The sequence below is a fragment of the Macrosteles quadrilineatus genome, unplaced genomic scaffold (genome assembly GCF_028750875.1).
Source record: "Macrosteles quadrilineatus isolate MER2022 unplaced genomic scaffold, UCM_ALF_1.0 Scaffold_4__1_contigs__length_99947679, whole genome shotgun sequence".
NCBI lineage: Eukaryota > Metazoa > Arthropoda > Insecta > Hemiptera > Cicadellidae > Macrosteles > Macrosteles quadrilineatus.
In genome coordinates, this window is record NW_026542597.1 from 65572449 (window position 1) to 65716627 (window position 144179).

Sequence of the window (144179 nt, forward strand, 5' to 3'; positions counted from 1 at the left end):
TTTATTTTTTGAGAACTAACGTTAATTTTGGAGAACTATCGAGAACTAACGAAGAACTAACGATTGGTATATAGATATAGGCATTTATAGTAAAAAAACTGTTCCCGCTGGAAATTTTACAATTGTGAAGTTAGCGTACCCACTTTGTATGCCTCATAACTTTATTATTTTTTGAGAACTAACGAAAAAATTTGGGAACTATCGAGGACTAACGAAGAACTAACGATTGGTATATAGATGTAAACATTTCTCCTCAGAAAACGGCGCGTGCTAGAACCCGGAAGTGTGAAGTTAGCGTACCCACTTATAATCGGCTATAACTTTTTTATTTTTTGAGAACTAACGAAAAAATTTGGGAACTATCGAGAACTAACGATGAACTAACGATTGGTATGATCAAAAGTGGATACGCTAATATGGGTACGCCAACTTCACGGACCTGCATGTTCCTCCACTATTTACAATTTTCCACAGCAATACACCCCTAATTTTATTTTCAACTTTTTTCAGAAAGCTTAAAACCCCCAATAAACCGTCAAAGTTTTAAACGTAGGTCAGGTGCTTGCGTGAGCATCCGGTATTTAAATATTCCGAGAAAGAAACAAAATGCCAGCCTGCCACATAAATCAGACGGTAATTAATGTCGGCATGCATACAAGGGAGAAGAAGGGAAATTTATATCGGCGGGGAGAAGGGTTGGCACGCCTGACGAGGAGGGTGGCACGGGTCAGTCGGCTTTGTGACGTAGTGGGATGAGGTTGTGTGACGCGTTACGTGGACCATGATATAGGTACCACCCTGCTGTTATCATGGCGCTACGGTGACCGGGGATTGATAAGGTCAGTGATACAAACAGAGAATTACACATATATTGAGGAAATTGTGGTACGAATTGACATAAGATACATAATTATCATAAACATAAGATTTTGAACAGGGTTTGACGTCAACGCTTTCAAGCTGATAAAATACCAGATTGTGAACTCCCGAGAGTGGATAATTTGGTTAAAAATAATATTTATGTATGCTTTGAACTCAAAATATACCTTTTGATTTTTTTATGAATTGAGTTTGTACACGAAACGACATGACGTGTGTGAACCTCTTCGGGTACTTCTTTATTTAAATTTACGATTTGAAACACATGAAAATATAATAAAAACAAGTTCCTAATACATTTATTTTATATAATAGGTGTATTAATTAATTTTTCCCCTTTTATAAATATATTTTAATGCAACAGTCATGTTCATATTATATAACATTTTATTTATTCAATATAAATCCAATTTAACTTCTTAGTTCTTAGTTGAATGTGGAAATATGTTGTATACAAAATTATAAAAAATAGTGCTTAAGGTTAACACGTCTATTGATTAACACTATGAGACTAATAATAAGGTAACCTTTAAACCCTGTTAAACTATACTACCTCCACCATGACACTAATCAATGTATATGTCATTAGTGGTTATATAAACATAATAATTCATACTACATTAATATTTTAAAGTAAAAAAAAAAAACAAAATAATAAAGACAAAATAATAAAGACAAAATAATATTACACTTAAATTTCTCGAAATAATCCATTATCTTAAATACCACATGAGGGTGACAGGGTCTTGGACAACAAAAATTAGTTTTAATTTTGTAACAAATTAACCAATATGAAAATATAATTTACAAAGAAGTAAAAAAAATATGTTGAACATCAAAACACACGACTTCTTCCACCTTAAACACCAAAGCATAATCAATTTCACTTGGATTCTGGAGAATGGACTTTGTAATGTAAAATACAAGTGATGAAGGTTATTTCATTTTGGCATGTAACCCACAAATTCAGCTTTACTTTTTACAATAAAGAATAAAAGTCTCTGATCTTTTACATATTACAATATTGATTTAAAAATATCATTTTTAAGTAGTGAATAAAGCACAACTGAGCACCCTGAAAAAAATATTATATTTTGTTCAAGTGGCATTTTTCAATAATAAATAATAATTAATAAATAATAAGCAATAATAATTTGGCTAATCAAGATATGATTTCGATTTTTTAGATGTTCTTCATATATGAATATTTAAATAAAGTTTATAGACAAATAAAAAATAAATATTGAACTAGAAAGCTTATATACATTAGTTATATTTAGTAATGAAATTAACACACTATTTTTCAACTTTTAGTTTTTCGACAGAATATATTTTTAAGTTACCCAATTTGAAAATTCGTACACGTTTTTGTGAACTTGTTTTCTGATTCTACGTCCGGTTTAGAGGGGTTTGAAAATGCAAGGGTGAATAGGTGAATTTGCTAGCCTAATTGAACCTTTAGCCTGCTGAATTGTTTAGTCGTGATGATGACGTCACCAACCCAATTTCCGCGCAGCTTCCAACGAGGTAATGGAATTGAAATTTGTACTCTCTGTAACGTTCGGGATGCGCTTCTCCTGAATCATTGACAAAACCGTCTAAAATAGCGGCTTTTCATTCGCAAAACTCCCATTTTATGTAACCGATTTTATAAAAACACTCTTGTGAACGTTATTTATTTATTTATTTTTTTTTTATTTTGTTACGTTTAGAAAAATGATGATACTGAATACGCAGAGATTTGTATATACGATAAAAAGATTGAGTGTATGTTAGAAATAAAATATAAATGTATTAGGCCTATTAATACAACCTTATTAATACATAATTTTTCGGGGGACGTTATTTGTTTTACCTAAGACATTTTCTAAACTAGCCTTTTTCAATTCAGTTTTGGAATTGAGTAACAATCACTAAAAGTATTGTTTACTTACTTAACAGTATTGTTTTGTTTATTTTGCAGTAAAAGTTTGTACCAATGAGGGTCAAGTGTTAAGAGAATATAAATAAAATTGCAGTACTTTTAAAGTCACCCTATAATCTGTTAAGGCCAATTAGGTGATTAAAAATGAGTGAGTTGTGGGAAAATAAGTCGTTGCATCACAATCAGTGGCAATGAGAGGTTATTAACGAAATCATAACCTCTTTTATGTTATGAAGGAAGTTATGGTTAGTGATTTTTATAAATTAAGTAATGGTCGTAAGTAAAGTACGCAACTCTTGTAATTAGCCTTTACGACACTCGTAGAAGTTTTAAGATACTCGCCAAGCCTCTACCTTAAATTATCTACTCGCGTCATTAAGACTATCCTTATGCGGGCGTTGCGTAAACTAATTTTACTAACTTACTACTCGTTAGTAAAATTATTATGACACACGCTATGATGTAAATATATGAGAAAGAGCATGAACACCACACGGGTGATTTAAAATGTCCTTTATAAGTAAAATCACAAAACCTAAAACGTTTGATGATTTACAGTATGTACAAATATTTTAATAATTTAATTTACGTCACCTGATTGAGTGATGTCATACAACAACCACTGCATATTCACGCATATAAAACTTACACTAAACACTACTTTTAATTGTTCCTACAACCTTTGTCATGTATGTGGAGTGGATTTGTATGTCCAAACATCTTGTCAAACGAGTTTTTAATCGCAAAACAGTAAAATGGCATTTAAATTCTAAAAAAAATCCTTTTGTGCATACAAACAAATAAATATACACTCATGGAAATATTCCCTGCGAGAAATGATTCAATAGGCCTGTGGCGTTAGAAATGAACGATATTGTTTGCGGATATTACAGCCTGTTAACACGACCTGCCCAAGGGACTACGTTGTGAGTGTTTATCCCCCTCAATATTAAATGATGAGAGTATTTGTTTTTAGTTTATAATTTTTTTAATTGTAAGCTAAGGTATCATAGTTTACATTAATTAGTTGGAAGTTAGAAAATATTGGTATACATTTAGACTAAGAAAATTTTGTAACGTAATTGTAGTAGATTTAATTTTTCCCAAACAGCTTTTAAAAAGTTGCTCAAACTAAGATTATGGGACTTGAGCTACAAATAAAGTGTGCTAAAGTATTTTAGACGTTTTGGTGACATTTTTTACCAAAAATATATTCTTTGTTTTTTTCATTATAAACACCAACGTATGGTATAGTAACAAATAGACCCCTAGATAACAAACATATTGACAATACTTTTGTATGAATCCTAAATCTTCTGTTTTTTAGTTACATGTTTTTTACTAGAAACATTTCAAAGCCGTAGAAATTATATTGAATTAACAATAAAAATACGGCTAACTTGTAGGTAACGAACGCAAGTTATTAAACAATCTAATCATCCTAGATATAACACGAAAGTTATTAAAGACAAATCTAAGAAGCAATTTTCTCAGAAATTCATGACACAGAATTTCCTTTGTTCAAGTTTCCCTTTGTTTCAATAAGCCCAGGCTATTCAAACTAGTGAGTTTTTCCCAAGTAAATTTGGAATTTGGTAGGAAAAATCCTCTATTGGGACAAAATTGATCACACAATTGAGATTCACTGTAATCGCATAATTAAAATTCATATTTTAATTCGTATTTTATAAATCCACTATTTTCCTACTAGCAATGTAGCTTTGATCCTTAAACGTATTTTTTACAAAAATGAAATAGAAAAAAATATAGTTTTCTAAACTGTAACTATGAAGACAAACTCTCTTAGGTGTTTTGAATAATCTTAGTAAGTTATTTTTGTCATTGATAAGTGTTTGTTGTAGTTGTAACTGTAAGAAAACAATACGAGGTTTAAAGGATTGTGTAACTCAAAATCTTTAACTTCAAAAATAGTTTTCTTGTTATTTAATTTTAGTTTTTATGAGCCTTAATGATTCACAAGCATCACTTAACACAAGTCCATTTCAGAATGATAAACAAACTGGTACGTCTCAAGTAGACATTGACGTATGAAACCATCTTCACTAATACATACTATCAATATTAAATTCTTCAAGCAAATAATCAGGCTAAGAGCGAAAATAGATCGATAAAACTACCATATTAAATGTTTGTTTTTCACGAGCAGGCGTCGCTGCAGTTTTAACTTACTCGATAAGCTACTTTCCAATTATCTCGAAAGTTTTACCGTCTAATGTCAAGCTTTATGTTGATCGCTGTGGTGTAATTTTTCTTTTATTATCTGTTAATCACCAGGTGAGTTACACAAACGTCTAAACCTACTTTTATCTCCGCATTAAGTAATTACTTGGGCACACCCTACATTTAACTGAATTGGATCAGTTTGACAATCATTAGGTGTTAATCTTTTTCACGTGTTGCTTAAAAAATAAACGAGTTCTATACGTGTTCAATGGTGACCTAAGATATCGAGTGTGTTTTACACGTAGTTTCAATTATGTTTGAAAAGTCCTCTTTTTGACCTGCATTGGATTGGCATCGTCAAATGGAAACGGAATGGAGTAATAATATGCTTAAAGGAGTTAAAACCGTGTAGGAAAAAAGGTAGCTGAAAGAGTTTGGACCAATGAGGTTCAAGAATTAAGAGATAAGATAAGTAAAATTGTAATACGTTAAAAGTCACCCTATCATCTGTTAAGACCAATTTAATTGATTAAAAATGAGTGAGTGGTTGGGACAATAAGTAGTTGCATCACAATCAGAAGCAATGAGAGGCTGTTTACAGTTTTGTAATGTGGTAAAATAACCACAGTATCAAAAACCCCACAACCTGCTAATGCTACTGCTACTCAACAAAATGCACTCAGTAAGTAACAAGTAGTATACAAGTGGTTTTTTCACATATAACTTAGAAGGAAATTCCCTTGTTATTCTCATTGGTTTAAACTCTGTGGAAGTTTGGCATTTTGAAAAACATATTGCATCATGGGTTGGTCTTTGAATTTATTGTATCAAGTGTTTACATAGCTTGGTTGCTATCAAAAAGATTCGTTGGAATTAAATCGACATTGTTCTATGTTTATTATCTATACATGCAGAAACTATTAATCTGACGTCAGCCTGAAATTGGCAGTATGTTTTTTGCTAAAGCTACATTCTATGGAAACGATGTATTAAACTTAAGAAGAAAGTTTCATAGATTCCATTACTACCGGTATATAAAATTTCAAAATCGAAATACTCAACATAAATGATACAATAGAGTTTACTTAATACATCAAATCTCTTGCTATCCAAACACCCTAAAATCTTGTATTTTATTCAACCAATTCCATGTATGGATTGCATTTTAAACGTTGGTATTATTGAAAAGCGTTATGTAGAAGCAGGCAAATGACAGATGGATATTTTTGGACGCCTCACATGTGCGACAAACCTACACAAACAGAATATAATTAGCTTTGTTCATAACAATATTGTTACGTGAGGTTACGTAATTGTATTTTTGAACAAAACGTGATTGAATGAATTTGAATGTATTTAATAATATGGTTCCTGCCCTATACAACTAAAACTTTCACTCTGTACACCATAAAATGTAATGCACGTTTGAGTTTTAAATATTAATAATGTTTATTAAATATATACTGTACTCGCGTTTTACAACAACATATAATTTTAGTATGTTATACATCAGGTCGTACTTATATTTTAGTGTTTTAAATCACCAGAAAATTGCCGTTTCCCCAGAATACACAAGTAGTTGGTACATTATGTGAACACATACGTAGTTAATAAAATGAGTGCTACAAGCCCCCTATGCAAGGAGACAAAAGAAATAACATTATTATGATAGACTTTTTTGCTCACTTTTTTATTAGTTGTATAGTTTGAAAGGGATTATAACTACACTAAGGGATGTGCTTAACATTTATTTCTTGTACCTCCGAAATTAATGAAACCATAAAATGAATTATTGTGACTGCTCATTTTTGAGTTTGAAAAATAGGTGGATTGTTATGTTTAGGCTCAACAGTATGAACTATCTTGCTTCGTCAAAGGTTGCTTGAGCAGTATCCTACTATAGATATAGACTACTAGATTTATAGACTTCGTCCAAGACTTTTAATGGTGCAATAATAACCCAATCAATTGATCAATTAACGGAGCAAGGTTATACATGCGTTTTTGGTATTTAAATAATTTTTAACATATGTATAGTTTAATTTTGGTGTTTTTTTAAAGTGATGCCTTTCTGTGATTGTGTAAAGTTTCGATAATACTCCCTTCAAACACGAGAATAAATTCATGCGCTTAAACAGCGAGAACTGGTCAAACAAAGCGTGCGATTTGTACGTTTGGGGAAGACTGACAAACAAAAACTTTGTTATGTAATGTCTTTTGTAATGATGCATTGTTACCAAAATGTGTCAGAAACACAATATTTAGTTGAGTAATTTATTTCAAAAGTAATTAAATAATCGTTTTGTATTTTTAATATGATATCGTGTTTAGTTTCCTAGCTTCTTCATGCTACTGTATATACTCCAGGCCCGTTTTTTTGGTTTGGAGTTTTTTGAAAATATCTTTGGAGAAAATCTGTTACTGATTAATTTTTTACTCAGTATATTAATAAAATAATAAGAAGGTAGTAAAATACCATCCACTGTTGTCTAATGCCACTGAAGTGTTTTTGATACAGAAATATAGGGGGGGGGGGGTGGTTTTGGTTCGGGGGTGGAAATGTTATACATCTTTAAATCATCCCTTGGTTTTAAAACGAATACTAGTAACTGTGAAAGCTCTTATTACGATGAAAGAGTGGTTCAAGAACTGTTTGGAGGTGTTCAATTATTTTTTTAGGGGGAGTAAATATTTAAAAGTGCTAAATTCCCCTAATATATTGGGTTTTAGTACCTCAGTCTAGCCATCCTGTCAGATGACAAGTATCTAGCACGTTTGTGAATGAGTGACAGTTGACCTTTAAACATGTAGTGCCCAGAAAAAAAATTAGATTTTCTTCAAAATTCGCCATTTTAATTTTTTTTATGAGTATAAAAAAGTCTTCTTTGGGGATTTTTCGAAGTTGGGAGCATTACTCCCAACGTACCTGGGGACCGAGCCATGGCTCGGTGTAGTTTGTTTCGATTGTATAAGCAATATAAAGGAAACTCACGTTTTATTTACAACTCATTTTGGCTTTTAGACTATTATTTAAGTATCAGTGGAGTTTCAATTTATTATGATGGAAATTTTAACCTGGCATATCCTCACTTCATGCTACAGTATAATTTGAATTTAAAACGACTAAATTTGTTGTTGTTTTGTTCTTTGTTTTCTTGTTCGATTTTTGTCTGAGCTCCATCAACTCAACTTCTCAAAGTGGAGATTTATATAAAATTAACCAAGATAATATTTATATTGGCTGCAACATGAAAATCAAGCTAAGCGTTGGGTCCAAGTGAAAAACAAAATGAAACTATTAAAACATACAACGACTGTAAACTTGAATTACACATCCAGCAAAACTATAATGTATTTTTTTGTAGTAAGTAGAAAATTATATCGAAATTAGTTTTTAACTTTAAAGTGGAAAAATTGAGCTATGACGTAATTGGAATTATTTATCAGGAAACTAATTCGTTGCACGCAGTATTTGTCCGATTGGATAACGCCAGTAATTAAAGCGATAGTCCTTTAATGCAAAACTGCAATGTTTTTGCTTGTAATCCCACCGGTATTGTATCGACGAGGATTAAATACTAACGAATGGTGCAATATATTGTAAACTGCGCGAGAGATACCATGTGTAATACATTTTATTTCAATTTACATTGTTCTAAAGGTAAAACGAGTTTACTACTTACATTCTTATAACAATGGTATATACAGGACAAAATTAAATTAAATACACTTTAATTTTCCACAATATGATACTGTACATTATAATATATAGAATTTTTATCCTTTCTCCTTAGTAAAACAAATATGTGCTTCTCTTACTTACTCCAAATACGATGAATGTAATTTAACACCAAAAGGATAAGAAAATAATAGTCCCAATATTACAAAACTCAAAGGAAAAGTCCACATGGCCAGAGCCTGAAAATATTTAGTGGACTGAGTACCTGAAATATTTAAGATTGTGTGAAATATTGGATGAAAACAGCTTTTTTAGAGTCATTGTTGTATATTTTAAAGTGCTCAATACTTAACTAAATATTACTTTTAGTTAACTATAAGTTACTATTAGACTATTATGAATAACTAAATTTAGTAATAAGAAAACAATCTTTCGTAAAAAAAATAATAATAACCACATACAAAAAATTAAAATAACGAATCTAGTTGTAATTTGAAGGTAAGTATTGTGAGAAAAGTACCCAGTGTGTGTGCAGTGAGAGATAATAATACCCCCGCCGCAGCAAACCTGCCGTCTAAGCGAATTTCCATTTGGCTGAATTGACTTTCAATCGATCTATTTAAATGACATTAGGTTTAACGAGTACCTAGGTTTGCTGCTACAAGGAAACTAATAAAGTGTGTGTTTTAAGTAAAATAATTATTGCTTAGTAGAAAATGAATATATTTGCCAAGTTTGATCAAAAGATATCCATAAACAAGCAAACTACAACATTTTACAATATTCTCCATAAGAATAACATGGGAATTTTAAATTTACAATTTTTTAGTCTTCTCCGTAACCAATAACCGTACAAAAACACTTTAATATACTGAATTGTTTGTTTTTTTAAGCTCTTTAAGAAGGTTTAGAGAAAAAATGGGAAATTTTGTGTTTTGAGGGTCAAAAGTGAGAAAAACCAATTTTTACCCCATAAAACCCCCCATAAAAACCTGTTCCCATGGTCCGATCATGCTGGATCGCGAACTCATTCAAGTTTATCCCGCCTTACACCTTCAAACCAAATTTCATCAAAATCGGATAAAAATTACTCAAGTTATCGTGTTCACGGACACATATATATATATATATAAATCTATATATATATATATATACATATATAAAAAGTTTAACGAATGGTGTTTTTGGCCTCTGGGGACATCATAATGAAAAAGTAAATCGGTCCCGGGCCTAAGTCTTACCATGAGACCTACGGTAATAGCTACTTCCCTATAGGGAAATTCGCTAAAATTAAGATAAAATTGATACAATAAAATAGAGCTTGACTAAACCAAGAGTCCGTTTGTTTGAAATAGTTCTGAAACAATAAAATCCAGAGGTTATCTATATAATTGGTCATAATTCGTAGACTTTGAAGAGCTTTCGGTTATTATACTTCATCCTTAAACCTTAAGTAGTACTTTAGATCGTTATGTAGTAACAAGAGCAGGGTTTGGACCCTTCCCTTTTAAAACGTTAAAAATGCCTTTTTCGTAGAATACACACAAAACAGTAGGCTACAGTAGTTTGAATATTTCATGTAAAGATTTTTACGCCACACTGTTTTAACGAACTTCATACGCAAGGATTAAGTCCAGAAAACAGCTGTTTGTACTACTGTACTGTAATGAGTTTTTACTGGCCACCAACCAGCTGGTAATACAGGGTGTTTATAAAAAAACTTTACAACTTTAACATTCTCCCATTCATGATCCATGGGACATAAACGTTTCCTATTGACACCACATGAAAGGGCTGCTCAAAAAGTTTTAATCAGCTGGCAGTTCAATCAGCTGATGACCTTACATTGTTGTTTGGTAAACAAAAACAAATAATTGAAAAGTCTCATTAGCATCGCAATGGAAGCACGAATCAAAGCGCAGTGTGTGGAGTGGTTCATTGAAACGAAATCTGATGTTGTTGTTCAACGGAGATTTCGGACAAGATATAATAGGAATCCTCCTTCAAGACCCACAAGATCAGGAGAGCGTTTGATGAAATAGATCATTCAATTTTGCGTCGTGTTTGGTCAGAACTGGAATGTCGACTTGATTTTTTGCGAGCGAACAACGGGAAACACATTGAAGTTAGGTAAACTTTTTATCATGTAAATAAAACTTGAGAAAATTTCCTAAATTTTAATTTTTGTTTCATAGCTGTAAGTGAAAAAATAAAGGTTTTATGATTGTTTAAAGTTGTAAAGTTTTTTTATAAACACCCTTATTTGTCAATGAGTGGTTAAATAATCAATAACATAACCTCTCTTAGAGGTTAGTAGTGATTTTGAGTCATAGTCAGTAGTAATATAAGGATATGTACGGATTTTTTATTGTTAATTTAGCATTATGGCGTAAAATATCGAACGCGAATCGTCCAAGACTCGTACGGTGATCTCTCACTCGACTTCGTCTAGCACGGGAACGTCCACATTCGTCCGGTAAACACCTATTTTCAGGACTAGTAACGTAATGTATTATAACATACAATGTACTAACTTAATCATACTGTTTATAGTTTTCATACTGGTACACTGTTTTGGTGATTCAGTTAACACAGTGTAAGGTGGAGAGAAAGGGATAAAATCGGGTTTAACCATTAAATAAACCTGCAGTCGTACATTATAACTGATTCACTCCTTTCTAAAAATCAAACTTGAAATTACAAAAACTAAGTTTCTGATTTGAATATAAATAAATATCCAAGATTTCATTTGATGCATTTACAAAATACATACAAAATACATAGTAATTACATTATCACATATAAGTATTTATGTTGTTTTCCGAGTCTTGTTTGATCTAAACCTTAACAAAGCAATTTGTGTTTCGAATATGTTTAGAGTATTCCTCTCTCTGTAGTTTCCTAGAGTTATGAGTCTTCTAATTTTAACTTCCCTCAAGTTTATAATCAAAGCAAGTAATGCAATATGCATTCTAAACTTGTGCAGTTATATGCCACGAGAATTCGTCGAAATTCAGTAGCTGACATAACTTAGTTAACCAATAAAGAAGTTCTGATAACCCTGACAGATATAATATACAGTAATTCGGTTTAGATTTTTGAGATGCCTAAGGGACTTGCAATTCCCTCTTGACTAGAATTGTCTGTTTTAACACAAAATGGCTACCTTTTTGCTTCTACAAAAAGTTATCATTTTGTTTAGACGATTTTAAAAGTTAGATACTCAAAATAGTTAACACAAGTATTCTTCCTAATTATTTTGTATGACCATAGACACAAGACAGTTGTACCGTTCATTTGTATTGTAGCGACTGGAGTGCAGAAGTTACAAATACAAGTATTAAATGCTAAGCTCACACTATTATTTATATCTGCAATATTTGTACTGTCTTATACACTGATTTTTGTAGTTATATCGTGAGTTTAAATTTTCGCAAACCCCTTTTCAATTACATTCGTAAAAAAATAGATCACATAGGATGTACATATTTGAAAATTATATTTTTCTAACTACAGTACTAATTTTATAGGACAAACAATAGATGAATTATTTAAAACATTTGATAATCTTGATGTAAAACTTGTAACTAATAAAACAATAATTATTAAGGGTATCATTTCAAACAATGAAAAAATATTTACCTGATCTTGGCAAATTCATGTTCGAATATTGGGTAGATTGTTCCCTAGCTTTAACATAGATTTGAAAGGAACCTTTGTAGAAATATGGTAGCATGGTGTTGTTCGGGAGTTCGTTGTTTGTATTCTTAGCTATACGCACACACGCACACAAACGCACACGCACACTTAAACAACGACGTATAATTAGACATCATGTTTACCAAACAGTTACGGTTCTCTTTACTACCAAACAAAGTTAAATATTTACCAATCGTGAACAATGACCATTGCCTAAACGACCATTTCATCTTGAAGACTAAAACTAAAGTAAAACTTTTGTTCCTCCAATTTAAGTGAACGTTTGTTGTTAGTAGCAAGAACTACAGTGTGACACACACAAGATATCAAATGGTTTGAATGGGATAATTCTTTTCTAAGGGGTACGAGATCAAATATCGCAGATCACCAACGGCTTTATCGATATGATATTTCGTGACTGGTGGCTCAAATCCACTGAAAATGTAAGTCCACCATGAAACGATATGGATCTCAACTAGTATTTTCACAGAATCTGAGAACTCTTTTTTTAATTAGTTAACAATTAATAATGACTAAAACACACTTTAAATTACTGTAAATAATAAACATCAACATTTCACCTCGAGAAAAACTTACATCCTGACACTAATAGGTCGTTTTAGTATTTCATTCACGAAATAATTTTTCGTTGGAACTAACATAAATTTATTATAATTACAGTATTGACATTCAATACTGTTCAAACAGTTCATACAATATTTCATATCGTAAATGTGACGTTGGAGAGTCAAATTTAATTAGGATCTCGCCTTCACAGCACCGCTTGGGAGTTATCCGTTCTGACGTCATTGAAGCGGCTTAATTAGTTAATTCACTCATGGCTCAGTAAAAATACTCTCAATTCCCCGTGGTAAAAGCCTACGTGATAAAGTAATCCAGAATTTTAAAGGATCGTATTTGCCTTTACGATGCAAAATTAAATGGAAATGCCTAAATTCTGTCAAATTTTGTCAAAACGATTCTATAGTTTACATGCTGTTTATTTATAGTGATATATTTGTAGTTTGTCAAACAATATGTACACTACCATAGGGTTAACAACTATATACTTAAAATATGTTAAAGATTTTGAAGACATAAATTAAATGTAGCCTATCATATAAATTGAAGTGGATTTTCGTTAACATGCTCACATGTTATCAGGGTTCATCGAAGCAATCAACAAATGCACATCAGAAATTGGGTGACTATGCGTGAAAACTCATTTTACAATTTCATTTCAAACTTTTAACAAGATCATACGTTATTAAATTATATGCATGTTTTTATTTTACATTTAAATTCAAGTTGAGCAATACTTTAAGTGTGTAAAGTTTACGGCATTTGGCATTGTATGTCAAAATGATTTTGTATCTGCACTTAATGATATAAATACATGTCATTGATATTTAGTACCGTATTATGCACAAGCTTTTTTTCACATAAATCCGTAAAAGGTTCATAATTATTAATTTACTTTAATCAATATAACAATGTGTTTAAGACATTTTTCATTTTCATTGGTTGACATGTTAAGATGTTGATTAAAACAAACTCGGTAAAGCCCAAATCTGCGTAATAGAATTGTGGCCTTATTAAATCCAATCACTCAAGAAGGCACACATAAAAAAATACTCAGATTACCAATATTAAAGTGATTCAAACTTTTATTTTAGTTACATTCTACTTAAACCTCCAACAGAAATAAAGAAACGTTTTATGAATAAATATTTATGATAATATATTAAATTGGTTTGCAACGAAACTACTTTGTGTGGATCATTAAAATGTATAACGCCACTAAAATATATGATACCCAGTATGAATTTAAAACAAGAATTGCAACAACAGAGCTGCATAACTAGATGCTGCAATCTTTATTTTCATCTTTTTTTTTTTAGGTAATGGTCTCATAACAATTTTGACCTCACAACACTAAAATTCATCGTCGGGAAAATGAAATGATGTCTTTGTTTTTGAAATACGAGTTCTGAAATGTGATATTCCCTTGAATCGTATAACTGTATCTCATTTAACAAGTTAAATCTTATAAAACTTACAAACCCTTAAAATACTCTTGGCGGATTTGAATGTGTATTTTGTTTAATCAGAACGACTGCCAAATTTATGCTTGAATAAAAAAGTTGCTTATATTGACAGGAGTATTTGTCGAAATCAAACGTTGAGCTCTGAGAAACTCTCTTGAACTAAAAATATAATTAACTTAATTTGTTGTAATCCTAACATTCCTCATATTGAGTATAATTATTGATATTCACACTTGACAGAAGCGTCAATTTTATTACATGTTTGGCAATACTTTAACGAGACCTATCGCCCAATGGAGAAAGAAACCGATTACAATAGTAGGTGGTGAAGTAAGGATCACGACGTTGGTCTTCGATTTTCACCAGCTAGCTTCATCATGGGCACTACCAATACCTTACCTTAACAATACTTGTCATTTAACAAAACTAACAATATTTATATAAAATATTGCTCATTGTGTTGTTTTTGACTAGTAAAGCATAGTAAAGCATACCTAAGACATACCCTAATATTGGAGGTAAACATGAAATCACCATAATTACGCTCTGTGTTTACAGGAAAAACTAATATTAAAATAAACGGTATCAGCATTCTGACACATACTTTCTCCCATTAGTTTGTCAACAACCTTTATCATGTGTAAGCGGTGAGATACGGAAATGGGATTAGTACAATTTTGATCAGAATTTAAAGGACTATAACATACTAAATTTTTATCAAAATCGTTCAGGCCGTTTTAATGAAAATCCGATTTTCCGTTATTTTATGGGGTTTTTATGGGAAAATAACATAATTTACAATAACTTTTGAAACGTAATTTTTACAGAAATGGGATTTGTACAATTTTTTTCGGAATATAAAGGACTATAACATACTAAATTTTTATCAATATCGTTCGGGCCGTCTTTTTGGAAAAGCCTATTTTCCCGTTATTTTATGGGGTTTTATGGGAAAATCCCCATTAAAAGTCAAAATTTCTAAAAAATTTTAAAAACCAACAAAATTGTAAGGACTATAGCATACTATGTTGAATAAAAACCAAATTTATTACTCAAATCCAATTTTTTGTTATTTTATGGGGTTTTTATGGGGAAATGACATAATTTACCATAACTTTTGAACCGTAATTTTTGGAGAAATGGGATTGGTACCATTTTGTTCAAAATGTAAAGGGCTACAACATACTAAATTTTTATCAAAATCGTTCGGGCTATTTTTGAGAAAATTCGATTTTTCCAGTTTTTTATGGGTTTTTATGGGAAAATCCCCATTAAAAATCAAAATTTCAAAAAAATGAAAAAAACGCCTTGAGATACCATGGATTAGAACCTACATACCAAATTTCATCAAGATCGGACCACAGGTGTAGTCTCTAGCTCTGTACACATCCAGACACAGACACACACACAGACATCACTTCGAAAACCACTTTTTTTGGGTCCATGGGGACCCAAAACGAATATATCCACTCAAAACTCAAACTCGAAAATTTTGACGAAAACAATACTTTCTCCATATAGGCTACTATGGTATAGGGGGAGAAAGTAAAAGGTTCTGATTTAGATTTTAAAGTAAGATAAGTAGTCCAATACCCAAAGTTAATGCAAACTTACCAAACTTGTGAGATTAAATTAAACAAAATTGTCTGTTTAGTAAAAACTTGATCCTGTGAGACTATCACACCCAACCAAGAGATTAAGCCATAAGATATAGACCAAAGTGTATTTTACTGTCGAATAAAATTGAAAAGCTACAACAACCTTAAAAGCTTTTCTATAAGCCAGTTTAAATTGCAGATTCAATCCAAGAACCCAAATTTTGCATCATAAAATAAAACATAATGTTAGAGCGTACTGAAGGGTGCAGTTATATCGAAGTGTTGGAAGCCATCCAAGCCTACTCTCGTATTCATAGAGTTTTTCTTCACCGATTTTACATTTGGCTGTCAAACCAGTAGTGACGATATAAAGTAATATCCTTTCGAGATGTAAAAGACCCTGTTTATGTGAATGTATATTTTTATTCAACGCCATTGAATTATCATTGACTATTAGATACTGAAGTTAATAGGCAAAGGTATTATTTTAGATAACTGTACAAAACTATAAGTTTTTTTGTGTCAAATTATGGTAAAATGTATGGATTTATTTCGAAAAATAGGATACTAATTGGACAGAAATAGGTGCAATTAAGTTGCAGATAAAAAATTGTGTTGTATAATTTAAACCTACTTAAGTAATCAGATAACTTTACCAATCCTTCAGAATTTTCCGTTCTGTTAGGTTGCCAATGAATTTCATTCAAAAAGTTCATGTACGTAGGGTGATAAAATTAAAATGAAAAATGTAATACTAACATATTGTAAAGAAAAAAAATACTCTTAGTCTACACTTTTTTTGATAAATCCAATCATTGTAAAAGATAAAAATATAAGATACCTTTCGTACATAATTTAAAAAAACATGGTTCGAATATATTTTCATGTAACCCACTATCGCCTTTGAAATTTATTAAGTAAACACTGTTACAAAACATCTCAAGGACAAAATCGGTAATATTTTATTCAAAGAGAATCCAATCTTCGAAGATCCTTCTCGGAAGATAAATCGTCAGCAAGAAAGAGAACAATTCATCTCTGTCAATGGCAGGTAGCCTGTACCCTTGGCCATACGTCAATACATATTTCGTTTAACCGATTTTTTCTGTTATTTGAAAGCCAAGTAAATAGTGTAGGAAGGATAGTACCATTTCGGTTAATAAACAGATAACTAAGATAAGTATAAGTTCTATGATCAATTACATGTAAAGTGAATTTGTGCTAGAGATTTTTGAAATAATGTCGCGCACAAGCATCATTAAATCATTATTGTTTAGGCCTTTACTGTAACAATTGTTCAAGATTTAGGTTAGAAAATAGGTTTAGTTTAAATGAGATCATAGGCATTATTGTAACTTTATTTAAATGACATGCATGTAGTTAGAGGTTTTATTTTCATACCATTAGTCAATAAAAAAAATAGTTAGTTATTTAATTAAAAAGGTATAATTTGTTTCTTATAATTACACCTTGAATAATACGATCATTAATATGATAGTATTATTATAATACACAATGATCATAAAAAAGGAGAAGCATCAACAACAATTTTGCAACTTTCATCGTTCCTTTTATCCTTCTTAAAAGTGTGCATTTATTCTACTGGAGTTCTAACATGTTTCATAGATTATGTAAGTCTTTTAGGCTAATTTTTCAAAATTTTCTTAGTGAAGTCAACAACAAATAACTGTAATTTTGTACTTTACTTATGACAGAGTTAAAGCCCTTATACAGCCCAAAATTATATTATCCATCCAAATATGGAGATATGCCTAATTATATCAGTAAGATACCTTTTAGCTACTTCTTGACTACAAAGTACTTCTTTTTTGAAAAAAATTATATACAGGTATTCAATTTTATGGTTACTAATCAAATTTAAATTGAAAGCTAGGTAATTTTTATGGGAATAGAAACAATCCATAAACACAAGTGATTAAGCTTTATGGACCGGCAACGAATTGAGAGAAGACTTAGAATAACAAATTGAAGTGATTTGTTTGAAAGCAGCTGAATTCATTTGTCAGTCGAGATACTGACTGTTTCTTGGATTTGATTTACAAACGATACTAAGTACATTAAAGCAATTGGTTGCTCTTATATGTTTACCCAATATCTTGTTATTCATGAACACAATAATCCTTCATTCCTTGAACTCAAAAATAAAGTACTTATTTAATCAAAAGTTGAATGATGCACTTTTTGTTTAAATAGTACTCTTAATTTTTGGAAAACTAGATTATATACAAATTTTAATTTAATAGTTCTTAAATAAAATAAATTTCTGCAATTTAAAGAAAGAATTAAAACACCAATCGCCTATAAAATAATAGGTCGATTTTCTATTGTTGTTTGTTTAAACCACGTCCATCAAGTCTAGTCAAAGACTTAGCATAAATGTATATTTTTTATTTCATATAAATTTGAAATTCCAATATTTATTTAGGGATGAGTGAATTGGTCCTGAGTTCTCGAGTTCAAATCCCGCCAATTTCCAATGGATTTTAGATGAGTAATAATGCCACGACCTCGTTTAGGTATAGTGTGACCTAGTGTAATGTAATAAACACTTCAGGGAAAAATATCAATCCTGAAAAATCGTACTTAGAATACAGTTTCTGCGGTAAAAAATACTATGCCAAAGCTGTTGACATAAAACGAGTAACGGATTATTTTGTATAATATTCCAAGGTACTTACTTAAGATGATATAATTTATAATACATCTTATTAGATTAAATTTTATTTTCAACAAAACTGATGGAACTGATCGTCTTTCACGTGTTATTAATAAACGCAATCTTTGTTTCGTTGAATAAAATATTTGACGAACAACAGTGTCTTTAACTCAAAAGAATTGATAAATTTAATAAAGATAAACAGTTTTTTAAGAATGTGAATGATCAAAGAGTTATAAAACTTTTTTAAGTACATTGCCCAATTCACATCTTTGTTTAAAATGATTGTTATCATTGGTAGTTGAAACCACCAAGAAAACAAGATAACTCACTTCAATCTTAGGGGTTTTTTTTTTAAACATCAAACAACACAATGTCAATATTTTAAACAAGTTTTTTGTGAAAAATGACCTTTACATTATTCTAAGAAGTTCGTTTGACCTAGAACTTACTGAAAAACTGCAGTGGGCAATTTATTTCATTTTCTAGACTTCACTAAAAGCTGAACTTAAAACCTATTTGGCACACAAGTAATACCTTTGGCAACAACTGCAATGGGCCACTTCCTTTCCACATATATATCGTGTGTCAACTATAAGTGAAATATACTGCATTGTAGATTTATCAACATTGTGGACCAGAAGTATATAATTATTATATATCTAATATTATATAACCTTTCAGTCTGGAATATCTAGAGTGCACTTAAATGTTTACAATATAACTAATGTCATTTCATATGGCTGTTTCGCTACCTTTTTTTTATCAGAATTGATTTAATAACTTCTTGATCAGCATTGTACGTGTTATTAAATTTATGGAAAGTAAATAGCAGATAGTATAGTAACAATTAAAACATCTGTTAACTCACAAGACGGTAACGAAACTCACAACTCACACCACATGTGAGATTTACAATTTAATTAATTTTCAAGAGTTATACCTAAATATTTCACACTGTCTGCCTCCGTCAAAGCTACATTATTAATGGATACTGGAGGATTGTATTGTTTTCTCTACCTCTCAAGGGCTCAATAATTAAACTATGCTCTTCTTCTAGTGTTATGATAGAAAAGACACTCACTGTAAATTCCACGACATAACCAGACAAATCTTTTGCTAAGATCAGCGTTTTAAGCTGTAGCGGATATAAAAAAGGTGAGAACGCTACTTGAAGTATCCAAAACAATAAGAAATGTAAAATGTACTATATGTGTTTAACTAAACGATTTGCCCATATTGCTGGACAACTGCTAATCAATTAGTTTGAACACTTTAAAATGTGACTCGGAAGGTTGTAGTAACAATATCAAATAAATAGTGAGTAGGAATAAAAATGAATTAAATATGCTCCATCATGGTTTTCAAGACCCACTGCTAAACACCGAATGGTTTTTACGTATAGTTTATTAGAATTAACGGTAAATAATTAAAATTCGCTGAGAGTAAGTGCCAAGACATACTTTGCAACAAACTCATTGAAAATAACTTCAGACATTACTGTACAACCACAGTACAACAACAATTAAATTTAGAATGCAACCTAATTAGTTTATCACTTCAAATATAAAATCTCTTAAGCCGTTATAGATGGAGATACACATACTTTAATACTTTTCAACTAAATGGCGACCATACAAAGTAGGTATTTTAAGCCAAGTATGAATGGAGATGAGTGTAGGATGAGTAGCACGATCTTTGGGTTTCTTTAGGATACGGCCTGAATAGGTTGGAATAAATAACAAGATACCTAGGCATTTTTCTACAAAAGAAAGGGATTATTGATTGAAAACAGTGTCATGTTGAGAGACAATATTTATTTTGTGTGTTTGATTTTTCTTCGTCTCTATGCTAGCATTTTTTGGTGTTTTATTGGATCGGCCAAACCCCCAGTCTTGTCACTATATGATGTCGAAATTTTGTTGGATAACATAATTAATTTATAACCCGTTTTCGATGGAAACTGGGCCCAGAAACGATATCGCATGGAATCGAACCAGCGACCTTAAAACGAAGAATACTACTCAGTTCCCCTGAAATTTTTTTAGAGAATACATTTTATAATAAAATTCATGCATTTTTCAAATTGGACGTTTCTTAATAAAAACAACTCCAAACACTTCAATTAGTAAAACCAATATCACCGAAGGCGAACGAGGTGCTTTATTAGTGTGGCCCGCTTCAGTACAACACAATCAATTATTGTAGCTGGTTTTTTCCATCTCTCAACAACCCATACAACGTGATTTCGTTGAATAACAATGTCAATTTCTGTGATATAAATTGAAATGGAACAATATCTTTGGTTTAAATTCAGTCAGATGCTGCTAATGTTTGAGCGAATTTTCCATGTAGGGAATACGCTATAGCCGTAGGTCTCGTGGTCAGACCTGGGCCTGGCACCGATTTACTTTTTTGTTTAGAGATCCTCTGATGCCATAAATATAATTAATTGCTGTACAATCTTTCTGGCTCAAAAATATAATTGCATTGCATTTCAATGTCAGAATATGTGATATAAATAGCAATGGAAAAATCCCTTTAGCGCGAGTATATATTTTAAACCAGAAATTGTTGGTTATTATAATTCGTATGCATTGCCAACTGTCTTGGTCCCTTCGATACACCGTTGTCGCTATGGGTTACATTCACTTAGCAATGTCTAGGGTCTAGTTAGTGGTTAAGTTAAGTTGCAAATTCACTTAACCACTTGCGACTCCGGGTGGTTAGGGTACATCAGCATGGGTTGTGATCTAATTGTGAAAACTTTCCATCTGTAGTATTTTGTGTTTTCCCCTATCTTTTTATGATGCCATCCAATTCCCATTATAAATACAAAGCGCTTTAACTGATTACGAGTGATATTTCGTGTTAAAATAAATATAATTTAATACGTTTTACTTCAAATTGTGTATTTGGTTTACAGTAACCACCTTATAAAGAGTCTAAAAGGATTGAAAACCAACCAAAGACAGTTCATAAGAATTGAAAATGGTAATTAAATTTTAAAAGAGTAGCATATTTGTGAACAATTCAATTTACTTACATTATAACGATTTTAATTCCACCTGCATCAAAAATAGATTTGAATCTATTGTTGGTACATGTAATATTGTTAGCAATGTATTGAAAGTCAATAAGGGTTAGAGAGAATTCCATGATTAGTACAACGGTGTTTTAAAATTTAATGATTTACATTATTTCAATGAAAAATTGCAATATTTCAAAAGGTAGTCAGCTTAAATTGCACGCAGATATGAGATATGTTTTTTTCACATAGTTAAATTTAAACATAAGAAGATGGTTCAATTAATGATTCGACAGGATATATACACCTCGTTTTAATAAACAATTATTAGTTGATACTGTTGTTTTCATACAGCAAACATATGTATATATTTCCAATGCCATAATTTTGAAATTTTCAATAAGATCAAACACAATGTGTCGATGTCATCAATCATTATAAACTCAAAACTCCTACGCTTTAGGCATTTACATCCCAAATATAAAACAAAAGTAGCATATAGTTCTTATGTTTAATTTTCTAATACATATATATTTAGTTGATTCGTAGTTATTTAACTATTCAGGTTTATTTATCAACATCACTTATCACTCATTCCTCAATCTAAAACTGGTAAAAATATTCTAAATAATTCAGCTCGCAATACTAATCATTGAACTTCAAAACATTCCGACGGTTCGAAGTGTATGATGTAGTATTATCATATAAATGTGTATAACATATCACATATTAGGAAAGTTTCATGAATGCTACTTGCAGATGCAATTTATGCGCTCTAGTTGCTTTGTTATGAAGCTATTCTCATGTTGAACTTAGATGTGATGTTGGTTCTGATATTGCTCCTCAAGATTGGCTTATCGCAATCACCAAAACTTTATTGACTTCCAAGACAAATTTTCCGTGTAACGGTTAGTTGGCGTTTTAAGACTTGTTAATTAGATCGCACGATTCCCTGAGCTTAAGCCGTTGATTATTTGATTCTTAAATCTTTTCACAGATTAATTTGGAGCATGAAGGTGTTAAACAAAATAACACCTTCTGACATTGCACACCTTAACATAACACCTTATTAATGTATGCATAACGTTTTAAATGTTTACCAAACTATTGGTTTTTCACTTAAACGATTCCTTAAATATCTCAGAATCATTCCCTATTTAAGTAACATTAGGTTTAACGAGTGCTTAGTTCGTTGCTACTGTACGGGGAAAGTAATAAGGTTATTTTAGTAAAATGTCAAGTAGTTGTAAAGTTGGATTAGGATGAAATGAATACCTTTTGCCAAATTTCACATTAATGAATTTTGTTATACTTGCATTAATTGTTATTGAACAAATATTAATGATGCTATCTAAAAGGCCAATGTAAATTAGTATAGAGACCAGGATTTGTAAAGTTTTCTAAAAAACCTAAAACCCAAGATTAGCATGAAAACCCAAGGCTGTTGTAATTCGGAAATGAATACATAGGGATATTGGGCATACCTTTCGTCGAAATCTACACAACAAAACTCCGGAAATAGATAATTTACAAGAATTCACCACTTTGTTAGACTCTAGATACAAACTCACCCTATATTCAGAACAGGTTGCATATAACTCAACTGTTGCTGTTCGGTGAATTCATAGAACTGTCCGCGCCATACATTGTATACTGTGTTGACATGCATATAACAGCCATGCCTTTCTTTGTTAACTAACCAATGGGTGTATTTGCATAACAATGCTATACAGTAATAGTAATTGGATATTTGGTTATCAGTAATTATGTTAGGGGCCTATAATGATTGGAAACATTAAGTAATTTTTGCGCATCACTGTTATTGTCTTCAATGTAAAACTTGAGATCATTATTTTTCGTTTTAGGCTACCCAGGAAAAAAACTGTAAGTAAATTTGTATAATAGGTATACAGCACTTTTTCAAATAATATCCACTAAATAAATATTGTAATTAGACTGATTAAGTAAAACAGGCCACCTCGACCATAATAAAGAAATTTCGTACAGAAAAATTGAATTTATAAGCATTACCTTAAACTTTAAAATATTTCAAGGATATCTGGATATGTTTTCATTAAAATCCGCTTAAATAAATTGACAATCAAGCAATTTCGAATACCTTGATTAAGTTATTCGCATAAACATTGATATCCTTATCAACATTGTCTTTTTAAGTTCAAATTTCAATAGAATATTTCAAATAACCTGACCTGATAAAACCTTTCGTATTTTTGTAGTTGGATCTTCTATACCTTATAGTTTGGTTGGTATAGTAATCACTCAGCATAGTTTTACAACGAGTCATCCATTCCGATGGCTGTGAGATGATTGTGCGAGATTGTTAAAAGGACAACTACTATGAACTTCACAACAAAGTTCATAACAAAGTTCAGCAACAATGAACAACAGTTTTGTGTCTACAAGACATAATGTCGCAAACAACACACAACTCACATAAATAGTTTTAAAATCCTATTCCCTGAAAACGATTGTAAGAAATTCTTATTACTGAAGTGTAATAATGTAAATCTAATATAAACGCTTTAGTGATAATCAAGGCCAAGGTAATCATAAAGTTAAGCTCATGTAATACAGAAGGCACTGAACGCTGACTGCAGTTGATGCCAAACGAATAGTTTCAGACCAAAAGCGATTCATTCCACAGCTGACACCAACACTTGTTTGCAACCTCAACATCATCGTTTTGATTTTGCTTGTTCCCAGTTGATAGATCGAAACGAACTATCGTGCAACATTTTAGTGAAATAAATTGTAAATTTCACGAGGAAAATATATTTACTAGCCCCTTTGTATATTATCTGCTCCTGGCTATAGGTAGAGTAGTTTTAGGCACATTTTGGTCGAAACTCTGCACTAGGAAATGTTTATAAGCTCAAACAGTTTGGCCAACGTGAAAGAAAAAATATCACTCACCTTTTGATGTGACCTGCGAAAAATATTATAAACTGTAAGATAAAAAAGATACTAGTGGACCGGTTATTAAAAATCGTAAAATAAAAAAAAAACGTGAATTACACCAGATACAAAAATATTACTGTATACGTTATTAAGAGAGGCTGTAATACTCAGTATGAAAACGTAAAACTATTTTTAGCTAGTAGCTATAGCTAAAACCAGACAGCTACCTTAATTCGCTTAAAAAGGTAAAATCCAAACATCGCAAACGTCAGAATAGTAAAGTACATACACTTTCCTAAGGTTTATCAGGCGAGTAAAACGCAGATATTTCAGCCCACAAGTATACAGTGCCTTATATGTGGTTTTAAAAACACACAACGAAAGGTACATAAAAAATCGTGCTTTATATGTTTTTATTTTTTTATTTGTGACGGGACGGGTTTTCCCTCAAATTACGAGTAATTGATGTACTAAACCATTAGATTTAATTCTGAGTATTTAGTTTGCGTCTTTTAAACTGTATATAAAGCCTTTAGTGTTCAGGCCCATAGGTGAAGTTTACAAATATATTCAAACTAAATACGTAGTAAAATTTTATCGTTGATAAATAATTTCAAATATTGATCACACAATTTCTTAAGTAAACTGCAGCTCAAACTAAATCTTATGTTAAATAGTCTTCTTGTTAAATTATGAATATTTAAATGAAAAAGAATATTGTGAAAGCTATTCTTTTTTGTATAGAAATTTTTTTTCCGATTATTGTTAACAATTCATAGATTAACATTTTTTGAAACTTTTTTACTCGCAGAGTAAACAAGAGTAAGACAAGTTCAGTGACGTAAGACTGAAAGATAAGCTGGTTTAGTATGATCCCGATGTTTCACTCCCTCAGGAAGCACAAAAATATATATTCTCACCAAACTAGAAACATTAAATTTGCAAATAAATAATGTCATACAATAATCATAACACATCAGAATGCAATATATTATAAAAACAGTGTTTTGATAGCCAGAGATGGGAAATGTTCCGAATAATTTCCTAAACAACATGGACATTATCTACGATAAATTTTCAGCAACAATGTTTAACTATCTTTTTCGCTGCACTTTGGCTAAACATGAACTTCATCAATATTCATCTATATATATATATATATATATATATATATATATATATATATATATATATATATATATATATATATATATATACTTTTGTGCCCACCCGGTTTGGCAGTCAGTGCGCTGGTAATTTACTCGGTGTGGCAGTCACCCGCCCGAAAGCCAGTCAGCTCTCCCATAAGCCAGTCAGGTATGGCTTCCCGTGCACTTTATACGTATGAAAACAGCAAACCGGTGCTGCTGCCTGTGTCGATAAGCGTAACTGCAATACCAATGCGGAGACTGTCTCATCGTGTGTTCTATCGTGGAGTAGTGTAGCCAGTACGGCACCCTACCCTACTTTGTAGCGGTAAAACCCAGCGGTCTGTAACCTTCGTTTACTCCTTGTTACTATTTGTGTTGGGATAGTGATTAACTACGTGTTAATGTTTAAACATTTTCATACTCCAAATAAATATGATGCACCTCTAATAAGGATCGTCGAATATTAATTAATTATAATTGGTTGAATCTTGATCCTACCCGTTCATCATCTCATATTTTAAGTTATTTTGATTTTTTTTACCTTCAGTTGAAATTTTAGTCAACTTCTCCTTTATACAATATTTTTTATCCTAGTATTTACAGTGTTTCCACGGACCGGGAACTATACGGATTTTCTTTATCTCAAGAAATATACGTGAATCTTGTCCGAGATACTGGAACTGTTTTTTACGCAATTGCGTAACGCGAAGGAGTAATTATTACATATGACAACGATATTATTCTATCTGATAAGAATAACCATGAAACTACACTCGAAAGATAAACTATTTTTATAATAATTTCAATTTTACAAACAAACTATTACAGGAATTATATTTTGGGACGGATGAATGATAAGGAAGCAACAAAAAGTGGTCACGAGTGCAAATACGGGGGGGGGGGAGGGGGGTACAATATAACGAACGCCAGAAACGATTATTTGTTTACTTTTCAGATTCCTTATCAAATCTCTCTCTCTCTCTCGCTCTCTAACAATGTACAGATTGTGGACTTTACGATTTAAGTTTTCCTGCAATTATTTCAGTTCAATCCCATACCTATCCTTATGGTTTCCTATCTATTATTTTTCAAAATAAATAGTAAAGCAGGTTAAACTATTTTTTATTTTATTTTCTTGAAACCAAACACTCTTTACCATCCCGTATTCTGCAGAGCCAAATGTTTAACACTGTGTTTATAAAAATTGAATGGCCACACCATTTTGTGTTTTATTTTTTTTTACTAATAGTAACTGGGATATTTATATATGCCAATAAGTGCTGCAAGCTGTAATAAATGCTGCAGATTAATATCAAAATAAGTTATAATTTATTTTGTATAATACATCGGTCATTGAATACAAACCATAATGGGTTTTCTATTTGTAACTTTAACTTGCAAATACAGTAGAACCTCGCTTAACTGGAGTCGCATCATCATGATGCCTATATATTATATAACCTCACAAATCCCAAGAAAATGTTTTATTAACTGTGTTTTTCAGTCTAATATTTCGATACGAACGATATATTAAACTATTTACGGTAATTTTTATGTGCAGTAGGTTCCCAATTATTGAAATATTACAGATCATTTAACAAAAATAAGATGGAAGCAAAACGGAGAAATACCGATCAGTATCGTCAAGGTCAACCTATACGCTCGCACCTACACACTGACAATCTTGCACTGACACTGACATACTGACAATCGTCTGCTTCTGTCTGCTGTCACAACACTACAATATTTTGTGGTTGGGTCGTTGGGTAATTAGTAACCATGACAACTTGTGGATGTAGAGAAACCAAAGAAAGAATAGAACAAAGAGAAATAATAAGAGGTGTCATTTTTATCTTTATCTTATTTTTATCATTGTTATTATTACCAGAAAGACTTAAGTACAGTACTATGATTTTATGGTGTTTTATGAGTTATTTAATATTTTTATCCCCATACTTCTGTTCTGAAACATCATGTAGTAGTAGCCTAGGATGACTACGGTATCAGTAGTCTTCTAGTCTACATTTTCATTTTGTTTTGTTCTTTACGTGATTTATTGCTGTACAGTAAGCAAGTTTTGTTTTGTTTGAGTAAGCATTTGAGTAAAAACGGTGTAGTTTTTATTAGTAAACCAAGGTTAATGACTTCACATATCACGGTTGCGCAATACCTATTGTATTTTGACTATGTAAAATGCAAATTTATAATCACGTTAACGTCCATTTATATAGTGTCCCGGAACGGCATTGTTCCTGAGTAAGAAACATATAAATATCATATTTAAATTATCCAGTCCTTAGTTACTCACACGGGGAAAAAAGTTTTAGGCCTAAATCATTTGAAACCTGTACATTACATATTTTTGGTCGAGTTTTCGACCACTGGACGACCACTAGTTAAAGTTAATTGTATTACAACAATCTTTATAGTAAGCAATATAAGCTTGAATCGGACTTATCTGCCTTCAGCTAATCCATCATATGATAGTACGTTAGAGAGTATGCTTATGCTGAAGTTTTACTTATACTTGAAGAATGACTTAATTTAGTACCAAGAAATAAATCACACCCCTTACATACACTGTGCTGTTTTAATGCTGTGTAGTTGATTGCTACTGTATTAACCTGTGATCGCATATTAATTCATTCATTAAGAACGTATTTAAAAAAATACTACTTTTATTTTTTTTTAATTTCTATGATTTATTTACAATAACAGAAATGTGTAAGATTAAAATAAAGTAATGTGTTGTATTGTCCATTTAAAGTTACATCATAGTAAATTGAAATTCCACTGAAACTTAAACAATAAAAGCCGAAATTAGTTATAAAGAAAACACGAGTTTCCTTTATATTGCTTTTACAATCGAAATATACATACTGAGCCACGGCTCGGTCCCCCGGTACTTTTCATTTTAAATATTCAAATAAAGTCGATTATTTTTAATGTTTTATGAAACGTGACATAGCAAATTTCCACGGAACTTTTTTTGTCGGCTACTACTTTATTTTATTTTTTGGTCAGGTTAGTTTAAAAACAGTGGATTCTGTATACAAAAAGTGAAATGTTCTAAATCATATTTTTTTTATTTTTGGCTTATGTACGTAATTTAAATTGTACGAGAGGGGCTTCCCACCGTGCCGGATTGCGCCGTGCGGGCATATTTTGATCCAGTGGCGGGTGTTTGGTGTTTTGAATAAGAATACTGAATTGCTCGTTTTAAGATCGTATCATTACAAATCCTATCATTTTAAGATTTGCTTACACTTACGAGAAATGCATTTTCCATTTTTACATTTCTCAGGTACAAATTTTATGAAATAACGTACATTATTGCGTTGTTTGACAAGTAGCTGGGGACCGAGCTTTGTTCGGGAAACTTTACACTTTGAGAGTATTCCTTGGTCAATGTAATGCTATCCCAAAAATAATAATTTGCGGTATTTTTTTTCTTGACATTTAACTTCTATTCAAATAATAATATCATAGTTTACTGAAATGATGAGATAGAAGAGTTTTTTAAAATTTGTTTGGTTCCCCTAAATGGCCGAAACTATAGAAATTACCCAGTATTTTTCACGCTGAATTCAAAGAAGGCTATTAGTAGTATGAAAATCTTCCCACCTTCCTTCCTTTGAAGTATTAGTCACTGCAAGAACTTGGACTCGCTCCAAAACCAGAACCGAAACGTTTAATTTACCCTCAATTTTTAAAATGTAATAAGTTACAATTTTCTGGAAACTCAGGACACTTTCTGACTGAAAATAATTACGGTTGATCCTTGTTGGTGAGTACCAAAAAGGAACCTTAGGTATAAACATGGTTGTATATCCAAGTTTGGTTGTCCTTGATATTGCACTATTTCATTGACACTGACAAATTAGGGCTAGGCTGCACTATAAGTTAATTGGGAGTTTATTTGATATCTAGTCCTAAGCTTATAGCCATCTTAAGGCAAACATAACCAAAACCTAACCACAGACATATAAATATAAGTGATATAAATATAAACACTCATCCTCTGTAGGCCTAAAGCTACCTAGGCCTATCTATATTTTTTTGGGTTAGGATTAGTACTTTTTTGAGAGAGTGTCATTATGTACTGAGCACACTTAGATGATATAGGGTATCAGTGATTTATGAAATTATTTATTTATAAAAAGCAACCTAACGGAGTTACCTTAATGATGCACCCAGTATTTAATACAAAAATTAAAGCTTATGCCTATGTATATTAGTTTTAAAACAGAGTAGAATAAGGCACCTATAATCTAGATTAGGCATTGATTAGTGTTTATAAACTAAACATGGATGAACCACTAAGTCAAGCTACTAATCCAGTTGTTCAGGCTAGGCTAAACTGAACTCTGAAAGCATCCATCTCAAAACGGCCACAACTTAAGAACAGATCCTAGAATTTGATTTATTTTAAACTTTATTTTTCTGAAATAGATAGCTAAACTGTCCAGTGCAATCATCCCACACTGCAAATAGCAACACTCAAACTTAGTTAGGTAAGCTAGTGGTAGGTTACAACTAATTATTATCCCTGTGACCGATTCAGTGTAACATCTGACATCAGTCAGAATCAGACGACATTATTGACAACGACACTCGTCGTGTCGTTTCTTTAATTTACGGTATAATATAGTATAAAACATCTACCATATCCATAACAATGTTCTACCACTGCACCTAAACAGCAGAAAAAAGCAAATCACCAAATTCAAATCACCAAGATTCGCACAATATGACAAATTATTTATAAATTAAAAACAGTATATCTTCTGTGCCAGTAGTTAATGCGTGATTGAACTTCAAACAAACAAACAAACACACAAACTTTCATATTTATAATATTAGTAAGATAAGATGTATTAATTAAATATTAATTACTAGCTGTGTGCCCGTTCTACGCACGGGGATCCTCTAGTGGTCAGTTGAAACCTTCCTAAATAAAGAAAAACTATTGGTTTGCATATTTTCAGATATGCTAGCCAAACTATTATATACAAACAAATACAGTATCTGACAGTTTCAAGTAAAAAAAAAATGCGTAATAGATCTATGAGGGGTACACTTCCATATCTGTTGGCACAAACAACTAAATTAGTAATATTGATTATTCGATTGTTTAATTCCATATATCGTTTGGTTAGTTAGGTTAGGTTAACCTTACCTAACTAACCAAACGATATATAGTTAAAATACTATACCTCAACCTCGCCATTAAACATTCAGGTTGGAAATTTCACTATCAAAGGTGCTCTTGGCCTGTCCGTACGGAACACTGAGTTATATGCGCTACCAACTTATGAATAATTGTTTAAGCCTACGAACCCAAGAGATGGATAATTGGTCTGTTGGACGTATGGTCCAGCGTGCAGCACATAGCGTTGAGAAGACACATTAGAAATACGATTTGAGCATAATCCGTAAACCTCTGTTACAATCACCCACTGCAGTTGTCTCTAAACACTTTACACAACCACCATTGAAGTGCCGTCAACGAGTTGAAACCTTATATGTAAGCTATTGGTAACGCTTATGTAAAAAATGTAAGTTTCCCAGGCATATAGAACACTGAGTCAAAGTCTTTTACCCTGTTATAAACCCAAAACTCGATAGAAATTCTATACACAAAGAAGCTCTATTTTCATTTACGGTTACCCTACACATTATTGCACTTGCGATTAATTAAATCCGTTATGTAAGGAAAAACGGTTTTAATCCAACTTGGTTTGGATTTGCTTTTGAAACTTGATCTGAAATGATTGCGGTATTTGTAAACAATATTCAATTTAAACATATCAGTGACAGCTAGAGAAAAATAATCTTGATCCGAACAGCTGTTCGCTATTTCATATGATGATTATGTGATAAACATTGTGAGAAAACTTGACAAAAATCGCACAAAATTGGGTTTTAAACGTCCGTAAGTTTTTTTTACAAAGTAGCGAGGCCATATTTTAATAGCTAAAGACACTTTCGCCAATCCAGTGAATACATTAAAATGATTCGAGGATCTTGATAGGTACTCTCGTTTTCAGGAGAAGGCCGCGTAAAATGGCCTTTGGACCGTGACAGACGGAAGATAGACAACAACGGAATTGAGATAATAATTGATGATTCAGATAATAACGGAATTGAGATGAAACTTTTTTCGGATTCTTGAATGTTTAAAACGTAAAAATAATCTAAAAGTTGATGATTCTGAGCAATGTACAGACAAAACTCTAATTTTATTTATATAGATTAGTACCTGTGGTGATTTTTATTAGAAATTTATTGAAGTAAATAAACAGCAAAGTTAAAAACCATCTGACCAGTGTTTTTATTTCAAAAGTACGTAGGCCTATTTGATTGGCTTTGTTTTCTGAACTAAAATATCTATTTCCTGATCTATTTTTAGTTCCTGTTTTCGAAACATAATTTGGCAAAACAATTATTTATTCATTAAACAACTTGATCGAAAAATAATTTCTAAACATTGGAGGACAATTAAAAAACTTTTGAATTCTAATAAACCTAGCTGCCGTACCTGTGTTTTACATCGGAGAGGATTTTGAAGAGAAAAAGTTTGATACACGTCACATATTTCAAATCCCACTCCAAACACGTCATGTTAATACGTTTACTTCCTTAAATTAAGAATGTCACAATCTCCAATTAACAGGCCCGTAGCAAAAGTTAAAAGTTTCACAAATCGAATCGTTTCTACCTTTTGGACCGCAAAATCAAAGAACTTTATTGACAGCATTTAAAGCTGACTTCGTTAAACATTCTGTTATCTACATTCTTCAAAAATGTAAACATTGTGAAACTTTGGAATCCCATGGGGCGTAACTCAAAGAAAACACGTTAAATGTAATCGGTATATTTGTTAACCAGGTACAGGGCTACCTCTTGAATTGATATAGATAATAAATCGAAAAATAAAGAAATATAAGTTGATTGATTATTGGCTCTTACAAAAGGGTAAACAATCAAGGAACATGATTTAATTAAGTAACCACACATCACTGAGTCTATATCTTCATTCTTTCTTGTAAAAATCGCTTTTATTGTGGCTATATAAAATAGGGAAGTAATATTTCACTGTACAACGAGCTCAAAAAGCTCGAGAACCAGCAATAAGATGGAAATAACCGGCAGAACCTTTAACCATCCACTGGCTCGCTAGTCGCTACCCCAGGTCGGTCGGTAGCCGGGTAGCCCATCAATGGAACCCGTTAGGCTCGCCCCTACCTCTCGCCACAAAAGAGACAAGAATTTTGCCTTGTTCCACACGCCTTTGATTGCGTTTGAGGCGGGAAAACTATTTGTGTGCTACGGCCCGCGCAACACAGGATATTGTTTTCGTATTAGTTGGCCTTTTTCCAAGATGACCGTGACCGTTAACTTATTTTATGGACTCCCTTGGAGAATAATTCAAAACTACAAAGAACATTTCTAATCCCACAGTATACTAGCTATTTAAATTATAAACACTTTGGTGTTTGAAAAATATTTTTGGACGATAAATTTTGCAGCTTTTTGAAATCATCCAAGATGGCCGCTTGCCTCCAAGGACTCAACAATAGGCCTAATTGTGCGACTATAAAGCAATAACTTCCCACCTTACGCTTGCGAATTAGTACGGTACATATTTGTATCCACAGTTGCCAGGACGACTATTAAGACGACCAAAGATTACATTGACATTTAGGTATTTAATCTGTAGAATAGTAATTGTTAAGTAATCTGGAAGACAACTAATTAAAATGAAGTGCGAAAGATGGGTTATGAGAGTGCTCAATGCCTGAAGCATAATCCATTTGTTTGAGGTGCGGATTTTCAAGCTTGTAGAACAAATGAATATCACAAAGTAGAAGGGCAGGGGTGAAAGTGACTGAAGTGACGGGATACCCGGGTGGATTTTCAGTGACTGGATTCCAGTGGTATGCGGTAAAATATATAGTGACTGGCTTAGCAGCACAAATTTTACGTGACTGGCTTTCCCATGCAAATGCGGTGGTGACTGCATTAGCATAGCATTTTTTACATAATTATATTTTAGTATTTTTAAGAAAAAAAGAGATATATACGTTCAGATATGTCTAGGCTTAAGATATTTACCAACATATATTATATATATATCATAGTCTTGAAATATATTGGGGGGTGCAACTGACTGACTTCCAGTGTATATTTTATGTGACTGGCTTCCCGGGCGCGGCCGTGTATATATATATATATATATATCCACAACTCTCTTTGGTGGATCTTACATTTTTGTGTTTAACTCTTTAAATTTGCCATAGGTCGCAGCACAACACCGAAGCGCTTTAATGAACTATTCCACTCCGTCAGGACAACTGTTACACCAAATTAAAGTTAAAATTAATATGTATAGATAATTCTTTTCAAATTGAATTGCAATGATTATAATTTAATGCCAATACAAGAACGCAAACAATACTCATATCCAAAGATCATGAGATACTTAACTTGAGTATATACTGGCTTATTGCCAACAACAAGATAATGTTAACAAACTTGTGTTAACTCCACTGTAATTGGCTCAGAGTATATTTGGCCAGTGGTTGTGAACAAGTAATTTCTGAAACTTGATAAGATGCTTATTACAAATGCATATTATAATTTTGTAAGTATATGAATGTTTCATGACAATAGATTATTTATGCATGATCACTGATCATATCATAGACATTTTTCAACGTTGAATACCCAAATATGATAAAAGAAGACCTAGTAATTCCTAAAATCTTTGAATACTATATCAGAGACCATATTTATGTTTAAGAATAACAACTAATTGCTATAACACAAATCACACATATGTTTTTGGGTATCTTATGAAAACTCTCAACGAATAATTGTCAATTTCCTTGAACTCTAATAGGATAATAAATAAACTTCAATAAGTAGAAAAGGACAAAGGAATAGATAGCTCTAAAATATGAATAAAGTAAGAATCTTATATTACAAATATTTAAAACATATTGACACCCTTTAATACATTATAGAGTTATGTAGTTACAGTGGATGTTTTATTGGATATAATAACATGATATGAGAAAAAAATACTTGGTTTAGTGCGGTAAAGAAAAGTTTGGACACTGTTTACGACAGAGGCAAGGCTGTGCAATTCAGAAAGTTAAATTGAGTTCCAAAACAATTGTGTTAATTGATCTTGCTTTAGCTGGAAAAATTTTTAACGTCCCTTCACACTGTATTTTCAAGTTTGCAATAATTGTCTACCATTCAACTGTGGCAATAGGTTCATTTATGTACGGCATGCAACGATAAACGAGTTTCATTAGTATGCTTTTATATGGTACAACAACGTAAAACCACCAGAATACGTATTTTATGAGTGTATTTTATGGTAGTAACAACGTATCTCAATAATCTATTTATTTATTTCCCCCATCCACAAATATTTTCCTAGCGGTTCCCGGGAGCTATTTGTAATGAACGAGTTGAACTAAAGAGCTACACATTATAATCCACGAATTTTATCAGAATTTTAAGTCAGTGACCACAGAATTTAAAATGCTCGTCCACAAAATACAATTTAAAACAACGTATTCATTTAGTTCCATTAAATTTAACCTGTTATTTATATACTGTTACTGTATATTGTATTCAGGGCAACACGAAAAAAACAACTACGAACTGTCTTGTAATAGCTGTAGTTATTGAATTTGTTTGTTAAAATTTTTTCGTAAAGGCAAAAAGGTAAATATTTTTATAACGTTTATATAATTTCAAAGTAAGCTTTTTGATACCTAAGACTTGGATCAGGTTTGTAGCACCTAGCCCAAAATTGTTAAAATCAATTATTTCCCTCATAATATAAAAATACAAAACTGAGACATAAATCCAAACACAAAAATTTCATTTTAAAACCTCTTTAAGGCTAAGACAAATTCAAAGCTGTAAAGACCAAACAAGTGGGGCGGAACCCAATATCCTATGTATATGTTATACCTTCCTGTGATCGGAAGCTGTTTGTTTGACTTTCCAACTTATCCTGGTGTTTGTGACTTCTTAAAGGATGTAATCTGAACCTGAGAACAAACTGTCAGTCGACTATACATAACCCTGTAAAGAGAAACATAGTCAAGTATTATTTTTTTTCAAGTGTAAAATGAAAAAAGAATATTGTTATCAAGGATTTTGAATATTTCGTAATATTGCTTTTCTTGTAATACTGATCAAAAAAAAAACCGTATGCATGATTGTAAGTAACACTGTCTGTGAAAAGCCTACTTAAACAATTCTGAAGAAAATTCATGATTGAACATAATTGAGCTAAAATAAAATCTATTTTTCCCCTCTCAAATTCAGATATTTAAGAATATCTATGCCCAAATTAATTAGTAGTTAATTATTATCCACAACATTATCGTAGGATTGTTAATTTACATTTTGTCGGAAGGAACTCACTCAGGCGAGGATATTGATTTGCAGCGGAATCTCAAATTAGTTTACCGTCCTTGTCACTACAGGTTCCTCATTTGGCGCCTGGGGTAAATATATTTTTACATACTTTAAACGAATAATTAGAGGTTACCTATTGAATGTCAGTCCCTTACTAGTGTTTTACCAATACTTTGTAACGGAGTTTGACCACAATGAGTTTAAACTACTTTAAACAAAAAGATCTGGCGTCACCAGTCACCACTGAGGATAAAAAAACGTAGTTGCTATTATAAATGGTATTTCCCGTAAATGTATTAGAGTAATTACTTTTACAAACTGCATGATTTAGCTATTTTACTTGAACTGTTTGGTATTGAAATTGGAATCATTCATAAAAGGTAATCAAATCATGTGAAAACTGGAAATTTCAATTTATTTTGATGTATTCATTTTTGCTGTGGAGGCTATGGGTTATTTGTTTTTTCCCAAGCCCTAACTAATTCGAGAACTATGAGGTTATCATCACAGCGGGAATAGACATAGGTTATTTTCGGGCTCGTAAATTATCTTTTAACACAATTTTCATATAATATAGTTGTTTGAAAGATGGAAAATAGTCTGACAAAAATGTTAGGATAATGTGAATGATAAGCGCAAAAATGTAACATATTATAAAATAAAATAGTGTATTTCACTCAATTCGTTTCATAGTTGTAGGTCTTCGTGAAATAAGATTTATAGCTAATGGCTTAGTACCTAAGATATCTGATTATGTTAAAGAAAAAACCATTACACAAATTGAAATGTTTATATTTGGTGATTAAAGCTATTGACCTAGATAATATTTAGGATCAAAACCATAAGAAGTAGATATTCAATATTCTTTTTTGCCATGCAATTATAAATTATTGTTTTTATTAAGATTGTGCACCTAAAACTCAATCGGCAAATAACCACAATCAAAAGAGCTTTAACAATAAATGTTTTAGAACGTTCACTTTAGTTATAGTTGAAAGGTAAAAATTACACAAAGAGTAATTACATAAAAAACCCTACGTAAAAGAGATTGTACGTAAAAACCTGTGTCAAACTGGCCAAATATAAGAGAAAAATGTAGGTTATTGATCCAACCATAAAATAATATTTACAATTATATTATAAGTTATATTCGGAGTTCTATAAAAAACCTATAGAAAAGTAGAATTTAAATTGATCATTAAAAGCAGTATTAGATTTTTGGATACATTTCAGCTATAGGAAAGTGAAGAAAGTTAGTTAGGTATTGGCGGAAAACAACGATTGGACGAATCGTCACTAGAGCACGTGACTTGAATGCTGCATTTTGATTGGTTCTCAGCAAGACAGTCTCAAACTAACCGCGAATCTCCAGTATAAGCTAGCAGCTATGTTAAGTGAATCTCGACCAATTAAATAAGATGGAATATTCTATTTAGTACTGGCCTACAAAATGTCTTATGAAAACCCATAAAATGACATATTTAGTATGATTTTAATAAAAAAAAAAATCACTCTTAAGTGAAATTGATAGAGACACCACTTATCTTGGGTACAGTTTCTTTACTGGGCTACGCTAATATCGATTGAAACTATCGAATTGAAAATATTGATTTATAATCGATATTTTAAAATATATCTATTATAAAACTAAGCTATCATAACCTAACCTAACCAACCAAACTTGCTGATGGTGAAATGATTGCATGAAGGTTTACAAATCGAATCGATAGTTTCAATCGATATTAGCATAGCCCAGTTAAGAAACTGTACCCCTCATCTTTAAACAAGCAGCTATGTTAAGTGCATCTCGACCAATTAAATAAGATGGAACATTCTATTTAGTACTGGCCTACAAAATTATGAAAAACCATAAAATGTCATATTTATTATGATTTTAATTTTAAAAGATCACTCTTAATTGTAATTGATAGAAACACCACTTATCTTTAAAAAAGTCTTGAAAGTAATTGCAAACTCTATCTGCCAATAAAGAATTGGAACAAACTTTGTGGGATTTAGTTGAAGTAAGCTTTAGAAACTTTGATGGAGATTGATTGGCTATTTTGATTGTATAGAGTCCAGAACTATTTAATTAAAATCTCAAAGAATTTCTTTTCAGAAGGGATTTTAATTAAAATTATCAGTTTTTATGAGCCAATAAAAAGTGCATAGAGTAGTACTGAGTATTGGAGTAAATTACCGAATAATTGGTACTCTGTGTCGTGTTTTATTTCAGTGTAGTTTAGTTATGGTCAGTATTACTAAAAAGTAAAACAGCATTAAATATTGTTCCCGTGTATTTGTAGCGAATTTCCCTATAGGGAAGTAGCTATTACCGTAGGTCTCATAGTGAACGTGATAACTTGAGCAATTTTTGTCCGATTTTGGATGAAATTTGGTTTGAAGGTGTAAGGCGGGATAAACTCGCGAACCAGTACGATCGGACCATGGGAACAGGGTTTTACGGGGGCTTTTATGGGGTAAAAAATGGCTTTTCTCATTTTTGACCCTCAAAACACAACATTTTCCAATTTTTCTTTAGATCTGTTTAAAGGGCTTAAAAAACAAATAATTTAGTATATCAAAGTGTTTTTGTAAGGTTATCGGTAACGGAGAAAATTCCAAAAATCGTAAATTTAAAATTTCCATGTTATTTCAATGGAGAATATTGTAAAATGATGTAGTTTGCTTGTTTATTGATATCTTTGGATCAAATTTGTCCAATTTATTATTTTATACTAAGCTATTAATATTTTACTAAAAAACACGCTTTATTAGTTTCCTTGTAGTAGCAAACCTAGGTACTCGTTTACCTAATGTTATTTAAATAGATTTTAATGAAAATCAGTTCAGACAAATGGAAATTCGCTTAGTCGGCAGGATTGCTGCGGCGGGTGTATTTTTATTAGTTTTGGTATTGGTTTTCAGTATTTACAAGCACCTATATTTTTTAATGTTCCTTAGGTGCTAACTGATTAGGTATTCTAAGAATAGAATGTACGAGTTTACTAACGTTAAATAGAAAAAATACAAACAGATAAGTTTATTTTTGAAATAAAGTTAATTTTGTTCGTGACTTTCCACCGGTCCACATCTGTTTACTTTCACATAAGGTTTTTTTCAAATACTTAAAATTAAATCATTTTAGAAACTATCACTCTCTGGTGTAAAACCAAGAGTTTTATTTCACGATAGTTCTGTGGTAAAACCTCATTATCGAAGTTTACTGCTGGAGCGGAAATAGTGGAGCAATGAAAGCAAAGCTATAATGGATTGGGAACTCTGGAAATAACGAGACCTTGTCAAACCGACGTCATAACTACGTCGAGTTTTGTAAGTTTTATTTTCAAAGAAAAAACCCAGTTTACAATAATCCAACGTAAAAAAATTAATAAACTTTGCTAGAACAAACCAGAGTAAATTAAAAAAAATTAAAATAAATTTATCGAAATATATTCGTCAAGAAAAAATACCTCCGCCGCAACTCACCTGCAGGCTAGGCGAATTTCTATTTGCCTGAATTGATTTTAAATGAAATCTATTTAAATAATATTAGGTTTAACGGATAACTAGGTTTGCTGCAACAGGGTGGCTAATAAAGTGTGTTTTTTAGAAAAAATATTAGTAAAATATATAAGTTTGCCAAGTTTGATCAAAATATTTCCATAAACAAGCAAACTATACATTTTACATTATTCTCCATAATAATATGGGAATTTTAAATTGCAATTTTATGAATTTTCGACGTAACCAATAACCGAACAAAAAAACATTATTTAATAATTTAAGCTCTTTAAAATGGTGTAGAAAAAAATTTTGAGTTTTGAGGGTCAAAAATGAGAAAAACAAATTTTTACCCCAAAAAACATACCAAAAACCCTTTTCTCATGGTCCGATCATGCTGGTTCGCAAACATACACTTAATTAAACAATGGTCTACGACCGTCTGTTTGGTTGGCACACCTGGAAAACACATTTATGAAAATTAAGTTGAAACAAAATACACTTACTAACATACACAAATTTACATACAATTTTACATCCATTTTCAACAAAAATACCTTTTTCATAATATTGTTTACATAACTTTTATTATTTTATTTTTAAAATTATTAGAATTTAAAAGGTTCACGCATAATGAAAACTATAAAAATTACTATGAATATTTAAGAAGACAGGCTGACAAGTTGTTTGACATAATTATTGTTTTGATTTAATTTATAAATTAGAAAGATAATAAAACAATTTTGAATTTGAAAAAAAATCATTTAATTTATTCGTAATTAAATTCTCTAATTGGTTCGCAAACTCATTTAGGTTTATCCCGCCTTACACCTCCAAACCAAATTTCATCAAAATCGGACGAAAATTTCTCAAGTTATCGCGTTCAGGAACTGTGTTTCTATAGTTTTATTAATATTTAACTTGTTTCGTCTTGCATTTTATTAAGTATACTTTAAAAAACTTTAAAATATTTTTTTCATTACAAACCGTCAAAGAAAATATAAATAAAGTGATTCAACTTATTTACAAAAAATATTAAATTGAAAATAATCATAGTATTTAATTAATTTCACTAGAGTTTACCACATCAAAAAGATCCGACAAGATGTGACGAAGTGTAGCCAAAGTTTATTACGTTGTCTATATGTTATAAACAGTTCTTACTAAGTTGTGGTGGAGCGGGACATTGAGAATAAAAGACAATCCAATTATAACCAAATAAATGGGTTTCTTTAATAATTACCATATTTTTTTAGTAGCTCATACTTCTTTATACTAATCAAATACGATTGGCAATTGGTGCAATCTGTAAAGACAAGTGACATCATTATACAAATTTATAGAACTAGTATTTTTTATGCTATTAGTAAAATAATACTATGCATAAGCTTACGAAGAACATTCCAAGCTGTTCAAGGAGGAGCTTGAAGGTGTATAAATATTCAACTTGTTTAATCCACCAGAATAATCGATTATTGGAAAAGCAGCGCTAGCGGTAGTTGGGGGTTTACACCCCTAGGGGGGAAACTGGAGGTGTACAAATACAAAGTAAACTCACCACTACAGCTGTTCATTTTAAATTATTTTAAACGCCACTACACGTTTGGAAGCAAATATTCACAAGTTTTACATTTTACCTTTGACTACCAATAGTCAATGATTTTACTTTAAACATGAATCTGTATCCACAATTAGTACCATTTTATGAACAATGTCAAGTATTCATTAAAGTCACTTCAAAGTAATTTATAGTGTTAATATTAGTAGTCTAGATGTATGGTTTTCCGAAAACAATGTTATTTAATTAATTAATTAAAACTACAAACTTGTGTAATTGTTGTAGCCTGTTTATTATGTCATCCAATTTGTTTTATATTAATTACTTAGCATAATTAATCAGACCCTTAGCAAATGTGTTATACTCTGTAATGTAACGTTTTAATTATATTAGAGTTCAACGGTGAACTCAGAGATTTTAAAGTTTTATATTTGATTAAGACACCAACGAAATATATGTATGTTGAGAGAACCAGTGGGCAAATAGCACATTTCAATAATTTTGTTCAAAACCCTTTCCAAGAAAAATACTAATAATGCAATAACCCTCTACCCATTAACAATTATGTTGATTTAAGACAGTTATCAAGTGAAAATAATTCTAATAAACAAATTTATGATAGTAGATCTCTAGAGATATAGAATGATTTATAAAACATGGTTAGTATTATATAAAACGTTCAAAATATAATTTTTTCGTATATTCAAGCTGTTTAAAATGATGCCATTGTGTCAGTAAAAATATATATTTAATAAATGCCTACATAAACTTTAGCCTGTAACATTCAGTTTTTTTCATGCAATATAAAAATTCATTAGAATTACTGAAACAATTATGGGCAAATTTGTAATTAGGTAATATTCCAAAAAGTTTCATGGTCAATTATAAAATTATTTTTAATGACTTACACAAAATGGAACACAAATATAATTAATCTAGAGATTTGAAGATTCATATTTAATTAATTTGTAAACTATGGCAATAAAGCTTTAAAGTGTCTCATGGTTGTTGTTTGATGGTGTTGATGTTTTAACGGACTTGTTTATAGCCTTGCCTTTGTCACTTTTATAATCTAATAACTCCCGTTGGTCGAAAACTCACTTCATTATTGTAATATTCGCCACTTAATAAGAACACTTTATCCATGTTGAAGTCATCAGCATTGCAAAGATATTTTCTCTCATTGAATATAGGTCTTTAGGAGTTTAAGTTCAGGATTATGCTACATGATGTAAAGATAATGTAATAAATAAATCGAATAGTAACTGAACCCTTTTTATACCGAAGAGAAAATTGTTACAATTAAATATAGTCACTTTTGAAATATTAAAATTTTGGTTCTAATTCATCTGGAAAATCTGTTTGTCACATCTGTATAAAAATAATCCGTAAACATTAAATATTACAAGTGCCTTCATATATCTACCAGTTTTATGAAGCCCGTCAGTATTATATGATGCTATATTTTAAGATCATGGTATTACCATTGGGACTGAATTATTTTATTGAGATCATCATTGCACATATTAACCTCTATTAACATTGTATATTAATCTCTGCAGACATGAAAAATACGTCTTTATTAAGCACAGCTTTTAAACAACAGCCATCTTAAATTGGATAAATGATAAGCTCTAGACTATATTAAGTAATTCTAAATGATTATTGAGAAATTCAGAGGTATGGTATCGGTCTATTTATTTGTAAACTTCTAGTAAATACACAAATAGTAGGAACATTTGTCTAGTGGGAGGAGTTTGTGGCGGTTTTATTATGAAATAAAATACGTAGCTTAGGGATTGAAAATAAATTTAATATACATTTAAAAAATATCTAATATAATACCACTACCATTAAAAGATCAAATGTTTTAATTGAATAATCTATGGACACATACAAAAATCTAAATATTAACACGATGTCATGGAACATCAAACGGTGTCAAAATACATAGTAAAAATAGTTGTAAACATTATTTATAAAAGTCTGTTTTCGCTAGCTTGATGGATAGGAAGCGTCAAGTGCAGAGTTGATTATCAAAGACCTCTAATGAGGGTCATTGTTGAGAGCTTTTCGTTGTCTTTGTCTCAGTGATTTCCTGCGAGTCTTTGTTTAGCCAAATGATTTACTCTGTTTGTCTACTGACGTATTGTTTAACGAAAAATTCAAAAATTTCAAATACACAATTTCATCCTGAGGTTCCGACAGAACAAATATAGCTGTTTAGTAGTTATATGATGGAATTATCGTTTTTTAATTTTTAATCTAATAATATAAAATAAAATAAAATATTTGAACCTATAGTAAATTTATGGCTGCAATTAAAACAATTAACATTTGGAACGATTTGATCGTGTAAAAATTGTCTTAAGGTATTTTTCACATATTTTCAATCTGGTAACAATCAAAGTTTAAACAGGATTGTAAGGTAATTACTACGTAATAAGATTTAAGTACGGGTAGTTTTTTTATCAACCCCGTCATGCAGTGAATAGTGTATGAATCGTATATACTCACTATCTTGTATGCGATGAATAAAAAAAAACTGTTTATCCCTTTACTATTTTTTTTCGTATCTCGAATTTATGAAAAAAATTGTGGAGTAAATAGGTTTACTCTTTAAATTTAATAGTTATTCAATTACATTTTTCACACTTTTAAAACTTTGACGTTAACTAGTTCATTTTACGTATAGCTTAGTGTATCATACCATTTATGCATATTTGCATATTCACTTTTCATATTTATGTTTTGATCTTAATTTTGTATCCCCTTTCATGCAACTGGTGTTACAGTATTTACTATTATCAAAGTCAACCTGAATTTATACAACTATTGATAGGGGTTCGTCACCATTATAAGTTTATACTCTTGGTGTATAGATTTACTTGGCAATTCACTGGCATTTTGACGACCTTCCGCAAAATTGAAGAGTTTATCTTTATGATGTAAATTTAATTTAATATTTATGTTTAAAGTTGTAAGAATACTCATGGTACAAGAATAAACATGGTTTTTTAACATTGCTGTATTCGCTAATATAGTACAACACCAGGAGAGTCAATGATGCAAACTGATTCTGTTTCCTCAACTCAAAGCCATGTTTAGGCAAGGATTATCCAATATATCGTCAAGAGAGCTTAATTGTAATCAAACCTTCAGTGCGCTCAATTAAACACATCTCGTTCTACTCTATAATTCTACAATGTCTGTTGCTGACTAGAATACCTATTCAGTTTGGAATCTATCTTAATTAAAGGGGATAAATACTCACTCATTCAAACAACTTGATATACGGCATGACTTATTAAAGACCAATCAATATATTATATTGAAAAGTACAAAAGTACACACACTACCAACGAACGTTAAGAACACTCACAAAAAATATGCTAACAAATCAAATTAATTAAGTTTTTCCAGTCCTACAAAATTATGCCAAACTTGATCAATATAAGACAAAAATCCCTCTAAGTTATCTAGCTCAAGGCCACGTATATTGATGCCTCTGGAAACATAAAAATGAATAGGTAAATCGTTCTTGATTGGGTATACCATATCATCTACGTTAGTAACTACCTACCTATAACAAGAATTTCCCAAAAGACCGTTTTGAGTAAATAATTTAATTGGGTAACGTTTAAAAAAGTTACAATAAACCTTTTTTTTAGAACTCAAAGATTAAATAATATTTAACTAATTATAGTGGTTGTGTAACAAATATTGGACTTATAGCTCACCAATAATTGTTACGATACAAACAGTTTTTGCTTACGAAGTGATATTTTACAATAGTTTTATGTTGACATGAAATACGTGAAGGAATTACCTGTCTTGATCAATTACGTTGGCAATATTTTTTTTAAATAAAAGGTTACCATATTTCACAAGGTACAATACAACTGATTTAGCCTTATTAATTTTTTGGGGGTTGTAATTAATCATTTCGTAACAGCGCATTTCACTGTACGTTTATTGCGCAAAGCACAAAGTATTTCAATTTCTTGGTAAACTAAGCAGATATTCTCTACGGCATTGACAAATTTCATCCATCTCTTGTGTCGCGCGTCATTAATTCTCAGACACGATGTACATGGAACATCAGCTTTGGATATTAATCCTCTTCAGAATCTACTTTGATTAAAATCAGTTCTTTGGTCCCATTTAAGTGACATGTTACGAATGATTTACTATCCTAAGTTTATCAACTGAATGGTTTATCTAGAGTATGATGTTAGTATAAACGTATAAAAGAAATAAGACGGATAATGATACATCAAAGATAAAGACGCCTCAGCTTTTGTTAGCACAAAAACAATTATTGTCATCAAAAATTGAAAAAAAATATTGAAATAAACTACAAACCTCTATCCTTAGGTCTTAATTAGACTTATTTCGCTATGGAAATATCACTCAAAAATCAAACAACTAAATTAAATTAAATTGATAATTTTGTATTTTGAAAGGGTTCAGTGAACTTTTAAGAGGAGCTAAATTTATCTGTCATTAATAATACATGTTCTAAAAAGCTCTCAGGCGAGTTTAGAAAAGCACAAAGCCAACGTGAGTGTACTTGAAATGTTGAATGACCCATGACCACATCTCTTCGCCCCAATAAAGATAGGATAACCAAAGTGAACAAAAGAAAATCACTATTTGTGTCTAATATTTATCATATTTTCAAAGCAAAAGTGAATCTTTACATTTGTTATGTTTCTGAGTTGTTACTGATATAAAATAGTTTTATATACCTTTGAATGCCTATTCTGAACTAAACTCCTAAATCCCCTTAGCTTGTTAGTGTATTTGTCTTAGTACCAGGGGTTTAAGCACTTGATTTGTTGTGAGATTAAAATATATAAAACCATACTGTATGTATGATTCCCAAAAGTTTTTTGTATTCACAACGGAAAATTATATTACTAAATGGTGTCTAATTTGCGAAACAAAAAAATTATACTGGATGCACATATTTGACTCACCTAGGCATTGGTGTTATTTGTAAAAAGAATTACTTATATCTTTTCATCTTTAATCAATAAAAACCATTGTAAAACACGTTAGCTGGATAGTATAGTTTTAAATTCCAATTTTGAGGGTTTCGAGCCTAGCTTGAATGTTAGAAATCTCTAGACAAAAATTGATAAATAGAAGAAATTAGGAGATTGTTGGAGCCATTTTCAAAATTATTGGGCTTGTTCCTGTTATAGTAAAGGATATTTATGAAACATATTTTTAGTTTCTATAGAATGTTAATTTAAATACAATGTTTGAAGATATTCTCCATCATTATTATTGTATTATTATGCATTGTTATGTATTATTATTATTATTGTATTCACAGGTGCTTATTTGTTTGCAATATCATAAATTCTGCATCTCATAACTTCGCCGAGCTCAAAGTTTAAATGTATTCACAAACTACGTTTTGAGTGTAGCTGACTCGAATTTTCTCAGAAGAGGGGATTATGGAAAATAAGCGAGCAACAGTTTCAATATCCTGAATAAATTTACTTTTTAATAAAAGTTTGCTTAAGGCGGTAAACATTGTTCGGTTTAAAAATTGCTCAGTTTATTTTAATCCACGTTACTTTTACTGGAGGAATTTTCATTCGAGACACAAGTTATTTCCTACCACAAGTTATGCCTACTGATAATAACAGTCCAATATTGTTGTTCAACTAATTCTATCGATAAGCCTATTCGTGCTTATTAGAGTATTTACTCGAAGTTTCTAATCTGTAGGAATATTATTTATTGTACTACCAGAAAATAGTAAAACAGCGTACTGCATTTATTACGTATAAAACCGGTAAGCTTAGATTTTTACAAGCTTGTTTAAAAAGATAAGATGGTGAATTTTGCGTTTATATTTTCCAATAATCTTTCTCTTATGTTAATATACTACGCTAACTATTGTTGGACGAAAATAACCACGTTTGTGCGCTACACGTCCAAACTGTTTATCAATATGTCAGGCTTAAGGGCTAATCAGGTTTGCAACAAACAATGTAAGCTTGTAACGATTAATCACCAGGTTTGAGGAGGATATATGAGATTCTGTCTGACATCTTCAGCTGCTGATGACGTCATACTAGCTGAGAAGTCTACTGACCTGGTTTTACAGTCTGCTATTCATGCAGTTTCAGATGAGTGTGTTGCTGCTTTAAAATCCCATTTTACGTTTCGGAGGATTATGTAAAAAGTGTTAGCCTAGTTTTCTATGTAGATAAACGTATGCTTGACCTCGATGGTTGATAATTTATTTTACTGGAGAGGTGAGAAAGCAACTTTTACGTGAGTAAATTCCGCTTAAGGAAAACACCATAGACACTGTAGTAGACCTGCAACTGTTAGGGCCTTTGAGGGTTATAAGAACCACAATAAAACATCGTGCAAGGTTTTTTGTTACTTAGTATTACTTTATGATACATACAATTTTCCAAAAAAGTTATGGGAGATCTAACAATACTATTGGAAAATTAGGTTTAAGCACGATAACCTATGTGAGAGTAGACACAGCGGGAGTTATTTTCTGGCAAAAAATATAATGTAGGCGGCTTCAGTTTTGTAAATGAAGAAGTTCTATCTTAGTTTAGCTTAAGTGGTCACATGTATAACTTAAATTTTAGAGACCAAAGCCTCGACGGGGTTAGTAGTTAAGATAGTTTATAATTTAAACTAATAATTAACGAACTGGTAAAACTATATTAATCAACAATTACCATGTACTTTAAAATCCACATACATGTGGAATGGATCCATTTAGTAGATGAGGTCAGAATGGGAGTTAGATAATGGTTGTTTGAAAAGAAGTGGTAAGAGAGAAATGAGGCATTGCACTCTGTTTTCTCTTCCTTTTCTTTATTGACTTCTGAGACTTAATGTTTACCATTATTTGTTTTTTAACATTCTCGCTCATCTTCTTGGGATTAAAACCAACAACTAAGAATACTTTATTATTCTACCTAAAAATAGAATTACTATTACAAACAAGTTATTGGACAGACTGTATGGAAGATGTGAATTGCGTTAAAATATACATAAAGTAGAAGAGTTTTTTTTAACTCGGAAAAAGTCATAAGCAACCGACGATAATGAGGAGACGACCGTCTAAAAATTATACGATGAAATATGTAACGGGAAAATTTGCTTGTTTTAAAAAGGAATGATGTTGAAACTTAAATAGTTTGTTACTCTTCATAAGCTGTATCTAATGAAGTGTACTTTTTGAAATCTACTATGGATAATATATTTATGTATTTATTCGTAGCATAACAATGTAAATCCAACGTATGTATTGCATTGTGTAAGAGTAATTTTTTTTTTACATCGCATCAAGGGATGCGACGATTTAAGACAAGGTTAAAAAGGAAGTTTTTATATAAATACTGTCTAGAAGGCTTCCTAGATGGAAGCCCGTGTTTTATCTATCATCTGGTAAAGCAGACGGCTAGGTCAAGAGTTGTCGGTATAAAACCACCTTTCATGCTAAACTTTAGTCTGACCTTGCTACACTCTTCATCAACTTACCATGCTGTTTTCATGGACTTATGTCGTGCATACCCGTTTTATAATCAGTCAAACTTCTAAATATTAAATAGGGAGATTAATATTTTATAAATCTCGGCATTATGAAATAGGAAAAATCAAATCAAACAAACCGAATTTAAGTGCTATAAAAGATGATCTATTGTCAGTTTTCCATTTTAAACTAAAGACAAAACACGACCCATTCTACATTTGCCAGCAAAACTTTGGTAGCAAAATCACTACTATTTTCTATAACCGATATAAAGCTATACCAGGTAAATTTCCACCTCTAAACCTCCTACAACGATTGATTCTCTTAGGGGTCTTCATACAGTTTAAGTTGTACTAATAGTTTTGAATGCTTTTTAATTTTTTTTAGGAATTATTTGGTCTGTAACTTGGTGATGCTTATTTCAGTTGTTCCCACAATGTCTCTCGTATACGCCGTGAGGGCTTTTATTGTTCCATATACAGAAATTCTTTTGATTAATTTATCCAAAAATATCGAAATTTGTTTCACCGGAGAAATAGTTACTTCGAAAAGTCTTCATTAACTTCCTGCCAATCTAACAACCATTCTGAATCAACTATTTTTCTGTCCACGATATATACAGTTCTTCGGTTACTGAGTTTTGTAGGGACGTAAGTCCGAAACCTCATAACAAATTTGCCTAAGAGAACCATACTGGAGTCCAAAAGTCTTCAAACGATATCAAATTTATAATTGTGGTTGTTAGATAACACCATCACTTATAACACCAATATTCTCCGCTGAACTTACTCTATTAAAAAAGGTTGTGATAAAAGGGCCTCTATCTCAAATGTTTCCAGCTGTCCAAATGTTCTTCTTTCTGTTGCGAAATTTTTGTTCCTTGAAGAAAAATCGTTAATATCTTTAAAATTCCACCTGATGATTGTATCACGTTACAAACACGTGAGTTGCCTGTAACATAGTAAACCCAAGCTTACTACACGCCATATGCCCAATATCCATAGGCCTACTCTTTTTCGAGAATAGCTTACAACTGCCTAGCTCTTGCATTTAACAACACTACCAAATAATTTCGTTGTATAACTTTGTATAGGCTAAACGATAAAAGAGAATGAGAACGGCGATGCACTGCACGACCAGTAAAATCAATTTTCATTCCAACCACCCTCCTCTCTCACCACTTCCCTACACCCACATCACTTGTCACATGATATTAGATTATTTGATCCTCGCCCTCAACACTAAACACTGGACGGCCAGTAAAAAATGCCATGAAACCTCAAATACGTTTTTCGTTCATAAAAATATACGTATACCTACATATGCAATTAGTTTCCTTAACCAAAGTTCCATAAACAGTATCGTAACCTTGATGATACACTACTATGCACATTTCATAGAGTTTTTACTAAAATTCTTATTACGTTTCACTTTTGAGATCCCGTAAATGTTTCAACATATACATACGCGTGCAATAAGTTGACATATGATGATACATTAGGTATAGTTTATACATAGTATGGTAATAATTTATTCGCTTCATTCATGTTTAAGTCGTAATAATAAAAATAACTAGGTCTGTTGAATATTCAAGCTAAAATCACCGTAAGTGAAAACATGAAAAGTATGTTTTAATTATTTTCACAATACTAAATACTATTTTACTCACTAAAACTATACCACTTTACTTAAAACCCTTTTTGCCACAACGATCTGTTTTAATGGACTTTTCAGGAATGGATTTAATCCTGAAAACGGTTAGGTTTGTCACCTGCAATGGCATTTCATTAAGTGTTATGGTAATAAACATTGCCGGACATAAGCTGATTATAATAATTTTTGATTTTAACAAAAAATATTTAACTTTTTCTATGTTTGCCAAAATTAGCCAGCTTTCTAGGTATAAACAATCCATTCATAAATATAAATAATCAACACCAAAAAAAATGTAAGCCACACATATTAACTATTTAACTATTTTATCTAAAGATAAAATCATAAACAAAAGTTGATAAAAATAATATATTTTAATGTTCTAATGGCAGTGAGTGGTTACAAACAAAAACATAGCCTCTCAGAAATGTTATGAAGTAGAGGTTCTCCTTAACGTGGTAGGGATATACACTATAACGAATCGAAACAAACACGTATTTTCCAGGTTAGAAACTATTAGATAAAAACTATACCGAAGAGTGAAACCAAGGACATTTACATGCTGAAGCAGTTGCATGTTCTGCCCTAGTTTCGTGAGGCCTTGATAGAGATAACAGAACGTGATATATCCTGGTAAAATATCGCCCTGGCAATCTGTGTCAGAAATCGTTCATCAATAATTTTAATAGTTTGTATTGAAAGGCTAAACAGCATTTGCTTTAATTAATAGGAAGCTTTCTCGTTCAACAGTGTAAAAATTATTAGGTTATAGCAATCAATTCTACTTACAATGTATATTTTGCTAGTATTTAGTAAGAGTCTTTTTTTAGTCCCTAAAAAACAAATATGGAGAGAAATTTATTTGTTGTAATTATATATTCTCTCCAATATATATCCTATATATACATCGAATCGATAGCCTGATTTTTTTGTAAATTCCGTCTGTGGTATAGCGACTCTTCTGTACGTACCCATATTTTCTTGTTTACTGAATCATAGGTTTTTACACTCTGGCTAATATTCTACCTGTTAGTAGCTACTGCAGACATATTTTGTAGAGTGTTAGAATACTTCACCAGCCCTGAGTTAAGGCAATGTTTGTTGTGAGCGTGCCTTTGGGTCGTAAGCCTTTGACCTGATTTTGTAGGGCGTCAACCATTGCCATATAAATATCTTTATCTAAACACATAGAAACTCGTCGGTATCTCTTGCCAAATAAAAAAAGGTTTTGCTTGGCTACAGGGGATAACTTAGGATGATTCTCAATGTAACCTCTGCCCTTTCTAAGTTCATCCGACTCTATTTTCAGCAGTTTTCACTTGATATAGATTGGGGGTTTTGGAAGTTCACTTAAGTTCCGAGATATTTGAGTTTACAATTATTATATCATTTGAATATTATTTAAAATGGGATTTTGGGTTAAAATGTAATTTTTTTTGTACCTCAAGATACCACAATGAGAACCTTAAAGATGTGGAGGCCTATTACCTAAAATTTGTTCGTTGCATTGCCATCTGAGTTATAAAGATATCAAAGTAAACACATAAAATATTTTCAACCAGTACCATGCTTTTGACAGAACTGAAGGCCTTTTTTGTATAATCTAAAAAGGCAAATTCAAATGACTTTTTAAAACCTGAATACAGGGAATGAAAGATGTTTAAAAGATTTTAAATAACAACAAGATGGAAAGCGGCGTTTGAAGAAAGCTTACGTTACTTATAAAACCAAGAATGTATTCATTTGTTTCTTCAGAAGAATTCTTCCCGCTCTTTATTCAAAGTAACATTTACTTTGTTAGCTTTGTCATTCCAAAACGTCTTCGGTCTCACTAACGATACAATTTCCGTATATTTTAAGTAAATTTTAAGTTTTGACAAATAGTGATTTCTCTAAAGGTTTCTTGGTGTAATTGTGATATTTCTTAGAATGCTTGTGTTATTGTCATATTTCTTAGAATGCTAACTATTACAATTCTACGTTTGGGAAATTTAGAAATATACATTAATTACCATAATTCTAATTATACAACTAACAAACACATTTCAAACTAAAACATTTTCTATAATCTATTTTCTATTTCTATATTCAAACAAATTTCTATAATGTTCAAACCCTTAAAGTTTAACGTTTACCACGTTTCATTTGACTATAGTCGGATTGTACGCAAGATAAAAAAATGAATGTACATAACTGTTCTTGACATTGACCATAAAATAAGAGTAAACTACCACTTTGACCTATATGTCTATTAATGTGTATGGATAGTAATACTACTGATGGACAGTTTGAGAGCAGATCGCATTATATGCAAAATGAAAGACACTCTTGCAATCGTTAATTCAGTAATTTCATCCAACCAATTTGTTGGATATCCACGAATGGATGTTAATGGACATGTGGTGTATAAGAGCAGATATACTCTTGTTGACTCAATTAATGTTAGCCCTGCTGTTAATTACCCTTGTATGTACTGACGATTATGGTAAATATATACTGGAATAAAGACCTTATATATTTTAATGGCCATTCAATGTACTAAAGCTGCAGTCCGAAAAATTTTTTTAAATATCACACACTGGTCTAATTTGTTTAAAACTAAAAACTTCAAACACTTGTTTTGTAATAGTTCTCAATTATTCTTAGCAATATTGTTCATTACAAAAACGGGTAATAAGTTCTACATTAAACCATATCAGGGCAATGTTTGATTTACTAGTTCAAATATCTTGATAATTGAAATTACTTTTTGTTATGAAGTCCATTTTTCAAGGTAGTTAGAAAATTACGTAAATAATATTACTTATTATATCCTAAGACTGCCTCAGGCTATTGGTTTCGTTGCCGCATTTGTACCATCTTTAGTCTGTTACCGTTGTACAATTGTTATAATGTTGTACTTAAGTTTCATGATAAAAAAAACAGTACAGTAGGCCTACAATATATTAAAAACTTAACGATTTCACTGTACAAATCTCAATTACTTAATAACTCATTTATCAAACCAATGAGAGTCATATTTGCATGCATTGCTTACGTCAAAATAATACACAATAAAATTCAAAATACAACAATAAAACTAAATAAAAATATTAGCTTTACAACAATTTTCAGGGATTATTTACTGAATTTGATTTATAACATTTATACGAGCAATTTATTCTTACTATAAATTATATTCCGATAACAGAAAACTTTTAAACTATTAAAGCGAACCTATAATAGAAAATCTCCTCGGTTAATCTTCTGGAAATTGGATATTAAAACAACTTTTAAATATGAAAAATATGTGCTTGTCAAGTAATCACTGGTAGTTGGTTTACAAGTATAAATATGAATCTCATAAAATAAAATAAAAATTTTGATATTACATTTACATAGGCCTACTGATTTTTAACGTACCAAACTCTTGACATTAAACCACATACAGTTGGTTGTATAAGTACCGAATCATGTAAATTAAAAGCTTTGGTAACCATTATCATAAATAAATCAATAGCTTTTTAAAATTAACTACAATATTAGTAAAAATGTCATAATGTATTTTACGTTTCACAAATGGTAAAATTTTTAGTTTTTCTCTCAACTTCAATATCTTTTGATGTGATTAACATCTGTAAAATAATGTTTACTAACTGATCAGGGTTAAAAGGGTTTGTATAGCTAAGTGCATCAATGGGAGAGACATTGATCTAATTATAGTTGACATTATCCGATTTTCCCCCTCTTTCAAGGTTAGTCACCTCCCTACCCGCCCCACGAAGTAACCTTATCCTTAACATGGCTTTACTTTGATTAATTATGTTCATTAAAAAACACAGTTTTATCCATACTCAGTGCGCTCATAATGAAGAAAGTAGCTTTTAAAAATAAAACTCCAAATTGAATCTTCCATGTTTAGTAAATATAAATCGTAATGTTTAAAATAAAAACATCAAGTTTGTTTTTACGGTAACATTGATTTAACTTTGTTTGATTTCAATAAACAACTAGTTTTAATGGCAGTTTTGAATTTACTTATGAAATTATACAATAGTCATATACAAAATATAACTCTGGAATCGTTGTTATTGCTACATAACAAACAGCAGATTAATGCAACTGTTGAATTACTAATGAACAACACCAATTAACAGGTGCTTGACAATATCGAACTCTCGTAAGCGTTAATTGTATCAGAATACGTTTTTAAAGAACAATTTTAAACGCTTAGTTACTAAACTTAATAAAACAACGCCATCATTTTGTCAAAAGGAACAAAAGACTTTTATAACTAATGTTAATAATTCATTTTTGAAATCAGTCAAATATAAGTTTTTAAAGTCTACTTTAAATTTTATCTAATATATGACAAATAATGTTTTAAGTTATTAAAAGCATCAGAAACAGATTTATTTCATATATAAGGGTATATTACCATTTAATTATTGACCATGCTGTTTTGTATCTTACATTACAACACGATTTTGCGATTAAAATCAACTAATGTGTCCTAAAGACTTGTTGGTTTACATCATGGTTAACATCACAGATGTTAAGTTTATTTTACAGATGTTACAGTTTTAAAGACTTGAAATCATAATACTTATTTAAAAACTACGAGGTAGTAAAGATTATTTAGCGTAAAATGTTTCAAATAAGCTAAATGAAGCCCTCAGACACAAACCACTATGAAATACATATTCTCGATTTGTCGTGTGAGTAAAAATAATTTCAGGAGGCTTACAACAGTGTCAAATCAGTCATAACAGGATCTAAAATTCGGACATCTCTTTGTCTACAGGAGAAAGCAAAGCTTAAGAAAAAACTTTTAAATTGTTAATCTTTTTAATAAAGAACATTGTTGGTCATTGTCAAATTATAAGACCATGAAAAAACCATGAATTTCGGGTTGAGTTCAAAATAAACACTTTTTTCACCTGTTCAAGGTAGAAAATCCATCAAACGGGTTAAATGAAATTAACCCGTTATGGTCCCAGCATAAAAACAATCCTTTAGCAATTAATTTTCCAATCACTGATAGGTAAAAGAAAAATAGTCCTGTATCAATATGAATGTACATATTAGTTTATCTGACACTGCCTTTACAAAGGACTGCATTAACCTAGTTGAGATATGAGAACATGCTAATGTAGTCATAATTAACCAATCCGATATGATCAAACGCTTTGCAGCATTACACTACCCAGTTGTTATTTATGCAACGAGTTTTAAATGATATTGCTAATATAGTTTTTTTTTATGTTTAAAATATAACGAACAGAAAATTGCATATTGTACAACTATTACATTTTTGTATAAATAATAAATGTCTATTACTATTAGAATCTATATATTACCTATATATTATCTATATATTATCTATCTTATTATTTTATCTATATATACGCAAGCAGGTTTCTTTTCACAGTCATAACTCGATAACGGTTTGACGGATTTTAACGTTTGAGGTGTCAAATTAAAGGTATTTTCACGTAGATGTGCAAATACGTCTCAGAAAATTAAGAAAGGGCACCACTTAAGTACACTTAGGGCTAAAGTTTGGAAGGCGGCGCTATCTGTTGACATTAGATCAAACTCATTTACTTTTGTTTACAAATAACATATGGACGTACTGTAGTTAGAAATAGTTTTTAAGGTTAACCACAGACTGCAGGACGTAAAACTTCCAGAGCAACGCTAGAACTTATATTTTGTTTCAATATGTTAACTAAGTCTGGTTCATAAATAAAGAGTTTCCTGGCAAGACCTGACAACAAATTGTTTGTAATAGTTTAATTTATTTACCTTATATCATATTTTACATAATTATCATGTATTTAAAAAAAGTTTACAACTGGACGGATTAAGATTATAGCTTTTTATTTACTATAAACCACACTTTTCTTCAATAAATTTAATTTACAGATATTTTTTTCATTCTGTTCTTATTCAGTTTTTCACATACATTAAAATTTTTCTTACTACCAGTATTTTAACGTTTGTGAAACCAGACCAATATTTATCTTTATAAATATTCTATTCATCCTAATTTAGAAATATTTTTTGGACCCCTGACGCTAGGCACAAGCCTGGAATTGATTTTCAAATTACTTCACGACTACTTCACTAGACTTACTTCACTAGACCTAGGGTTTGAGGCATTATCACTTAGATAAAATCCATTGTTGACTGGCGAGATTTGAACCTCGGACCTCAAGGACTGAAATCCCGCGCTCTAACCACCAGACCAGTTCGCTCTCCCAATATTTATTAGGAGGATATTTATTAGGAACTGACCCAATAAGTTATTAGTATAGCTTCCATTTCTTTGGTTGTTAAACTAATTCTAAATAAACACAAACCGCGTACAAAACGTCATCATTGTTTTATGTTCTCAATCGTTTTGTGCTACAGTATCACAAACAGTAATTAAGTTGTAGGATGTAACGTTAATAAATTGAATTAAAGGGGTGCGGATAGGTTAATAATACAAGGTCTATTTATTTACTATGGTTGTATTAAGTCGTACCATCTCATAAAAAAATTGATTTGCTCACGAGATGACGAAATTTGTGCATTTCTGCAGTAAGAAGTTTTTATAAGTTATAGTTGTAGTTCCCAAGAAGAGTTGTAGTTTTTTTAAACTTAAACATTTATCTAATGACACAACATAGAGTGGTGAAGTCCAGCTACTGTATAGCTGGTAGGTGTTAGTGCACAAATCATTGATTCGAAGTTCATTCATCAAATAACACCTGGTTTAGTTTATAAACAGCAAAGCGTGTTTAAAACTGTCCTTAGGCATGTTACTAAACTGGTATTGAGATTATATACCCCGAAAATATTCGTAAATCGAGTTGTCAATACTGTTTAATAATTAAAATAAATTTAAAACAAAAGAAATATTTGAAACAAAATATTGTGTAAGGTGTTTTTTTATTTCAAAATCTATCAGACATTTAACATGAATTTAGTGAAAAATTTATAAACCAAGGTAGAAAATCTCATCATTTCGTCAAGAAATAAATTTGTTAGTATTCTTGTGAAAAAAAAACTAATTAAATAACTCTTTGGTGTCAACCTCTCCTTAGCTTATTACTCTATCTTTCTATTTTAATTAAACAAAAACAACTGAGATTATTAAGATATCAAATTTCGACATGCTAAGTATTTGTTTACGCTCTTAATTTCTTGAAAATGCTTGTAATATATTATAAAAGTATAACACCCGCCTTATATGTGTATTGTAAAAACACATACAGATAGATGGAATGATATGGGACACACACATATTATATAGCATTTTCTCGAGATAAATCTTCACATGAAAAGGCATCAAAGGACCTAAGAGACAACATTTAGAAAGAAGAGACACGAGTTGAGACAGAACAAAACAACAAATAGCGGCGATTTGTAAAAGGGTTGCTGCATTCATCTGTTCTTGTTGTTACTTAACTGTTTCGTAGTTTAGATAAAATAGTAATTGCTTCTGCAATTAGTACTAACATCAACTAATGTATATGTCATGAAATACGTTAATCCCTGTTAACTGAAGGTTATTATGAAATTTTAACTTTATAAAAAGTTATACAAATATTTACCAACCACTTTATAAATATTTGTTTTGAGTTAATTTTTTCTATTTAAAATAAACCTTCAAATTTAAAAAAGAGCTACATTTTCAAATCAAATTAATAAGGTTGATTGTAGAAACTAGATATTAGGTAGGGATTTATTGGATATTCTACTACTGAGTATTTATTTAGGTTCCAATACAGCTATAAATAGTTAAGGGTTCATTTCAAACGTTCATTAGAACTCGTGCCATTGTTTACTTTAAACGCAACCTACACATTTAAAGCCAAAATCTTTTAGGTATGATATAAATTGCGCAAAATCATACAAATTGTAAATAAGTAGTGTCAAATCGGTGATTTATCTAACAAATCCATGAAACAATGGTCTAGTTAAAAATAATGATCACACAGCATCTGGTCTAGACACAAAACGAAACCCGTAACCATGTTCACACAATAACGACCATATATCAAACCTGACTTGTCGTTTGCGGTTGATTTCACGTTGTGTCATTTTCCAGCAAAAATGTCACGTTCGTGTTTGAGGAACGACATTCTGGATGGTTTTGATTAAACGTGTTTTGAATGTATTTAATGTTTAACTATCGTAAAATGATCTCATCCTTGTTCTACATAACCACATTTTGAATTTAAAACAGCTGGGTTGTTGTAAATCTAGTTCTCTCTTAGTAGTCGGGAAGCAACCGATTCAACCCTGAGAAAAGTCAAAAGCCTTTCGGTCAGACCTAGGTTTCCTTGATCAGGCTTTTATAAATGGCCAGCTGAAGAGACAACTAGTCATAGTCCGTAACAAAGCTATTGTTTAATTCATTCACTCATTATAACCCCAAAATACATATTATACCATGTCAGCGTCGTGAAAATGTAATTTGATCCACAATTACCAAGGCATCAAATACTTTACATAATGGCATGTAAATATATGCAATTTTGTAACCTATACAACGATACATATTAGCTTATTCGTGATAACTTTGAATAATTTTATTACTGCGCAATATTGACTGCATCTGTATTGGTAAGCGAGCTGATCTAGTGGGAAAAATTATTTAAGTTTAGCAAGTTGTTAAAAAAGTTATAATTTTAGGATTTTTACCAAGGGGGAATGCAATAGACTTATCCTAAAGGTGTGAATTGCATTAGTTCATTTATGTGTTATGTCTAACATTAATCACTCAAGATGGGGTTAAATAGCCGATCCTATCATCAACAAAGATATGTACTGTACCAAGTCCATGACATGCTCCAATTAGTTCAAGAATATTGTAAACACCTCATATAATTAAAATAATCATTTTTAGGTAAAATAGCATTTAAAATCCCACTTAATGTGATGAATGCGTAGCATAGGTTTGACGTTTTGACCATTGCTTGGTTATTTATTATTTTTGTGCATTATAATTTTTGTATATGATGTGTCTAATATCTTCAATACTTAATAATTCTTGGTAAATAATGACTTGAAGGTTTTCTTACATTACAGATTCGTCTGTCTCTAGATCCCAATGAGTTTGAAAATATCAGAAAAAGATTAATATCAATATGTTGAAAATTCATAGAAATATTTATACCGGGTGTCCCACGAAGGGGTTTAAACGTTTGATTTTATATTACGTGCCCATTCATGCACCGAACCTTTTTAAACTTTACACAGTTTACAAAGTAGGTTCTAAAAATATTCTGGAAAAATTTAAACTCCCTAACCTTAGTAGAAACAAAATGGCGGCTTATTGACAAATTTACCAATGTGCTTTCTATAAAAACTACTTTCATGATTTATTATTAGTTATTTATTTATTATTATTATTTATTAGTTATTTGATTAATTTTTAGTTTTCCATTTGGCTATGTTCAAATTTTTTCTCGTTTTAAAGTCATATTGCCCTGGAAAGTAACAATAAAAATATTTTATAAAACCAAAAATACCTTTTTTAATGTTTTAAAGTAACTTTTTCAATATGCCGCCATTTTGTTTCTACTAAGGTTAGGGAGTTGAAATTTTTCCAGAATATTTTTAAAACCTACCTTGTAAACTGTGTAAAGTTTCAAAAAGTTCGGTGCATGAATGGGCGCGTAATATAAAATCAAATGTTTAAACCCCTTCGTGGGACACCCTATACAATTGCATGTATTGCTGAGGATGGTTGAGCGTCACACAATGCACAAATACGTTGCAGATATCTTGTAGACTGATTGAACAGAAGGGTCCACAACAAATGGAATATATTCAATACCTCCCTGTCGACTCCAGATGCATCATATGTTTGTTCCATCCTTTCCAGAAATGTAAAGTAAAGTTGTACCTTCATAATCTTGGTTTAAGAATCGAATGTTTATCTCATATCTTTCTAAAATTTACTCCCGAAAAAATCAGAAATTTTTGAGCAAGTTAATTGGTTTCAAGGCATGAAATAAACTAGCTTAGCTAAAACAAAGACGGACAAAGTTACAGAAACTAAAAGTCCTAATATTATTTGTGTGCAAATATTTGGTCATAAAAGTTAAACTATTGTGATCAAAATTGATTTTAAAAATGGTAAATTAAAGTCACCATTATCAAATATCAAAACCAATGACAATCTCAATTTAAACCTTATGCTCAAACAATTTTCACTGCATTTGACACCAATCCAAAACTAGTATTGGAAAAGGATTTTGATGATTGCGTTGAACTGACTGTCCCGATGATGGCACAGAACGTTGAGCTTTACAAAAAAAGATTCTCCGACGTCATAAGCTTAAACAAACCATATACGAAAGCGATTGTGGCTTTAGCTGAAATTCGTATTACAAAATAACCGCACTTATAAGATTTTGTAGCTAGGTCACATATCTTTGATACATGTTATGAGTTAGTAAGTAAAAAAAACACCCACAATAATCAACAATTAAATAGTTTGTACACTACTTGAATAATTAAATCATGCATTTTAAATAAGACTTAAAAAATACACACTTTTACACATTGTAGCATTTCTTTAAAAGCTGAGAGTGCCATGAAAGGCAGGCAAGATATTTTATGCAGCAGTTGCAAGCAATGTAACAGTGACCAGACTACCACAACACTGGACGAATGTTAAACTGACCCATGTAAATATGGCCTCTCCCTAACTTCTGTTGTATAATGTGTTCTTATTGCTTAGTAAATATCCTACTGCGGGTTGGTAACCGTTATATACTCTTTGTTTAGTACTCGTTTGTTTTTACTAGGAGAATGTACATTTCCCGTATACCTGTATTTACAGTGTTTCGTTACGTAAGTTTAAATGCCGTACATATTACTCACACAAAAAATGGATTGACGAACACCAAAACGTAAAGTTTAAAGAGAGAAAGTAGAAGCTCTGCTATAGATATAAAACATGTTACAAAATAATCAACTGTAGTAAATCCAGTTGTAATAGTAATAGTGGTTGTTGATAGTTAATCGACAAACTTTGCTCTTAAAGAGAACATCTGACATAATTGGATTGACAAGGACGAATAAAATTTCCATTTACTGTGAGCGGCACACACTCATTTCAGCATATGATGTGTGAATGGCATCTGTAATATAACTGAGCTGAATAAAGATAAGTGAAGATACATTTTAGAAAAAGTGTCAATTATTTAACGCACGTTTCAACCCAACAAAATATTTTCGTAAGAAAAATAACATTGAGGATAAACAGCAATCGATAAATATTAATTACACTCAAATACAAAATAATGAGTTTGTGAATAAATAAATTAAAATGACATAAATTGATACTTATAACAAAAATTATACCTATTTCAACACTTACATCGACCATACAAAGATAATTTAAAGTTAAAAATATAATGCTGCCTGAGAGCATTTTTAGCACCACAGCAAAAATTTAAACCAAAACAAATAGGTAAAAACTAATGATACTCTAGGGGATGTAAAAACACTTAATCAGCCGTGAGAGAAATTACAGAGATGTTTTTAGAACACAAGTCTTCACTGATGATGCTGAACACGCAACACGAGACGTGTTCCTTATCTTGGTGTGTTGAGAAACTGATCTTTTTCGTAATTGTAATTCTAATATTTATTTGAAGTATTTAATGTAATTGGCTATTCAATAAACAAATTGAATTTTAGTCCACAAAGGCTTAGCATTTTTTATTTGTTTAAAGTAATTTTCAAAGCTAAGAGGTGTTGTATGGTTCAATTTAATGACCATAACTGCATGGCCATGATCTTGTTGCTGAAAATCTTTTAATAAACATATTATCTTAGAAAAAATAATCATACATTGATGCAAGCAACTTCTTGAATACATCAAAAACTTGAAAAAGAGTTCAGAGATTTACAGCAGTAATAATTCAGCAAAAGCGCTACGAGAACACTTCATTTACGCACTGTTTTCCGATTCAAGACTTCCCAGCAACGAGCTACTTTTACATTTGTTTCTCTTTTGTGATTTATTACTCTTTGCTCACTTTTCCTGGGGTTTTAGCATATTTAGTAAATACGTATTCTTTATAAGAGTGATCGTGGTAAGGGACAGCTGGGGAGAACACCAAAAAACATGGTCAATAAGGAGTAACGACTTTTTCTGTTGATATACAGGTTTAGGAGGAAAATGTTTTGAACTAAACTTTCAAAATAATGTGTTGCCAATTACGATTACACTTTAATGTCAACTCATTGGGTTATTTTCATAGTGACTTTAATAATGTGAATCTTTACTCCAGCATTTTGTCAGATAGACATTGAAAACAATTTGGTATCTAGTAGTAGTTATATATCGATGGTTCCAGCATAGAACTGGTTTACTGTACTCCAGGCTAGTCCTCGGGGGGTGCGGCATAGATTAAATCTATTGGTGATTGGTGGGAATTGAACCCGAGACCACACTCCACACTGCCCCAAAGCCCCGCACTCTACCACTTGACCAGCTCGCTACCGGAAAAACCCTTTATAAACCACAATCAATTAAGAAACTAGAAAAATACATAATACAAAAATATTTCACACCTGTACAATTCCAATGGTTTCAGTTAATTATTTGATTGTCTGACGAGGGCCAATCGATGGAAAATAATAAATATAAACATAGATTTATACATACATTTTTAAGTATAGATATTTCATAACACAACTTAAATAAATATAAATACTATCATTGTTCATGGTCTATGTGTATTGTGTAAGTTTGACAAACCCTCTGTATATTCTTTCAAAGCGTTTTCTGACATACTTTTGTTTGTTTTAGGTGGTAGAGGGACTTCGAGCATAGCCCCCCACGGTAAGTAGGTCTACTAACCAAACAATTGAACGTAAATACTCGTACATGTATCACATACAAAACACAATTCTTGGTCAGATAACCTAAGTGACACTCAACGTATTTGTACGTTAATTAATCTTCTATAGCTACAGCAACCTAATTAGCTTTGCTAAACAGTTGCATCGCCCAGTTGGGAATACCCCACTTTGCATGTAGGTCACCTAAACCTCAGATACAGCGTACACTGTCATAGTGGGGAGTGTTACGTGACTACATGTTAGAATCCAAAAATAAAATACACGGTCAAGTTATCATAGTGAAATATCTTGAAAGTCTTTGCTCTATTATAATGGCACAGAATGTGTTAAGCGGTTTAATTTTGGCTAAAATATGTACACGTTGTGTGGAAAACCTAAATAAATTAGATAGAAGGCATGTTACTAGTGGTGTATATTTAGCCTCGGTGCCCCCAGATTGCAGCTGTAAAAGCAAGTGACCTTTACACCTCAGATCGATACCTCCTCGCTGCCACAAACTGTCTGACTCGACGGCAACCTATAGGATAAACGATTTGAGGGATATTTATATAACAATCTTTTCGGAACACATAGTGATTTATTCAATACATTATTTTTTTAAAGCAAGATTTTATTTATAGACCTAACATTCCCTACTCCCCTAACATTTCCTTGAAAGAAAAGCGAAAAATGAAGAACTAATTTTACTAGTATTCAAGCAAGGATTCAATCCAGACTTGCTTGCTATCTTTTTAGGAGCATCCCAACCCTTAGTAAGGGTGATTGGGGGTCTTCTTCCAGAAAACTTGGTATATTTAATATATTTTGGTCCTAGACTGTTCACTGTTGTGTTTCATACAGCACTCGACTATGACTGTGATGCTGCTAGACAGACACGTGACCACTCAGTATCACCAGCAGTCTCAGCAGCTAGTCATAGATATTATTCACTGTTGTGTTTCAGATAGTACCCGACTATGACTGTGATGCTGCTAGACAGACACGTGACCACGCAGTATCACCAGCAGTCTCAGCAGCCATGTTGTGTTTCAGATAGTACCCGACTATGACTGTGATGCTGCTAGACGGACACGTGACCACGCAGTATCACCAGCATCTCAGCAGCTTGTCTTAGATACTATTCACTGTTGTGTTTCAGATAGTACCCGACTATGACTGTGATGCTGCTAGACAGACACGTGACCACGCAGTATCACCAGCAGTCTCAGCAGCCAGTCAGCGCGCTCAAAGCCCCTCTCCGCCTCTCCTACTCGCCCTCCAAGGCTATGCGCTATTACAGATTGTGGATCTACACATGCAATGCCGTCCTGTTCATTTCTGTGCTGGGATTCTCAATCGTCGCAACAAAGGTAACGTCTTTAACTACCAACAAAAGAACCACTAGTATTTTATTTTAATTATTTTTTTATGTAACATTTCTTACTATTTATATTAAATGAACCTTTTGAAACAAAATAGCTTTAGACAACATCATTATGGCTGCCTCTGAATTTCCATTTATATTTTAAACTATCCATATATAAATAAACTCATTTAAGTTAATCAGCTTTTGAGTACGGTATCATTAGATTCCACAATGTGTTTGGATGTAATTTTCGTGCTCCTACCAGAGAATGAGCCCTCTTGACCATCCTATAGTCTCGACCTAAAGACTGAGGATGACAAATAAATTGTGTGTTAGAAATCTACATCTGATGACTCGGTTGAAGCCAAACACAACTTTATATCCACATTTTATCCATAGTTTAAATTTTATACAAGATAAACGTGTTCGTAAGTTAGATGAAAGATGAAACCAACTACTTTAAATATGGTGTCTTCTATACATCTAGATTCTTGATGTTCAAAAGAAAAGCACTATTTTCTAAAACATGATTCTAACGTCTACTGTTACAAAAAATAGATCATAACAATGTATTAATTGAGTATTTATTTCTTGTTGAAGGTTCTTGTGGTGGAGCCAAAGCGAGCGCTCGTCCCAGGTCTGTCCCTGACCCAGCCCAGTTTCCTCTACGCCTACCTCGCGTTGGCCACCCAGTCCGGAGTGCTGCAGTGTATAGGCTGCCTGGGAGCGCGTAAACTCAACGAGCGCCTCCTCAACATCTACTGGCTGCTGATCCTGGTGCTGCTGGTAGGCGACGCCATCCTCGGCATCGTGTGGGTCTACCGCTTCGACCGCATCACCGAGGAGCTCAGGCCGGTGCTGAAGCAGAGACTCGCGCTGGAGTACGGCGTGGATCCGGTGTTCACCGAGCTGTGGGACAATGTGCAGAGACAATACAAGTGTTGTGGTGTAGACAGCAGCTACGACTATCAGCGCAACGTCACGCTGCACTGGGGTACGTTGTTCTTTATGACTTGAGTTATTCTGTACACCAGTTTCAACTGAATAGTGGTTACTTATGAAATTGACTAATTGATTTAATTGGTTAACAATAGCATTTTAAAGGGCCAACTCGATCCGGATCTCCCTTAAACCACTATAAAAACGTTAAACAATTTCGATTACGCAATAAACATACACTTAAGTAAAATAATGACTATAAATTATTTTAACTAAGAATGACACATACATTTTTAAGTCTTATTCTTACACTTCTTCTTATCTTACACCATGCATGCTACCAGTCCATAACGATCCTTTAACATGTTCTTTTTAATGTCCTTTTTTATAGCATGATCCGTAAAAGTTATATTATTTTACTATACAGTATTGAAAATAAAGTGTCCAATTTCTAAGTAGGACTCAATTTAGACGATTTGTTATACAGAGTACTTTGCTATGAAATTATGGATTTTGACGTAAGAAAATTTCATTGTTTGCGAATTATCACAAATACTATAATTTGTACGTCCATTTAAAGCATATAAAACAATATTGCACTAATTACATTGAAAATGTTTTACGTGTTATATGTGCATGGTTAAAACTAAAAATAAAAAGAAAGCCCCCTGTACTTTGTATAAATATTTATAATTCCCTATAAAATTATTTTACAGGCAAAAACTACTTAAATGTTCAGATGGGGAAACGATTCTGAAATCTGAGATTTCTGAGAAAAATAAACAGGAGTGAACAAACATGGGCATTATACGAGCCTTCTCAAACAAATCCTCTCGCAATTTAATCAAGCTGGTCTCAAGTTTCCGCCTCTGATTCTATTTGATCTGGACTCAGTGTTAGTGACCCCTTGCTAACTTAATGTATTTATATATACATTCATATTGAATTTTAGGGGAATATGCCTAATATTTATATTAGTATAAAAATATGTTAAATCTATAATATCACACTTAGTAATTTGAACAGAGTGAAAGGCTAATTCAGAAACATTGGCTTTTTAGGTAAAATCTTAAACTTGTATTCCTCGTTAGCGGTTTTGTATAAATTTAGTAGGTGTTTTAAAATATTTCACTTCAAAATTGTTATAATAGACTACAATTCGCCTTCAAACTTCACGAATTGGTGTTTGGAAATGCTTCTACTGTAAAATATTTAAAAAATTTTAACTAGTAAGATAATTAAGTAAACATAATTATTGACTAACTTGAACTAAAGTCATCTCAAACGTACACTGGTGTACCTACTTCTAAGGCCGCAAGATTGAAGAGTTTTATTTTTGCCACTACTTTACTCGGTCGTAAGCTGCTTTCAGATCCTTGTCTAAGTTTCCTCGAGTCCTACTTAAAATTTCCAACTCATTCAAAGTAAGAAAAAGGATTGTGTGGGCATACAGAATGGCTATTTCGTAAGGACCACTTCAGATCCACACTCAATATGCTACTTTATCTTACTTTAAAACTGTACATTAAATTTTAGTAAACAGTTAGTTGTCTTTGAGCATAAGTGTTCAATAATTGTCTATTCACTGTATGGGCCATAATTTTCAAAGTTTGTTTTTATAATAGTTGCATGGTAAAACATTGCATATCTCCATTATGATAATCGAAATTGAAATTAAACAGAAAACGCTGTCAATTATGTATTCCGCGTTTGTTTTGGAGGCTGGCTCTTCAAGGCAACAATTCATCTACACCATTATGATGCTTTTCACTAGGTTTAAATATATGTACCGGGATTTACCAATCAGTTGGTTTTTATTTTTTACTTACTTTGTCACTGAGGCAAATAATAGCTTGGTTGGTATGTACGTTAGATGTTTGGTGAATTGTTTTTTTTTCGGTCGGTTGGCTCACAAGATTTATCAGTTCACACCTCCAGCAAAAAATTGGGGTTGTTTGGCTTGTTTTCCTAATAAATCGAATAAATATCCACATTCTTAAAGGAGTAAAGAAAATTCTAGGTACCCTAGAAGTGGTCTTCGGGAAAGAACCTGGAGCCCAGGAGAGCTATCGAAGGTATCTAAGACTGTAGACTGTAGGCTTAATGTTTCTTTATATTGGATGGGTATCCTGTATAGATGGACGTAGGCCTATAGTAAAAAATATTATTTATGGATGAAAATTTAGAGGTGTATTAAGTCAAAAGCACTATATTACATCTATCTTAAAAAAAATTAATGTTACATATGTTTTTTTAAATATATATAACATGTTACAGGTATGGCAGGGTCGTCGTCTCCGTCGCCGGACGGTGTGACGATGACGCCTCCAGTGACGTATCTCCCTGACAGCTGTTGTATAGAGTCACCCCCAGTGGCCGCCGCCCTCAGGCACTTTGTGTTTACCACAACCACCGCCAGCAGCACACTGGTGCCAACTTCCACGCTGCAACCCACCACACTGGCGCAGGTTGGTACCACTGACAAAATAAAGTAATAAACAAGCACGATGTACATTCACCAAACAGTGCACATTTCTATCTACTTGTAAAGCGTTTCTATAGCTATTGACTGGAGGCTTTTGAAATACCATCATGTAACCATTGATTATTACATAGTTATATCAACACATGATTCAAGAATTTCAGGATTTATATCTTATAACTAAACATAGTGCTGATATACTTAAATATCAAAGCAAACTTATTTAACCAATGAAAATATCTATGATATTTGAGTCATGAATACAAATAAATCAATTATTTTGTAAATACAGTAGATCCATACAATAAATTAATAGCCTAATTCTGTTTATTCTGTTGTCGGTAGTCACATTTTTTAGTCTTTTAACAAATAACTACATAAATAGAAATAGCAGTCAGTCAAACAGTTCAAAGAGCTTTGATGATTGATGCTGGAACATTTAGTTAATGAACCGGCTGGAAAAATGAACAAAATATATCACGCTTTGTTTTTGACAACTGAAAGATACTTTTCCCTTTCATTGCAACAAAGAATGGCAACTGAGTAGTGTTGTTCGGAGTTATATAAAGGAAAAAAAACTTACAGTACCACAATAACTGAAATATTGTAGCGAATAAACCTAAAATATTTTAAAAGGTAAAATCTTACTTTCTTGTTTTGAATCAGCTGAATGAAGGTTTATTCTTGAAAACGTGTAGTATCATAAACGTTGATGAAGGCTATAAATAATCATCATATTATAATTTTGTTATTAGGAAAAGCAATTAATATCCCAATGTCCTACTTTAAACATTTGATGGTCTAGACTATGTTATAAGTAAAAGAATCAAAATTGTAATACGTTTATGACTTTCCTCAGTATCTTTTCATTAGACGTCAAATAATCTTTGACTAGGGGTTTTGACATCATTAAAACACAAGACAGACGTACATCCCTAGTTTTCAACAATATTATGTAATCTGTATATAGAAACACTTTTAATGCCTCAAATTTCATTTGAAATACCAAGATAATGTGGCATAGTTGTTGTGCCTGCAGCCAGGCGTTGGCAGTGTCAAATGCATGAACGCCAGTAGCTTCTACAGAGACGGGTGCGAGGAGAGACTGCTCATGTGGCTGCGGCAAACAGCTGACATCCTCTTCGTCCTGGGATACTGTGTTATTGCCTTCCTCAAATTGTGCTTCCTCGGAATTCTAAGGTATGGTTTGAAGTAACGATAGCAAGGAGTAGAATTAACTTTCAACGTGTGGAAAAATACAATACACTTTTGTATGTAGTTACAGCCCCAGACTATGAGTGGAAGCATGTAACTACTCAACTAATCGGATCCATGATATAGTAATATGCAAAATTCCAAACGAAGGATAAATTAAAATAAAGAACTTTCTAGTTGTAAAATACACACCCATCTCATTAAACTGTCGTGGAATATTGTTTGACACAGTAGTATCGATAACCTTAACAAAACGTGTTGTTCAATAGATGCATACCACAACATACCTTAATCGTAATTTCTTGCGACATATACGTTTTATTCACTGTTAACATTAAATATATATATAGTTAACTTAAACTGTATGATACATACTTGAATAGGCTTCAGTCATGATTACAGCCCGAGTTCCTTAAAAGAAATATAATCCCCTATGATAAAGGGTTTAAGGCCACTGTCTAATCGGTGTGCATTAATTGCGCCAAAAAGGCAAGCCCCGAAATGGTCCCAAAAATGTTCCTTAGTTGCGCCAAGCCCAAGCAAGGTAGGGGTGAGTTGCCGGCAGAAGGAATTGCCTTGTTTAAGTGTCGTCCTAACCTAACCTAATCTAACCTTACCAGCCTAACCTAACCCACCCAATCATATATTCAAAGAGGTCCACCACTTGGCACAGTTTATGAACGTATGGGGTGCCTCCCTGGAGTAGCTGGCGCAATTCAGGAATACCCAACTACCTGACTTAAGATGAGTTGGCGCAATTAATGTCCGTCCTAATTGATACGATACAGACTTGAATAAGGATTCCTTTTAGTCTAAGTTCCTTTTTAGAAATATAATCACATATGATCAAGGTTTTGAGGCCAATGTCTAATCACTAATTAACTAAATTCACAAACACAACTTGGTATTTAACATTTATGGTTACCATTCCTTTTAACTTTGAATATCTATTTTCCTGACAAGAACTAGGTGGACGCGTTTATTGAATACAATTTTCTTATTTTAATTTTCTTATTGAAGGTACGAGATCCGTGAAATGATACAAAAAATCAAAATACTCCAAGGTGAGCTACGAGCTGGATTGTATCTTCAAGAGGCTTCCAACAAGTCCCCAAACATTTCCCGCCATGAGCACAACAATGGCAGAGTGATGTCAGACTCTTCTCAAGGTAGAGTATGCAGTCTGTGTCGTGATAAAGTAGTAAACACGGGATGTAATGAACTTTAAGTACCGGTAGCTACTCACGGGCTGAACATAGAATCCAACATTTTAATGCAAACACTTGAGAAAGTGTTACAAGTTGTATTTTTTTGTTTTCTTTCTTTAAAATTTGTGTTTTTAGTAAAAATACTACGGGTGTCAAACTTAAAGAATATATTAATACAGCTGTGTGATAGTATAACGTGAAAAACTTTCAACTATATTCAAACAGTGTATATTCATACACAATTTTATATTATAACAAATTCATAAAATTTTTCAAAACTTTACATGGTAATAAAATAGCCCAGGAATAGTGCTCCCAATGGTATGAAGATTCATGCACAGAACGATTTTCTAAAGCTGTATGACTCTTAATGTATTGGATCGATTTTTTTGGTAACGCATGCTTGATAGACATTCGCATATACGGATGTTCCTATCATTATAAAGTATAATAATCATATTTAACCCTAATCACACATTGCATTTATACATGACATTTTCCACTTTCAAACAGTTTTAAAATACTCGGATACAACCCAGGTTCTTGTTGCTCAGGTCAAGTAGATTTAATGAGGATTTTAACAAATGGGGATTTTAACAGGATTTTAACTACCGATTATATGAAACGTCCACTGCAGAACCTCTAACACGGATTCTATCAGTAACTCCCATTTGTCTGAAAAATAGTTATAAGGCTATTCATCAATTTCCATCATGACTAAATGAAAATGAGAAATGTAATATTGCTTTTTAATTTAGGAGCAACCATCCAGGCTAACCGGCGGTTAGTGCCAAACGAGGTGTCCACAATACAAGCACAAAACAGCCTTCAAAACACCCCACTACACCACGCCAACCCCTCAGCACATCATCGTCACCTGTCTGCTGTCATGAGCACAGATATTGACAGTGACACTAATAGTCATTGTGCTCTACTTATACCGGAGGACGCAATCAAACAAGGTGGGTTGGTGTCTAGTGATATTGTTAGTGAATGGAGGAGAAAATTGTGTAATGGTACTAATCGTACATTGAAATTCTTTTTGCTGGTTTGAGGTGAAAACTTAGGTTACGATCAGTTTGAACGATTTGGGTACGAGGAAACACCAGTTACCCTTACACAGTACTGCTGTATGTTTTTTACCAATTATAAGAATGTTTAGAGAAGAGCCAGTTTTAAACGGCATTTTGATATTTTCAAAAATGATACTCATTGGCCTAGTTAGTAGGTAAAATTATCTACTACGTCTTCGACTTTTTAAAGTTTTTATCGTAACGAAATGGTCCTCCAAACCCTGGTTTTGTTACATCCTAAAATCAGTCTTTTGTTAGGTAGCATCATTAAATGATCGCCCAACGAAAGTTTAAGCTCTCTGAGCATCATCTTATATAGTTTATAAGGAACGATCTTACAGTATTTGGCGTTTTATGTCATTACTAAAGCAGTCAGGATTTAGCAATGTCTGCTAATCACCAAAGGCGCTTCTGAATTTGACACCTTACTCTCTAGAGTACTTAGAACTTTGTATTAGGTTGTAATGTATAATCAAGATTTCTTTACTTTGAAAATAATTTTGATATATGCCAGAGAATAGATCATTTCATTCAAACCAAACTATTGACACAAGGTTCGTGTAGTTTCGAAGGGGAATTGTCCAAGCTTGAGTTCGTAAAGCATTTACAGTAAATATTGTGTAAAAACTGTTTAATTTGGTTACAAATAGCTTCTAGCCTTGCCATTAAAAGAACATACAGGCTTTACAGGTGTTATTTTCTTCACTATATTTATCTTAAGTAGCTAAAACTCTTCTTCATTTCCTTATTCTAAGAGACACTAGGCTGAAATTGTACCGTCCACTGGATGGACGATTGTGTGTTGACAGCATCTGTACGTCAATGGTCAGATGGATGATCAGGTTTGCGTTGGACCGGAAGGATTTTTAACTAGATTTACTTCTATCTTTACACTAACTCGTGTTGCAGGGCACAACAACAACTACGCTCTACAAGAGTATCTGCTCAAGAGGCATCACAACCAAATGTGACTACGTAGACTCGTGTCAGCGTGGTTCTCGCAAGACGCCACCCCCTTCCCGTTCTCCGTCAGCGTGACTGCACGAAAGGACAAGGAAGAAGAGAAGTAACTACCCTGTAGCAGTGGAACCAACTGCTGACAGTCATTCTGCTTCTGGTCATATGGTTGACGGAGCGGTCGCGGGTTGGCAGCACTGGCCGCGACTGGCACGAGAACATGTGCTGCATGTGGAAATCTGCTTTCGGAAATGTAAAAGTGGAAAGGAAAATTGTAGTAATGATAATGTCTGAGTAAGCATGATTCATCGCTGTGTAATAAGACATAGAATTACCGAGTTGCATAAATAATAATGACCCTTTGGGGAAATTATTGGCAATCGTTTAGGTTTTGGGGTTCAAACGACGTTTATAATTGTCATATATCACTAGAAGGAAATAAACTTTGAACTTGGTTATGTTTAGAATATATCATAGTCCACCCCAGGTGCGAATGATTTTATGTTACAGTACTATTTTATCCTACCTTATTTCTGTCAAAATCCATCATTTAAACCAAACCTTATCAAGGACAATGCTATACAACCCATTGCGTTATATGTCTAAACTCAGAACACCGCTGTTTCATTACAGTGATGGGTTTTTCCATCAACGGAAAGTAATTGAAATTCAGTTTGTGAAGCAGCTATAAAAATTATATTCTTGGGACCATACTTCCACCCTCCACTACAACTGTAAACCATATTCAAGCTATGACTCAAACTAGTGGGACCACACACAAAAACCAGCCTTACTAAAAATGTCAAATAAACTCAATATTTAACCGTTACAAAAGTAAACACGACTCATATTATAAGATTAACAAACTTTATATTTTTTCACTATCTTCAAACGTTTATCGTTTGTTGCAAGGTAAAACGTTTTGAAATGAAAAAAAAAACTTTATTTCTCATTAAACCGAATAAACTTAACTGCCAAAAGCAACCCTAAAAACATGACTAAACTATCGAAAGTAATATTTTTATATCTTTTAGGCATATTTACTATGCACATTATAAAAACATGAAATAATAAATGTGTAATCAGTAAAAATCCATTAATGATCGTGTGTTTGAAAAATATACGATCCCTAACATATTTTCAAGGTCAATAAACTGTACACATAAACATTAAGATATACAAGTTGGATAATGAGGGTACATAAAAACTGAAAGATAAAACCACATGACTGAAGCAGATTGGTGTTACTAAAATGTTCAGCGTCACTAGTAGAACTTTGACGTGATATAGTTAAGTGAGAATTATTAGCATTTAAAGGTGCTGTGTAAAGGAGGAATGAAGATAAAAAATATCAATAACACCAACAATAACAACAGAGAAAATCCATATGATGTATATGTTAACTTATAGGTTTGGTTGACTATTTTAATCATGTTATGACAAAAATTTCAATTTAATAGATTATCTTAAGACGTATTGTTTCATACTTATATATGTTCTATAAACAAGCAAACATAAGTTTACAACATAAAGGTTTAAACTGGTTAAAAAAAATTGTTTTCATGACAATATTTAATGTTTAACAATGACCTCATTCAAAATAATTAATTATGGCCAATATTATGTTTTAAAAGGGTATTACACCAAAGTTAATTATAATTAAAATATAATACACACACAATGGGTGTTGAAAATAATCTTTCCTAACTTTCTTCATTTCTCCTTGTTTCAAAGAAAAGAATAGTGAATGTTCCTAAGTAAGATACTTTAACATAATGTAAACTGTATATTAGTTAATTTATCTTTCAATGAGTTATAAAGAAAAGATTGGTCGAGGTTGAATTTCTCAAAGTCCCGTTTACTGTTTTCTTAATTTAATTACCTTGATCTAATGAAGAAAATGTTAAACTTATAGCAGCTTTTTACTGATATTTAGCTTTTAATCGTAAGACTTTTAATAGTTTCCAAGAAATTTTAGGTTTTTGCTTGATATTTCAAGAAGGAAATTCTTAGTAAAAAGCGACAAAAACTGTATTTTTTAGTTTATAGAAAATAACTACCAAAAACTCTACATTCCGAAACAGTGTACGAATAAATTTGTTGGATCATAATAATTAGTTAACAGCTATATTTTACATGATGTTTAACAGCTTCGATATTGATTACTCAAAGCGGTTGGAAAATATCAACCGCTGTACTCTATGAATGTGTCGCCATATTGAAATCGTTGGCTTTATCACTGTTCCCATTTTATTTTGTTTCTTAAAGTACAGTAAAATACCGTTTCATTCAATACATACAGGCAGGGCTAGAGATACTGGACATACAGGACAATTTCCTAAAGTTGCCACTGATGTTTTCCCTAACGAATTCCTTTTATCAGATGAGATTGACTACATTATAGCTCAATCTTTTATCCATAGCTTATCATTGGACCAATTAAACACGAAACGGTTTTTCGCAATTTATTTGTTATAAAATCTAGAAGCTAATTGAGGCGTCGAGAGGCCAAGGGAGATATGTGACTTTTTAAAAAATGTCATTGTATTTTTTCATGGTCCTAGAAAAAAAATAATAAAATAAAATAAATTCACTTATACCCCTTGGCTTCCAACTCTTAGGTGTTTAGTTTGGAGGCCAAGGGATATAAGTGAATTATTTGTTGAAATTCCACCCTTTTTTAACAAAACCCGTTACCATGACAACATTTTTTTTAAAGTCACATATCTCCCTTGGCCTCTCGACGCCTCAATTATTATTTCACCAAGTTCCAAAAATACTATTATGATGTATGAATGTACTTATTTTATTTCAACAATCTTCAAAATATAATTATAGACAATTAATTATTCATATTTCGTGTTTTAATTTAAGAACTGACTACCGCTAAAAGAAAAGAAGATGACATTGAAAAATACGCTGTTATGAACTTGTGTTTAAACTAATATAGCGCATATGAATCTACGACAGTTGTCGATTCATTTATTAGAGCTTAAAAGACGGGATTTTATTACATAGGCTAATACTATTTTTTTGAATATTCACATAGGCTTAAGGTATTTTTAGTACTGCTTGTTACATAAATAGGCTCATTTTCATATTTGTGTAAATTGTTGCAATTAGAACTCGCATGTTCATAGAGGTTTATATTTTTTACGTTAAATGAAAGTTGACACCATAAGAAAGGACTTTGAACTAAACTACTGCTGTGAACTCGTTAGGAACTAGATTAATTAAATATTTTAGTTGTATATAAGATGGTTCTAATGTTTAGTAATTATTCATTAATAACAAAGATTGTTTACGTGTATTACATAGTGTGATCTTGTTGAATATTTTTACATAGACTTTGTTAAATGTATAAAGGACATTTGGTTAACTTTATATCTTTCTGATATTTCCTAAAATGAATTTGTTTTTAAAATAATGTAATTCAAGTTAATTGGATCAGCTATGGACTATTATTGTACTCATAGTTTTTATATTTTAATTTAACCTGTAAGTATTCAAATAAAAATTATAAATTAATGTTTATCCAATTAATTATTGCCATATTCTACCTTTATGTGCAAAAGTGCAAGTTTTTTGATCTCCTAATTTGAAAAGTACGTAAAGATTTTATGTTAAAATTAACGATTGTCACGATTACTTGTAAAAAAAAAACAAAGTCATAAATTGTCGTATTGTGGACGTCATAAGGTTTAATTTCATTACATGAAAGTAATTTATAAAAAAACTGTAAATTACTGGTGATTTTGTTTTATTCTTACAGTTATTCCATTTAGTGTTTTTCATACTACATTTTACTGTAATGTGTTAACTCTTCCAATATATTTTATTGAGTAATAAAATTAAATTGGTTTAATAATTGAGTGTTTTCCTTTTGCACAACCTGCTGATTATTGAAAAACAAGACACAAATTATCAATGTATTAAAATCATAATGATGCTAAAAACTCTTGCACGTATACAATTCGCAGAAGCAATAATTATTAAGGAATTTTTATTTTAGCGAGGAGTAGTTATTTTTAATATGGATCATTATGTTTCCGGATTGTGTGCAGTAATAAAAAGAATACCGTGGCTTAAGCTTGAACATAACACAAACTAGAAAAACAAAAATATAAGAATTTAAAATATATTGTGTTAAATTAAACTTAACCCGACTACTTTGAATACTGATCTATATTGCGATATCCGCAGCTAGTAAACTGAATTCAAATAATATATTAAACTCTTCAAAAGCCTTGACTAACTTTATATAGCTTGAGTTGTTTGTTCAAAGCTCTTGGTTGTCTAGTAATCAACCTAATAGCAAAAACACTTCAATAAAAATATATCAAATTGTCTTAGTTTTCACGAGTTTCTGTAGTATAAAAACCAATTTGTGAAGTCACTTTCCAATTAACCTGAACGTTTTAACCGTCTAATATCAAACTTTATGTTGATCGCTGTGAAGTAATTTCTCTTCTATTATCTTTTAATCACCAGGTGAGTTACACAAAAGTATAAACCTACTTTTATCGCTGCATTAAGTGATTACTTGGTCAGTAAAGACACGCTCTATATTTAACTGCAATAGGTTAGTTTAACAGTCATTTGTAGTTAAGTAGAACCTAATCACATTACCTAAAATAACCTTAACCTTAAATATTTTGTTACATCTAGTTGGTGACTTGGTTAGCAAAACTCAAATGATTAAACGATCTAATCTTTGTCAAGTATTAGTTTTATTGGAACTATAAACATCGTGGGTAAAAAAGTAGAGTCTTCGACGTACAGGAACAGAGGTTCTTGGTGGGCTTCACATTGTCAAAGTTTAACCAAATTCAGGGCTGTGTGCAAACATCACATACACCAAATAAATTCACAAACAGAACACAACACTCAAATTATTTCAAATGCTGTTTCATGATTACAGTGGTGGGTTTTTATTCCGGTAATGTAAATCTACAGAAATAAAACCACATAAAACTGCAGTGGTAATCATACACATGTCCTATCTGAAAAAATCCAGACTCTTTAATGAAACATATGGGACTGAACGCTGACTGATATTGATGACAAATTGATAATGTCAGTCCAATCGCGCTTTGCTTCATTCCACAGCCAACATTGTATTACTTGTTTTACACCAACCTCGACTCCATTGTGATGATTGATTTTGTTTCCCCATTTGATGAATACAAACTGAATAGTCCCTACTGCTCCATTTAGGTGAAATGAATATCAAATGTTTCAAGCAAATAGTATATTTCATAACTGGGGCCTAAAGTGACTCTATTTGACACGAGGCGAAGCCGAGGTCGGAAAATGAGTGAGGGTTAAAAAGTCACTTTTTGCCCGTTTGTTGAACTATATTTTTCGTCATATTGCACCAATAATTAACAAACAAAGCTAAAAAACTAAATAATTTGTATGTAAAGATACAAATGCTAAGATACAATTGGTGCTATCTGATAATCTCTCAAAACGACTTTCAGCTTGTTTTCAATTCTGCTAATGCAAATAAGCAGCTTTTTAAGTGATTCAATCATTTCGTCTATCACGATTGTGCTAAAGTACATTATACCATCGATATGTCGAGCAATCGATATCAATAGGCTAAACCTTGCGTAATAAATTAATCGATAAACAATTTCGATCGATAAGATTGCCACAATCGAAATTTAGGCCTACAACTGTTTACAACAGCTGATTTTTACTCCCAAGAGACAAAAAATGATTTTTACTCCCTAGAGAGTAAAAATTATACTTTAGACCCGGAACTCATGCGTTAAAAACGGCTGTTTTTGCTGCAGTATGACGACAAATATTTTATAGCGGTAATTTAAAGAAAACGAAACATAGACAGGAGGCGTAATCGTGATAACGATCGCAGCTACAGAACAGTGGCGCGTAATAGGCTTAACTCATCACAGTCAGCACCTGGCCCTGGACAATCTCAACTATTAGGTTACAAATGCGCCCTAACACTACCCCAAAACGACTTTTCGTTCTCAATTGGCCCTCTATCGATGACCTGTGTTGCCTGTAGAGAAGAAGAAAACCGGCCGGAATGCTTTAGGTTTATCAATAACGAAGATAAACATGGTCTGAGTTACACAACGGTTATCTTTGAGTTGACTCTTTTAAACTCATTGTAAATATGACTGTTATTCGTTTTGAAATAACTCCTGTAATACATTGCAATTGCTCGAATTCGAGCAACATGTACGCTAGTTATTATTAAATCATTACTGATAACCACTTAACAGTTTATAAACATTTACTTCTTTTATGTATGTTTATGATTCACAAATATATTAAAGATGTTTCTAAGATATGTACGTAAATCTATCTATCGCAAATCTAGTTATAATACGTAGTTCTGTCTGCTACAGCCACAATCGTTTAGTATACAGGCTATACCACAATGATGTTGAAAATGTTTTTTTTTATTAAAGCACAACGCTGTGTGGCAGCCTTTGGACATTCAGTTCAATATAACCATTGAAATCAGATATACAAAAAGATTCTCGTTTAATACCTGATGGTGGGTTCGTATCAAATTCAAATTCAGATTTCCTGCCCGTCTAGTTTGAATGGAAACTATTTGTTTTATAGTGGTATTTTTAATGTAAGCATCATGATCCATGAATGTATCACCAAACGTAATCTCGGATAAGCAATTAAAATGTAAGATAATATGATAGCACATACTTAGGAGAAAAGGATAGGTTTTTGCGATTTCGATTCTCACATTTTAAATGTAGAATTTATACTATAAAGTTAAAAACACACGTTTTTCTGTGATGTTTCCAGAGGTCGTTTGGAGCACTAGTGCGTATTTTAAAACTCAAAGTTCGAATAGTTTTCAAATTATTAAATACGACTATAGCTGTAAAGTTTTTTTTTAAAACCAATCTTCTGGGATAGTATAGAACTAGAGTTATTACATTTAACATTATTTCAAATATGAAATAAATCAAAAACACGTTTAATCAAAATTAACATCATGAGCATCGTAACTCACACGTGAACGTGAGTTTTCACATTTCTGCTGAAAAATGACACAATGTGAAATCAACCGCAAACGACAAGTCAGGCTTGATATATGAACGTTACTGTGTGAACATGGTTACGGGTTGATTTTTGTGTCTAGACCAGAAGCTGTGTGTGTGATCATTATTTTTCACTAGACCATTGTTATACGAATGCGAATAACTTATGAATTTATGAATTGCCACTATTTAACTACAGTTTGTATGATTTGCGTAGCTAATATCATGATTGCAGATAAGTTTAACTAGATATTCGTAGTAATTGGAAGCTCAAGCAATACTTAGAGTAGTAGCCTTAATTAATACATACAGGTACATTATTTCTTGTTTCTACATGCAACCTTATTAGTGTAATTTTAAAATGCAGCTCTTTGTTCTAAACTTAAAGGTTTATTCTTTCAAGAAAAAATTAACTTGAAACAGGTACGGGTATTTATAAAGTGGTAAGTTATACTGTATAAATACTTATTGTAAATTAAAAGTTAACTAGTGTACCTTTTGCTTGAATTCGAGCAATTTCCAAGTATTAAAGGCATTGTTTTAAAACGAATAACAGTCATAATTACTGATGACTTTAAAAGGTTCGACTCAAAGATTATGGAAATACTCAAGATGTACATAACAGATCGATATAATCAACATTTCTTGTAAATTTCTTATTTTTCAAAAGCTGATCTTGTTTTTTAGTGTTTCTACGAATAGTCTTACTCATAGCCGCATTAGGTTGTCCATAATAACGTTAAAAAAATATATTTCTATTTCTACATCTTGGTGGTGTTCTATGATTCTCCTATGTTTCCATAGTTTGCAAATCGGCTATTTCAATGATTACTAAAAAATGCAGCACAGTGTTAATTCAGTTTTATTTTTATTATATCAATTTATCCAGGCTCTCTCGCTTTTTTCCAGTGTAATATTTACGCCAACACAAATTCAAATAGTAAATATTTTATTTCAACCAAGTCAGTAAATGTTTGTTGCAAACTGTTAAATTAGCAAACATATTGACTGTTTACAATTAACATATGTTTTTCTTCTCACTTTTAATTTCTGACAATAGCTGGAGTGTCATAAACATTTTTGTTTCACATGTTAATCTTATGGAGAAATACAATATTTAAAGGGCCCCAAGGCCTCACTCTCTAATTATTTCCCTAAAAAGAAAGTATCCTGCACAACTTCACGTCACGCTCTTTTCAATGACACCAAAAACATGTCAAACGGTTCAGTAGTTTCGGAGAAGTAATTGTCACAAAAAACCTGCTTGCGTATTAAATAACTATAGAATAGATATATATATTAACCTTTAGTAAAACTGGTTTCAGTGAAGTTTATGGCATAATTTTACCATCCAAAATTACCTTTTTTTACTGTTATTTTTAAATGGTAGGAAATAAAAACAAGTTTTCATAAAGACTATACGATAAGCTAGGGAAAATACTGTTATCAGCCTTGTAATAGGCCTACTGTTAAAGATAAACCTATTTTGCACCAAAACGATAAGAGTGATTATACCTTTGAAATAGTGTATCACAAAACTAATGTTTACATTTGAAAATCCCTCAAAAAATCACCTGGGTTGGGCCAAATTGGGCCCTTTTTCAAACATTGAAAATAATATTATTGGATTCGGGAAGGCCAAATTAGGGGGATATGAGAATGAACAAGTGTTAAAAGCCTTCTATTTGTACACAACAATACGGAAAATTTTCAAATGAATACCCTGTATATAATAGTTGAAGTTAGGGCTGATTGCGGAAGTATACCTATACGGTATTATAAACATACAACTTATTAAATAATTTTAAATACTTAAATTATAAGTTCGATTTTAATCATAAGTAAATGTAAAAGGGGGTTTAATTCAATGATTGATTAATCTCTATAAATGTATTAATGATTGCAGAAGCAATTACCATTGCTATTTTTATCAAAACCATATGGAACAGTTAAGTAACGAATTGAGACAAATGAATGCAACAACTCTTAGACAAATCACCTCTATTTGTTGTTTTGTTCTGTCTCAACGCGCGTCACTTCTTACCAAATGTTGTCTTTTAGGTTCCTTTATGTCTCTTCATTTTAAGATTTATCTCAAAAAGTTCTTTATGTAATAATTACCACAACACTACAACAAAAACTCTTTGGCCAAGAAATAGGTTAATGGAACAGAGGTTATAGAGTCTGGCTAAATAACCTTAAATAGAAAACACTGTTCCGACCAACACTTGGTAAACAAAGAATTTAGAAAAGAAAAAACAATATTGATAGTATATTTAATCTACAGGGTTAGGCAAAAGTCTGGATCCCCAAGTTAACTTTTTAACGCGTTGCAGTAGGGAAACCAAACTCCGCACATATTTACAACATAAAAATTGCACTTTTTCATCAAAGTTACAACTTTGACCCAGCCCCCAAAATGTGGTATTTAGGGGCCAGCCCCAAATTTTCAAAAGTAATCACCTATCATGTGACCCCTCATTTTAAAGAGATTATCAAGAGAAATTGAATGGCGCAAACCAGAGGTCAATATCGCACCTAATCAAAATGGCAGCCATTTTAATTATTTAAGTTGAGCAAGGAAGATAAAGTCTGGCCACCCCCAGTTAACTTAAAAATTAATATTTTAATACTGACCAAAAGGCGAATTATCTTTTTTATAAAGGTATGCTGAATTTAGTTTTTCTGCTATAACCTATTAAAAAGTTAATAGGGGATATTTCAAAATGACTGCCATTTTGATTAGGGGTGCGATATTGACCTCTAGTTTGCGCCATTTAATTTGTCTTGAGAACCCCTTTAAAATGAAGGGTCACATGATATGTGTTTACGTTTGACAATTTGGGGCTGTCCTTCTAACTTCAATGAAAAAAATACATTTTTTAATGTTGTAAACATGTGCCGAGTTTGGTTTTCCCACTGCCACATGTATAAAGTTAACTGGGGGTGTCCAGACTTTATCTTGCTTGCTCATCTTAAATTAAAATGGCTGCCATTTTGATTAGGGGGGCGATATTGACCCCTGGTTTGCACCATTCAATTTCTCTTGATAAACCCTATAAAATGAGGGGTCATATGATAGGTGTTTAAATTTGACAATTTAGGGCTGATGCCAAAATACCCCAAAATTTTGGGGGCCGAATACCAGTTCTAACTTTAATGAAAAAGTGCATTTTTTATGTTGTAAACATGTGCCGAGTTTGGTTTCCCTACCGCACCGCGTTAAAAAGTTAACTGGGGGGTTAGTAGTTCATAGATAAATTATTTTAATTAAAATGAAAATGTAGCTTTAAATATGCTTGTCATAATTGAATTATCTTAATAGCCGTAACTTACGTATTTTTGTATAACTTAACTGGAGCCTGGTACGAAGTATTTTTTCAATCACATGAATTGAGATCTTTTGAAAGAAGCTAATCTCATGGTCCATTTAACCCCAGGATAAAGTATTATTGAATTAGTTTTTTTTTATCATACTCTACAACTTTGCAAATTTGTTTTATGAGAAAATAATGAGGTTTGCCACAATTTGTAGCTGCTTATTTTATAACTTTTTCAATTAAATCCTATTAAATTTAGGAAATTTTAGTAATCACCTTTATCAATCTGTAGATCAATCTGTCAGACGACTTGTCATATTGATCATTTTCTTTTGATAATTTGACAAAAAGCTTAAAGGTATAAACTTGGCTTTAAATAATATTAATGATGGATTTACAAACATGTATATTTCACATATATATTTATATATTTATAAGGATATAAACTTAAATTATAAGCCCGCTCCGATCCCAAACAATAATTAATTTGATTGCCAGTTCGTAAGGACAGGTTTAAAAAATTTTAACGGTGGATAATCTAAACCAGGTGTTATTTGATTAATGAACGTCGAATCGATGATTTATGCATAAACTATTTATACTGTATCAAATCCTCATTAAGGTATAATTTGTCAAAAATTAATTGCTAATTACTGATTATATACTATTAACAATTACGATACTCCCTTATAAAATAACAAAGTTTAAACTATAGATATACAAAATGTTCTTGTTCTTGTGAACTAAAAAATCATTAAATATGGTACAGGTGAATACATCCGTGGTTATAAATAAACCACGTTTTGTCTTCACCTCTCTGCTTCACTTTTGGTTCATTTTCATATCACGTTCTACAATTGAATAATTGTTTTCAAAACTCTAAAAAAAATGAGGTTATCATCGATTAATAACTTAAAACAAAAATAAATTACTGTACTTAGTTCCTTTTTATTTAGAATCCAATAAATTCAATATATAGTTAGTTATATAGTAATTAAATGACCATAGATATTATAAAGTACTCTCCCAATTGGCGTTGCTTACTAAACCAATCGTCGAGAACATAAGAATTAACAAATGACTACAAAAGGTCAACTTCATATAGTTGATATAATCATGATTGGGATACAATTCATAAAAAATGTAAAAAATACTGATGGTGCAAAAAATTACGTGCAATAAAGGTTATTTACTGAATATTAAGCAGACAATTATAAAAAAAATTATTTAAAAAAATTTTGAAACCAAAAGAAAATTTAAATACGATCATAAGTAAAAATTAGCTCTATCTGTTTATAAGTGTAAACATTTCACTATGAATCCAGAAGTAATACACAATTTTCATTAAATTTAAATGGACCTATAGTGTTTTTTGCATATAACATAACTATATCAGCGAAATCATTAAAAACTGGGTGCATAAATTAATAAAAAACTGGGTAATGTAATACTCCTTTGTAAAGGCAGCGCCAGATGAACTACATAATATTTATAATAATGCAGTACAGTTTTTATTTGACCTATAAGTTATTTTAAAATTAATTTACATAGGAATTGTTAATATTAGAGTCACATGTTACTTCATTTATTAGGTTTGGCAATTGACTTTTTACTTCCAGTTTTTCTGTTTAGCATATTTTATTATTTAGCTAGGTTGCTATATGATGTAAATTTACTTTTGTTATTTGTACTGTTTAAAAGAAAGCAAATTCTTTTAGGTGCTTTTAGTGATCCTGAATTTCGTAAAATTTCGAAAAAAATACAGTATATTTTTTATGTATGTCTTTAACAACATTTTTATTCTAGAATCGTAAATATGTACCTTACAGAATATTATTTATGATTTACAACTTTATAAATGCACACTATTAAAACATGAATGTCGTTGAATGTATGAATAACCAAGTGGTTTTAGTGCTCCCCTTCAAATCTGAAGGTCGCTTGGTTTGATTACGTTATCATTGGGCTTAATGATGTACTTTATCAACAAATCGAGTTTACATGGTATCAAGACCAGGGTTTGGACCGTTCCCTTATAGAATACGTTCATTAATGCCACTGGCATTAATTGAGACAATTCTAATAAAGAATGGTTGATGCATTAATAAAATATATCTATGTTAGTAATAACATAAATAATTCAAAAAGGTCTTTCAGCCAAAAGTCAATTTAACTTTGGTTATAAAATGTTTACATTTTGAAAATGATAAGTAAAAAAACTACTTAATAAATTAAAATAATATTATATAAAAACAATAACAGAACACCGAAACATAACAATTTGTTGTTCCCTTCGCTAAAAACAATCATAACATTATAAAAAAAAAAAAAATTGTGTGTGTCCTTATCGGTAAAACCTTCTATTAAAATGACCATCAAGGCTGTACGAAATGTTTTGTACACTTGCATAATATTGTTATTAAAAATTTCAACTGAAAATAAATAAACTGCAAGAAATCAATAAAATGGTCTTAAAACCAATGCCGATACAATTAACGCTTATGTGACTCCAATATTGTAAAGTAGCTGTTAATTGGTGTTGGTCATTTGGAATTCAACAGTTTCATTAAACTGCTGTTTATTATGTTACTGTAACGAAAACTCTATCAGAGTTATAAAGTAAATTTAACTATTACATTTTTTAAGTTAATAATAAATTTCTGTAAACTTAGCTGATGATTAGAATGAAAACTAAAAAAACTTTATATGTTAACGTAAACAAAATCATATTTTGTTGTTCTAAACATTTAGCTATGTAATTACTGCCTTTGAGCATACTGAGTTTGAAATACTTCATATACACGTCGATGAGGTGAAAACATTAATCAAAGTAAAACCATGTTGATCAGGTTACTTCGTGGGGCGGGTAGGGAGGTGACTAGCCAGCCTTGAAAGAGGGGGTAAATCGGATAATGTCAACTATAATTAGATCAATGTCTCTCCCATTTGATGTACTTAGCTATACAAACCCTTTTAACCCTGATAAATTTACCATTCTTTAAAAATTATCTATTATTGAAGTAACATTTCTTGATAGATCAAATTGGAAATATATCCTCATTTTACTAATCAACAGTTTTTTGGACTGTTTAACAATGGTTTGTCGTGTTCAATAAGACAAACGCATACTTCTTTTCTTCAATTGACAGTATATTGTAGAAGATACTAACAATAGTATCATGTTTACGTACCTTCAGAAAAAGTATCAATTCTTCAACGAAACAAGTCGCTAGATAGAGTTTTAGGATACAAAATGTTGTATTTGTAGATTAGTATTTGTAACTATTTGGTAAAATAAATATTATTCTTTATCTTATATTAATAGTCGGGATTTGTGGACTGTTGGAATTGTGAAGGACAACTATACATTGCCCTTAGGATAGCTTAGTGTGGAATTTACTTTATGTCACTGTTATGAAGAAAAGATTTAGGCTGCTACGAATGACTTGAAACTGGTTTAAAATAAAAACAATATTTTAGTTTTAAACATTTAAAATTGTTTTCCAACTTTATAAACAAAACTTATTTAACATAAGCATTGGAGTACAAAGTAAAATTAAAATTTGCATTAGAACTTACAGCAGAGATAAACATTAGCATTAGAGATATATTAGAGATTAAAATTAGCATTTGATGATACAGTGGGGTCAAACCAGCAGGGATAGCATTAATTGATACGGGGAGAGTATATCTGCTCTCATACACCACATGTGCATTAACATCCATTTGTGGATATCCAGCAAATCGGTTGGATAAATGTTTGCATGGTGTCTTTCATGTTTCATATAATGTGATCTGTTTTCAAATGGTCCATCAATTTTATTACCAATAACTCTTAATGGTAGTCCTACACATGTACCCTCGACAAAGTATCAATTAAATCTAACTTAATTTAATTGATAATAAATGTTATGTACATTTAGTTTTCTCTTAAAAACGCCAAGACAGTTGTCAAATGAAAAATTTAAAAATATTTCATCATATGTTATTAAACTGAATAGGTGTAAGTTCCAACCTTTCGAATGGTTTGTTACTAGATTTTTAACGAGACGTTATGTAATAAAATGGTAGTAAGGCAAGTTAGTAACCTTTTTGTGAATCTCTATTTGTAAATCTCATAACTTTTCTTCTTAAATTTATGTTGATTAATAGTCAGAAACCCAAGATGTTTAGGAGTCACAAAGCTAAAAAAGAAATTTTAAGAATTCCTTTTAACAGTTTATACACTAATGAATACATTCTTGGTTTAATAATTAACGTTGGTGTTTTAAAAAACCGCCTTTCATCTTATAGCTTTTAAATTTCTTTTGAATATCTCTCATCCTTTTTATTCACCCTTAAAAGAAATTCTGAAGTTCTCAAACGGGTGGACTAAGAAACTAATAATGAAAGTAAAACTGGTGTGTAAAAAGGTTAGCGTTCATAATCTCAGTCTGCAGGGAAACGAGTCTTCAATGTCTTGGATTGGAGCTATTGTCTCCGCTTGAAAATGTATGAATCCATTTCATTCTTGTACCACACCGGATCAGTACGGGAATTGCTTCACAACCTCCATGCAAAGACACTTAAGATCTATTTGAACGGACAAATTCAAGGTTAAAATAAGCCATTCGCCTTAAAAAAATATTCCTCTTTTTGGTTAAAAAAGGTTGAATATCCAAACCTTTGGTCCGTAACAAATTTGTTGTAGAACTAAGATCGTCAAATAAGTATGATACTGTACCTTCGGACACATCATATTTATTTTAAATAAATAGGTTATGATGATAGTTTGAAAAACACCAAAAAACTATGAAAATCTAATTACGTGCTACATTTCACCCGATACAAAATGTTTGCCTTCCTAATTGCTCTATCATTAACTCTCAAACGGTCGTACAACTCAAATATAAGCAATACATACCACAATATTAAAGATTCATTATGGTTAAGAGCAGGTTTGTGTTAAACCAGGAAAAATTGACACTTGTACACAAAAGTATACAGTATTCAATAAAAAATTCACGCTGTTGCTTTAGAGATTAGTTAACAATAATTACTCTTCTAGAGGTTACATACCTTGTTGCCAACGTAATCCTTGGAAGTCTCATTGTCTACCGGATTCGCACAGACCTACGTGGGGTCTAGACATACATCATAAACTCGCAAACGAGCCCTGATCATTAGTTGTATGGCCATTCGGTATTATTTATTCGTAAAATATTTGTGTTTGTGTCCTATTTATGTGTCGAAACTGGTAGTTATTAAGACCACGAAGGATTACGTTGGCAACAAGGTATTTAACATTTAGAATAATAGTGCTTAGACCTAACTAGCTCATTTGAAGTGAAAACAGTGAATGAAGATGCGGATGTAATGTAAGTAAGTGCAGAGGTAACATTAAGAACGAGCCAGTCATCTCTTGGGGTAAAGTGAAATTTCTTTTATCATAGATTAAAGGAGTAGACACTTCTGTAATCTATGGTTTGATACAGGAAACCGGCGAGTTTCTATGTGTTTAGATAAGGATATTTATATGGCAATGGTTGACGCCCTACAAAATCAGGTCAAAGGTTTACGACCCAGTGGCACGCTCACAACAAACATTGGCTTAACTCAGGGCTGGTGAAGCATCGCAACACTCTCTACAAAACAAACTAGGATAATGAGCAAACCAATGATACTATCAAACATGCCACACTAGAAGGCAGCAAATCTATGATTTTTTCAGAATATATTGAGTCAGGAATATCATAATACTCTCAGCCAGGACTTTCGAGCACAGTAATGTTTGCAAATTGATTACTGTGCCTAGTAAGTAGATAGAGAAGAAAGAGGAAAAGAGAGAAGAGATCATCAACCAGAAAATACAAATTAAACAGTAACTTAAGCAATATCACTATAAGCCAGAACATACCAATAAAGAAAAAATCACGTTGTTTCCATGGATAGTTTTTCATGTACTAAAATATGGTGATTTTAAAATATTATATCAGAATATGGTATTCTTTATTTATTTATTGTTTTAAACTCTGTATTATTCCAGTATGCTTGTTTGTACAATGCAAAGTCAGGATGACAACATAGGTAAGTGACCAGGTAAGAAGACCGACAATTAAAAATCAAATAGCCTACAATAAACAAATAACTAGTTCAAATTAACTTTACAAGAAGAATAAGAAGTATTACTGTTTTTAGTTTAGTAATTTTTGTAACTCAAGTTATGCTTTCAAATTTAACTCACATTTTAAATCCAAGAATTTCATATTCAGTAGGTACTTTTTTTAAAACTTATTTTGTGAAGGTGGGATTTTAATTCCGTTATATAGTGTCTTCTAAATGATAGTACCTTTTTCCATTGATAAAAATAATAACGGAAACCCCCCAAAAATTGTAATTTTTATATTGAAACAACCTTTAACCTGTATGAAATTCAATAAACAAATATGATAAATTAAATAAAGTAAAAAATTGCAATAATTCTACATACAAGAAAGCTTTACAAAACTATACCTCCAAAGCAAGATGTGATATTTCCCGGCATCCGATTACAGGCACAAATAATTATCTAGTCTTGCCTAACTACAAAATCCCTGAAAACTTTGACCTCATTATCTTTTATTAATAATTAATTGTTTGTGGTTTTCTGATTTCTCATTGGTTATTGCTTGCACTGCATTACTTATATAATGACTGTATGTATTACAGTTATTTCCACTATAAAATAGTTTTACTGTTATAAATTTGAAAATTCATCGTTAAAAAAATATTAGCAACACAATATTAGTCATAAGTCAAATCAATTTCTATAACCTAATAATTCACACGGTTAACCGAAGAAGCTACCTATTAAGGTAAACCAAATGCTGTTTAACCTTTCAATACAAATGATTGGAATTATTGATGAACGATTTCTGACACAGATTACCAGGGTGATATTTTACCAGGATATATCACGTTCTTTTATCTCTATCAAGGTCTCACGAAACTAGGCCAGAACATGCAACTGCTTCAGCACGTAAATGTTCTTGGTTTCACTCTTCGTCCTTTTTATAGTAGTAAGCTGGTTTACAGCAAGTACTATAGTACTTCGTATTATGATAAAAATACTTTAATTTTATACATATTTTTAACAAACCTAGTTAATTGTTATCATGGGCACTACGACTTAAAAAAATGAAGCAAATAAAACACTTCCATACGACGGATATACTATACTTTTGTTATATTTGTATACAGTACTATTATTGGTACTACCTAATGGATCTAAAGAATTTTAACAGTAAAGATGTAACGTGAACTTGTAAAAGGAACCCAATTTACTTGGTAACGTATTACCTCATCAAAGAAGCTATTTTATAGGGAATTTAAGGTTAAGAAAATACGAGTATTTTGCAAATATTTAAATTTACATTTTTGAGTCCAAATATTCAAAATATAATAGCTTTTGGAAAAACACTACAAAGTAAAGTGAAGATAATAAGTGAAGCATCGAAGAGCTGATTTCAATGATTAAAATATATAAATAAAGCATAATTTAAACATCAACATGTTCTTTTGTACTGGAAGAAAAGGTCAATTTTCTAAGGTATGTTTCTTAAGTTTACATATTTATGTGGTCATAATTGACGTACATAAAAATGCCTAAACACATAGGCCTAATTTAAACTATCATAAGGCAGCAAAAGCTAAAAATATAAATTTAAAGTAATTCATCAATTTAAAGATATATATATAAAAGGATATTTTGGAAATGTAACGGGGTAAAAGTAAAAGCAAAAAACAGGTCGTAGAAGGGTTGAGTGAACAAGGTGCAATGTTTAGTGTTGAGGGTGAGGATCAAATAATCTAATATCATGTGACAAGTGGTGTGGGTGCGGGGAAGTGGTGAGAGAGGAGGGTGGTTGGAATGAGAATTGATTTTACTGGTCGTGTAATGTCCCCGTTCTCATTCTCTTTTATCCTTCAGCCAGGAAAAAAACAATACAAGTTTAAATGCAAGAACTTAGTCAGTTCCCACCAAAGAGGATTAATATTGGGTACATAGGGTTTTACTCCAAGTTATGTTTGTGTTTTACTCCATAGAAAACCCAAACATTTATAACGCACTTGAAACACCATAATTAAATGACATTTACAGACCTCCATGATGTTTTATGAAACAATTTAACCGTTCTGCACTGAGCGAACCTTTCGCAACATAATGCAAAGAGACAGTTTAAGACAGTTAGAACCATTACATATAGAGTAGGGCCTGTTTATCACTGTGGTGTGCTATCAGATGGGAATATTGCCACTATAAGTGAAAGTGTCAACGCAGAGCCACAATTAATTATCAATTTGCTAACTTAACTAATTTCGCGTAAATATTAGCATTTACTAAAACCCACAGATCATGGACAGCAAAAAATCTAAAGATTTTGCCAACCATACTTGATCAAATATAAAATGGCTTGTGTTATTCCCCTGATTAAAAATGAAAAATATTTCATTGGATCAAGATAGTAAGTTGGTCAAGACTGTAGCACGGTCAGACCAAAGTTAAGCATGAAAGTTGGTTTTATACAGACAACTATTGACCTAGCCGTCTGCTTTACCAGATGATAGATATAACACGAGCTTCCACCCACGTCTGAGGAAGTCTTTCAGAAATTATTTATATAAAAATCTCCATATAAGTGTGTCTTAACCAGTTTTAACCTCTTGTGTGGTTAAGGAAACGTATTTATTTTAGTTGTTTAAATGACAAATATTTGAAGAATTATAAAAATAAAGATTAAATTCTATATTTTATGTATATATAAACATAAAATATTGAAATTTATTTTTATTTTTATAATTCTTCAAATATTTGTCCCACAATATGTTTATAATTTTGTTTTATGGGCAAAATCATATTTATTATATCTGTTGTAACTGACGGTGTAGACTTCAACACCTTACATTGTAAGGTGTATTTTAGAGTTTGAAATGTTAATACCAATTTATAAACAATACACACGTATCTACATAACAATTTTGAAACATTCCAACTTAACTGTTACCTATAAAATACGACGCGTGTTTTGTCGTTACCTATATATTCCCGTTAATCGAACGTTATATACTTCCTTACATAGCTTTCCGACATTCTACTCCTCAATCTTACCGTAAAATTATGTTTCTTTTATAAAGTTCAAAATTATTCATCCTCTCCATGTGTTTTGACGTCAACTATATTTCCCATATCATTTGTCATGACGACCTATATCTTTATTAATTTAATTAACACTAGCTGTTGGCCCGTCCTACGTACGAGAATCAAGTTGTCGATTAAAATTTAATATAATTCAGAACAGCTAGTTTACACGCATGTCTTGACTGTCTGTAGTATAAGGGCTCAGCCTCTTGATCAGTTGCATGATGACAGTTAAGTGAATTAATATTTCCATAGAAACCATTAATTTTATTCGTTTCTCAGTTCAAATAATCAATGCAAGACAAAATGTTTCCTTATGCCAAAACTGTGATGAGGAAGAGTACAGACTCAAGAAAGTTAAGTGTCTTGACTCCATTCCTGAGGGTACTACAGTAAGTAGATCAGTTCTGGAAGATCAGTGAAATCTTGTCATGATTCGTATATTCTTGACATTACTGCTTCATATGACCTAGCTTGCAGGATCACTAATAGGAAACAACCAAAATAGAGACTCTTCTGAAGAAAATGGAAGTTTATAAAGCAATAAGGATCCTCATACTTGAAAGGATTGCTCAGGGTAAAGTGCCAAAGGATCTGCTATAGGAAAATGATTGAAGAACATGATGGAATATGGGAGATTAATGCAGAGGGGATGAGGAGCTGGACTATCTGGGAAACTTCAAGAGGAAGAAATCAAAAAGTTCTGCAGCAACACTGTGAGCCGATTGAAGAGAACTTGGGATAGAAAAGAAGAATAAAGCCTGAAGAAGATGAAAATAATAGTTATAACTAGCTTTTTAGTATTAAGCATGGTATGTATCTAGTATTAAGTATATTTTGTAGTTAGAGTTAGTATTTTATGTATCTTTTAATAAAGTATCCGTGCGCTTTCCTACTTCAGCGTATACGGAGCGTCCCCTGGGTGGCGGATAGGGGGAAGGTGGTGGATCTGCTTGTCAGTCCTCCCGGCTAGGTCCGATGGACCCGCTGACCAGAAGTAGGCCCTCCATTCATATTGGGGGTTGAGGTGATGGGATAACCTCCCATAAAAAAACCCATTAAGCATGTTGTGTATCTAAGGTTAAGTAGGCCTATGTCACATTTATCTGGTTGTATTCTTTGTACGTAGTGTTAAGTATCTTGTGGATATAGTATTAAAGAATTTCATGAACTAACTATTATAGTGCTTAGAATTTATTTCACTCTTACTTATTAAGAAATATAGTCGTCAATATTCACAACTTCATTTATAACAGGTACCCTTCTCAATTAAAACACACTAGTTGCATGTAGGGACAGAAGTCCCTACAAATAACAAATTATTGTAATACTACCAGAGTATCCGTCCTTGTACGGGGTTGGCGAATAAGCATACAATTATTATTGCAGTTATACTCGTTCTTTGCTTTTGCAATGGGAGAGGACAGGGTTTAAGAAAATTTGGTTCTTTTAATTTAACAAAAGAATCGAAAGTTACAGTAAAAGTAACCTAGGTACTTGTTTAACCTTATGTTTTTTTTATAGATTTAATTGTATCGATTCAGGCAAATAAAATTTGCTTAGTCTGTAGGTTTGCTGCGGCGGGGGTATTTAGTCTGCTGTGACACAACCAATTTATTGTAGGGAAATTTCCCCGACATTTTTAAAAGTATCTCTAGGACGGGGAGGAGTATAAGATCAGATATCAAGTCACCGTCGCTACACTACCGCGATGTCGGTTTGTATCAACCTAATCTTTGATCTCATCTTGTAAATGTCCAATTGACTTTCTGCTGGAGGCAATATATGTCTCCCTACAATCTACGGAATTGACAAACCGGAAGAGCTTGCAGAGTATTGTTGTATTAATTTGCATGGGTTTTATATTCCCTAAAGGCAGCATATGATTTACAGAAATACTGAATTGTTTGTATCTTTGTCTATTTCAACGACAAGTTAATTGTTAAGATAATTATTATAGTGTAATATACTATAATAATATTATATTAATACCTTTTTAGTAAGTAATTTTTAACTTTCAGCTATTAGGAGATAAAATACAGAACAATTTTTGTTTTTTTTTACGTACGTATCCTTTTTTTAGTGGACGTGAACACATGAAGGAAATCGTAATAAATAAAAGGGGATAAGGCGGAATAGTCCGAAGGGAAATATATTTCAACGCCAGATGCATTTCAAAAGCATTATTTATATTCATATGTTGCACCGAGTCTTCTTCTGATATATCCGTTTTCATTTTTTTAAGAACTTAAACCCAATATCTGGAACAATTGATTTAGTATCTTGTTGAGAAGGGAATATGACTAATACATATACCCTACTTGTAAGCAATATTTTATTTATGTTTATTGTTATACATTTTCAGTTTGTACCTCATGTCGTATTTATAACCACTAGAGGGTTATTCAGATTAATCGTATTGCTGTATAGCTGATGTAAACTATCAGGTGTTATCAACATTTTAACATAAAAAGAATCAAAAGTAATCCTTTTAAAACCCACGAATTTTCAGTTGATTTTAAGTTCAGCCATTTAAGCGGTTCGCATGTTATTAATGTCATAGTTTTGACATCATAAGATGTGGAATTGCCCCTGAACTGGTTTATAACTAATACAATGGCTTAATTACCTCCAGTCTCCAGTTCAAAGTAAGTCGATTAATGCGATCTAGGTTTCTGCACGACGTTGTGCTATCATCAGGATTCCAGTCGAAAATGTTCAGTCCATTACTAAACGACGTCCAATGGACTGAACATTTTCAACTGGAAGCCTGATGATAGCACAACGTCGTGATAAAACCTAGGTCGCTTTAATCGACTTACTTTAAACTGGAGACTGAAGGTAATTAAACCATTATATTAGTATTAATTTCACCCATTGCAAACCATTTTCAATAGATTTTTTTAGACACAAGATACTGTATATTGCAATAAATTATTTTCAACAAACAATTTGTTTTTTTATGTTGGATAACATCCCCAAGATTATGCACGATAACTTAAATTTACAAAGAAGGGTAAACATTTAGTCTTAGAAGCCAATAAAACACATAAAGATAAAGCAGAATGCCCCATTTCTCTCTGACTACCGTTCTTCTCCAACAACCATTTGTAAACAGCTATCCAAACCTCATCCAATAATGATTGGATAAATTCCACACATCTTTGCCTTATCAAACAACGGGTTATGTCAGTAATAATTGTTGCATCCAAATTAAAATTGTGGTTTACATTTTTAATCATATTTAACTGGGTTTACTTGTTCTATTATAAATTTATTTGATTTATTGTTTAACATTATTCAGTACTTACACCAGAAAAAATTAGATTCCAAAACACAATACCTTCAATATTAAGGATATTTTTCATTCTTTCAATGTGATTCTTTTTGTGTGATTATCATATCACTTATTTAAAACGTAGGTTCCCAATCAATAAAAATTATAGTAAAACAACATAATGTCAGGCGTAAGGTATTTTAGCTTTTTAAAGTTCGCGAGAAGGTTTTTCATAATGGCGTTGTTCAGGGGCTTAACCATAAAGTTAAATTAATAACTATTGTACATGGTTGTTCACTGCATGCAAAGCAGCTGTCGCCCTAGTGTACATTACTACTGTAACCAGGTCAGTAGAATTCTCAGATAGTATGTTTTCTTTAGCATCTGAAGATGTCAGACAATATCCTTCTCAAACATCATGATTAATCGTTACAAGCTTACATTGTTTGTTGCAGCCTGATTAGCCCTTAAGCCTGACATATTGATAAACAGTTTGGACATGTAGTGCACAAACGTGGCTGTTTTTGTCCAACAATAGTCTCCTAAATCATTGATATGAAAGAAAATAACTCTACAAAGGATAAGGCAAATTTTAAGACGGAGCTGTACTAACTTTGTGAAAATATGAACCTAACCTGGTTTGTAATTTATATATCGTTTACAGTTCGACTACTTTATGTTGATGTGTTCCCAACTGATTGACAACAACAACCAATTCTGTTACATACCAGGATAAGCACAAAATGGCGTATAAATGAAACTATTTGAACGGTTGTATTGAAATACAATTCCATCTGTATTATTAATGTAAAGTAAGCCTAAGCTGCTCATAAGAAGCTCCATAGGATAGTTCCGTTAGTTTTTGGTATTAGAACTAAAAATTGACAGAAAAATACCGTGATACACTTTATGTTAGATTTACGAGTAACGTGACAAAATTATCATTTTCACGTTAATTATTGTTTTCATACAATCAGACGTTCGTCGTTATTGTTGAATCGTTGGTACTTAAATCGTTGTTGAGGTAAATATACTTAAAAGTGATGAACATTTAAGTAGAAACCTTACTAAACCATTAGTGTATATAAAATTTAGTTTGTGGTGACTAATAATGCTATTTAATGTTTACATAATACCCTAATAGAATTTAGGGAGCCCCTGTTTTGAATTTTGTTATTGAAACTCAAATAACCAAATTATAAACAATAGCGTCCTTCTGTACAAACTCTATTAAATTGATTAATTTATACATAACTTATTATTGACATTCTAGCACAAATGTAATATATTATATTTTCCGCTAAGTAATTTATTTTAAACTGATATAAAATCCGCTCAACAAAAGTGATATTGGCTCAAATGAACTTCGCAACTTTCCCACTAACTAGTGACCCTAAACTCTTTAAGGAAACTTTTATTAAAAGTAAACTAATTCAAGAAATTGAAACTGTTGCTCGCTTATTTTCCATAATCCACTTTTCGAAGAATATTCAGTCAGCTACGCTCAAAACGTAGTTTGTGAACACATTTAAACTTGAAGCTTTGATATGCAGAATTTATAACACTGCAAACAAACCAATATATCAAATATGTGTTTAACAGAATAATAATGCATAATATAATCGATATGTAAATACCGATTTGGTGGTTAACCAATTTTTAACAAATATTTAACCCATTGCTGGTGGATTTTGGTGTTTTGGTACAAAATTGAGGTTTGCAAATATACAAAACAATTAGGCATAAGCAACAGGGTAAAAAGCATGAAAAACTTGGTTTTGCTTGGTTCATTTGAGAGCATTATAAATTTTAAACAATGAGTCCATTCTCTTTGTTCTCTTTATTTATTCGGCCTCTCTTGTGGAGAAGAGATGTGGCCATGGGTCAGTCAACATTTCAAGTACACTCGTGTTGGCTTTTGTGCTTTTCTAAACTCGTCTGAGGATTTCTTAGTACATGCATCATTAATAAAGTCAGAAGAATCCAGCCTCTTTAAAATATCAGGACTCAAAATTGTCATGACTATGCAGTTGCGAAAGAATATACAAGACCCATAGAATTAATTAACACACACAGTAAATTAATTACACTGAATTAATTAACAATTTAGTTATAAGGGACGTTCACAATAAAAATGCAATTAGTAGCAATAATTAAGATTTAAAAGAGTAAGTCAATACTTTAATAACGTTTACAAAAACCACAAAGTTTGCGAAAACTAATATTTTCCAGGTCTCAAACAAACATTAGTAACAAAAGGCAATTAGTGAACATTTTTAGTGTTAATTTATAAAGCCCAATGATGACGTGATACCTGTACTTACATTTTAGACATTGTTTGTTAATATTGTGAGCAAGTTACCGATAAATAGGTCTACCAATAAAAAGTTGAGCTTTTTAAGCTGAATTAGGGGATTCATGCAGTAATAGCGTTAATGTATAAACTGTTTTATCAAAATATTTGACTATACACGCCATTCAGTGATAATTTGACAAAACGTGGAACAATATAAATTTTGACATCTTTACTCACAATCAATAGCATTATTATATCGTGTTACCTTTCCATTAAACAAAGTAAATAAAGGAAAAAGTTTATTTTACGCACAAATAAATTAAATTGAAAATAACTTTGAGTTATATTGAAAGTAGCCAACTAATTTGAAATTTATTCATCTTATAAAACGCAAAATTAAAACAGTGGAAATATTTGAAAAGTAAATCATGTTTTTTTAAACGTTAAAATATTTTGATACTTTCAGAGCTTGTCATTAATAATAAAAATTGCTTGTTTTAGATAACAGTGTTCGTCTTCCAAAAACATAGTTTTTTATGTCTTTTAAAGCAGGCTGAGTCTTGTATTTTGATCTCATTCAGTGAACAATAAAACACGCTTAAACGTTCGTAGTTTATTTCGTATCCAAGCAGTTGTTAAAATGACAAATCAGTACATAACACAATATATTTAATATTGTCCTATATTATAAGGCAAATAATGTGTTGCTGACCTTATAAATTAGTGTGGCTACCTACTAGGCCATTGGTACGAGATCAAAGAATTAATTTTAAGGGCTTCAACTTTTTTACATTCAAAGGGTTTGGATGAAACTGTAAAACTCGACTAGTGTAGATAGTATTACTGACGTAAACTTATAGGAGAATGCCTATAGGTTAGTCTGCAAGCCAACGATAAATTGAGCCAACAGACTGATGGCAAGTGGATCATATCAATCATATCATCATTTATAACGTGCAAACAGGGATAATCTATACTGATACCTTGCATAGTATCAAATTCAATGCTATTTCAAATTTCAAATACTTATCAATATTTCTGATATTACGGTTCCAAAGCACCAATCTACAGTTTTATCAATTATAACAGCAGTTCCGTTGGTAATCGGTGTACTCAAGAACCTCCTTGCCCTAGATCTTTTGTATCCCAAGTTCAGCGCCACATACCACACTTCAAAAATCACCTATTTACTTACCAGTACTATAGTTGTTTGAGACTTATTTTATCTGAAAAAATCTAAACTTACTCGTAATGCAAAATACAAACTGTAAAATATTTTAAAGAGTGGTTGGCTTTAGTATTTTCACATGTAATTTTCCATTTTCTTTATTGTGTTTGTGGGAATGAACAATTCGGACATATTTAATTTTGTTGCAGATCTATCCTTTATATACAGTATATTTTACAATTTTAAGTTATAAGCATATATGCACCGGTCAATTTATCACGTTTTTTCTTAATGTAGCTCATAATACCATAGTTCTTAAATAAAACCAAAGAATTGGGTTTAATCAAAGTAGATTCTGAAGAGGATTAATATCCAAAGCTGATGTTCCATGTACATCGTGTCGGAGAATTAATGACGCGTGACACAAGAGATGGGTGACATTTGTCAATGCCATAGAGAATATCTGCTTGATTTGCAAAAATAAATTTTAATATATTTTTTTTTACAAAATGTGTTCAGTAAAATACTTTCTTATAAAATAAAAAATCGCAATAGAAATGGGTAAAAAGTAATCGTCGTATTGTAACTGATGTAATAGTCTAGCCTGGTATTTTAAAACTATGTAAATTAACGTTATTGACACTATAAGTGATTCTAGCTCATATACATACTCACATAGGCTATTTACTGGAAACTTTTGAAAAATGTCATAAGCTTCAAAAAAACCCGTTTTTTAACACAATTTAATATGTCTATTTTTCAACAATAAAATGGTAGATGATATAGATTAAATTTAGTTGTTGAATCAAGGACTCTTTTAAAATGCAATGTATTATTATATATTTTGATTTATATATATTGAATAAACCGAAGTGCTCTGTTAAAACATCTCATTTACGGCCTCAAAAATCAAATTAGGTATACAGTAGACATATTCACAGCGGACTAATACCACATAAATATATATAAAACCCCATAAATATATACACAACCCCATAAATATATGAAAAACACCATAACTATACCATCCCTTATAACTATATATAAAACACCATTAATATATATACAAAACCCCATAAATATATGTAAAACACCATAAATATACCTTCCCTTATAAGTAGATATGAAACCCCATAAATATATTCACAACCCTATAAATATATACACAATATATGTAAAACGCCATAACTATACCATCCCTTATAAGTATATATGAAACACCATTAATTAAAAAAAGTTAGTTAAGTAAAATTCCATAATAACCAAAAAACCATTAAAACAAAATTTTAAATGGCCACCATTTTGATATCTGATTAGCCTGATCAAAGATATTTTCGGAGAATGTTAATACTAGTAGCTTTAAAGTTTATACCAAGTTTCATAAAAATATCTTTACAAGTTTTTGAGTTATTAATTATAAAAAAAAATACAAAATGGCGGATTACGGCTAAACTAAGCCGAAATAGAAAAAAAGTTATTCTTTATTTTCGACTCATTTTTGCATGTAGAATCTGAATCTGCATAGCCCTATACGCTTTACTGAAACACCCTGAATATTCGGTATTACAGTAATTTAGGACCCAGACCCCAGCTTAAAAACACTTTCTGAAGTGTGAAATTGTGTAAAACGTGTATAAAAGTTTTGTAGGATAATAATTGGGGGAAAAGTAATTCCAGTCCCAAATATTGACTGGAATGTTATATACCGACCCTAACAACAGTTCCTCAAAAACCTCAATATACACCAATTTTACACAATTTCACACTTCAAGAATGTTGGATTCACTATTTATCGACGTGAAAAAATCACAAGGAATAGGCCTATGCACTCGAAATATAATTTACTGCTGTCTCACCCAAAGATGACCAAAACCGGCACGCACGGAGAGCACCATGTCTTTGGTTTGTCAATAGCCAACCAGCAACTAGCCTACAACGAAAATTAAAATCACTTCTTCCAACAAATACATATTGATACATCCACATATTTCACCAGGAATCACCCCGTTTTCTACATAATGTCCGAACGCGATTTTTCGACACAATCAGAATGAAAATCAATCACAAATTTGAGCTACGTCCTCCTTCGTCACTACTTCAATTTGAACTAACAACATGGAGTCATGGAGAGAGTTCTAAATAGTCAACTAACGAAGAAACCACCAGCCAATCAGAGAACTGCACGATTACATATCACCACTCATCAGCTGTTTCACTACGGATACTGAATTAAAGTAAATATTAAATTTATGCTACCGGTATGGTGGCAATTTTCACTGTACCACAATTACCCCTAGAATTCCCTCATTTCAACCTGAATTCCCTCTGTATTCCCCGTAAAATCCTGGTTTCAATAATATAATAGTCAATAGTCAATGGTACTATGCAGTTAAGATTTCATGATATAGATATCGTATGAACTCATTTGAAGAGGAAAAAAATAATTTCTGTTTATGAAATGACACTGTTCTAAACTAACCAAACCAACCAAACTTGCTGTATGATTTCACGAGGAAATAATAATGGTTCATTATGAAATGAAACTGTTCTAAACCAACCAAACTTGCTGTATGATTTTACGAGGAAAAAATAATGATTCATTATGAAATGAAACTGTTCTAAACTAACCAAACCAACCAAACTTGCTGTATAATTTTACGAGGAAAAAATAATGGTTCATTATGAAATGAAACTGTTCTAAACTAACCAAACCAACTTTGGTCCTTGCTGTATAATTTTATAAGAGCAATCGTTACCCAGATATACAACAAAACAGGAAAGTACCAACCTTGAAACCAAATAACCCTATAAATCAGATTTTGTTGACACCAGCGCACTCAGTAAATAAATTCAAGTACATTATTCGGTTATGTAACTATTATGTAGTTTAATATTTCCTTTCAGTATCCTAAGATGCAATAGTGGAACATACTATTGTAGTGGTAAACAGCCCTTATGTTAATTGCCCTGGTGTCAGTAAACAACCAGAGTAAATAATTTGGTGAAAATTAAATCCCGCAGGAAATCACTAAGCCAAAGACAACGAAAAGCTCTCAACAATGGCCCTCATTAGAGGTCTTCGATAAACAACTCTGCCCTTGACGCTTCCTCTCCATCATATTATAGGAAACAAACTTTTATAAATTGTACTTACAGCGATTTTCCCTTTGTTTTCTTACACAGATCTTTTGCACTTTAACAAACTATTTATGATATAATATTTTACCTATTTTTGTAGTTTTCGATAACTCTAGAAAAACATTTTATATCTTCAATGGTAGTGGAATTTATAATTTTATTGTTAATCATTACAGTGATTAAAACCTAATCGTCAAACGTGCAGAAAATCACTCCTGCAAAACTTATAGGAATACTAGACTCTGACTACGAACTATACCGATACCTTCAATTTTCTAAATCAGTCACACTTCAATTAACCTTATGTAATAGTGAATTTAAAAACTAATCGAACAACATTAATAGGCAAATGCAATTCTTAAACATATGTAATTAACGGGCTACGGGCCTTGTTGATGCCAGTTAGTTACTAATGCATTTACTCGAACAATAAAGGTGACAGCAATATGTGTCAGACGTACTAGAACAATAATGTGAAACAGTTATTTTTAACTAATGCATATTTAGTAAAAAACCTATTTGTACCCAGTAAATGTTTTCCTCATGGCATGGAATGGTTACAACCACTAGTTTGTTTACGTATACAAAACTCTAACAGAGCAATATTAAACAATAAAACTTATGTTGAGCACAAAAATAACTTGATTATGCTGAGGAATTTTATTGGGAAAAAAATCCTTATGAGGTTTTGAAAATTTGACCATAACTAAGTCAGTGTGAGTTTGTAGACCAACAGGAGTTATTAGGTGATAAAAGTGACTAGAACGGGGCAATAAACAAGTTTGATAAAACATCAACGCCATCAAACAACATCCTGTCATGCTTCAGTTTACAGTGTTATTGCCATAATTTACAAAGTAATAAAATAAGAATCCTAAAACTCATATAGTTTATTTTTAAGTGTTTTCTTTTTAAAACATTTTCAATCTGACTATATGAAAAAGGGGTTTATAGGGGAAAAAAAGGTTTTACCACATGGGAAAATCACATGGTTTCTTACGTTCTCATAAACATACACATAAACTCGTATTTTAGATATGACAACACAGATAGATACCAAAAAGAAGTTGGTAACAGCAATAATTGCCTATTTTTATAGTATCTTGAATTAATTGACAAATTCTATACCTGGATCACCTGACCGGATAGAGCTTGAAGGAGAAAAAATACATTGGGGCCTATAAATACGCGAATCAAAAACAAAATAAAAAAATATTACCTGTAAATGATTTGTGATTTTGGCTTTTCTTCTTGATACTGATTTACTAACACTGGCTATTACTATACTACATCGAATATAAAACACAAAACAGATCATGAAATACAATTTTGTATATCAAAAACAGTTTTTCAATTCAGTACATATTTCAACACAAAACAAAAACTACCATTATTTTCTTACGAAAATTTAAAATCAATCTTGATAAGAAACTCTTCAAAATATTAATAAAATATTTGTCGACAATATACAATAGCCAATCAATCTCCAACAAAGTTTCTTGACCTTAGTTCAACTAAACCTCTCAAAGATCGTCCCAATTCTTTATTGAGAGATGGAGTTCGTAATTACTTTTAAGGCTATTTAAGACGAAGTTGTATTTGTAACGATTGCACTCAAGAACAATGTTTTAAAGGCAAAATGTTAATGGGTTCACTTAGAAGAATTGTAAGTCAGGACTACATAAGTTGATTCGTTGTTTTGAGCAAATATTCAGCTTCTAATACAAAACGATACATACTGTATTGAGTAAAATACAGAAATACGTATTTATATATAGAGGGTATCTTACAAAGGGGTTTGCACGTTTGATTTCATACTGTGTGGCCATTTATGAGACGAGAGTTTTGAAAACTAACACAATTTATCCCTTAGGGTTCCACAGCATTGTGGGAAGTTGTCTTTTCCAAAAGTTTGTAGAAACAGTATTGTGACGTTTTGAAAGTTTTTAACTCTTTGTATCGTATACAAATTACTTAATATGTTTTTGAATGATATTATGCGTTACAATTTTGAAACTTATTTAACATTTGCTTGACTGAAGAATATTGCTTGAACCATAACAACGTAAAAAAAAATTTGGAAAGCAGTTTTACTATAGCAATATCCCATGCACAAACATTTTTTTAAACAAAACTACTCCTAGGAAAACAGTAAAACTGCACTTGAGAAGATATGGTATTTATTATGACTAAAGCAAACCGTAAAAATCATACAGCTGTCCAAAAATAAGGGTCTAAAATGAAACGTAGTAGCCTACACAAATCAAGTGATAACTTAAAAAGTAATTTGTATTGGAATCAAATCGGTAAAATGTTAAATAAATCAAAAAAGTGTTGGGAAGCTGACAGTGTCACAAAATACAGAACAAAATAATTGACCAGTGAATGTTAAAGGGGGTTTGAAGAACTTTACATAATTTAGCGTGTCCTTCGAACCACTCTGTCTTTGTATATAATTAATTAGTTTGCTTTGGTAGAAACACCTACCTTCTTTGTTCTAAATCTAAGTGGTTTACTTTACCAGATTATAACTCCACTAATATTTAACATGTTAATCTTTTTTGAGCATTCTTAGCTAATATTTTTATAGAAGGTTTGGTGATAAATATGCATATTTTAGGTATATTATAAGACAAGGTTTAGTAAAAAATTTACTTATTACCTATTTATTTAATTAAAATATTATCTCATCTACGTCTAGTGTTATGCTCATAATCCACCCATTTACAATTCATCGTTGATCTAAAGCTGTTATTATATAATTATTATCAACATTTATTTATATTGTAAACTGTTTAGGAAATGAAACATTAAGAATTCAAAATAAATATGTTTTCTTATATTAGGTTATCCTCAACCACCAAACTAATTACTCTGTTAAAAAAAAATACATTCATTGTGTTATTCTTGTGGAAGAAACTCAAATACTGAATTATTATGTTCATTTTTATGTGGTATACGTACACGTACCAACCGAATGTACCTTGACTAGAAAGGGTTGTACTACCAAATTATTTCATTATCATGAATCTTAATTTGTCAGTATTAATTTAACATAATTGCTAACTTGCACTTGTCGCAGATGCTTACCTAGTTTGATACAATCCTGCTGAGAACCAATCAGAATGCAGCATTCAAGTCACGTGCTCTAGTGACGATCCATCCAATCGTTGGTTTCCGTCGATATGTAACTATGCAACTTTCCTCACGTTTCCTTTATACTTAAAATAGTCAAACGAATCCAATATAGATTTTCAACTTCAATTTAAAACTTGTTTTCAACACGTTCTTGTATGGCCTAGTTAAGATATTTTGTATAATATAATTTCAAAACGTATTTCAGGTATTGTATTTACAAACTACGTATTGAGTCTCCTATTTTCGGACGGCTTAAGTGGCGTTGAAGTAAGACTACTTAGATTTTTGCCTTTGATGTAAATTTAAACACGAACTTAGGGATTTCATAATTGTAGTGGTATGTCAATTTAAGTGTGGTTTTAAGCTGAATAAATTTTAGACGTGAAGTTTCGATGGAAATGTTATTATTATACTACCACACTTAGGATTTAGTGTGTAAGTCATTTAATAAAACAACATGTGCAATGAACCTTAAAGGTTTGATTATTCCCTAAATATTAACTCCATAAATTAAAAAAAAAAATAGCTGATACATTTTAAAACAGTATTTTTGAAAATATTAGTAAGTAATCATCGGTATTAAGGCATCAACTTACACATTTTATAATGACTATTACTTACAGTTGAGGAATGAAGTTGGCAAAGTGACCTATCACGTTTTACGATATGTTACATGGGTAGTACATTTATCCACAATATCATAATAATAAAACATGACACACTATCTTTCTATCACGAAAAACAATAACTGAAATGGTGCTTAATTTATGGACACAAAAATACAATAGGCTTATTGGTGTGATGCTGAAATGGAGCTCAGCATCACAGCTGTCCTCCAGGCTTTCAAAAAATATACAATTTTTACTTAGCAAAAGAAATTCCAAAAAAATGTGCCTCAAAACTACTCTTACTTTAAAACAACTTAACCAAATTATATAGGTATATTGTTATACTGGGTGTCCCAGAAAGAAATGCACTTTTATTTTGGGGAAAACCAAATGTCCAAGAGAGATATGATAAGGAGCTTATCAGGTCTTTGTAGCTATGCCTATGGACAATCATTTGCCATGGATCGCTTTTCCGGTGAGCAGAGTGCTTTCGGTTTACGCAACTATTACCAAATGCTTTCTTTTGTGACAATTCAACGACACTTCAGCGCTTAATACAGACTTCATTATCTCAAACAAACGCCATCAGTGAACATATTTAAATGCTGAGTGCCCAAATTTAAATAGGATCAATTATGAACCCTCGTCCCATTGGTCGCCATGGAGAAGTGCGTTCAGAACCAAAAAATTGGGGAACATTGGGCCGTATTTCTTTGAGGATGATTGTGAATTCCCAGCGATACAAAACAATGATTGATGATCATTTACAGCCGTTCTTGCAGAAGTTACCTCGGGCTAACAGGCAGATTGTGGTTCCAACAGGATACGTTTCATACACAGCAGGAGACTCCATGACTGCAATAAGGCAGCTGTTTCGTGGAGAAGTAATTTCCAGATTTTGTGACATCAACTTTCCTCCGAGGAGCCCGGACATAATTTCATTAGACTTTTTTATAGACTTTTATTAGGGTATCTAGAAAGTCGGGTGTACAAACACGCTCTTGCTACCCAATCGTCTAAAGCAAAATATTCGTGAAGAAATTGAAGCCATCCCAACAAAACTCTGCCATCGAGTCTTCGCAAAATTTAAGGTTTCGTTTGGCGTAGTGCTGGCGCCGGAGGGGTATACATCTGGATGATGTAATCTTTCACAAGTAATTTCCCTGAAGTGTACAAACAGGTATTCTTGCAAAAATTGCTCTGAATAAAGCCATTTTTCTGTTTCATTCGTTTTAAAAGTGCATTCCTTTCTGGGACACCCAGTATATTTTGTAAAATAAGTTCTTTGTATTATTTTTTGGGTAAAACTATTATTGGTACACGTAGTTTATTTTCAAAATTACCTTTTGAGAACTAACTAACTTGTTCTTACTATAGGCTAATGACACTATGGTTCCAAACTGGTAAATATACTATTAATGGATAGAAAAATAATGAGTAATATCTTGGTAAACTCTATTTATTCGTTCAAAATAGAATAGAAGATATGTATACATATATTTATATAAAGAAACAAATAAGGAACCTGTAGTGAAATGGACGGTAAACTATTTTGAGATTCTACTGCAAATCAATATCCGTTGCTGAGCGAGTTCCTTCTGATAACATGTAAATTAAGATCTATATAACCATGTGGTGGATAAAAATGAACTTATAAAAAGTTAGGTAAACGAATTAGGTACAGAAGAAGAGTAAGCAAGCGTGTTCGAAGTTATATTCATTTTCAAAAAGTGCGGGCCGAATAACATAACTAATATATGTTGTTCGTTTGTTTAATACTGTTTTGTTAGATCAAATATTTACTATTGTTATTGCTGTTTCATATTCTATTTCGACTTCATAGTTATATTATAGCTTTTCTGGCCAAGATTAACCTTGCTTTTGCTGATCGATTGTTTATAACTGTATTGCAAGACCAAATTCTTACCTTTGTTATTGGTTTTTCATCATTTATTTTGTACTACATTGTTAAATTGTTGCTTTCCTAGTCAAGATTATATTTCCTGTTACCGATGTTGCTCTGCTCCTGCCATGGATTTAAGTTAGTTATGTTTTCTGTTAAAATTGTATGTTGTTACCACTTAGGCTTCTTGAATCCACATTGTAAATTGGCGATCTTGCTGTTGGAATAAATACATAAATAAATATACTTGTATGCTTAAATTATCAAATTTAATCCAAATAGTGATTGAAAAAGAGTACCGTGTTTTTTTTTTTTTACTGTGCAATCATTGACGTTCTTCAAAACTATGTAAGTAAAGGCTCTACAAAGTCAGTATTACACCAATCATTACTTTTGGTCTCGGGTCTGTTGGTATAAGAAAAGTAATATTGCAAAATATTCAAAATGCTTGATAATAATATTATTTTTCCTTTCACACTTTCACCAAGTAGATACTTGACTATGTTTATCTGTACAGTTAGTCAACTGACAGTCTGTGGACAAGTTCAGATTACATCCTTTAAGAAGTCACAAACACCAGGGTAAGTTGGAAAGTCAAACAAGCAGCTTCCTATCACAGGAAGGTATAACATTTACTTGGGATATTGGGTTCCGTCAGACTCTTTGTGTTTGCATACCTTAACAACTGTGTCGGTCTTGAAGAAATTTATGGGTTTTGTTAAATATTTGCTTATTGTTTTAACATATAGACTAACCATCATATTAAGCAAAGCTATTTCCCAAACACAATGTCGACTTATAGGTTTGAAAAAGAATGTTCAATTTTTTTCCTTCAAGGTAAAATACTAAACTCATTAACTATAACTATTGGAAGATAATTTGTTTGTGTTCTTATTTTAATTCAATACTACAGAATATATTGAAGGGGAATTTTTAATACATTGTTTTAAATTGTATTTTTTCAATGGAACGAAATCTGTAAATGTTTCACTGTTTTTATGTAGAAAGATTTGAGAAATATGAGTAAAATATGAGAAAAATGCATTATCATGTTAGGTATTAAGCCATTAAGAGTTTTGATTCGAATAAACATTGTTACTGTATATTGTTACTTAATGTACAGTGCCTTTCCACTGCTCGAATTTTAGACCTTGAAATGACACTTGCTCTTAATGATTATAAACTGCTTTGTCTCTCAGAACATTGGCAGTCCGATGAACTTATAAAGTGTACAAACATAAGTGGCTTCTGCCTTATTTCAGCCTATTGCAGAACTTCTCTGAAACACGATGGGGTTGCTCTTTTTGGGACACCTAATATAATGAGCTCAATCACTGCATCATGAATATGTTTGGTTCATTTGCATAGTTGCAGTATTATTTTCATTGGCATTTATAGGTCGCCTGACGGTGATCCCGACAGGTTTTTAGATAGCCTTGAAAGGTTAGTCCTCTCTTTAAGTAAGAGAAGATCTGCGAACAGTGTCGTCATAGGTGGCGACTTCAATGTGAACATCTTGGTAAGAAACAGACTTTCCGAAGATTTTTTAAACCTTTTAAGGTCCCTTGACCTCTATTGTTCTGTGTGGGAGCCTACTCGGGGCACTTCCTGCCTGGACAATGTAGCAACCGATTTATCTAATGACTGTTTTAATGCAGAGGTCCTTAGCTATGCCATTGCAGACCATGAAGCAATTAAGTTTAGCATAAGGGATAAGCAGGCAGATGGAAACGTCTCGAAGCATGGTACTATATCTAAGTTGTATAGGCCCTTTCCTGTACAATACATAGCTTTGTGGGTGATCTGTTTAACATAGACTTTTATGTTCTACTTCAAGGTGGTAATGCTAACCAAAAATTTAACCAGTTTTTAAATACTTTTCTAATGTTGGTTAACGAGTGGTTTCCCAATAAACCCCTCCGGCCCCGTACGAATCTAAAAAACTCCATCCAGCCCTATACAGACAATCCCACTTTACTAACCTTAAGAAAGTGGAAACTTTTAACCTATGATATGTACAAGGTATCCAAAACTCCTGAAGCTAAAGCAAGATATCTGCGAGTCAAAAATGAATACCAAGAAAGCCTTAAGCTTGCCAGATTTGAGAGTAATGTTAAATTCATTGAATCTGCACAAAATCCTTGTTCTGCAGCTTGGACGGTTATAAAGAGAGAAGTGGTTCCAACAAAACCTTTACAGTTGACCAGCCTAACACCCAGTGAGTTCAAAGATTTTTTTGTGAACTCGGTCCAACAGACCCGTGACGCTATTGGAATTCCCCCTACCTCTGGCCTAGAACTACTAGGAAAACATCCTCCACCTACTAGTACCTTTCACATGTCCCCAGTTTCATGTGATAAAGTCATATCTGTAGTGGAAGGGTTAAAGAATTCTTCTAGCAGAGACATAGATATGATATCTCTACTAGTTTTGTGAAACAGATCATTTTCTCTATAGTTAGCCCATTAACTTACTGTATCAATTGTTGTATTTTAGAAGGTATTTTCCCTGATGTTTTAAAAATTGCTAGGGTTTTGCCTATTCACAAGAAAGGCCAGTTTCTTGCCACCTGCCAGAGAATTTTAGACCAATTTCTATTCTGCCATCTTTCTCTAAGATCCTTGAATTTATTATTAAAGAACAGCTCTCTCTGTATTTTGAAGCAAACAATTTGTTCTCAGCTGCCCAGTTTGGTTTCAGGCCTCACCGCAGCACTACTGATGCGGTTGACAAGTTAATAAAAGCAGCTTTTCAGTCTTTTGAGGATGGGGGCTTTGCTGGGGCCACTCTTTGTGACCTCAGCAAGGCCTTTGACATGGTGGATCATGACACCCACCTGGGAAAGTTAAATTTCTATGGGGTTAAGGGGAAACTTTTGAACTGTTTGAGTCATACCTGACTGGGCGTGGGCAGCTGGTTTGTATAAATGGCAGACAATCCAGTGTACAGCAATTGACCCATGGTGTACCTCAGGGCTCAATTCTTGGTCCCTTACTTTTCAATGTCATGCTTAATGATCTCGCTTTGTGTTTGGGGCAAGGTGTCATCTGTTACACAGATGATACTACACTCTTTGAAACTAGTAATGAACTGGGAGATCTTGAGGAAGCCATGAAACGATCTCTTGAGGGGGCATCGACCTGGTTCCGAGCAAATCACTTTTTTTCTAAATGAGACAAAGACTAAGTCAATAATCTTTAGCCTAAGAAACTTAGAACATAGTGTGAAATCTGTCAAACTTCTAGGCTTACATCTTGACAATAAAGTAAACTGGAATGACCAGATTAGCCATGTTTGTGCTAGACTTTCCAGAGCTCTGTGTCTACTCAGAAGACTGAGATATTTTGTACCAAAGGACTGGCTGAAAACTGCTTATATTGCTTTCTTTCAGAGTATTTTATTGTATGGCCTAAGGCTCTGGGGTGCCGCCTCTGGGGTCAAGAGAGTTCTGCGCTATCAAAAGAAAGCAGTTAGAGTAGTAGCTGGTGCTGATTACTTGGACCATTGTAAACCCATATTTGTAGCTGAGAGCCTAATGACAGTTTGTAACCTCTATATTTTTCAGTCCTTGATCAAAATCAAGAAGGAATGGGATTCTCCTGAGCTGAGAGGCGACATATATCCCTATAATACACGTAGGAAAAATGATCTCAATTTACCACATGTTAGATTAAGTAAAGTTCAGATGTCGAATGAGATTCTAAGTTATAAGTTTTTTAATAAACTTCCTTTTGCAGCTCGGAACCTGGCGGACCCAAAATTTAGAAAAGGTGTTGAGGGACTCCTTTTGGCAAACCCTTTGTACAAAAATAAAGAATTTTTTGATCTGAAAGAAGAATTTGTAAGTAACTTAGTTTTTTTTTGTTTTTCAACCGAGTGCTGTGTGCTGTTTTTTTTCTCTCTCTCTGCATGGAGAGTTTCAGGAATGTAATTCTTTATATTGGTAAGAAACCTTGTACCATTGTCTTATTTTAGTTTTTATTTTAGCTATAGTTGACTGACGTTTTCCAGCAATATAACCGCATTTTATGGAAATAAAAATTCTTGATTCTTGATTCTTGAAACAAATTATATAATATTACTCGTTGAATTAAAATTTGTTAATCAATTTTACTCTCTTCAACCCATCATAGTGCCTAAACACTCCCTCGTTATTTTTTTAAATATTAACTGACAGTGTCTGATTATGACGCATCATGCTTTAAATACTTGAGATAAATCATTTAAGCATAAAGACCACATTCAAGAAAGCTTTCTAACATTAGTACGGAAATAAAACAATTGCATATTAAAAAACAGTGTAAATGAATGTAAAAAATGTTTCCAGTAAAAGCAAGAGCAATTAATGCAATTGTTTTTGGACTCAATTAAACTTTCTAAACTGCGCAGCCTTGCCTCTGACGTAAACAGAGTCCAAACTTGTCTTTACTGCGTCCAACTGTATGTTCTCTTTTAACATATTATATTAAATAAAAATACTTTAAAACAACGCTGCAGTAGAATGTATCGTGTAATCTATTTTTTAATCGTGTCAATGTAGGCCAACGTTAAATAATTAGTTCGTTTGATATGTTATCGTATTTTAGAGCTCTCAAGTGGAAAGAGGAATCTTGAGTTCGCGAGCTCTTATCTACGGTTTCATCATCGTTGGTAGGCCTACAATCAGAAACTTTTTCTTTGTGCACGTGTGTGTATTCAACTTTTGTTTGGTTCTGGAGTGCTTAAGTGGATTTACCCAAAATGTTGGTTATGTAGTTTAGGCTTAAAGCTGAAAAATTTTAAAAACGTATATTATAACATCGAATTTTCATTACTAGGGCCACATAAGAAATTTTAAGAGGGTTTTACCAGGTCAATTTAAGATGGCAGCTGAACATGCAAATGTTTCTAAACATGCCTCTACCGTGCTCTCAACACTCTAAAACTAATCTTTTTTCTATGATAGTGTGTTTTTTGTGCTCTTGACATTTCAGAGCTTACAACGGATGGAGTTAAATTAATGTTTAACTATTTAATTGTTTTACTTTTTTGTTTAATTGTTTTATTTGTTCATTGTTTAATTATTTAGAAGCTGAAATCACATGTGAACAAGACTAATTTACGGATTTTCAAATTATTTTAAAAATACTTAAAGAAACAATTACCAAGATTCATTTCAGCCAGTGCATAGTTTGGATCTTTGTAAATATTTTACAGTTTATTTTAACTCCGTAAACACTCAAATAATGCCACGACGTTCTTTTTTAGGACCATGTTTAGGTGGTAACAGACAGCGGGTGGAACCCTCTTAATAGCAGTAAGCTAAACTGTATAGAATATAGATTTACTTAAAAACAACGTGTTTAATATTATTTAACCTGAAAGCAGGTTGTTTTGCGGTGCAAGCCAATAATAGTATCTTTTGCTTAAAGCAGAATTGAGGTAGCGCTCACGTAACCAAGATTAATATTTGGCTTGGAAAGTTTCAGCAATATTGTAAGAAAGCTCTATTAGGCGAAAACGATGTATTATAGTTATAAATTACTTTTTAACGTGCTTTGGATCGTGATTTACTTAATATGCTTCGGAAAATGGTATATTTTATATTAAATAAAAATTTTAGTTGCAGAAATGCAGTTACTACATTGAGCTACTTTGTAGAATACATTGATACATTATTAAAAAATTATGGATACACTTAATTGAATACATCTAATTGATGTTTTTAGGGCACTATAGTTATAAAAACAAATTAAAACAATTTGCTACTTTCCTAAGTTACTTAATGTGTTAATAAAAATCAATTTGTATAAAATTATAGATAAACTTAATTGAATGCATCTTATTGTCGTATTTAGGGCAATATAGTTATAAAAACAAATTTAAACAATATTACTACTTTCCTAAGCTACTTAATCTATTAAGAGAACCAAAATGTATATAACCGATTTTTTTACTTTGTACAAGATTGTAATTTATTGGTCGGTAAATTTAAGAGTCCTTAAAAGTGTTCAAATTTAGATCATGGAGGTAGAGAACTCTTTTTTTGTGGGATTGATTTTGAACTTTTGAATTAGTTTTGGGAATAACAACTAACTATAATAATTCAACCCGTCCCTTTAGAGGCTACGAACCTGAAACCATTTGGGTCTATAACTCCGGGCTATAAGGGGTCAATCGAGTTTATTCTTCTTCATCTTGAAAAATTGTTTATACAAAAACGTTTACTTCCCAGTTATACTCCAGTATTAGCTTATCTTAGTACCTTCTAATTATTAGAAATACATAAATGACATCTAATAAAATGCATATAACTACTGTAATTACATTTTATAGTCATATGACTCGCCATCTGCCAGAAACACTACGAATCAGTAATTTGTATTCATATTTAGCCAATTTTTTGTTAAATATCAAAGTTTTGGGTGCATTAGAGTATTATGCTTTTTTACTACTATGGCGTCGATAAAGGTAGTTGTCTGATATGCATAGCATGATATTCAGCTTGATGACGATTCTCTTGCTTCTAAATCAGTGTCGAACACTCATCAGTATCACTCGACGTTCCAACTAGTATTTTTACATTTGTATTTATAAAATAAACAACTCTTTGGGAATGTTGTATTTTGATGAAATGGACCATAAGAGCGCAGGAGGAAAACCCCAACAAATACAATTTGTGTGGTAGTGGAATCATGATGTTACTATATTAGTTATGTTATGAACATATAAAAATGTATGAAAACTAATAGTTGGCAGGACTTGAATTATACGAAGATACATTGGAAATATAACCAAATTACACACACTAAACACTAAAGAAGCATGTTGCAGCAGTAGTGCAGCATATTGTTAACCCATCATGAAAGGCAGACAATATATTTTATGCAGCAGTTGCAAGCAATGTAACAGTGACCAGGCTACCACAACACTGGACGAATGTTTAACTGACCGACCCATGTAACACTAACTTATGTTGTATAATGTGTTCTTATTGCTTAGTAAATAACCTACTATGGTGAAACTCGTTTATCTGCTGTTTTGTCTATAATACATTTTATGTTAGAGAATGGTATGTGTATACCATGTTTGGTATATGTGCTATGGGGAGTGGGATTTTTTGACAGGGATTTTCCTCTTTTTAACTGACTTCCCCACTACCAACAAAAGGAGGAGGTTCTCAATTTGTTTGTGGCGATGTTTTTTTTTTTTCTATGTATGTTCACCAATTTCTCTGTGATTCTTTTACCGATCAGTGTGGTTCCACCACCAAAATAACCAGGAGAGTTTCTATTTGGTACCTTATATATTATGTTTAAGTATAATATTTGTTTCGGTGAAAAATTCTGAAAACCTTAAATATTCAACATTTATTTTGTTTACATTTGTGCAGATTGTTTACATTTGTCCAGAGAAGGCATCAAATAATAATAACATTCCTACAGCTGTTAGTTGAAACCATTTAAATGAAGCTACAGACAATTCTTCATGAAACAGTTGCTTCATATTGATCAATAAACTATTTCTTGCCATGGAGCCTAAATGAATTACATTGAGAAAAATGCATTTTGTTTTGGTTACTATAAAAAATGTATTTTAACGTTTGACCTGATTTGTGTATACAGTAATTCTGTTTTTAGTATTGAATATTCTGACTTACAAAAACATGTATGTTTCAGTGAATAGCTGTGATATTGACAAATAAAGGTGTATTGTGAAAACCAAAGCATTGGTAAAACAGGTATAAATATAAATTAAATGCAATTATTCCTTACACGACCATGAAGTGACAGTGCATAATCGCCAATTGTCTTAAAACTAATAAATATTTTAATTACTAAACATGCATTTGCAAATGTGGAATGTTTATTGATATTCTCTACCCAGTTACTATATCATATCAATACTATTATGCCTGCTTCGGAAAGTCCTAGAGGAAGATGATTTGCAATTTCGACTAGGCTATATCTTGATCAAACAAAACCCCCTACATGACTTACACCACTTTTAGCTGAACCAATGTTTCATATAATATTTTCCAAAGGTACTATACGTGTTAACGACCAATTTTCCACTTTTGAGAGATTTTTTAGTCCTGGTAGCTGAGGAATAACTTTCATATTGTTCCAAAAGGCTTGAGACGTTACTGTATTTCTTTTTATAATGTAGAAATACACCGATTGCAGGAAACGATGATGTCTGACATTTCAATGTATCTAAAAAAGACAATTAGTTTTTCATTAAGCCTAATGTAATGGACAACTCTTTCTTTCTTAAGGAATATCTAAATATGTGTATCTTCATACCCATTGATTATGTAACCTGAACAGGTGACTCAAGCAGTTTTAAAATAATGATTGTTCTGTGGAACTTTTGATTGTTTCAAACAGTTTTGCTTATCAAAAAACCTCAAGTACATAAAAAGATTATACAGTCACTAAAAATCATGAAATAATTTATTTTTGTAAAAAAATACAACCGACTTCAAACGCTCTAAAAAGAATGAAATAATTTCAATAAAGTAAACTTTTGTATTAGGCAAGCTCACGTATTTCAAGTCGGCGCGGCTCAAACTGCAAATCACAAATGTTCTATATGAATAGGGAAAATAATTTAGTTTGATATTATGATAGGGAAAAGAAGCTAGTTTAGTATTAAAACATTACTTTTCCAAGTTAGAAACATTTAAATGCGTTATAATCTTTTTAAAGATACTCGTTAATACCACTATAATGCCGATCTCTGATTACGGTAATAAAATAACACTTAACGCATAACTATGAAAAATACATGCAGATTAACACCTTTAGTTATAGATAGTCACCTGCAATATGGACACCCTCTTTAAATTTTGTATCAAAAATCATCATAGAGCCGCGCCGACTTAAAATACGTGAGCTTGAAAGCCTAATACAAAAGTTTACTTTATTGAAATTATTTCATTCTTTTTAGAGCGTTTGAAGTCGGTTGTATTTTTTTACAAAAATAAATTATCCAGGTATTTATCCTATTTTGTTGGCGAGGTAGTACAAACTCATATGTATGAATACTAAAAAGACCAACGTTATAATTATTCAATTTACCAATTTATGGGGGAACGAATGCTTACCCGAAAGCATTTTTTATGACAGAAACTAACGGTTAAACTAGAAACATTGGGAAAACTAACGACTCTCTGGGTAGATGTGGGAATACATAATCAGACGTGAGAGAAATTACAGAGACGCTTGTAAAACACGATCCTACACTGATGATATACAACACGCAGCACGCTACGTGTTTCAACAGACTTATCTGGTTTGTGGTTAATATTCTACTGTTTGAACCACATATCCTATGTTGGTTTAAACTCCTATTCCGTCAAAAAAGTTGAAGCTGTCTAGCAAATAAGCAAAGTGTATGCGAGATGGTACCACTTAAATTGTGCATTACAACATTCCTTGCCCTATGTAGGTAAATTGAATGTAGAAAAATACCAATTATAAGTTCGTCTACGTGATGTACCTGATTCTCTTCCAACATACCAATTCAAACAAAAATAAATCCTACAAAATTGAAAAATTAGATTACACGGATAAAAGTTAAATATATTTTGAAAAACTGTTTTTTGTTCTAAAATGTGTGTACATTGATTCAAGAAAGTTCTTGAATACATCAAAAACTTGAAGAAGAGTTTAGAGATTTACAGCAGTAATAATTCAGCAAAGTGCTACGAGAACACTTCATTTACGCGCTGTTTTCCGATTCAAGACTTCCCAGCAACGAGATACTTTTACATTTGTTTCTTTTTTTGATGTATTACCCTTTTCCCCACTTTAGTTCCAGGTAAAACATCTTTATTTTGTTGGTAGTATTAATTTTTATATTTTAAGGTCTATCAACCTGTTGGGAACACCCCAATATGCATGTAGGATTATGCGGTTGCTTAGTAACCTATTATGTTACTAAGCAACACGTAGGTTTTATCTATGATGTAGGTGACCCAAGCCTCTTTGTGAAGTGTTGAATGAGAGAGTGAAACATGAATATGTGAGAAACTAAGCATTACACAGCAATTTAAAACTGTTGGTACATTAACATCTCAGCCTAGCTATAAACTTATCTGATGTTACATCAGTAAATGATTCAGCTACTGCAGCTGTCCACATTGATTTCGGATAATCTTTTCATCCTTTCACAAACCCTCATGACTAACTGTATCCAGCTGTATAGTTATAAGCTCTTATTTTACTAATATTAACAAACAGCTATATGAATAAAGGTCCTATTTGAAAATGATTAAGGCAAGGGCTTATAGTACATTATGTATGGAAAGAGGTCGTTAGTGAGTTACACTTAATAACCTCAGTCTGAAAAAGAAAGATAAATAAACTTCTATGTCTCAAACAGACACTGACATATGAAACCCTCTTGACTGGATACTATCAATTTTAACAAGCAAATAATCAGGATAAGAGCAAAAACAGATCAATAAAACTAAGTTAAATTTTGTTTGTTTTCCAGCAACGCTACAGTTATAAAAACCGACTCGATTACGACTTTCCAATTACCATGATAGTTTTACCTTGTAATTTCAAGCTTTATGTTGATCGCTGTGGAGTAATTTCTCTTCTATTATCTTTTAATCACCAGGTGAGTTACACAAACGTCTAAACCTACTTTTATCTCTGCATTAAGTAATTACTTGGTCAGTCATGGCACACCCTACGTTTAACAGAATTGGTTTAGTTTAACAGTAATCGTAAATAACATAAAGAATAAGCACACCTAAGAATATTACACCTAGCCTTAGCTTGAATATATGGTTTAAGGCTATGTCTACACACCTTAGATCATGAAAAGATCATATTCTTTATTCAGTTTTATTTTTATCAAACCCATACAAACTTTGTGTTAAAAACATACCCGATCCTACAAAATTGTTTAACATATCGTGGAAACATTATATGCGTTTAAGCTTTGTTCACTACATACCGTGTAAATGCATGATATGTGAACGTATATACATTAGTTTAAAATTCCAATTATAATTATTATTACTATTATATAGATGCGAATTATAAACTGTTGTCAATTTTTTAGTATAATATAAGATATACTTTCAAAACATTTATAGTTTAATGATACTATATACTTATTTATTTATTTATGGCAAAATCACCACTTTTACAATCAATTACATGCATAACAAATTGTGGATGAATTAATACTATTAACATGCTGTAAGTTTTACATCTTGCTTTTTGGTTATGCTTTATAAATACATGCTAATTGCTAACACTAACGATTCGCAACTGAGTAATGAAATGTGAAAAACAAATATATATATATATATATATATATATATATATATACTATGAACATACAACATCGGAAAACAAGAAAAAAATCATGCAGTATATGGTCTTGAAATTGAACTAACATTAACAGTCTGCTTCGCTAAATACACGATCGAAAAGGAAAGTATCAAAAATTTGAAGATTTAACAGTGCAATAAAATATAAAAACTTACCAATAACAAGTAAGTAAGTTTGTTGAGAGTGTGACAATAATTGATTGTGACTTAAGTGCTATAATGGTGAATGTAACAACATTGGGAGGAACATGAACCGAGATGAAAGGTTGTCAAGTATGAATTTGAAAATTTAACAGTACAAATATAAATTATAAAAGGAAACTTAACAATAACAAAAGGGCAAGAAGGATGATGGTTTGACAATTATTGGACTAGAATAAAATGAGGGCTTAAATAATGAAACTAGGAGATCATGTGGTAATGGAGGAAAACAAGTGGTTAAAGAACACGACACTATCCCCAATACTCTGCTTTCACCCCACCACAACCAATCCAATTATACTGAACCAATCCATGCAATTTTCCTCAATCAGCGTAGATATTTAGGTTCAACGTGACAACATTGAAGGCTTGCATTTAGTCCGACAAGCTCAATATTTACTCATCATCGAATTGACAGACTCAAATAGTGTAACTACAGTTGAAATGAAATGAAATGAAAAATTCTTTATTTAACCACGGAAAGTTAGGGCCACATGACCCTCTCTTATACTTAACTTGACAAACTTTAATCTATCTATATATTAATAGGCAAGGATGTTTATTTAAAGCCTTTTTTCTCAGCTCATGTCCATCCAAGAAAAAATCTACGCATACTGTTGGAGAGATATTTTCCTGTAGATGTGCAGAATCCCTTTATAAATTAAAAAAGGGTTAAAAATACGCACACAAATTAATTTGAAAACTCTAAAAAAATAACATGGGTTATGGGTTGCCATGATGGTGACGAAATAACAACAAAATATAAACAGAAAATCAAAACAAATTCCAATTACGTGTTTGATTTACAGTGTGGGGTTTACACTGTACATTACATAGTGTAAGAAACGGCCATGTGACCCTAACTTTGCCTGAATAAATAATGAATTTTTCATTTAATTTATTATTTTTTCATTTAATTTCATTTACATATTTTCGGTCGAGTTTTCGACCACTGAACGACCTCAAGTATAAATAAATACAAATACAGTGAAATGTCTTAATCTAATATAAATCTATATATTTAACACGTCAAGAACAGAATAAACAAAATGCAATTTTACAAAATAATTAGTATTATAAATAGAAAAGACAAAAGAAAACACGTTCACACTCTCACACGCACCAGCATTCGCGCAAATACACAGAAGCCCTAGGACACGCCAGCCGAGACCATTTGCTCGAAGTAATGTTTTTTTAGTGACAGTTGGGCCATATGTAAACCAAAGGTTAGGGTTAATGCATAGCACTAAATTTAACAGAAGAAAACACATTTTATATAATAATTTATTATTTAATTTTGCGATGCCCGAATGCTCTGTCTTAAACAAATTCTCTGTGAGAGTACTAATTTTATATAGCGATTACACGACAGATTATTACTGATATTACTGCTAATTCTCAGATGTGCATGTATTACTCAATACTTACACATAATAAAGTTTTTTATGCATATTTACAATACTATTCATGCAGTTGATCTGAGTTGGGAATGTTTGAACGCAATAACGTTAAAGTTTATCAACATCGATTTCAATTGTTAATTTTTAATTTTTATAGGTGTAATAGTGTTCTAGCTAAAGATAAAATGGAAGTAGACTGTGTAGAGGGTAAATGCTTCTTGGAAAATTTATTTAATTACTAGGGGTTGGTAATATGTGTTAATTGCACATTTTAGTGGTTTAAAATAGTCGCATTTATAGCATTATTGTTTAAAAATTATAAATATTGAAGGAAAATAAAATTGCTAAGATATTTGAATGTCAAAACAATCTCGGCAGGAGTTACGCTTTTGCAACGAGAAAATAATCATAACATCCATTAATCGTAGTAAACGGCTAGATTCATGCCTTAATTTTCTAAGCAATGCCTTCTGTAATCATTAAACACTTTTATGATATTCTCTAAAGGGGAACATATTCCATGTGCATTTGCAGTTTCAACAGCGAGAACTGGGCAAACAACAAACGTGGCTTGTTTGCTTAATGCGGATAAATTACAAACAAACACTATGTTATCTAATGTGCAGGGTAGTATTGTTATGTGTGGAGTCTATGAAATAGTCATTTTTACAGTTGTTCTATACCATGATAAAAAAAACTCTTATTAATTACTTTTGGTGACATTTTCTACAAGCGGTTATTTTAAAACATTGCAGTACCAGTACCTAGGCCCAAGCATTTCATCACATCAAAAACGTTATTTGATAAATGTAATCAAAGTGATAGCCCTTTAATGCAAAACTGCAATTTTTGTGTCCGTATTCCCTCCGGTATTTTATCAATGTGGATTGTCCAAACGAATAAAGCAATATTTGTATACATGCCGTGAGCATATCATGACTATATTTTTATCCTCAGCCAAAGGATTCATTTTAGTTTTTTGGGTACAAACTGTAAAATTTTTTTACACAGCATTGTATGTGTTACTGACAAGACTTCACAATTTTGAAATCATACCATTTTCCAAATGTAAAATCAACCTCAAAAATTGTTTTAAACATATCATTTGGTTCCATATACATTCTACATTGTAGTAAGCAAATGCTGTATTGTTTGATTTATGATTACTTTGAAACTATTAAATAAATTTGTTAGAGTTCAAATTATGCTAAAAATAATGCTTACAATGTATCTTGAGTGGTGACTGGTGAGTCGGTGACTCAGTCGGTAGTGTCACGGACTTCAGCCCTAGGCAGCGATGTCGTGGCTTCGGATCCTGGTACCTGCCGCTACTTTTACCTTTGTATTGTACCGGATAAACCCCTTCCTTTGCTGTATATGTTCCATGCACAGAACTCTGTGGCTCATTAGGACGGGCAAATGCGTAAAAGACTGTGAAAAACTCTTACTCAATTACATTAATCACAATACTTCGTTTTTGAACAAACAAATAGTAAATAAAAATTTAAAATATAAAACATCAAAGGTTCTTTGACCAGGAGAATTTGTAGGTGGGAAACAATCGTTGGTTAAGGATGGCCGCCTTGCGTTCCCCTACAACATAGCCTTGTTATTGGGCCTATGTGTTCATGTATTAATACTGGAGAAACAGTTAGTGAACATTATAACATGTAACCTATGTAATATTCTGTTTTCTTAAAGGTAGGTAGTTCACTGTAAAGGATTCGTTGCTAGTATTCTTATTCTTTATGGGCAAACATACACTCACGCGTGTGCACAGTGACTTGTAACCACTGACATCAATGGTGATTATGAGTACATGTTTTCCTTATCTTTTTAGTTATGTTCACCAAACAGTTATCAATAAACTAACGGAAATATTAAGATGTCTACATATATTTAATACTCTATAGGATTTTGTACTTTACTCAGATTTTTTGTGAGAAGACAAATTAGTGAAAACTAGCTCATGCATTACTCTCGACAAACAATTTCGTGAAAAATCCAATTTTATAAACTTTGTACAACTATTGGTGTTTAGAACTTTATTCTGATTGGACATTTCTCAGTAAAAGCTACCTCAAAACTCTTCAATTAGTAAAACCAATATCACTGTTGGCGAACAAATAATGTTGTTCACTAAATTACACACAATAAAAAACTGCAACAGTTTTCCTTGCTTGTTAAAACAGAAGCTCAAATATAATTTTAAATATACATCCTGAATACATTTAGATATGCAATCATTTAGATTTATGTAATGTACTAATTATTATTGAATATTTTTGGTCTAGTCCTAATTTGTTAAAAATTGTATTTGAATATTAAATGAACAAATATACTAGCTTACGCAACCGTTTTGTGCTTTGCGGAAGTGTTGGGTCTGATTAGTGGTTAGGTTTGAAATTATCCCAACCCTTGGGACTTGGTGAGGTGAAGGTCCTGTAAATTAGCACATTAGCATGCTACGACGGGGATATGATCGTTAAATAGTCCAATTTCTTGTGGAATAGACATCCTAATCTTCCTCCTTTTATATTTAATAAATTATGATATGTTGCCATTACATTATTAAAATTGAAAGTTAAACAGTCTTAGTTAAATGTCTTAAATATCTAGTGAACTAAAATTATTCTGTAGAAGAAGATAGGTGTTCAAGTTGTAAAGAGCAAATAAATTAATCATCAACTTTGGAAAGCATTGGAAATCAACATTAATCAACTTTAAAATCAAACTGAAGCAATATTATGTGTACATTGAATCTAGTTGAGAACATTTGTAAAATTTATAAGAACTATAGGATTTTCTTTTGATTTTTACAAAAGCTTAAATAATGTTAATGATAAAGAGAAAAAATGTATCCCCCTAATATAATAATAAATCTATGTCAGTTCCTTAAGATATTATTTAGATATTTGAAACTCCAATATTTACTCTTAAATATTTTAATATCCATAGGCCTACATCATATTTTAAATAAATCAAATTTCATGATGCAATTTTTTAATAAGAAATGTAATATACACCTGATTAATTGGAATATCAATGAATCTAGTCATTAAGAATATTCTAGTGTAGGTCTATACCATGCTTGAGATATTCTCAAAATATTATTGTTGTCAATAAACAAAACTCAAAAGAAATAAGTATCATTCCCCAGGTAAAGGCATCACTTAAAGAAACACTATTAATGAATTATTATACTTTATACTTTTTATACTTTATTATGATCATACAAATGTAGGTATTTTAAGCCAAGTATGAATGGAGATCAGTATGATTGGTCTTGTAGTCTTGTTGGTGACTAATTCCAACATGTTCCTAGACACAGCTGTTAATTAATAACCCATATAGCCAATGACAACTAGTTTTATAGTGGCACCTACAGTTTATAGTGGAATCCGAACCACATTTTTGCCTTGTAATTAATAGGATAGTACTCAATAGTGCGGACGTTAACCCACACCAGGGAGTAGCTGGATTACAGGACGACGTCATTAGAATTATAATTATTAGTAAGCTACTTTAGGTAAGGCATGTTATTTAGCTCAATTTCAGAATCTACTCATTCCCAATAAATCTAAATCTACTAGATTCACATAAAATGTTACCGTCCAGTAGTAATCCACAAGAACTCAGTAGGTGGAAGTAGCAGTATTATAAAGATAGTTTTATTTTTTTATGTACTAATTTAAATATTTTATTTTTATTTTTAAATAATGATGAATAGGACTTTGCTCCCCAATTGATATTGGTAATAAAAGGTTGAAGAGCTTCTAGCATTTGGTAAAATATAAAAGTATACGTAGATACCTAAACCAATATTTAATATGTTGATATTAAAAAAAAAATACTTTTCTCACGTTACATAGTGTTTTTCAATTGCATATTTGAGGCTTTGGTTTCAAGTTTTAAGAATTTGTTTCCTTAACACCTATGTTTCTTTATGAGTGGTGAACGTCAAACTTCGGTATACAATTAAATTTACTCTTTATTGCAGTAAAGAAGTTAACAATGATATTTGTTACCGACTGAAACAACAATAAATGTATACTTAAGAACATTACCGAAATTGTTACTTCTGCTTGGAGACATCTAAAAATTGTTCAACTGCTTATGATATACGATACAGTTTCTTTATAATTAATCACAATGCATTAAGAGTTTGAACATACTAGATTAAATATTGTAAATAATATTAGCCATAGAGCCTAGGAATGCTTATCTGATCCACACTCAGCTCCTAGGGTTTCAGATGTTATCAGACTTGCAATCAATGTCACTTAAAGTCAGATCTTGGTATACTCAGCTTCTCTCAAATCTCATTTAGTTTTACTAAAAACTATTACATGAAAAAATTAATATAAAAATACTCCAACTATCATCAGACCAAATTGTATATAAGGGACGACATTTTGATTCTTGTCATTCACCTATTAGGTCTAATGATGATTACATAAACGTTATAAATATTAAGAATTTTGATTTTGATTATCTTCACCTAATGTTTAGATAATAATTTTTACATGTAGAAACCAAGTAGTTGTGTGTATGCAAACGTTTATTAATTATAAGTTATTTAGTTAAAACTAACCTTTGTCATATATTCCAAAACTTTTAACATAATTGTTTTTATTATTTGTAGGCTATGAATCACAAGACTGTTCCTCTAAAATTTTAACATTGTAAGGCATGGCGATAAAACATTAAGTTATTATTTTGTTATTGGAATTTGTTATACATAAGACACCAAACGTTGCCTGCAGTTGATGATAAATGAATTATTTCAGTCACAACGTGCTTCGTCTGAATCCACAACAATGACCGACAACACTTGTTTTCTATAAACCTCAACTTCATCTTTCCTTCCGATCTTGTTTTCTGAACTTCTGTCCAGTTGAATTGACAGCTTAATCCCAAACCTTTCATAGAAATACGAGATATATTGTATGGCAATTCTTTTATTTATAAAATATTGAACTCTATATTCATGTCAATATTGATTTTATCAGGTAAAAAGAAGTTATTGGGTACTGAGAGTTACGCGTAAAAAGTTCCTAAGCTTGTATCAACGATTTAGTCAGCTATTTGACATACTTGATGAGGAGCCAAGTAAGGTTTTCAAATATGTTTCACTAATATAATTGTTTTGTTTTAATTTTGACTTTAGCCTGACTCCATACGTAATTTGTTTTAATTTTACATGCCAACGGAAAACTCAATTTTTACATTCTTACAACAACACAAGATGAAAAAATATTTAATAACAATAATATAGCCGTTCGCTCTGGCATCAGTGAAAATACATGCATTTAGATAATACAGAATGTACATAATGATTCAAATGTAAATAAATAACATAAAATAAACTACATATACAATAAATAACATATACAAATAACATAAATAATAAAAAGATATTAAAATATACCAAAATAAACAGTACAAATAGACTACTATTTACAGAACAACAGCCTTGCCAAGAAAGTCCCTGCATTTAGATAATAAATAGTGTACATAAATATTTAAATATAATAAATATTGATAGTAAATTTTCCAAATTAAGGACTACGTTGAAGCTTCCTCTTCATCGAAGCTACAATGTCCAGGAACAAGTCGACAGGCTCTGGCACGCTGTTGCCCGCCCTTTGCATGCGGACGAGTGCGGCATTCATCTCGTAGTTTGTGTAATGGTGCTGTCTAACAAAAAGGTCTCTTGAACGGGTGCGTTGAGGAGTCCGAAATTGAATCTGCTGAAGCATATCAGGGTAGTCAAGTGAACCATTAAGGAGCTTGTGCAAGACAACGAGATCAGCGATGTGCCTCCTGGTTTCCAGATGCTGAAGACCCAGCTACGATAGATTTCATCAATCAGGACTTGGCGGAACAGGTAGCCATTCCTCACACCAACCATCCTGCGCTGCACCCCCTCCAGCTCGTCACAGAGATACCGCTGATGAGGGCTCCACACTGATGAACCACATTCTAGTAGTAGCATTTGTAGCAATATAGAGCAATTTAGCTGTTAAGTCTTCCGCAAAGACAAATGTTCCATTAGATCAGCTTATAATATTTTGCTTGTAGCTATTCTAATTAGTGAAATCAGTCAAACTTTAGTAATTTAGGCCAGCAAATTTGGATGATCAAATAGCCTACAGATTATGCTTGTAAGAGTCAGCACTGTACATTTGAAAAAATTACATTAGTTGAGTATGCCAAAATGTCATTGAATGTGGATATTTTAGATCATTATCACAAAGGTATTAATTGTATCTGTGAAGTTCTGGGCCATTTTGTTATAATCGTCTATACCAAAATTATTATCAATGTTTTTTATTTGAAATAAGCTTTAGGCTTATTAACTTCTAATTAGTTTATAATCAATAATAAAAAATAGTCAATTTCAATGGCTGGAATCATATAAACTTAAAAAGAAACAAATTCGTTACGATTTTGTAACAAGTTTACTGTAAAATAGTGTACCATTTCGTCACGACTGATTGTGTATATTTTAGGTGAAAAATGAAATAAAAATCATGCATAAATCTGCAGTTATTGTTAGTATGTATTCCACTAACTGCACTTTTCCTAGAAAGGTAATATAACTGAGTAACAATGGAAGCATGCATTGGTAGTAACTAATATAGAATCGATTATAAACATAAATATTTCTTTATATTTAAACATAAATTTATAGGCAAATTTTGTTTATAGGCAGAAAGAAATTGAATATACTCAAATACTCAAACCCTAGTTATTACAAGGATAATACCCAGTACTAAAAAAACCTTCCCTGTTTAGGAAGTTCTTCACAGCTATTATTGTATTTAAACGTAAAAAGCGATTATAAAGAAGATATATTTACCTTCTATTTACATATGAATTATAGAAAATATCTATTTTATGTAGCTTAACAGTTATTTGTATTATATCGTGAATGGAAATTTATTTGGGAGAGAAAAGGTAGCATGAAATAATTGAAATATGCAGGACATAATGGAAACAATGAAATACTGCTCTTACATTGTCATTGTGATGACTTCGTCGTGTAAAAAGGCAATGAATATGAAAGATAGTAAAGAGGCACTTCAAAGCACAACACTCTGGAATTGGATGCATAGTTTCATGAGACGCTATTCAATTGCAAAGTCTTTTCACTGATAGATTAATTTCCTAGCATTTAAAATCTAAACAGCACCTCAATACCTTATGCTTCTCTCTTGTGTTTTAATTGTTGGTATTTATTAAATTTGCTTACACTCATTCAAGAAAGTTTGGTACCTACACAGTAGTGTTTAATTTGTTGGCATAGTTTGTTTCACTTTCTCATGATTATTTTAAATTAATAATTTGCCTTATTTAGGTCTTTGTAATAATTAGAAACCAAAAATATCAGAGTTAAGTTAAATATTTATATATCGTGATTTGAAACGTCTATTACTTTATGACATGTTTAATTCCTAATCAATACGAACATATGCTACTGTATCAACTTAAGCTTGGTCGTTGCCTAAACATTGAACATTCTAACTTATCGAGCAATATTGTCTACGCATGGTACAAAATACTTTCACTTCCTTGCGTATTTTTAATCTAAAGCGATTCAGGCAGACAATCGTTATTATTCAAACGAAGACTAGTAGGCCTAATCCAAGCAGTTATAATACTCACAAACATAATCGAGTGCTAGCTCTGTCTTCTGTGATTCTTTCTAAAACCGTTCATGGTATCCTACTATTTTTAATTTGTGGTTTTATTTAGCCACAATAATATAGAGGGATGTTCTCACTGAAACACAATGCAGTGTGGCAACAACTGGAGCTGGACAGTCTATCGAAATCGAATAAATGGACAATTCTCGTTCAGCACTACATTGTACGTCCGTATCAAATAAAAGTGCATGTACTCTCGCATACTTTTTTAGTTGAGACTGCTATTGATTTTGCTATTTGATTGTGTAAACTTGTATAACTATATTATAGTTTAGTAATTTCATTACTAAATATTTAGTTTCTATTCGCATTTCAAAGTTTCTGCTTTTTCATTATTCTTTAGTGTTCAATTTTTGTAAACCTACTTTTAACTAAGTGTCTTTTTTATAAAAAATAGTCACGTGCAGAATAGAAAGCAATTTTTTTTAGATAACGACACTTGATCTGATAGGATAAACGAATTACTTAACTTCATGTTGCTAGCAGTAGCGTAACTAGAACATGGCTTTGGGAGGGGGGGGATGGAGGAGTTTAACGTCTGCACTCATGCGGGTGGTCTGGGGGGTATGCAATACACTCTAGTAAAAAAGAGTGGTCCGGGGGTCATCTCACGGGAAATTTTGAAAAATTAGATTCCACAGGTATATCACGTTTATAAGAACTAAAAAATCAAGTCCGGTCGGATTCAGGTCATAGAATTTCTTGATTAAGAAGTAAACACAAGTGTATCGGTAAACACAAGTGATTGTTTTTACCGGCCGCCTGCGTGATTCATAACTTATTACAGTTTCTCCATGTTTTAGAACTGGCTGACATTTTTAGGTAGTCACATGTCCTTAACAATCTAATTTGGTCAATTATCTAGCAAACGGTAGGTCTATACACAATTTGTGTAGTCAGCTTTTAATGTTAGTTATTTTGATTATGTTAAATGAAACTTCTATTTCCAACTCATCATCATTTTTCATTTATTTTTTCTCTTTGAATCATAAATAATCATCTGATATTAAACGAATTTGCATCAGTTTTACACGTTATAGAAGGGTTAAATAGTCTAAGTAAAGACTTCTTAATTTGTTGCTGAATTGACAAATTAAATATCCAAAATACACATTTTACTGTTAACAGTGAAATGGAAATTATAGTACATTCCTGTTAAAGGGAACATTCATTATTATCGATGATTTCTTTTCGATATATCGATATTTTGGTTCTCCATCCCATATATTGATAATCACACATTGAAACATATCAGCTGACAATTACGATAAGGATACAGTAAATAAATATTGTTAAGTATCAACAAACAATTAAAAAAATAAATATATTGAAATAAAACTGTTCTAAAGTAACCTAACCAACCAAACTTGCTGTAACATTTCAAAATTCCGTTAGATAGCCTATTCCCCATAGGCCTTTTCTGTTATGAACCAGAATTTTTAAACGGTAACTTAGCCTACAGCTAGTTGGTTAGTTATGTTAGGTTAGTTTAGAATAGTTCAATTTCATAATCCAATACATAGGCTATTTTTTGGCATACACAAGGTAAGTTCTTAATTTGTAAGTTAAATGCGTTTGAAGATATTAAAACAGATGGAATACCGATCGTGAAGTAAAACAAAAAAATCTATACATCGAAAAGAAAACATCGATAGTAATGAATGTACCTTTGACAGAAAGTACCCAATTTTCTTCACTAGAGCAGAAAAAACCATTTCCGTACTAAAGCCGAAAACACACGATTCCTCACTAGTGCAGGAAAAACACTTTGCCTAACTAGTGCAGAAAATATAATTTTCTTCACTAGTGCAGAAAAAACAATTTTCCTCACTAGTGCAGAAAAAACAATTTTCCTCACTAGTGCAGAAAAAACAATTTTCCTCACTAGTGCAGAAAAAACAATTTTCCTCACTAGTGCAGAAAAGTACCTTTTCCTCACTAGTGCAGAAAAGTACCTTTTCCTCACTAGTGCAGAAAAACCACTTTTCCTCACTTGTGCAGAAAAGACACTTTTCCTCACTAGTGCAGAAAAGTAATTTTTTCTCACTAGTGCAGAAAAGTAACTTTCCCTCACTAGTGCAGAAAAAACACTTTTCCACACTAGTGCAGAAAAGTAAATTTTCCTTACTAGTGCAGAAAAGTAAATTTTCCTCACTAGTACAGAAAAGTAACTTTTCCTCACTAGTGCAGAAAAGATCATTTTCCACACTAGTGCAGAAAAGTAACCTTTCCTCACTAGAACAGAAAAGATCATTTTCTACACTAGTGCAGAAAAGTAACCTTTCCTCACTAGAACAGAAAAGATCATTTTCCACACTAGTGCAGAAAAGTAACCTTTCCTCACTAGTGCAGAAAAGACACTTTGCCTAACTTGTGCATAAAAATAATTTTCCACACTAGTGCAGAAAATAAACTTTTCCACACTAGTGCAGAAAAGTAACCTTTCCTCACTAGTGCAGAAAAGATCATTTTCCACACTAGTGCAGAAAAGTAACCTTTCCTCACTAGTGCAGAAAAGACACTTTGCCTAACTTGTGCAGAAAAATAATTTTTCCACACTAGTGCAGAAAAGTAACTTGTCCACACTAGTGCAGAAAAGTAACTTTTCCTCACTAGAGCAGAAAAACACTTTTCCACACTAGTGCAGAAAAGACTTTTCCTCACTAGTGCAGAAAAAACAATTTTCCTCATTAGTGCAGAAAAGAACCTTTTCCTCACTAGTGCAGAAAAGAACCTTTTCCTCACAAGTGCAGAAAAGTACCTTTTCCTCACTAGTGCAGAAAAACCACTTTTCCACACTAGTGCAGAAAAGACACTTTTCCTCACTAGGGCAGAAAAGTAACTTTTCCTCACTAGTGCAGAAAAGACTTTTACTCACTAGTGCAGAAAAGTAACTTTCCCTCACTAGTGCAGAAAAGTAACTTTCCCTCACTAGTGCAGAAAAGTAACTTTTCCACACTAGTGCAGAAAAGTAACTTTCCCTCACTAGTGCAGAAAAGAAACTTTTCCTCACTAGAGCAGAAAAAACACTTTTCCACACTAGTGCAGAAAAGACACTTTTCCTCACTAGTGCAGAAAAGTAAATTTTCCTTACTAGTGCAGAAAAGTAACTTTTCCTCACTAGTGCAGAAAAGACACTTTTCCTCACTTGTGCAGAAAAGTAATTTTTTTATTACTAGTGCAGAAAAGACACTTTTCCTCACTAGTGCAGAAAAGTAAATTTTCCTTACTAGTGAAGAAAAGTAAATTTTCCTCACTAGTACAGAAAAGATCATTTTCCACACTAGTGCAGAAAAGTAACCTTTCCTCACTAGTGCAGAAAAGACACTTTGCCTAACTTGTGCAGAAAAGTAACCTTTCCTCACTAGTGCAGAAAAGACACTTTGCCTAACTTGTGCAGAAAAATAATTTTTCCACACTAGTGCAGAAAAGTAACTTGTCCATACTACTGCAGAAAAGTAACTTTTCCTCACTAGAGCAGAAAAAACACTTTTCCACACTAGTGCAGAAAAGACCATTTCCTCACTAGTGCAGAAAAGACCATTTTACTTACTAGTGCAGAAAAGTAAATTTTCCTCACTAGTGCAGAAAAGACACTTTTCCTCACTAGTGCAGAAAAGATCATTCTCCTCACTAGTGCAGAAAAGACCATTTTCCTCACTTGTGCAGAAAAGTAACTTTTCCACACTAGTGCAGAAAAGACCATTTTCCTCACTAGTGCAGAAAAAACAATTTTCCTCACAAAAGCAGAAAAGAAACACTTCTCACTAGAACAGAAAAGACCATTTTCCTCACTAGTGCAGAAATGACACTTTTCCTCACAAGAGAAGAAAGGACACTTTACATTACCAGAGCAGAAAAGACTACTATCCTCACTAGTGCAGAAAAAACACTTTTCCCCACAAGAGCAGAAAAGACCATTTTCCTCACTAGTGCAGAAAAGTCGGTACTTTCCTGTTAAAGAAAACATTCATTATTAACGATGATATTCAATCGATATATCGATATTAACGAATTGAAACTTATCAGCTGACAACTACGATTAATAAATATTGTTCAGTATCAATAAACAATTTAAATTAAACTGTTCCAAACCAACCTAACAAAACTAACCAAACTTGGTACCGTAAGTTTGGTTGGTTATGTTGGGTTAGCTTAGAACAGTTTTAATCCATAATAGACTAGATTTTAGCCTGAACAAGATCAGTTGTCTATTTGTAATGGATCGTAAAGGGAAACAAAAATATTGATATATCGATTAAAAATCATCGATAATAATGAATGTTCCCTTTAACAGGAAAGTACCGGAAATTATTGCTAAGCTAAGGAAAGCTAAGGATGTTTTACGGAACATCTGGTTGCATGGTATACAAAAGTCAATAATACAAAATCTTTTCCTCGTCTTAGTGAAGTCAAAGAAAATTATTTAAATCTTCCATAAATGTTCAAGCTTTGTGGTAAGACAGAATTTCATTTAAACACGAGATCTAGAAAACATCCCTTTGAGATGATGCTATAAGTGAATACATCTGTGGTTTTAAATGACTGCCTCTTTGTCTTAACACCCTAACAACCCTCTTTCTCTCCCATTTAAATCTCACGTTTATAAAAATATTCCTTCCAAGGCCTAAACTGGATTTTTCTATATTTTTATACAATTATTTTTCTAGAAAGCCTTTGCAACTTTTACCATATAATGTGTTACATTAACGAGTAAGTGTGTGCATATGGTAATTTATTGCAGCTTGTGTTCTCTCTTTAAAACTTTATTGACCAGCACAGTAAAGCCTGACAAAATTGATATTCTAGAAAAAGTAATGTTTCCAGTAAATATGCCCCTTTTACTTTAATATTTAAATATATAATTAATTATTTAACTTGTGATTAGTTTGTATCTAGGCATTTATTTTAAATTGTTAGTATTAATTATTATATTATTGTTTAACGAATTATGTAGTTTTTATGGTTGCGTGGATTAGTATTAAATATAACCAAATAGCCCACGTCAGGTAGTTTTAAATATAACCACTACAAAATTTGAATAGTAAATAAACATTAATCCTATTTCTTTGATATTAAAATTTGTATTCCGGGTTTTATATTTTAGATAAGTATTATTTTACTAAGAGATAAACACCGTATAATAACGCAAGATACACAATTAACTATAACAAGTATTATATTAAGAAAATAATAGAAATTAGAAACATATTGCCACCTTATTAATATTGTATTAATTAATAAAGTGTATTAACTTTAGTTCAGATAATAAGCTACCTATTGAAAATTGATAGGAGGCAACAATGTATTTGTTTTAGTTTAAAAAGGTATATGAGGAGAAGGTCATGTTCAAAGTAAAAGGTCATGGTTGTAACCTTTTCACTGAGAAAGTAGAATAAATATAACAATATTACATAAATAAAAATTGACGAAATGTTTTTTTCTGATAATGAAATTGTTTAACATTAAACAAACTACAACAGCAATATGATAAAAAAACTCGTTGCATAAATAACAAGTCGGCTGTGTAATGCTACAAAGTGTTTGATCATATCGGATTGGTTAATTATGACTACATTAGCATGGTCTCATATCTCAACTAGGTTAATGCAGTCCTTTGTAAAGGCAGTGTCAGATAAACTAATTTACATTGATATTGATACAGGATTGTTTTATGTTAATAATTTATTAATAAAAGGTTAAATATGTGTTGTAAGTATTAACAATGTGAGTTACTATAGTATATGGTGAAACGTATGCTTATGGCGCACGTGTAACACCGTCTAAATAAAATATTTTTGTGAATCAGGATCCTTGGTAAAATTGAACTTTCAGAGAAAGGCAATAATCTCATCACAAGATTAAAAGCTAAAATATATCATCATAGTAGTTTTGATATACTAAGTTTCATATACTAGTTTAACACGGTTTGCGTTCTCTTTTAACCTGCATTTCCCCGCCCACAAGGACTACAGATCCCTGTGATTGAGTGGGACGTATCCAGCAAAGTAAGGGGTGAGCCGGTAGAGTACAAGGGTGAACTGTACTGTTTACATGTAGTGACATGTAGCTGGATATAAGCTTCAACATCACTGTATTGGGTACGTCTGTGGCACTACAGACCCACTGAGACTGACACTGAGGACGTCATATTGAAGGATGGGCGAAACGTCTGTAATGTAAGAAGTGTCATCATTACTTTGACGAGGTTCTCCCCAGAAAACCAAGAATGTAAAGACGAACCTGCAGTTAAATATTATGAATAAGAATTCACCGTAATTTATCCTAATATATTATTTATTTTCTTTGATACGATGGTATATATAGTCAACGGATTTACTTAATTTTTCTATCTTAACTTCTCTTTATATTTTATGAATACATAGTTTGAATAGTTCTTGTGATTTGTATAAAAAACACCTTCTAAAATCCTTACCTTGAGGTTACCATTTGTCTCTCAGCAGTATTATCGTGGGCATTGTCTTGTAATACTGGTCTCCTTCTCCACGCCTCTCACTATCATCTAGTGCCTCACTCAAAGCTAAAGGTTTTATGCATAGATTACCTATAATATGTATCCTGAAGAAACCTGAGCGATAAGAAACAAGAACCAGACATTAAGCTATATAAAGGGTTCTAGACTCTTCCCTTCGTCCCGTAGGGATTTAGTTTTTCGTGAGATTCAGACTAGCCTCTTCTAAGCTGATGCATAATGCATTATCTGACAAAAATTTGGTGATAATTAGAATTGATAAAAAAGTGTACGGTTTTGTCCGTAAAATAAAAATAACACATATAATACCGCATGTCTCTAAACCACTAAGGCTAATATTTTTACTGTCCTACAAAGAGAGGAACGCGTCAAACCGAACCGCTTGTAATGTAACAATATTTAACGACCAGCAAATTAACTGTGGTCAATATTTAATTAAAGTTGGTATTAAACATAGATGTCGATACAATAAGCGCTAACAAGACATCAATATTGTTGACTCGCTTATAATTGGTATTGGTCATTACCAATTCAACAGTTACATTAAACTGATGTTTATACAGGGTGTCCCGGAACTCTCTACCAATATTTTAGGGCATTGTTCCTGGGTAAGAAACATATCTAAATATCATATTTAAATTGTCCGGAAGTCCTTATTTACTCAGATAGCCGCCATTTTGTTTTTCACTTATTAATTTTTTTCTGAAGATTGGTTAAACATACGAAGTTGAAACTTTGCACAAACATTTATGACAACTAGACAAAGCTACAAAAAAATTATGACGATTTTTCAAATTCATAAAACAAAATGGCGGCCGTTTAAAATTTTGTTTCTTAAATTACTCGAAAACCGTTGATGTTACAAAAACTTTACAAGAATAACTTTTTTTAAGGCAATCTTATTAAAAATCGATCGACACCTTAATCTTTAAGATCGGACGAGTATTAACTGAGATATGGCAGTTTTAGTGATACGTGACCGCTTTCAGCATGCGCTGCAACTAATATCCGGCGGTCACGTATCACTAAAACTGCCATATCTCAGGTAATACTCGTCCGATCTTAAAGATTAAGGTGTCGATCGATTTGTAATAAAATTGCCTTAAAAAAGTTATTCTTGTAAAGTTTTTGTAACATCAACGGCTTTCGAGTAATTTAAGAAACAAAATTTTAAACAGCCGCCATTTTGTTTTATGAATTTGAAAAATCGTCATAATTTTTTTGTAGTTTTGTCTAGTTGTCATAAATGTTTGTGCAAAGTTTCAACTTCGTATTTTTAACCAAATTTCAGAACAAAATTAATAAGTGAAAAAAACAAAATGGCGGCTATCTGAGTAACTAAGGACTTCCGGACAATTTAAATATGATATTTAGTTATGTTTCTTACCCAGGAACAATGCCCTAAAATATTGGTAGAGAGTTCCGGGACACCCTGTATGTTGCTAATATTTTACTGAAAACAAATCTGAGTTATTATTGTAAATTAATTTTACCATATCGTTAGGGGTTATTTTAAACTCGTTTGTCAAAGTTAATCTTTAATTATTTTGAAGCAAGTTTAAATTTCAATTATTTCGTTTTACCAAACATTTTTACTAAAAGATAGTAAGAGTCGGTTTTTAGTTTGGCAAGAAAATTACTCCGGTAAAAAGTAACTTAAGTACGAAATGCTGATTACAATTTTGTTAAGGTGGAACTGATCAGTGAACGGAAGTACACGAGATTACGTGTTAGGGTAAAGAGAGGGAGAGAGAGAGAGAGTGAGAGTGAGAGTGAGTGATAACTGGTTGTAAAAATAGGAAGTAAAACGGATAATGCCACCTATAATTAGATCAATGCCACCTGCTGACGTACGTCTAACCATAGACACTTTTTTAACCCCAATGTTACCTTGAGTATACTGTTTCTGTGCAGTCTAATGCAAAATTAATGTTTAAGAAATATTAAAGTTTATATTTTAATAGATAAAAATGAATAACCACAAAAGCTACAATTTCAATCTCAAGTCAATTTATTCAGTACAAGGCAAGCAATATTTTGTAATTAGAATTCGTTATAATTAAAATCATGTTTCAGGTTGTTCTAATGCCAAGACATGTTCCAAGTAAATGTGTGTGGTAAATCATGCTTTGGGATTCAAATATTTAACTGAAGGAATGCTCTTTTTGACTTTGTTTATTTATCTATTCTCACTATAATTAATTACTCTTCCCATATAAACAAAAAATAGTTATGTTATATGCATACGTGTTATTATAGGTCACTTTAAACATGCCGGATAAATTAGCGGAGCTCTGACACATTTAAAATCCATAATATTACTTTAAATACATAACTGTTCTCAGGGAAAAATAATGATATTTTTCTGTTGAAATCTATCATATTATTAAAGTAATACAATCACATTTTATGTAAACGGTTAAGGCCATTTACCAAATAAAAATATAGGCATACGTCACATCAAAATGAAGCTTAGAGTGTGTAGATTTGCCGAAAAGTATTGATATGGACGAATTTCCTAAAGGCTCTGCCCCACAGGCCGATTCAAAGGGCTACGCCTGGCATGCTTCCAAAGTTTACATGATTTAATTTAATTTAGTTAATGAAACAGCTGGTCAGTACAATGAACTGGTGTTTGTTTATTTACTCGAAAAAGATGTTTGTGATGCTTTATGTAGATTTAGGAGGGTTATGTTTGGTTTTAAAGAAAGGTTATATACGTTTTGTAAAGTATTGCTCAAAGTTTCATTTTGTAATTTATATAGTAAGCTACATGTAAAGAGGCTTGACTAAAGTTGAAGAATTATGGTAAAACATGTCATTTGCGAAGCATCAATATGAAGCAATTGATGCTGTTGCTACACTAAGGTATGTTGTCATATACTTTTGGATCTATTAACATAAAAAGTAGGAGTTTGAAAGTAAGTAGGTTTACACTTTTAAATCAGTTTATATTTTCAAACTACATCATAGAGTTGCAGTATTAACACACATCAGAATTACTTTAATAGCTCTCTAGGTCACATTTTCTTCCCATTGCAAAGCATGGGTATAGCAGCTTGTAATGTTTACATTCCTACGTATACCAAAACATCAAAACTGACATCAAACATCAAACATCAAAATATCAAAACTGGAATATAAGTGAGTGATCAATAGAGGTGGTAGCATTAATTGATACGAGAGTATATCTGCTCCTATTCAGCACATGTGCATTAACATCCATTTGTGGATGTCCAACAAATCGGTTGGACGCAATTACTGAATGAAGGACTAAAAGTTTAATATAATGCGATCGCAACTCAAAGTGGCTTCTAGTTTTTATCATAATGCATTAAAACTACCAAAATAATTTTTAGTATACCACGTGGCAAGGTGTTATACATGTAATGGTAATCTAAATGGTTATAAGCGAAAAAATATTGTATGTAAATTTATTTTCCACACACGTCTTAACAGTAGTTATGAGGATAATTTGAATTGAAAATCATAAACTCTGTAATATTTTTAAAATTACGAATTAACAGGGTTTTGAATGTATTAAACAATTTTAAGATTGTTGAATGTGTTTTAATTAAACGTAGAAGAATTGCTATATTCATAAAAAAGGAATCGCATTTTCCATACATCTAACAAGTAAAGTTTATTTCTTTAAAACTAGATAGTTAACTATTGTGAACGTTATGTAAGACCCAAGAGGTTTTTGAATGGTAAAGCTAAGATAGTAAATGCTCTTAACATGAAAGAGCGGGTAGAATCTTCGTAAATAGAAAAGAAACAAATGAATACATTCTTGGCTTAACAGGTAACGTAGGCTTTCCTTAAACTCCACCGTCCTTTTTCATTTCTTTTGAATACCTTTTTTGTGTTTACTATTAAAAACGCTTAGGCTTTTTCTACAATCATATTTTCTTATATATTTAAGTACTTGAATGCCAGTAATTGCACTTTTAACTAGTTAAATAAACATTTTTGATTAAAGAACTAAATAAATTCTATATACTTAATACTGTAGTTGAAAAATAGTATTATTTTCAAACAACATATTATTTTTTTATATTAATAAAAAAATATCCTTTTAAAATAAAGATTAGTTGAATATTCCATAAAGGCTTGGGAAACTTTTGAAACAAACCACGTTCCACAGTTTACCTTTTATACAAAACGGCCAGAAATGTTTTTCTACTCCAACTGTCATTTTATTCAAATTAATTCCATTGAAAAAATATTTCTATCCATCAAACCAATGTTTACGGTTAGTTTGTAGACTATGGAAATACCTTAAGTGAAACGGCCAATCTTTAATAAATGACTATTGAATATAAGAATGCACTTTCAAAAATCAAAATAAATAAATGGTCAACATAATAGACTACAGTTATTAGGAACAGATAGGAACGTCAATGAACAGTTGACACCATCGTTTCAGATCCAAAGTTTGTTTTAATTGCAGATGTACTGTAATGAATATGCATAAGTTTCATTACACATAGTCAAGTATATTATCCTATACTCGCACTTTTTATCATTCATTATTATGCTTATGTGGTTCATGTGTATAGATAAGGATTTTATGTGACAATGTTTTACACTTTACAAAATCTGGTCGAAGGTTTACGACCCAGTGGCACGCCCATAACAAACATCGCCTTAACTCAGGGCTGCAGTGACGTAGCCAGGGGGGGTCCTGGGGGTCCGGACCCCCCCCCCCCCCCTTCCGGTCTTAAATATAATATTTCTTTGTTAAATTAAATGTAAATTATATAATCATACTGTATTGACGTTGGGGTTGATTATTTTCAATGCCAAGAGAGCTAAAAAACCGTTTTAGCGCCTATATTTTTTAATTTTTCCCAGACCCCCTTTTACCCGGACCCCCCGGTCGGTCGACCCCCCCTATTTTGAAATCCTGGCTACGTTACTAAGGGCTGGTGAATTATCACAATACTCCCTACAAAATGTACAAGGATAGGCACACAACCAGTGATACTATTAGACATAGGATACGAGAAGTATCCCATGTAGCACAGATGGTTGGGCCAACGTTGGTAAATTGTGGAGCCACACAGTTGGCCAACGGTAGAAATGTCACCTCTTTAAACTGTTTTCCAGCCAACCATTGTCCAACCGTTTTATTTCACACAAAATAATAAAGATTTAGTACGAAAAGCATAATTATTAGTTAAGTAAATTGATTAAATAGTTCATAAAAACAAATTTTGAAAAAAAACTAGAACACAATTTTTTTGGCCCAGACGGGTCTCGAACCCGGGTCCTTCGACTTATGAGCCTCTTACTTTACCACTGAGCTATTTGTGATTGCTGATATAGAGAGTTTTCAAGTGGTGAAAGAGTAGCCGACAGTTGCAATGGTCGCAATATACTTCAAACATTTTTGATACTACACAGTATAATATGATTCTGTTAATCTGTTAAGGCATCATCAGTAGTTTTTTTTTTTTTTTTTTTTTTGGAGTTAGAGAGGATACTGGTATTTGAATGATTAATTAATTACCGTTAGATTATTAATGCTATTATAATTGCCTGTTATATGATTAATTACTCTTTCCCCTTAAATTGTTGCAAATAAGTTAAAGAATATTAATTTAAAAAATATTTGCATTATTAAAATTATTAAAATTCATTGTTGTAGCGCCGGAACTGTAATATATAAAATATCTGGTTTTACAATACCTTTAACCAATCTCCAATCTCAGTTCCAAAAACTTTTGGAAACTTTTGGAACTGATAAAGGTATTGTAAAACCAGATATTTAATTATAATTATGTTGTGAAAGCTAGACCCAGAGAATGAAAGTCGTGTAAACTCAACTATGGACCATTGTTGGTCCAACAAAAGTATCTTTTGTTGGTCCAACGGAGTGAAAAACGGTTGGACAACGGTTGGCTTGATGTATGATACCCAGCAATGCATATTAATGTATTTCATTAACAATGAACCAATGTTGGTCCACAGTTGTAAATATTGGTTGGCCCAACTACGAGATATACAGTTGGACAACGGTTGGTTGGTTGTGGAAGCTCCAACCAACCATCGACCAACTGTCCCACAGTTGGCCAACGTTGGCCCAACCATCTGTGCTACATGGGATTAGTAGATACTACTATCCCAAATAAGTTAGGAGGACAAATTGATGATATAATCAGCTAGGCTAGAGCGTACAAGAATAGCAAGCGAATCAAATATACAATAGGTCAGAACAGTAGGATCATAAAAGTAACAATACTATGAATATAAGAAACAGTCAGCAAAAAACTGATAGTATTACCCAAAAATCGTAGGGTCAGCAAATCAATGATACTGTTAGTTATTGTTGTACAAACAGAATCAGCATCTCAGTTGTATGTCTATTGTACTGTTATTAGTTTGCTTCGACAAAATTTTTCGTTATTTAATGTTTCTTCAGTTTCTTTGTATAGGTAGCATAGCTCAAATGTACATGTAGAAAATGAGCTATTTAATTACAGAATCCTTTTGGTATATAATCTGTCTGCTCTTACTAGTGTTAAGCAATTTCTTTTTGCTATGTTTTTCCATTATATGTTCATTTTCTTGTCCCTTTTGAGAAAAGTTCAATTAAATGTGAGTAAATGTTTTTTTAATATCATCAGAAAATATGTATACATTCACACAATATATGTATGTATGTATTCTATTGCTTAATACAGTATAATATAAGACCAGCTTTTTGATATCGCTTAGGAAAATTTGCATGTCACCGCCTACCTTACCACAGTCGTTGAATTGTCTTTCGTTTTTGTCATAAAATCTGCACGAATCATCGTTATCGCTGTTCATAAATATTTACTGTAATATAATACACTGAGTGAATCCATCCAAACATATCAGCCTCATAACACTAGGTTAGCTCAGGTCTGGTCAATACATTGGCTAAAAAATATCTCAAAACCACACCTTCTGGTCACAAATACAAGCATTTTCCTGATGTAAAAGTGTAGTTAAAAATAATTTTTGAACTAAACACCATGCAAATCTTTATTTAGTGATAATTATAACAAATAGTTATAAAAATTAATTTAAGATATAATATTAATTTGTATTTATATTTTTTACGTTAATTAAATTTTAAAGCAAGAATTTTTAGTATTGAGGTTGAAGATATCAATTGATTTCTTACTTTCAAGAGCAATTTACAAAATACTTACGTAACAAACAATTTATATTAAATAAAACATAACATTTGGTAAAACATGTCTTCAAAGAGGATATTATTCACTATAATTAAAGAAAAGAATTTATGAAACATTTCTTCCTACAGTCACCCAACAAAGTGGGCTTCCTTGCACAGATTTTAGTACGGAAAGACTTACATTCGCGCACAGTTTTTACTTTGGAGCACACCAGTATACCAACCAAACAACACAAAACTGCGTGCTTTTGTGCTTTTGCACGTATCCGTGAAAAGTTGGCAACACTTATATTACTACTACGATCAGCTGGTGCAGCGTTTCCAATTTCGTTCAAAGTTTGGATTCAACCTAACCTAAAACGTGTTGTACAGTGCTTGAAAGAATCATTATTTATATAAGTTTTAGTGACTGCAGGAAAAATATAATGAGTAACACGACTGCAAAATGCCTTTGCGTCACTCGAGAACCTTTCCACACTCGCCTACGGCTCGTGCGCAAACATTCCTCTTGTGTACAGCAATGTGCCACTTCACCCACTAGTTACACAAATAACTATTTATTGGCTGGTCCATCAATTGAAGCGGAACCAAAAACCATTTAACCTCCCGTTTAAAATGTTAGATTTGTTGGTGATCGATTTCTGACACGTATTGCCAGGGTGATATTTTACCAGCATATATCACGTTCTGTTATCTCTATCAAGGCCTCACGAAACTAGAACAGAACATGCAACTGCTTCAGCACGTAGATTTTCACTCTTGTACATACGAAAAAATATGATTTGATAAATACTAGATTCTTAGTTAGAATGTGTCGTATAAATAGCAGTTTTACTTTTTTCATTTCGCGTATATGATCAAAAACAAAGAAACAAACTAGGCCTATGTATATACTTTTAAAATCACTCTTCAATTTAAACATTGTATACACCAATGGGCTAAAAGCAGTACATGAGGACGTTGAAGGGCTGGGTGAACAATCTGCAATATTTAGTGTTGAGGGTGAGGATCAAATAATCTCATGTCATCTGACAAGTGAGTGGGTGGTTGGAATGAGAATTGATTTTACTGGTCGGGCGATGCATCGATGCTCTCATTCTATTTTATACTAAGGACGAGACAAACCAATATACAACATTAAATCTATTGTAAACTTATTAAATACGCTAGCAAAATCTAAGTAGTTTTCATACATTAAACACACCTCAATGTAGATTTTTTTATTGAATTAAAAAAAAATCCAAAACAACACATTTTTACTCTGTCTAGCATAACTTCCTAGCTTAGTTGGTACACAACATCAAATTTACTCCAAACTGATGACCGCAGTCCTTATGCAAAAGCATGGTCAATTAATTGATCCATGGTGTAATATGATGTAAGTTTGGTCAGACCAAAGTTAAGCATGAAAGGTGGTTTTAGACAGACAACTCCTGACCTAGTCGTCTGCTTTAACAGATGATAGATAAAACACGAGCTTCCACCCATGTCTGAGGTAGTCTTTCAGACAGTTTATGAGAAAACCTGTATAACCTTGCTTTTTTACTAACCATCAATGTGATAAAAAAAAACTTAAACCACAAAACGTTTTCAAGTGCACATGACCCGAGTAAAACATTGAATTTAATTACATATCGTGATGCGAGCTTGTACTTGTGCACGTTATAATTCTCTTTCGTGTGCTATCTAATACACTACGATTTAAAGATAATCAAAAATTGTTATTTCGAAAACTAAATTTTGGAACTTTAATTTGGAATAATTCTCATACCAACTTATGCAACAGTATACAAGATGTTAAGACTACCCAGTAATAACATTTTTCGTATTTCATATTTACTTGATAAGTTTGTAATATCCAACCTTTATAAACAATACAAATCCCGAAAGGTATGAGAAAACAGGGATATATTCCACAGTGTCAACCCTACGTAAGAGTCTAATGAACTCTAACAATACTTCTTTATAAAAAAAAAAGATTAATATTTATACTAATTTAAATGTTCTTACACACTGTTCAATACAATTGGACATTAAAAGTTGATTAAATTGTGTCAAAGATACAAGTATCAGAATTAAAACAGCACTCTCTGGATATAAAATAAGTTTTAAGGTAAAAATTTGAATAATTCCTCGAAAGTAAGACACAATAAACTAATTTCCTAAGAGTTGCATGACTCTTCCTTTCCTCCTCATTAACGCCACTGAGCTCTTCTCCGTGATTTGAAATGGACAATCGCATTTGCGTATGCTACTACACGTTTTGT

The 144179-nt window shown here is 31.8% G+C and overlaps 1 protein-coding gene across 3 annotated transcripts; it reads left to right on the forward strand.

The window, feature by feature from the left end:
• Positions 1-741: 741 nt before the first annotated feature.
• LOC128993502 (CD82 antigen-like) lies at positions 742-75040 on the forward strand. Of its 3 annotated transcripts, none has more exons than XM_054417454.1 (9): positions 742-839; positions 63281-63313; positions 64472-64682; positions 65279-65672; positions 67895-68085; positions 69124-69299; positions 70335-70483; positions 71281-71484; positions 72505-75040. In XM_054417454.1, the coding sequence occupies exons 3-9, from the start codon at positions 64485-64487 to the stop codon at positions 72564-72566; spliced, it is 1374 nt and encodes a 457-aa protein (XP_054273429.1). In that variant the 5' UTR covers positions 742-839; positions 63281-63313; positions 64472-64484; the 3' UTR covers positions 72567-75040. The 3 variants fall into 3 exon arrangements, with proteins under 3 accessions (XP_054273429.1, XP_054273432.1, XP_054273430.1); XM_054417457.1 differs by having other exon boundaries at positions 69139-69299; XM_054417455.1 differs by having other exon boundaries at positions 64476-64682.
• The last annotated feature ends 69139 nt before the right edge of the window (positions 75041-144179 follow it).

Coding starts and splice junctions, on each gene's coding strand:
- LOC128993502 (XM_054417454.1), top strand. CDS start 64,485: ATGACTGTGATGCTGCTAGACAGACACGTGACCACGCAGTATCACCAG. Junction 64,683..65,278: donor TCTCAATCGTCGCAACAAAG/GTAACGTCTTTA, acceptor TTCTTGTTGAAG/GTTCTTGTGGTGGAGCCAAA. Junction 69,300..70,334: donor TGCTTCCTCGGAATTCTAAG/GTATGGTTTGAA, acceptor TTCTTATTGAAG/GTACGAGATCCGTGAAATGA.